Source organism: Apostichopus japonicus, chromosome 22 (assembly GCF_037975245.1).
Source record: "Apostichopus japonicus isolate 1M-3 chromosome 22, ASM3797524v1, whole genome shotgun sequence".
In the NCBI taxonomy this organism is placed as follows: domain Eukaryota; kingdom Metazoa; phylum Echinodermata; class Holothuroidea; order Aspidochirotida; family Stichopodidae; genus Apostichopus; species Apostichopus japonicus.
The window spans coordinates 1,997,336-2,141,514 of NC_092582.1; the positions used below are offsets into that span (position 1 = coordinate 1,997,336).

General features: G+C 36.1%; 8 protein-coding genes across 10 annotated transcripts in view; 4 read left to right on the forward strand and 4 right to left on the reverse strand.

The window, feature by feature from the left end:
* Positions 1–3,046: 3,046 nt before the first annotated feature.
* On the forward strand, positions 3,047–5,467 carry LOC139963785 (sulfiredoxin-1-like). The gene is made up of 2 exons (XM_071964911.1): positions 3,047–4,059; positions 4,675–5,467. The coding sequence occupies exons 1-2, from the start codon at positions 3,739–3,741 to the stop codon at positions 4,882–4,884; spliced, it is 531 nt and encodes a 176-aa protein (XP_071821012.1). The 5' UTR covers positions 3,047–3,738; the 3' UTR covers positions 4,885–5,467.
* Positions 5,468–11,118: 5,651 nt separating this feature from the next.
* Positions 11,119–24,984, forward strand: LOC139963571 (lysine-specific demethylase 8-like). Of its 2 annotated transcripts, none has more exons than XM_071964439.1 (10): positions 11,119–11,274; positions 12,279–12,614; positions 13,332–13,481; positions 14,810–15,000; positions 16,045–16,180; positions 16,636–16,695; positions 19,843–20,133; positions 21,066–21,251; positions 22,337–22,426; positions 23,652–24,984. In XM_071964439.1, exons 1-8 carry the CDS (start codon positions 11,272–11,274, stop codon positions 21,228–21,230), a joined length of 1,332 nt encoding a protein of 443 aa, XP_071820540.1. In that variant the 5' UTR covers positions 11,119–11,271; the 3' UTR covers positions 21,231–21,251; positions 22,337–22,426; positions 23,652–24,984. The 2 variants fall into 2 exon arrangements, with proteins under 2 accessions (XP_071820540.1, XP_071820541.1); XM_071964440.1 differs by having other exon boundaries at positions 11,131–11,274; positions 12,421–12,614.
* Positions 24,985–26,933: 1,949 nt separating this feature from the next.
* Positions 26,934–32,018, reverse strand: LOC139963572 (solute carrier family 35 member G1-like). The gene is made up of 2 exons (XM_071964441.1): positions 32,003–32,018; positions 26,934–28,121 (listed from the first exon to the last, which is right to left on the reverse strand). Exon 2 carries the CDS (start codon positions 28,096–28,098, stop codon positions 27,148–27,150), a length of 951 nt encoding a protein of 316 aa, XP_071820542.1. The 5' UTR covers positions 28,099–28,121; positions 32,003–32,018; the 3' UTR covers positions 26,934–27,147.
* A 4,498-nt stretch (positions 32,019–36,516) lies between these two features.
* LOC139963573 (solute carrier family 35 member G1-like) lies at positions 36,517–42,546 on the reverse strand. Its single transcript, XM_071964442.1, has 2 exons — positions 42,244–42,546; positions 36,517–38,286 (listed from the first exon to the last, which is right to left on the reverse strand). Exon 2 carries the CDS (start codon positions 38,264–38,266, stop codon positions 37,298–37,300), a length of 969 nt encoding a protein of 322 aa, XP_071820543.1. The 5' UTR covers positions 38,267–38,286; positions 42,244–42,546; the 3' UTR covers positions 36,517–37,297.
* Positions 42,547–43,859: 1,313 nt separating this feature from the next.
* LOC139963574 (uncharacterized) lies at positions 43,860–61,348 on the reverse strand. The gene is made up of 13 exons (XM_071964444.1): positions 61,132–61,348; positions 57,147–57,337; positions 55,214–55,385; positions 54,073–54,312; positions 53,518–53,680; positions 52,540–52,667; positions 51,522–51,791; positions 50,521–50,607; positions 49,270–49,500; positions 47,929–48,159; positions 46,931–47,182; positions 46,109–46,363; positions 43,860–45,562 (listed from the first exon to the last, which is right to left on the reverse strand). Exons 1-13 carry the CDS (start codon positions 61,190–61,192, stop codon positions 45,162–45,164), a joined length of 2,682 nt encoding a protein of 893 aa, XP_071820545.1. The 5' UTR covers positions 61,193–61,348; the 3' UTR covers positions 43,860–45,161.
* A 3,522-nt stretch (positions 61,349–64,870) lies between these two features.
* On the reverse strand, positions 64,871–95,878 carry LOC139963799 (A disintegrin and metalloproteinase with thrombospondin motifs 1-like). Its single transcript, XM_071964960.1, has 27 exons — positions 95,623–95,878; positions 87,462–87,525; positions 85,792–86,090; positions 85,249–85,444; positions 84,558–84,760; positions 83,803–83,889; positions 82,818–82,957; positions 81,644–81,787; positions 80,953–81,093; positions 80,413–80,569; positions 79,836–79,940; positions 79,203–79,366; positions 78,510–78,664; positions 78,189–78,313; positions 77,552–77,669; positions 76,663–76,740; positions 75,583–75,867; positions 74,365–74,494; positions 73,066–73,279; positions 72,517–72,664; positions 71,796–71,855; positions 71,525–71,587; positions 70,940–70,999; positions 70,671–70,730; positions 69,130–69,198; positions 66,904–67,065; positions 64,871–65,982 (listed from the first exon to the last, which is right to left on the reverse strand). Exons 1-27 carry the CDS (start codon positions 95,710–95,712, stop codon positions 65,810–65,812), a joined length of 3,690 nt encoding a protein of 1,229 aa, XP_071821061.1. The 5' UTR covers positions 95,713–95,878; the 3' UTR covers positions 64,871–65,809.
* A 12,824-nt stretch (positions 95,879–108,702) lies between these two features.
* On the forward strand, positions 108,703–123,220 carry LOC139963878 (probable G-protein coupled receptor No18). Of its 2 annotated transcripts, XM_071965083.1 has the most exons (4): positions 108,703–108,841; positions 117,517–118,490; positions 119,096–119,714; positions 120,888–123,220. In XM_071965083.1, exons 2-4 carry the CDS (start codon positions 118,188–118,190, stop codon positions 121,181–121,183), a joined length of 1,218 nt encoding a protein of 405 aa, XP_071821184.1. In that variant the 5' UTR covers positions 108,703–108,841; positions 117,517–118,187; the 3' UTR covers positions 121,184–123,220. The 2 variants fall into 2 exon arrangements, with proteins under 2 accessions (XP_071821184.1, XP_071821185.1); XM_071965084.1 differs by lacking the exon at positions 108,703–108,841 and having other exon boundaries at positions 116,801–118,490.
* Positions 123,221–141,893: 18,673 nt separating this feature from the next.
* The window catches only part of LOC139963804 (LIM homeobox transcription factor 1-beta-like), a 72,469-nt gene continuing 70,183 nt past the window's right edge, over positions 141,894–144,179 (forward strand). The window contains exon 1 of the mRNA XM_071964983.1: positions 141,894–142,491. Coding sequence (XP_071821084.1) covers positions 142,461–142,491 — 31 coding nt within the window. The 5' untranslated portion in view covers positions 141,894–142,460. The remainder of the gene's footprint in view (positions 142,492–144,179) is intronic.

Below are 144,179 nucleotides of genomic sequence, written 5' to 3' on the forward strand. Positions count from 1 at the left end.
GAGGCGACAATTTCAAAGTTAATGTTTCAAAAATATAGTCCCAGCAATTGGTCTAACTGCATTGAGACATTGTGGTTGTTGGCCGATGACAGGTAAATGATAATATTTGGTATATTGATTATGTATATTAATGAGGGGATGTGGCTTAATACTAAGATTGGGAGGCCCATTAACCCTATACAGTAATATGGCATTTGTTCACCAAGGTATAATAGATATTTTAATTAAAGCTTGTTTCAACAGACTACTAATCAAGTCATTTCCAGTCAAGAGTGTAAAGTAATGTGTTAGTTCACATACAATTTTTTCCAAGTCAGATCAATTTGCTGGTCCTTGCAAAAACGCAAGTGGAGAAATTGTGAAAGTTTTGCTATCGCACAGGTTGTTACACTGTTACTTCACCCTGAATTTTCTCGTTACATATTTGCTGACACCTCATAAACATCTTAATGTGCTTGCTAAGAACAGAAGTAAAATGCTAAAGTCAGTTTTGTCAATCTCACTCACATTAACTTACCAAACAATTATTTTGTCATGAGTGTTTGTTCATTGAGCATGAAACATTTCCTTTACTTTGGCCGTACCAAAACAGTTCATTGAAGACATAGTCATCCAATTCTTTCAATTAAAATTTCATTTCACCTTTTAACTTACATTTATGGAAAAGCGTCTTTATACTGTATCTGTTGTGTTGCTTTGAAGTGTTTCGAATGATTTCTAAAGGTAGTCAGTATAGGCCCCAAATTATAGCACGCTATAATTGCTCAAAGTTTTCAAAAAGTACTTTCCTTGAGGTCTTTACTCTTCGAATTGTTCTCAGACATTTTGAGGAACAAACAAGGTGACTGAATGTCCCAGTGAGGAAAAATACAAATAGTTTAAGAATTTTGACAAAGGTGACCATACTTGAATATCTAGCATAATTGTGGCAAATACAGCATGGTAACATTATTTTTTATGTGTTTCAAATCAATTTAAAATTGAGGTTTTCTAATGAGCAACTATCAAAAGTATAGTGTGTTCATATATTAGATAAACAACACCTTAGTACAAACTACTAAGTATTGCTTAACCTCTTCTCTAATTTTTAACAAGTAATTCTTTTAAGGTTTCTTTTAACATTTTTTTTAAGGCGATCAGTCTTTCAGGTAAAAGTAATTTTCCTCCAATAAAAGAGAAATTCCTTTACAATTGGTATTCTATTTGATTCTTTGTTTGTCAAAGGTGTCAGAAATTGGATCTTGTACCTCATACCACATGTCCATAAGACTAATAATATTTACAGCTCCTTAAAGACAAACATGCTATTCTGCTCCTCTGTACCTTTAATTGCAGTCTCTTGCAAGAAAGTGATTACAGTTATGCAGTTGCACATACTTATCCATCACCATGCAAGTTATGCAACAGGCGGATACCTCCTGTGGGTGGGGGGGGGGTGGGGATTGTTCCTATCAATATACTTTGACTTCACCTCTCATGGGATGCTAAGGAATATGCAGTGCAATGTTACTATGATAAGGCTAAGCACATGCAGAGAAATTAATTCGCGATAGTAACCACACCCCCACTCTTTGAATTGCATGCTCAAGGTTTCAGAAAGGGTGTGATGTATTATGCTAAGCACATCACTTGTCTGAGATCACCCACCACCTCCCCCAGCACACACCATCGTTGAAACGTGCAACTGAAACCGAACCAGGTGATTGAGCATCGGCTGCTACGTAGTGCTTATGAATATCCCTACGAACCGTGGAAACGAGTTGAATGTAGAGCTGGATCATATGATGCTAACTTCTATACAAATTCAGTCATCACTGAATTTGTCTAACATCTCTCGGTGCCGTGTGGACTGAATTTTGACCGGTTGTTTTCTAGCAACCTGAAATTTTACGAATGTTTTCATTTGTGGTATGGATTTATCCAAGCAAAAACCTATATAAACCTATTACATCTGCTAAAATCGATCGAAGTATGTACACTGGCTTCTGTGTTGTTGAATTCCAGCGCATACGCTGTGTTAAATGTATAGCTGTATATAGGATGCTAACTTGTTGAAATTTCAAAGATGGCGGCCCAACATCACCCGCGAGCATTGGAGACATGTGAAATGAATTGTGATCGGCCGTTTTCAAGCAGACTGTGATAATTGACGGATGTTTCTGTGTTTGGAATGAAATTATCTAACTGTTTGTGAACATTTGGCGTTTGTTCCGGTATTTTAAGTCTTTTATGAGTCGATTTCATGATCGGTCGCTACGGCTTTTGGAGCCGTGACCTAAATATCACCTGTAATTTAGCGGATTTCCTGTCAGTATTTCTGTTCGAATTTATCGCTAGTGGTAAGTCAGAAACCTTTTTATCTTAGTTTCCAGGTTCAGTAGACATTTGAATGAGGTTTTAATGAAAACAACACATTTATTTCAACATTTATTTCTCGTCTCTCAGTGAACGATTACCGCCGAAATTCAAAATGTGTGACGTCACCAAAGCTTAATAAATTCCGGCGAACCTTGGGTCTGCTTCCCAACTGATACACTGTACTGTGTTTATTATAGTGCCGGGTGAACATTGTTGTGAAATGTGGCTTTTCAAACATACGGATGCGTAGAAACGACATGTGTGTATAAGAATGACAGCTTTATGAAATCTTAAAAATAAGACTATTTACATATGGATCTGTTTGCATCAGATCCAATTTATCGTAAACGAACACAATCAGGGGTTTTGACACGACACACCACTCACGGTAAACAATATTGTTTTTGGAAAGAAACATCGCAAAGATGTTTAATGTACTGTGATCTTCCCCAGTAGTCTTGACTGGATAAAGTACTTCCGAAATGTTATTTAAGATCTTTTCATGAAACTTTATTTTAGTGTTTTCCATGGTTTAACAAGACTCTTTATGTTGTCAAAACAATAGTTTTTCCTATACGTGACATTTCAAATGTTACATTGGTTTATTTTCGTCTAAGGATATAACTAAATGTCGTTTCTAAGTTTCCGTAAGTTCCCATCCCTTTCTAGCTCGGAACTGGTGGCCAATTGATTGTCAATTTGCCGTAGGAGTTTGTTCAATTGGTGTCTATGTGATTATCCACTTAGAGGGTATTTAATTACGAAATATTCTTGCTAAAAAGGAACAATTTTAGCAAACTTGGCCGAATGAAGATTTTAAACACGATTTACTTTGCTTAAATTTGCACTGACACAAGACACTGAAAATCCTGTCGTGAATTCATGGCGAACTGCGTTATTGCGTAAAACCAAAGATATTTCACCTTTGGATGGAATATCTTTGGTAAAAGGACATTGCATTACTTCCGGGTTAAGTTGGACACTGTGCAGTACAAGTGGATTAGAATATGAAGTTGAAGAGAACGAATGGTTACCAAGCAAGGGAACAACGAAGTATTGTGTGTCTATTGTCATTGACTTAATAAGTTTAAAGGACGGACAAGTCTTTCTTCCTTGCAACTCATGATACCATTTAGAACATACAAATTTCGAATGCAAGTTTGGGAAGGAGAGGCCTAGGATAGTTAGCCTATACCGAGTCTACCGTACTAGTAGTAGTAGTAATGTTGCTCTATTACTATTTCTGCAACTGGTACAAACATATGCTGTACTAATTACATCCCACAGCTACAGTTGTGTCCTAACTAGTTTTCGACCTGCGAAGTACGTGTGGAAGTTTCTTTTAGATTAAAGAATGTTCATTGATGTTCGGAATACAGTATGACAATGTTTCAATTTCTGAAAACTAGCTCAATGTTAGTTAACATATTCCATAGTAACACTAGATTTCGCTTATTACATTCTCTGTCGTTAGTGTTGCTTTTCAAGTCATTTTCTGTGCATGGTCATCAAGCTCTTCTGAAGGCAAAATCTGAAGACATGGGGAGCACAGGTATAACTGGCACAATGGACAATTCTAGGACTAGCATTCATTCATCTCAAATAACTGAAGTTCATAATGTACCGATGCGAGTAATCACACGGCCTATTCCACCAGTTTTGGATGAGGAGAAAGTGTTATCCCTGATGGAAACTATTCAGGTAAGACAATTATGTTTGAACTTTGTAAACATCTCCTGCAACAGCAGCTAATGATATTTTTGGTTGTATTTATAACTCAACACCTTGTTAATACCATGGGGAGACCCAGACGAAAATATCAAACCTTTTCTATTGTGACAAATTGAAAGTGGTGCCACATAATTTCAAAAGTGGAATTGTCTGAATGAAGGTCACAAAATATTCCTCATGAATGCTTAAAGGTAGTCAGTATAGGCCCCAACTAATAGCACGCTATAATTGCTAGAAGTTTTCAAAAGGTACTTTCCTGGAGGTTTTTACTCTCCAAATTGTTCTCAGACATTTTTAAGGAACACACAAGATGAATGAATGTCCCAGTGAGGATAATTTCCTCGAAGGTTGTAATAAATAAAGGTTTTTGACCAAAGGTTACCATATTTGAATAGTTGGGGCCAATTTATAAAAAGTTACTGCCCTTCTAAAGAAGGAGAGGTTAACTATTTGTGGATGGCAGGAAAATGCTTAAACTTCAGAGGTTGATTAGGAGTGACCGATGTTTGACTTAATAGTATTTTCCAATACTGATGACGTAAAAGATAATTTTTTACAGCAAGTGTTTGAATTTTGTTCTTCCAGGATCCATACAGAAGCCCCTCAGTACCACCAATTGATGTCATGTGGGTCAAGGGGCGTGAAGGAGGAGACTACTATTATTCTTTCGGAGGATGTCATAGATACGAAGCATACAAGAGGCTGGAAGCTCCCACGATACCTTGCAAACTTGTTCGCTCATCTGTAAGCGACCTCAGAACTTACCTTGGCGCTTCAACTCCAGACTTGCAATGATTCAGTGTTAGCTCAGTACTGTAGTACTAACAGTATCTTAGGCAACAAATGCTTTTGGTGCACCAATCTGACCAATACGGTTAGCTTATGCCAACCGTACCAACAACAATAAAAAGTTAAAAGTCAAAGCCATCAAGTAAAATTTCATATCCCCCCCTATGTTGAGGGGAGGGGGAGGGGATGAGTAGGAGGGAAATTCAGTTAGAGGGAAATTCAGTAAGAGGGAAATTCATATATTGAAGCATTTACTACAAATGTTTGCATGTAATTTGCAATGAAGATTTGGTTTGTTACTTCAAATGTGGCTTTTATAAATTGTAATTAATATTTAACATTTATAATAATTTATTTTATAATCTTTGCATCTTTTCTTGTAGTATCAAAAATGGATTTAAAAGTCAGGACACTGACTGATTTAGACATTTACTTTCATTTACATCTTTGATTTTAAAGGTCTTTCACATCTTCTCTGGAATCTTACAATGTTCGCTAAAATTCTTGAAAGTTTCTAAAACTAGCCTAGCACTTATCTTAAATTTATCATCCTCCAAAGTATTTAACAGACATTACGACAGGTCAACTTGGAAGACTAAATTTCACATCCACGTGGTATGGCGAAGGATTAGCAGTGAAGTATTGCTCATTAAGTTTTTAACTATGGGTGACTACAGGGATGTAAGTCTTCCGTACTTTTACGGAAATCCGGTTTTTTTTTAATTCCAATAAAGTTCCACAAAATTGTTACAATATCAAAGACACAACGCGGCAAAAATGCCTGGCCCGTTGCAGCAAGCTAACTTCAACTTTCACTCATCGATCAATCAAAATACCATTCCTGTTTCGCATCATCGCATTGCACTGTACAACATTGTGCCATGTGAATATCGTTGCGTACGTGCGAACTTCAAATCGCCATAGCTCATTTCTGTCGTTGAAAAACCATGCCTAATTCACGTTGATTGGACTGCTAATTAATATCTTCGTAACTGCTGGTGCTCGACATAACTTTCGGAATTAACGCTTGTGATATTTGTGAGCGGCGGAAATCTACGGGATACGCATATGAAAGTCGATATTTGTGATCACATTCGAATGTGAGACTGTTTTTTATTCCGTAGTTCGCTGCGACGTATTCGTAACTTTGAGCTAGCCTAACATAACGATAGTGTGTAAGTAGTAAGAACTAGGGGTAAGATGTGTTAGCGCTAATACTTCTGAGCTAGCCTAACATAACGATAGTGTGTAAGTAGTCAGAGCTAGGAGTAGGATATGTTAGGACGGCATTCACCCGGGGTCTCCGAATAGTTTTCCGGGGTTTTTTTTGGCTGCACTTACATCCCTGTGACTAGTATTTAACTTGTTGGGGTTGTGGAGTGGGCAAGGACGGCGGAAAAGTCCAACCCCCCTATCAGTACAAGTATCCATTAGCGGACAACCGTGTTATTTTCTTTATTATTAAGTTTCTTTGTGAATTCCAATTCTCATTAATGATCTTGGATGGAATCCAGTTTATATCGAGCATTCTCTTATCAATGAGTGTGCGGAGAATTATGTGATAGACATGTAATCATTGCGTGTAATTCTGCTCCCAGGACTGCCTTTTATTTAAGAAATGCCCCCCCCCCCAACCCCGCCCCATCGGATGGACCAGAGTGTACCTCAGCATTTGACCAATTCAAATACTGAGAGAGTTGAAGATACCCCACTTCACCATCACTGCTATGGTGAACAGCTATGGTGAATGAAGTTGTTATAAAGTATTGAAAGAACAGAACCTGTTCCCAATTTACAAACCAGAAATATCAAATTCATTGCAGACTCTGTATCAGTTCTGATTAGTTGAAGAGAATCTGGTTCCTGAGAAGATTTTTCTTCTTGAAACCTAAAGGTAGTAGGCTGGAAACATATATAACCTCTATAGCACATATTCACGTTTATTTGATAGTGCAATGTTAACAGGGTGTCAGTATTTCTGTTTATGTATTTTCTGACTTCTTTCATTCATAATAATTTAAAATAACTACATGCTTGCATGGCTGAGTTGCATTTTTAGTTGGGTTGTAAGTTTTAATAATCTGGGCAACCCATGTTATATTCACAGATGGTTGGATAACCATCAACTCAACTACTAATGATCTATATATGTGTTAATAATCAGTAAGCTGCTAATACCATATGTTAACAAGTTAATAGCTGTTTAATCCAATACAGAAAAAAAGGTGTTTTTGGCTCATTTTTGGCCTCATTACAAGATTATCTGTTATAAAACTATTTGACCTCAAAATGTACGGTGGCTTATCTTGTTAATGTCTGTAACACTCCTTCAAAATAAGTCAGATGTGATGGAAGATGTTATTGTAGAGCAACATGGCACCCAGAGAATTAATCTAACACCATTTGTCCATGGTAAATTTTACAATAGATTGGAAACTTGTTATGTTAGACCACTAAAGTTTTCTCCACTTTGTGGCTTTTTGTAAATTATAAATAACATTTAACATTTGCAATAACATATTTATAACTTTTGATTGTTACTTGTTGTTCTTCAAATCGAATTAAAGCTCAGGACGTTGACTGATGTAGACATTTTCCATTTTATTATTTTGAAATAATATATCAAATTTATAAAAAAAACTTTACTTGTCGATGTCTATTTTTGAAATGCTTTAAAATGCATTCAGGGTGTGTGGGTATTGATGAGCCCTTTAATCTAGCTTGTTCCTGTCCCCTCCCCCCCCCTCCCCTTCCTCTTGCATGATTCGCATTGTATTCACTTCAGATGGGAACTGAAGGGAAACAAATAATGATTAACATAATCCTATCTAACTCGAACAATAGAGAACAACCTCAATAAGCCTTCAATGGAGTTTGGATAAACTTGTCGCCCAGGAAATTGCCTTAAAGCAGCGGTTTGAGTTGTATTGAGAAATTTCATTTGGCAGTGTGGATATAGTAAATATCCATTAACCAATGTAACCATTATAGCTTGACTAGCAAAGGTTCATTTTAAATAATGGAGTACAAGTAGAAAGTTTTAAGATTTTCCCATTTATTCTTTAATGATAAGAATTAAACCAGATTTCGTATAACATTCTCATCCTCCATCCCCCCCCCCCACCGCCCGCCTGGTTACCCATGACCCAAATTATATCATGGAACGTGTATCACTATTAATATTGAATAAATAATCCATTACTTGGCTGGGTGTGGAGTAGGAGCTATGTAAACAAATTCGTTAAGAACACAAAATCTCTTATTTTGTTGGCTACCGTTTCAATATATTTCTTTCCATTTCCCCATCCCTTCCCTCCTTCAGATCTTCCAGATGCAACGTTCTCATTCCAAGATAAGCAAAAATAGCAAACCCCAATTCTCTCTAATCATACTTTTATCATGGAGCTATAAACCTCCCAGGTTTATAGCTCCATGCTTTTGTCAGCATATATCGATATTATAAACTACGGTACAAAAAACAAACAAACCAAACCAAGCTAACAAAATAAAAGTGGCGATATTTCCAATTACTAATATCAAGTCGTTCAAACTATGTTTCATTAATTAAATGATTTTACTTGGCAACATTGAAGCGGGTCAGAAAGTCTTAGCATAGTCGCTCGTTTAGAGGGCGCTATATATAATAAGTAAAATACATAGATCATAAAAAAAAAAATAAGAAATTCTAACGGAAACCACGGTATCACTGTTCTTATAATAATATTGCATTTTTTTCTTTCCTTTTTTGGCCGGTTGGTAAACTATTATGAAAAACCTTAATAGTAAAACACGATAGATGTTGATCAAAATTAGACACGAATTTTGTCAGGCATTGACATGGAAGGTGATTATGGAGGCTATACATGTGTGCAGATCATGAACTGACTGCCATGAAAAATAGAAATATTACATTATGATGGAAATTAAAGTTTAGAAAATTTGGCATTGTCCGATTTTATGATAGGGCCTTCGATTGGTAGGGCTTACACTTCCCCAAATAACCTCTTTCGTGTTTTCCCATGATTCGGTTTCACTGCCTTCATTTTTTTCTCAGTTAATGTATGGTTGGATAAAATATTCGGCTCAGATGTTTTTAAGGTTCGGCTCAGGCTTAAAATATTCTAGGATGCAGGGCCCAGTAATCTTTTTTTTTCCAATCTGTAATGTATGAGATTAGCACTTTAATTAACACAAATGGGATTTGTTTCATTTTCTTTTATGTTAGAGTAACATGGAAAGAACTTGCAAGTTACCTTGAAGTCATTATCCTTCATCAACACATAATAGTATCACTTTAGTTTCGATCCGTTGCTCTGACCTAGGCTGAGCATTCGTCAATCTATAGCTAATGTACACTCTGCAACTTGCACTTACGAATAAAGTAGAATACTGAATGATTGATTACTGCCTGCAGCTGGTAAACAAATGTAAAATTATGAATCTGACTTATGAGTCTAAGCTTGATCAATTGTATCATATTTTAATTAATTCTTGCAGGGTAAATTAAGCGATCAAACGCAAAGGCCTCTTTCCACCTTTCTCCTGATTGAGTTCAATTGACTTACTGATTTAGGTGCGTAGGATGCTGTGTCCCTTTGCCCTCTGGCGAGTAATCCTCCTCCAATCTGGTCTATCTGCTGCGCAGCTTTCAGCAGCTTGGGTTGTCATACCTAGGTCTTTCTGGATTAGGTCCTTCCATCTTGAAGGTTGTCGTCCTGGAGGTCTTGGCTTGCTTAATCATTCTTGAATGCTTGGTATGGAAGCCGATGCTCCGGCATCCTAAAGACATGGCCGGCCCATTTCAGGCGTCTCTTGCAGATTGCAGCATTGATGGTAGTTGTGACATTCAGCCTTTGTCTGATGGTGTCGTTCACTTTATCTAGGATGGAGACACCCAGTATTGCTCTGAGACATCTCATTTCAAAGACATCAAGTCGATGACGATCTTTTTCACGGAGTGCCCAGGATTCAGAGCTGTTTGTTGCTATTAGCAGAATGAGGGCCTGGTAAATCCTTACTTTCAGGGATCTGGTGATGTCATGGTTTGACCAGATGGTATTTTTCAGTCTTCCAAAAGCCCAGGAAGGCAACCTTATGCGGCGTTTGACGTCTTCTTCCATTGAGGGGACATTGCTGCCAAGGAAGACAAAGTTGTCAACTTTCTCAACAGGTACTTGGTTAAGGAGAACATCTTTGGTGTCTTCAGACATTATTTTACACTTTGTTGGGTTGATTTTCATTCCCCATCTTGTGCATGCTTCTTGGAATTTGTTGGTGGCCTCCTGTAGGCTGTCAAGGTCCAGTTCAATTAGTAATCTGCAACTAATTCGAAATGATAATTCAGTTGCAGTTGTCTTAATGATAACAGTGAATAAACAAGTTAGATTTGGAGGATAGTCTTTCTGGACGTTGAAAATAGGACCTTGTAATTCTAAACATACCTGGGGCATTTTCATAACCAACCATGAATGTGTATATGCATAAGACGATGATAGGTTGAGAACGTTTTATGACCGTTTTTTGGGGGACAAACTAAAACGAATGACAGCGAATGACCGAATGACAATTGACTTTGTACAGGGTTAATTATCACTTGTGAATGACAGCGAATGACAGCGAATGACAGCGAATGACAGCGAATGACAGCGAATGACAACGAATGACAACGAAGGACAGTGTTGAGTGGAGATAGAATGATTACAGCAGTGGAGTTATTGGTTTTCTGCGCAAAAATGATTTGCGGAAAATCGCATGTTGCGTGGTTGTAGGGTTTTGGTGTAATTTACGGATAGAAACCACAGGGAAAGTTTTTGTGTGAGAATGCGCTTGAGTGCTGTGCTTTTTACCTCTGTAGATTTATATAGAAAGATAACTGAAGCCGTTTCAAGATTATAGTATTGTTAGTTTCTAACAATTAATATCGAAAAAATGACGTTAAATTTACTTTTTGAAATCAGACTTACAATTTCGCTTGCTATAGGGTGCGTTTTTATCTTGTCCGTACTATACTAGATCTAGATACCCACGAAGTCTGAACTGTGATATCCAGTTGAAGCAAATGTCTGTGCTGTCATTACTGTCATTCGTTTTAGTTAACGCAATTTTTTAGTGTGTACAACATATTGTCATTCGTTACGTGTAACGCAATTGTCATTCGTTTTAGTAACACCCCTTTTTTTGCCACAAAATCCAATGAACATTTCACCGTAATGGCAGTATGCTAGAAATAGATGGCAGCATTTAATTTTAAGCCTTTAATACATTAACACAACTCAGGCCTAACTTAGCTAGTCTACATGCCTAAATTTTGTTCAACTCCGACCCTGACATCTTCGCTGAGATGTCAATACACAATTCAAAACAGATTTGTCAAATCAAATTAAACTGTACAGAATGGTATGTATTGAACTATGTAGGTTAGTTTTGTAAATGAACTTTTACGGCATTCTAGGCCAACTGAAGTCGTCTTTGTTATTGTTATTTTCAGTTTGCCTAACACTAAACAGTAACACTAAGTAACAGGCTAGGCATAGGAACTAGCCTAGGCCAGCTGTAACCCACACTAAAATATACCTCCCTCCTTCCCACCACCACTTCATTAAAGTTTTGCAGACACAACCCGGACATAGAAAGTGATAAGGCCTACCTAGAAAGTTGGTAGTCCATAGACTAGGCCTAGTATAACGTTTTTGATACAGTACTAAGTTAGGCCTACACTACACTGTAGTTAGTATTCCTAGGCCTGGATCAACAATCATGTACTGATGTGATTTGGCCTATGTCATGGCTGGAAGTATTCACAGAGGTCCCCTGACATTAAATTTAGACAAACTTAAACTCTAGAGGACCTGTTGAACTTGGGTGGGCCTTGATCTTTTGCATCATCTGCTTATCAAATAATTTGATACTGTATGGCGCTAATGTTAGATTCCAGGCAAATGTGATACGGATTTTGAGTTTATCCAACTTTGCCTAGATGCTACATAGGCTATGGGGACATTGAACAACCCCCCCCCCCCCCTCCCATAATTTTCAAATTTTGTGACCCATTCAGTGTTCAAGTAACTCTTAGGCCTAGGCTTCATAACAAGTCTTGATTGGTCGATCCCAAAACATTGCAAATAAGGAAATAACATGTCCCTGAAATCTGCATAATTCTAAGATGATCAATTCAATTTGTGGGTTCGATTTCCTAGCACCCTGCCTTATCAAGTGGACCTGTTTCTAAGGCTGCTTTTTCTCTTGTGGCTGGAATTCCTAGAAAAAATAGTTACTGACCTTGCTTGTATGGCCTAATTCTCTTGTGCGAACAAAAGCTCTACAGGAAACTCAAAAGTCATTTTATTGTAGCTTTGGGGTAAACTTATAAATAAATATTTCATATTTTTGTCTACTAACAGATTATGGCAGAACTACCCAAGTACACCAGTGATCTTCCTATAATAGAGAATTCTCTCCTCGCAGAAGAGGCTACCTCTCTTAAAACAGCTCTCCCTGAGGATGTTAATTTTCTTCTCTGTTCTTGCATTGACTGTATTGTAGATGGAAAGTATGAGAGTAGTGAAATTAAGTCGGAGGAACTACTGGAGTATTGTTGGGAACATCTGAACACGGGTCACTGGAAAGATGTAAACATTGCGTGGAGGAAGACGTACAGTCTAGCATCATTGATGAAGGCGGAGAGTATTTTAGAGCAGGCACATCGAGAAGGCTCAGGATTGGAAAACCTGTTGAAGGTACTCGAACCAAGACTGTAGCAGCAGTTCTTTGCTTGACATTATGAACGATATATTATGAATTTTCAAGGATAAGCTGTCACCAATAAAGACTCAAGCCTTAAACCTGAAATATGAAAATGTTGGACAGATTTGTCACTGTTTAAATGTAAAAATGTTGCACATTTTATAGGTAAAATCAATACCACAAGAATGATTTTTTAGTTTTTATGCCATTGCAATGATCACACGTTCAGGTAACATACAGTATAAAAGTTTGTTAAAGATGAGCTATTAGATTATGGTCAGCAATTTATACCAAACATAGCAAGTATTACTCACATGAAATAGCGAGTAGACACAAGTTAACGAGAGAGCAGTTAAGATTCTATCTTCAGCAATTTATGGCCAAGCAACTTTTCATAATGTCATGTAAAACGAAACTTATTCAAGCTAATGGCCTATGTTCATATGTGATTTTTAATATTGAACAGTGTAGAAAATTGTTCAAAATCAACCCAAAATGCTGCTTTTTGAGCCACTCAACTACAAAGGCTTGGATGTGATTTAAAGACCGTATCAAGTCCTTTGATATATGTTTTCTATGTCATCAGTAATTTATCTTCTAATCTTTTAGGAGATTTTCAGAGACACTGTTAGTTATTTCTGTCACAAAAATGAATTTCTCTAGGAAATATTCTTCATTTCTTTGAATTTTCTCTTAATTTTGGTTTTTAGTTGCGGAAATCTCTACGAGTCTGCGACATGGGCATTCTGATGGGTGCCCCCGTAATGGATGATGTCCTACCAAGAATGGCGGTGAAATTGCAGCAAATGGTTACGGAAAGAGACAAAACAGGCGTACGCAAGGAACATCCGACAAATTCAGTAAGGGACTGCAAACTATTGTCACTTCTTGTTTTGTTTGAATTTTAATCATGTAATGATCAAGTTTGACGGACTGAAGACATGGCATACTGTATTAGTACTGACTTTTCACCGCCCAATTTTCCGGTTGTAAATCAATGTAAAGCTGGTTGAATTTTAAGACTGAAGAATGATACAACCCTGGTGCAGTTCTATGCAGATTTTACCTTTCACTTGAGGAATGACATAATTAGGCTACTGTACAGCAGGCAGACTAGTTGTGAGTGACTGAGAGTTGTTACTCATTCTTGTATTCTTGCAAAGTTGAAAGTACTTGTACTTGTGAATTTGCAGACCTACCTGCAGATTTTTACCCAAATCCATATTCTGTCACGGATCATTACAAGTGTCCCCAGAAGCTAATTGGTACCAATGCCCAGAATTATTTTCATTTCGTTTGACAAATGCGGAAGCGTGGGCATTTGATGATGATGATCATCATCCCTGACACATGGCACCACCAAACATTGAGAGGCACTCAAAATCCCTCTCGTCCCTAAACCAGGAGATATTGATTCCCCCCCCGATGTCAATCTGAAGGTCAGCATCAATATCATGTCTCCAGAAAGTAAGGAAAAACATTGTGGACACCTTTTGTGTAACTCTGATATTAAAGATGGCTTAAAGCTGAATATTGTGTTGGGTTAACTTTATATAACTAAGATGTGTGGTTATTTACTGTATACATGAGTTGTGATCCCTCAATCTAGGGCCTACATATCTACGTAGTTATAGTTATTTGATTTGTTCAAATTAGTGTATGATATGTACATTCCATGAATTTTATGTGTTGGTTTAATTTGCAAACCTTTATGACCAATTTCATCATTATTAGTGCCATCTTTGGTGGACTTAAGTTTGTTGATTCTGGGGGGAGTCTAATCTGAACAAACAGCTTGATAGCCCATTTTTCACACTGCTAAATTAGATCTACTTTCACCTTGTGTTATTGCTGCTAACCATATGTTACCAATACTTGTTCATTATTAGTTTGTAACCTGAAGATGAAAGTAGTGACTTTCAAAACATTGGTTTTTCTGCAGTGTTTTTGTTAATAGATCTATCTATGTATTCATTACAGTCTGTGGTGTAATACTGTAGATCTATGTATTCCTTAAAGTCTGTGGTGTTCTCTACTGTTATACTTAAGTTTGTGTACGAACTACGTTTTCAACTACCACTTCTTCTCTTAGATGGTCTTGCGTGGTATCACTGGATTATTACACACCTCACACAATAGGATCTAAGATTTGAGTTAGTTGGTTATTTGTGTCTTGTTTTATCTCCAGAGAACTACTACAGTGAAGAAACAAAGGACCACAAGCCAAATTCGCCCAGTGCTTTCTTCTACGAAGCTGATCCAAAGAGTTTTCTGTCCGTCCATTGCGGTGTTTCAGTCAGAGTTCATGGAGAGAGCAGAACCAGTAATCCTGACTGGTGTCATTGACAGGTGGCCAGCTATGACATCTCGAAAATGGAGGTAAGTTTATTCAATAAATCAATCAGAAGACATTTATATAGCGCCAAAATAAACAGAAATTGTTCAAAGGCGCTAATATAGCGTGTACAACTTAGCCTTGGTCATTGGTAACTTGTCACACCTACACACCAAAGTGTGCGCAATTCAATCAATCTCTTCAGGGCACCACAACCACGTGTCCCCCGCGGGACTTCCCATAGGGTGCAGCCACAAACCGGTGCATGCAACTATATTTACAAGTTACCTCGCAAGTCCCCCAAGTCAATGGAGATAAAGTGCCATGCCCAAGGACACAAAGCAATGATCTGGCCAGGGCTCGAACCTGTAATCCTTATATCACCAGTCCACTACCTTAACCACTTGACCACAACGCCCTATTGCACAAGGACAAACTAAGTTTAAAGGGTTCATCAAGTTATAAACGGAGAATTGAATGTTAACTTTCGCAATGTTTAATGAAACTTATTGAATATAATGCAATTTGAACCAGTGACTACAGGATATAGGATCCCTTTGCTGGAATATCTGAGCTATCCAGCCATATATTGGTGGCAATCCATGTAAACCAGTAATCAAATCTCCACTTTCATTGGATACAATCCTGAAAGTCTCAAGGAAAGGATCAGAAGGAAAAGATCCATTTCTTGAATATTGGTTTACATCAAATAATGAACTTAAAATTGTTTTAAAAAATAATCAAAGGCAAACTTTAGATGATGGTTTAAGGTAATTTGCATAAATCCCAAATTTCACATGCAGTAACTTTCTACTATTTTCACAGTTAATTTTCTGGAGGTTTTTTTACCCTTCAGAATAATTCCCAAACCAATCAGGAAGGTTAAGTTGAGCATTTTTCTTTTTCACCTTGCACTTAAAAATTGTGGCATTATTGAAATAAAAAGTGTTAATAACCATGTAAAACTAGTCTGAAGTATTCTCTCTTAAATATTCACTTTACAAAATGTGTTTTTACCTGATATGAAACTGAAATGAAAGATATTCACTGAGATTTTAACCATTTCTTCTTTGTTTTTTCCCAAACAGTTTGGAGTATTTAGCATCTGTTGCGGGAGACAGGACGGTACCGATAGAGATCGGATCAAAGTACACAGAAGATGACTGGACACAGAAGCTGATGACATTGAGGGACTTCATCTCATCATTCGTCCAACCATCTGAGGTCAGCATTTGAACAAGAAAATATTCATGCTATTTAGAGACTTTCCATATGAAAACCAGTAGCATTAAATGACATCAGAACCAAGGAGCGATGTGGTTATGATTGCTGTTTGGTTAATTAATGCCTTTCTAGTTTGTGTTAGGTTGTTATAGAAGCTGATTATATAGTAACGAGCTGCTTTAATGCCCGCTGAATCTGGGTCGTGACTTAAGATAAATGTGAGAAATCATTTGGTGGGCTATGAGGTTCAATTCTCATACTGTCTTGCTGATATCACAGCCTCCACTTTCAAAAGCAAGGTATAGAGCAACGCTAGTAAATAAAATCTTAGAAGGTGTCTCTTTCCTTTACTCCCGGCAGCAGTTTTAGATTTTAGGTTAATCTCAGTCAAATTAATGAAGATGCTAAAACAGTGTCAGCTTTTGATGTTTGTTTTGTTGTTTTGTCTTTGGTAGGTTGATGAAGCGAAGGATAGACGTGTTGGTTACCTTGCACAACACCAACTCTTTAACCAGGTGAGAGGAAGGATTTTGTTGATCACATCCGGTAAACAAAACTTTGAGTGATTTGAGATGCAATATACAGTACAGTTTATGAGGTCTTAATCCTTATTTTATTTCTACCAGGAGATTCCCTCAGGATGTTATAGCATGTGTCTTTCTTTTAATAGCAAGGGGATAAAGCCATCTAAAAAAGCAGTATGAAAATATATATATTTGGGTTTAATACACAAATTAACAGTAGCTCAAATAATTTGGGAAGTTGAGGGATACACTGATCATTAGGATAAGCAATTCATTCCATGTCCTTCTAAAAGTGAGTTTGGAAATCATCCCTTATTTAAGGGATTTAAGGAATATTGAATTATTTGGGATAACACGGTAAGCAGTCGAGGCTTATGTGTATAAACTAGCACTAATGTGAGTTATAGAATACTTCAGGCGGTTTACATTTCGGCAGACTCCAGACCTTCAAGAATACCATTATTATGCCTCCATTTTCTGTATGATTTCTTTCAATGGATTCCACTACTCCAAGATAATATTTTTTTAATTTTGTTTTACCAGTGTTTTTTTGGTTCCTTGCTAAAAGCAAAGGAACCTATGTATTCAGGTTGGCGTGTGTGTGTGTGTGTGTGTGTGACGCTTTAGCTTGTATGCACGATAACTCAACAAGGGATTGACTGATCATGATCAAACTTGGTGGGTGGGTGGCCCATAGTGAGTAGATGAACCCTATTGTTTTTGGTGCTCACAAAGGTCACCAAAGGTCAGTTATGGTCCAAAAACCCAAAATACTAAAACTGCAATAACTCCCAGTGCCAATGTGCGACAAAGTTGATATTTTGGGACAAGTTGTGAACTGGTTAGGGGAACATTTTGAAACTTAACGGTCATGTGATCTGAGGTCACCAAAGGTCAATTAATGTTAAAAAACTAGTATTTTTGCGATAACTTGAGAACGAATTGTCCGTTAGAGTTGGGAGTTGCTTCAGTATAATCCAATTGTCGACCCACATCTGGGTGACCCTTGACCTCAATTTGACCTCTGGTGACCTTTTCATGTTTTGGGGATTTTTACAGTTTCGATGCTATTTTCAGATGTCAAAGGTACCTTCCGATCATAAATATGGATAGGTTGACCCCCGTGTGACCTTTGTGTGCGAACTTATATGGGGTCAAAGTTTTCGGTCGGAGTTAGGATGGCTGTACAGACTTATCGTGTTGATTTTTGGAATCAGCAGATCAAACTACTTGAAACCAAGGTCAAAAGGTCAAAGGTCACATTAGAAAAAATGTGCTTAGTTTGGGAGAAAACGGGCGAAAATGAAAATGTTTGGTTTTGATGCTAGATTTGGATATCAAAGGTACCTTCCGATCAAAAATGTCAATGGGTTGACACCAGGGTGACCTTTGTGTGTAAAGTTATACAAGGTCAAAGTTAATTTTCAGACATTTAATGCAATAACTCCCAGTGCCAAGGTGTAACAAGGTTGATATTTTGGGACATGTTGCAAATGGTATAGAGGAATATTTTCAAACTTAACGGTCATGTGATCCGAGGTCATCAAAGGTCAATTAATGTTAAAAAAATAGTATTTTGGGTGAGAAAATGGGCAAAGAAAAAAATGTTTGAATTTTTACAGTTTTGATGCTATATTCACGTCTCACCAATCAAAAATGTCAATAGGTTTACCCCAGGTGACCTTTGTGTGTGAAGTTATATGAGGTCAAAGTAAATTTTCAGACATTTAGTGCAATAATTCCCAGTTCCAAGGTGTGACACGGTTGATATTTTGGGACAAGTTGCAAATGGTATAGGGGAATATTTTCAAACTTAACGGTCATGTGATCCGAGGTCACCAAAGGTCAATTAATGATAAAAAACTAGTATTTTTGCGATAACTTGAGAACGAATTGTCCCTTAGGGTTGGGAGTTGCTTCAATTTAATCCAATTGTCGACCCGCATCTGGGTGACCCTTGACCTCAATTTGACCCCTGGTGACCTTTTCGTGTTTTGGGGATTTTTACAGTTTCGCTGCTATTTTCAGATGTCAAAGGTACCTTCTGATCATAAATGTCAATGGGTTGACCCCCGTGTGACCTTTGTGTGCGGAGTTATACAAAGTCAAAGTTAATTTTCAGACATTTAATGCAATAACTCTCAGTTCCAAGGTGTGACACGGTTGATATTTTGGGACAAGTTGCAAATGGTATAGGGGAATATTTTCAAACTAATGGTCATGTGATCCGAGGTCACCAAAGGTCAATTAATGATAAAAAAACTAGTATTTTTGTGATAAATTGAGAACGAACTGTCCGTTAAGGTTGGGAGTTGCTTCAATGTAATCCAGTTGTCGACCCGCATCTGGGTGACCCTTGACCTCAATTTGACCTCTGGTGACCTTTTCGTGTTTTGGGGATTTTTACAGTTTCGATGCTATTTTCAGATGTCAAAGGTACCTTCTGATCATAAATGTCAATAGGTTGACCCCCGTGTGACCTTCGTGTGCGAAGTTATACGAGGTCAAAGTTAAAAAATATTAATGAGGTCACGGGTCAAACGTGAAAAACTCCCAAGTTGCAATAACTTGGCTACTATTTATTGGAATTTCGTCAAACTTGGTATGATGATATTGGTAGATAGTCTCCACACACTGATGTGTGTTGCAATTGATATCATGCATGTTTATAAGGGGGGGGGGGGGCTAGCATTATTTCGTTATGAAAAGTTTGTATGCACAATAACTCAACAAGGGAATGACCAATCATTACCATACTTGGCCCATAGTAAGTAGATTCACCCTGTTGATTTTGGTGCTCATTTCATGAATATTAATGAGGTCATGGGGTCAAACGTGAAATACTCCAAATTGCAATTACTTGGCTACTATTACTAGTCGGAATTTCGTCAAACTTGGTATGATGATAATGGTAGATAGTCTTCACACACTGATGTGTGTTGCAATTGATATCAGGGCTTAGCATTACTTTGGCAACAAAAGTTTGTGAGCATAAATTACTGTTGTTGTATTAGGGCTTTGTTAGAAATTTCCCTATGAATGGAACTAATGAACAGCAGCAAGGAACCATGAAATGTTTTCATTCTGGTTGTTTTTTTGGCCAGTTTTGTTCACCATTAATTTGATTCCTTCCGTCAGATTCCAGAACTCCAAAATGATATCATGATTCCAGATTACTGCTGCGTCAAAACTTCACCTCCACCCAAGAAGATGACAAGCGATTATAATACGGCCGATACAGACGACGACGAGGAGATCGACATCAATGCTTGGTTTGGACCTGCCGGTACCATCTCTCCACTACACCACGATCCTAAACATAACTGCCTGGCTCAAGTCGTTGGAGAGAAGTTTGTCCGTCTGTACTCGGAGGAAGAGACGGACAAACTGTACCCACATGAAGGGTTTCTGCTGAATAACACTAGCCGGGTAAGCACAAATCCGTCTGTACTCTAAGGAAGAGACGGACAAACTGTACCCACATGAAGGGTTTCTGCTGAATAACACTAGCCGGGTAAGCACAAATCCGTCTGTACTCTAAGGAAGAGACGGACAAACTGTACCCACATGAAGGGTTTCTGCTGAATAACACTAGCCGGGTAAGCACAATTCCGTCTGTACTCTAAGGAAGAGACGGACAAACTGTACCCACATGAAGGGCTTCTGCTGAATAACACTAGCCGGGTAAGCACAATTCCATCTGTACTCTAGAGACGGACAAACTGTACCCACATGAAGGGTTTCTGCTGAATAACACTAGCCGGGTAAGCACAAATCAAATGAAGGAGAGAAAGGAAAAGTTATGGTCAATCCAGTATTAAAAAAAAATGCTAGAAGTTGATACCATATGACATTCAGCTTATTATTTCATCAAAGCAGCTAAATTCACTAGTTCGATGGTGCCATCTGAAATCCTGTTTCCTTCTTTTTCTTGCGGTCCTTTGCACAAGCTGTCGAAATAAATCAAACTGAAAATGAATATGGCAGAAAATTGAAAGCAATAAAGGTACGTAGGGATTGAAACGTGACTTCACGGCACCAGATTTTGCCCGCAGACATTACAAATCCAAATTGGTGGACAAAGCCATTGAAATGAATTTAATGTGGGCAGCGGGAACTGATTGTTTTAGTTTTATCAGAAGTAGGGGTATTATGAAGGCTTTCTGAAAACGTTGGTATCTCCAGAAAGTGTTTGCAGCAAGTTCATAGAAAATAGATTCAAAATGGTATCTGTGAGAATGTTATATCACAGCTACTTGCTTATTGTTTGGTGATGTGTTAACTGTTACAACCAATTTTGTTTAATCAAATATCAGCAGTCCAAATTTCTGTCTCATTTCCTTTCCATTTGTGTCATTAAGGTTGACGTGGAGAACCCAGACCTTGAACAGTTTCCAGGTTTTTCCAGCGCAAAGTACCAGGAAGGTATCCTCCGTGCAGGTGATCTTCTGTACATACCACCAAGATGCTGGCATTATGTTAGATCCCTCACCTCTAGTTTCTCAGTCAGTTTCTGGTGGCAATGACAACATTTAAACATTTGTAAGGTCAGTGAATGAAACCAGCAATGGGTATCTTCAGAATTTCTGCAGAGGGCCATGTCATGTGTCCTAAAAGGGCTGGATATACAACTCTGAGTCCTTACAGTGTTATTGATACAGCTCTGGGGCCTAATAGTGCTGTATATACAGCTCTGGGTCCTAACAGTACCATGGATACTGCTCTGGGTCCTAACAGTGCCATGGATACTGCTCTGGTCCTAACAGTGCCATGGATACTGCTCTGGTCCTAACAGTGCCATGGATACTGCTGTGGGTCCTAACAGTATTATGGATACTACTCTGGGTCCTAATAGTGCTGTATATACAGCTCTGGGTCCTAATAGTACCATGGATACTGCTCTGGTCCTAACAGTGCCATGGATACTGCTCTGGTCCTAACAGTGCCATGGATACTGCTCTGGGTCCTAACAGTGCCATGGATACTGCTCTGGGTCCTAACAGTGCCATGGATACTGCTCTGGGTCCTAACAGTGCCATGGATACTGCTCTGGGTGCTAAACAGTGTCATGGATACTGCTCTGGGTCCTAACAGTATTATGGATACTACTCTGGGTCCTAAGAGTGCTGTATATACAGCTCTGGGTCCTAATAGTACCATGGATACTGCTCTGGTCCTAACAGTGCCATGGATACTGCTCTGGTCCTAACAGTGCCATGGATACTGCTCTGGGTCCTAACAGTGCCATGGATACTGCTCTGGGTCCTAACAGTGCCATGGATACTGCTCTGGGTCCTAACAGTGCCATGGATACTGCTCTGGGTCCTAACAGTGCCATGGATACTGCTCTGGTCCTAACAGTGCCATGGATACTGCTCTGGGTCCCAATAGAGCCATGGATACTGCTCTGGTCCTAAGCTGTGATTTATCCTAAAGCTGCAACTTTTTAAGCATGTTTTTATGTGTGCATATCATATATACAAAATCTTTGGAGATTTGTAGAATCTTGCAAGATAGATATGTGAGGGATAGATACTATAGCATTAAATATAGAGAAAAGTTTGTTTTTATTGATAGTTATTTGAATCCTCAGCTAGCTGTCTGAAACTTTCTTGATTCTTGTTTTCAACAGTTGGTTACTAATAAATATTGAGACTGCAGTATATCATCAGAGTGCCCTAGCAAGGTTCTGTTTCTCTTGCGTAATGACAGATTAAACCAGGTAAATATAACACTTGAGGAACTCTATCCTTATGCTTAAGGTAATTAACTTTACCTTTTTACTTTCATATTATTACTATTTGTTCATGTATTCATTGCATCTGTTTATGTGAAGTGGTTGATTTTACTAACCTTCCATTGCAAGATTATGTATTGGCTAGAATTGAATAGTTTTACTGTGATGCTAATATCTGAGTTGATCAAGTGCAAACAAGTTTTAGTGGCAAAGGGTATTGAAGGTGGGCATGTCTTTAGGTACACATCTAGATATTGTTGGTGGGTGGGTCATGTAATAACATCAGTACATATTGGATAGTGCTTTATGGGTTAAATTACTGTGTACAACATAGTTAGAATTGACAATTAAAGTTACCTCAGTACACAAAGGTTGGGGTTTGGTGGGTATACCTGTGAGATTCCAATCAACAAGTAAGAGTATAGCGGATGGGCCCATGAGATGATATTAGTTCACATAATTTAAAGTTGGATAGGTCAGTGAGATTATATCAATATCAACAGGCGACAGTTTGCTGGTGGATCAGTAAGATAACATCAGTACACACTTCATAGTCCTTGGTGGGTCGGCCTGTAAGATATCTCTTCACACATGTTATAGTAAGGCATTGTTAATACACACAGGATATTGTATGTTAGGTGGGCCTGTTAGTACACACTGGTCAGTATGTGGTGGGTGGATCAGTAAGATAACATCAGTACACACTTCATAGTCCTTGGTGGGTCGGCCTGTAAGATATCTATTCACACATGTTATAGTAAGGCATTGTTAATACACACAGGATATTGTATGTTAGGTGGGCCTGTTAGTACACACTGGTCAGTTTGTGGTGGGTGGATCAGTAAGATAACATCAGTACACACGTTATAGTCTTTGGTGGGTGAGCCTGTAAGATATCTCTTCACACATGTTGTGGTAAGGCTTTGTTAGTACACACAGTATATTGTATGGTAGGTGGGACTGTTAGTGCAAACTGGTTGGTATGTGGTGGGTGGATCAGTAAGATAACATCAGTACACACGTTATAGTCCTTGGTGGGTCGGCCTGTAAGATATCTATTCACACATGTTGTGGTAAGGCTTTGTTAGTACACACAGGATATTGTATGTTAGGTGGGACTGTTAGTACACACTGGTCAGTTTGTGGTGGGTGGATCAGTAAGATAAAATCTCATCTAATTTTTCTTTTCTTTTCATATATTCTCTTACAGAATGAGACATTATGAAGCAAAACGGAAGAACATATGGATATAATCAGAAATAGTGTAACGGACAAACTTGCAGTCAATGGAAGTGAATGTTTGTTTTTGCAGCACAATGCTTCCCACCATGGAAATACTTCAGCACAAAGAGTCATGTCAATTTGAATCATTGATAATACAAACAAAGTCTTCAATTGGTCAAAAGGAACATCAAGTTTTTAGACTACGCCTGTCAAGTACGCAGACCTAGCAGAATTAAACGTATAATACTCTGGACTGGAATTTGTGTTGTTGGTAATATCTTTAACGCTATCGTGGAGTTTGATTTATCTTGAATGATAGTGGTAAGAAACATGAAGGACATCAGCAGAAATCAAAAGCATGCACTCATGCCATTAGATTCTTAAGTTTGGCTGGAACACCCAACATATCAAGGGTGGGATATAACTTTACAGAAAGCCACTAATTTTTTATTCCTTGTTGGAAATTTGAAATGCTTGAAGAAAATTTGACATCTCCAAAAAGTAAAGAGCTCTGTGATTAAGTTCAGAATGTACAGTACAAGTACTATGTTTTTCTTTTGAAGAGGTCAATACAGGTCAATGACGTAAACATAAGCATGAGAACTCCAAAAGTGAAGCTGTGATTAAGTTCAGAATGTACAGTACAAGTACTATGTTTTTCTTTTGAAGAGGTCAAAGGTCAATACAGGTCATTGACTAAAGCAATAGCATGAGAACTCCAAAAGTGAAGCTGTGATTAAGTTCAAATTGTACAGTACAAGTACTATGTTTTTCTTTTGAAGAGGTCACAGGTCAATACAGGTCAATGACTTAAACATAAGCATGAGAACTCCAAAAGTGAAGCTGTGATTAAGTTCAGAATGTACAGTAAAAGTACTATGTTTTTCTTTTGAAGAAGTCAAAGGTCAATAAAGGTCAAAGACTGAAATATTAGCATGAGAACTCCAAAAGTAAAGCTTGGATGAGCCCCATAATTGGTATGATGGTGACCCAGGTTGATGTAGTCCCTCCTTTTGGCAATCATAGTTTGAGTCAAGTTAGTTCAGTTTGGGGAGGGGCTCAGTATGATACAAACTAAATCTGAAATAATCTTGAACATTGCAGTCAGTCAGAAGATGAAATCTGTTTTAGAATGTTGCTAATTTTTTTTATTGTTGATACTCTCGTGTTGGGTGACTCAAAGGCAGTTGAACATGAAGCAGTCGATAGCTTATCTCAAATAATCTCAAACTTGTCTCTTTCTCTGTGATTTATACTTATGCTTTGGCAGTAAGTTTCAATGTGAATAAACAATGGCATGTCATTGTCATGCATTAATAGCATGGTCTCTTTCTCTGTGATTTATGCTTTGGCAGTAAGTTTCAATGTGAATAAACAATGGCATGTCACTGTCATTCATTAATAGCAATAATTAAAGGGGTGGTTGGTGGCTGAGTTGATTTGCTAGCTTAATTAGGTAAAAGCAAAACATTGAAACATTTTGGCATTGAAATTTGTATATTGTAAAATCCTTATCAGTGATTCAATTGATTGATACCCACCAGTAAGTATGTAACCGTCTAGGAAGTTGGAAAATCCTGGTGGTTCTCACTGATTAATCCTTTGACAAATTCAACTCAACTTGTTGTACATGTAGTTGAGTGGGAAATATTCTATGGCACGGAGTCACAAAGCCTTCTGGCTTTTCTAGTTCACATAGTAATTAATGTGTTTGATGATTCTGTTAAATGGATTTGCACAGCATGGTTTTGAATGTTTTTATCCTTAGTTCATTTAACATTTATTCAACCTTGTTGCTGTGATATGTAATGTGCTCAGCACAGACGCTTGCAATGTAAAGGGTGCAAACACCTATGAGCATAACCATAATTCAATTAAGCCTGTGTTTGTGTAACAGGATGAATAAACTCTCTTCCTGTTCGTGTGATTAGTTACGAACAAGACAGAGATTTGCTATCAAATACTTGTGGTTTTGAAACACTGGTTCAAGACTACTGTGGCCAGGGGAGGGGGGGGGAGGGAGGAGGGAAGGGAGGGGTGAAGAGGGAAATTGTGGAGGGCATCCAATGTGAAACATGCCTTTCATCTTGAAACCACTAATCTCTAACCACAATTAGCAACCTTCTCATCCTCCCATTGGTAACAGATGATTGGAAAAATAAAGTGATGAGCAACATAAAAGTTTGTATGGAGTATATTTAGACAGAAAAATAAGGTGATAAATATTTAAGACTTTAGGAGAGCTGACTAGCACAGTGTTTTCCTTTAGATGAGATGTACTTATGCAGGTATATAGTGGAAGTATCCCAGCATTAGAGACCCATCAATATAACAGATAACCTGCAATATATCAGATTATGTGGACAGCAAAACTAGGTAGTTAATTTTCAGACATCATGAGATCTAACCAGCACAGTGTTTTTAGCTCAACCCATAAATGTAGATAGAGCAAGGGCGTAGGAACCGGGGGGGCTGGGGGGGCGCCAGCCCCCCGGTGAAAAATGTGGAGGGGCGGAAGTATCATTCCGCCCCCCCGCTTCGTAAGTCAGAAAACCCCTTTTTCATTTCCAAATGAGAAAAAAATCTCATTTGGAGCACCAAATTGCATCTAAAGCCAGGTGAAAATGCAAAATTATATACAAAATGGAGTGGGTGGGTTGAAGTGTGCTATATTGCACCAAATTGCATCTGAGGCCACCTGGAAATGCAAAAAAATTCCAAAGGGGAGGGGGACACCCCCTCCCCTTAGACCCCTCCCCCAGGCCGGCCATCAGTCTTCAGCCCCCCCACTCAAAAGTACCTTCCTACGCCACTGAGATAGAGTTTATGTGATGCTGTAGCGAGGACAATATCTGTCTCTCTGTTAAAAAGCCAACTTCTACAATTGCTGATTCTTTTATGTGAAATTTGAAGTGAAGTTGCGACATTGCGATGGCAATACAGCTTGTTGATGAATAAATGATTGGATAAAGGGAAATGGTAAATTTTTGGCGATTTACATCGATATTAGCTCAAACCAACTATGCAGTGTTGAGCTATTGTGATCCACCACAGTCACTCTATCTATCTATCTATCCATCCATCCATCCATCCATCCATCCATCCATCCCTATCTATCTATCCATCCATCTATCTATACCTATCTATCTATACCTATCTATCCATCCATACATCCATACATCCATCAATCTATACCTATCTATACCTATCTATCCATCCATCCATCTATCCATCCATCCATCTATCTATACCTATCTATCTATCCATTCATCCATCCATCCATCTATCCATCCATCTATCTATACCTATCTATCCATCCATCTATCATGGCTGTTCACAATTGTTTACACAATTGTTTAAGTGCTCTGGAACACTCATTCTTTGATGGATTGTAATGTAACTTGGATACAATAAGCGTTGGGTGTTGCGATGATTGCGATTTTGCTTTTTAATCAATGACTTCCCTTTGTTTCGTCTTACTTTCAACAATACAGTTTCATAGTTATACATCCTACCGTTGCAAAAATGCACAAAAATGACCCTATTAAAGTTAATAGTGTTGGGATATCATGAAAAAACGTATACTGAATTACGAAAGCAGCGACAATGGACATTGCATAGGTAAATGTTGACACGTAGATAGCTTCGTTATCCTTCAAGGCCAGCGTTAGAAATGTTTGTTTCAGAAGGCTGGCAAATCCTACGGCTATTAACAGTAACCATTCCTGCCACGTAGGGAAAGAAAACTGTGGCAAGGTTGGGATGGAAATTCCAAAAGCTGTTAAGTTCAAACATGTTGAGATAGCTCCGTAGTAGAATACTTGCACAAATGGACTGATAAATATATCTCTTTGACTAACTTTTCGATTTAAGACGATTCCAAGACTCGCAAATATACATGAGAAAACCGCGAAACCGGTACCGTAGTATGTGCCGTAGTCGGTTATAGTTGTATGTGGTTGAGCTATTAAGCATACTCCTATGGCGGATAAAACGGCAAATCCCATCTCGTTGATCGAGACAGCTTCAGCTAAAAGAATCCATGACCAGAGAGCTGTTACGATCGGTGTGACAGCTATGACCGCAGTAACGTTCCCCAGGGGTGAGAAACAGAGGGCGGCCACCCTAGTCAGGACACTGATGGTAGAGGCGATCCCTCGCAATGAGAGTAGTTTCCATTCAGAGAGGGAGTCCTTAAGAGAGATGGAGTAGAACAATAGAACGGGTATGATAAGGAGAACCATTGTTAACCCTCTCATCATGGCAACAAGGAAAACAGTAGTGGTTTCCAGAAGACACTGGGATATCGCATCAGCTGTGATGTTTGTTATGACAACGAGTACCATATATACCAGACCACTGTGCTTTAGCATTTCCTTCACAAGAAGAGGCCTTATCTCGTTACTAGTGCAGTCCTCTTGCTTGTTCAACATCGTGAGTGGTGTTTTAGAAATCTCTGTGAACAAAGAATCACGCATAATGAATTAGCTTTTGTTCGAATGGAAAGCTTCCTAATTCAGTGAAAGAGATTTGGAAATGTTGAACATTGTAAAAAAAAATATCGCATCTATTTGGGATTTGAATCAATTGAGGCAGCGTTTTGCATCTTAAAAATGTATATTAAAGCATTGAATATATCTTCAGTCAGAATACATAGCGAAAAAAGTGCCCGTTTGGTAAAAAAGAAGGAGAATGGTTCCTTTTTGGAACCAATATTGATAACTTTTTACCAATTTTGTTAAAATCTCAAATTTACTTTGATATTCCTTTAAATGGATAATTTGTTTTACCAAAAATTATTCCTTGCATTTGTTTTCCAGTGTAGACGTAGAAATAAGAATAAGTTTTAGAAGAGAGCAACATTTTGGAGAGAAAGAATTACAACACACAAATTTTCTTTAGTTAAATTAATTGTTAATTTGAGTCAAACAGCACAGTTACAATGTAAAGAAACCCAAACTATTTCTCATCAAAAGGAGATAACAAAAACACTGATTTCCTTAGACCATGTAATGATACTTACGTTATGAGTTAAACAATACGCACCGGGTTAAACGTACCCATTTATCAAGAATTAAGAATACTTGTAGTAAGTTATTCTAGTCGTGTGAGTTTCATGAACAACAACTTCATTTCACCGCAAACGTTGCAGGAAGGTGTGTTCCCGACAGACAAGCTTAGAATCCAATTAATACAGGTCTTGTTCGACTATATGTGGCAATTTGGAAGGTCTGTATTCTAATGTATCTGCCTCCATATAACAAACAGTTCATGGAAAGCAGTATAACTTTTCTTTGTTTTATTCACTTTACTGTGCCCATATTTATGTATATTTATATTTTTTATTTTATTTTTGTGGTTTATTACCCTGTCTTTTATCAGGGTTTACTTTTACTGCTGTTGTTATTACTTTTAGGTTTTCTTAAGTTTGATAATTTTATATTCCAGGATTTGGTTCTTTTGTACAGTGCTCTTGAGCATGTTTTACTTCTACTTTTATTGCTGTTGTTATTACTTTAAGGTTTTCTTAAGTTTGATAATTTTATATTCCAGGATTTGGTTCTTTTGTACAGTGCTCTTGAGCATGTTTTACTTCTACTTTTATTGCTGTTGTTATTACTTTAAGGTTTTCTTAAGTTTGATAATTTTATATTCCAGGATTTGGTTCTTTTGTACAGTGCTCTTGAGCATGTTTTACTTCTACTTTTATTGCTGTTGTTATTACTTTAAGGTTTTCTTATGTTTGGTATTTTTATATTCAAGGATTTGGTTCTTTTGTACAGTGCTCTTGAGCATGTTTTACTTCTACTTTTATTGCTGTTGTTATTACTTTAATGTTTTCTTAAGTTTGGTAATTTTATATTCAAGGTATTGGTTCTTTTGTACAGTGCTCTTGAGCATGTTTTATTTCATGATAACAGCACTTTAATATATGGTATTTATTTATTTATTTATTATAACATAACTTGTGCTGTGAATGTTCCTATGTATTTGTGTACTTTTGATGTTCTACAGAATTCAAATATTTAGTTAAGATATTTGTCAACATGTTTGTCCTAATGATACAAAGCCAACTCCCTGCAAAATCAGTGGTTGTTGACGATAGTTATATCTGGCTAAGCCTGCAAAACATGCAACATGTTTGGCATGTCTGATCAATAACACTGTAGTTAGTTGTCACGTTTATACCAGCTTATCTTTGTGTGCCTTGTGTAATAATGATCCAATCTTTCTAGGCCATCAGCTGAAGGTCGAAATTCGCTTGTTTCGTTCCAGCAACTGCGGGTCTAAAATTTCTCTACAGCATTGAATACCTAAATTAACTAAGATTAATGATCCAAAAGTTCTCCATGTACTTTCCTGCAGTTTTTTTGCAATTCCGCTCGAAAGATTGAACTATATTTTTTATTGCGTATTTTAAGAAACCTGCCGTTTTACGTTCAAAAGTTGTGCGCCAGTGAGATATCTGTACCATGTGATATGAATTGTCCAATGAGCCATGAGTTCTGTGTGCAATCTTTGTAGAAAACAACAAACATGGCGGCTCCCACGGGCGCTAGTCAGTCTCCGACACACGGAAATCTACAGTGCTCAGTGCACATTGAATCTGTAAAATTTGAAGCAGTCAAGGCACTGACGAATAAACGATGTACTAAAGTTACTTCCTTCGCTAAAGATTGGCTTAATCTCAGCGGCGGAGACAGTGATATCGCCGTACTACTGATTACTCCATGGCCTACTACGATCAAGCGTGTGTTCAACAGCATAGTATGATGGGGTTCCACGATAAACCAACTTCAGGAAACCAAGTCATCTTTTACGTTGGTGATTGGTAGCCATGCAATCACACCATCAAATTGATGTACTCCTTTCAAAAACTTAAACAAAATTGACTTATTTTATTTCTTAAAAGTTATATTGACCTTTAAACTGGCCATATGTTCAGATTTCTGGAGTAATTACCACCACCTGGTCCTGTTGACCATTGGTGGTATAGGTAACCTGCAATGACATCGTTACATTATCATCAAGATGACATCAGAGTTTGAAGCTGTGGTTATTCATCGAGGGATATTCCTCAGATATGTCTATCTTACAAGGATCTTAAAAACTGTAAAGCTGTTTGTACACATTTTTAAATTTTACAGTTGCAGTAATTTAGAAAACAGAGTAAAATACATTTCCAGGAGTAAGAAAAGGTACACAGAGACGCTCATGAGCATTGCTTTCCACAATCAAGCTTCAATAAATGACACATATGTAAAGATTAGGATAGCCTAACATGGCCTAACCACCTGTGCCTGTTGAGTGTTTACCTTATCTTGTCAACTTCTAGAACGCTGGAGTGAATGCACCAAAAAGTTGTTGATATTTAAAGTACAGTAAATCATTTTTCACATAAAGAAATGTGTAATTATATAACCATACTCAAAAGGAAGCATGTGATCATGTAAACTTGTTTTGTTCTTTAATATCGTGTATCTTCCATACCTTTGGTGTTCACTTTGTTCTAGTTTGTTTATTTGTTTATTTATTTCGTAGCGAGCAAAATATACTAAGAAATTATAGATAGGTGCAGGCGATATACTTTGTAGGCGGAGAGTATAGCATTTAGGATAAAACATTTTCATGGAATTCCTGAGACATGTTATGGCCAGATGAGAGTAAAGCATACTTTCATACTTAACTGCATAGTTAGCCTAGGGTTTACTCTGTGGTTTCAGTATGTTGAGTGCTACATAACACAGTTAGGCTTTGGATTCTTGTGTCCGTGACTTGGTTATTAACTACGTTATGCAGAATGTGGGTGCATGTGTTGAGTTTTACACTGTTGGTAAATATGATCTGTTCCATTTTTCATTTTCTGATTGGGTATTAAACTGAATTGCCATGCATGATGATCACAGTGTTGAGATTGTTCATTATAGAATGCAAGGTTTAGGTATATATTGTGCCTTGGGGTAAAATTGGGCACTCCCAGATTTGTTTAAGACTTCACTTGTAATCTGTGACATGCAATTCTTGCTACAGTATGCAATTGCCCCTTGTATAATGTATCAAATACCTCAAATAAAATATAAAATAAAAAAGACCATGGATAACATAAGCATTTGTTTTTCTTTAAGCCTTATATACTTGTCAAACAGTTAGGAATTAGTTGATTTATTACTGAGGTGTGTGAGTGAGGTGTTAGATAGGAAAGAAAGAAAACAGCAATAACACCAGAGAAACACCTGTGATAACACCAGAGAAACACCAAGAAAACGCCAGTTATTAACATATACAATTAGGCCTAAAAATAAAAGATGAACGAATAAAAAAAGAATAGAAAGCTACCTCTTTCCAACGAAATTACCCTCTCCGTATTCTTTATGGCTTAGACACCAGACACCGTACGTCTAATAACTCAAGTCGGTCTCCATTGATGAGGCAACTGATTAGGGAGGGATTAGAGGAACTAATTACAAGCAACTGATCAGGGAGTGTTAGCTCAGTGGTTAACGCCGGTGCCTGCCTTTCAATCATAAGGTCCCGAGCTCGAGTCACTGCAAGATTAATGTATGTCGTCCAGTTACAGAATTGTTGAAAATTGATAATCATGGACGTTATATGAATGTAAGAGACTGACTTCGGTCAGCTTGCGGCTTTGATAAGCCAATGATGGCTTCTTTGCGTGTTCCTGCTTGCAGGAGGATCTAAAATACATACATAAATTAGTTTAATTATGTATGAAGTGTGCAAAGTATGGGAGCGTTAATGTGCCATCAAATTGTTGACATACTGCAGTGGCGTGCACATGGAGGGGTGGGGTGGGGTGGGCGGGGGTGAGGGGGTTGTTTTTACACTCAACCGGGAAAGAAGAATTGGACCACTGCTACCGGTGTTCACTGACCCCTTTGTCAACCTTACGCAAAAAACAATTATAAATTATAATATTGAGATTTAATTAACTAGTACTAACCCAAGGGCACAACCTTGCGTTAGTAACAGTTAATTAAATCTCAATATTATGAGAATATATGAAATTTATAGTCTCAACCTTACGAGGTACGGGCAGGTCATTTAGAAGCAGATGATTCTGTGACTTTTATTAATTTTTGATTAATTAAGTACTCTATTTGTGCTGTCATTGCTTGCAAGGTCGTCATTATATCGTCAGCAATGTTGAACTCACTCCGATGTTGCAAAAGAAGGGTATAATAAATAACGAATGCCACAGATTTCCCCTTTTATATTGTTGCTGGTACTGAACGACTATGTGTAATATGATAGCCAGCTTTAAGCTCTGTGGCATTTTCTATCCAATAGACCAAGTGTCACATTGTGTCATATTGCTTTACCACGTTTGCTTAAGCTAGACTTTACGGACCAATGGTCATGCCTAGCTTTAATGTGCGTCGTTTTCTTAGCCATTATGTCTTATAACTGATCAGAGATAGGATAGTATTCTTCGCTAGCCTCAGTGACCAAATGTCATACTCGCTTCAAACTTATATCTTCAGGCCTAGGCATAAGCCATATAGCGCCCTCCACCGTGTCCCTTTACTTTACTAGTTGAAAGCAATATAATATATTGTATATACAGCTTATTATAAGTAGTATATAGGCCTAGTATATACATTATATGATAGCAAATGATAACATTAGTTGATATCATATAGTATATACAGTATATATACTATATATAGTATATACAGTATATATAGTATATAATATTATATACATTATATGATATCATATGAAAGCACATGATGGCATTAGTTGATATCATATGGTATATACAGTATATATAGTATATATATAGTATATACAGTATATAATATTATATACATTATATGATATCATATGATAGTATATGATAGCATTAGTTGATACCATATAGTATATATAGTATATAATATATAATACTTATTATATACATTATATGATATCATATGATAGCATATGATGGCATTAGTTGATATCATATGGTATATACAGTATATATTATATATATGTAGTATATACAGTATATACCATATAATACATATACTATACATTATATGATATCATATAGTATATGATAGCATTAGTTGATTGCATATAATATGTCCATGTTATGATAGGCAGTATATGATGGCATATGATAGTATTTCAATTTCAAATTTATTTCCTATATGCTGGTACAAGTTAAATACAATATAGCAAATCAGTTGGAACTAAACATATGAAGGGCACCAGGGGGAAAAAAACCCAGAAAAGACTATTATCTAAGATAGCGATCATTGTCAGGTGGTAACGAAATCGTCTTTTATTTCACCTTTTACATATTGAGTAATTAAAAGAATAATATATTTGAGTTGCAATGGTTTCATAAACAATTCCCCTTAACTTGTGAACAATAACAACATACTTAACCAGTGATTTACAGAGATATTTAATGTGGTTCGTTCAAGAAAGCTTACTCATCAATTATTAATCCTAAACAAACACCATCAAAAGTAAAATCATCATGACAAGAGGCACTCCTATCTTTGGCATTAAAAGTGTTGTACTTTGGTTTCCTTTAGTGGAGGGTAAGCTTATTGACCGTCAAACCAATTCTTAAGTTGTCGTAGAGTCTGAGTGGCCTTATCGATTAACTGTTTGCAATCGTTATCAAACAGGAAAGCATTAATGTCATCTTCACAAGGAGAGTAGAAACGTTGGGTAGTCCTATGGCGTATTTGGGGGGGGGGGGGGGCATTGGGCAATGCCCCCCTCGGCCAAAATATAAATAAAAAATCTCCAACTGTCCATTAACCACAGTTACTCTTTATCCATTGTTTCACAGTGCCCTCACATTCAGAATCCGAGTGGCCTGACTTGGATTGTGCAATGTGTCGGTTATCGGTCACAGAATTAAAATTTGAACTGGAATACGGTGTGAAAACGAATTGTACACAAATCTCATGTGGAGGTAAGAAAATAATATAACCTAGGACTCTTATTACATTTTGATAAAGAAAGAATTATAGGTAATATTTTCTAAGCCACATGTAGGATTAGAAGGGCAAAGGCGTATATGAAACTAAAAAATTATGAAATTAAATCAGGGTGTATGTATGTATGTATGTATGTATGTATGTATGTATGTATGTATGTATGTATGTATGTATGTATGTATGTATGTATGTATGTATGTATGTATGTATGTATGTATGTATGTATGTATGTATGTATGTATATGTGATCTTCCCGCAAGCAGGAACTCGCGAAAGAAGCCATGGAGGCTTGTAGACTCGCAAGCTGACCGAAGCCAATCTCTCGGCACACATCCATTTAACGTCCATGTCAGGAAGTTGTTATTGAACAACACCCTTGCCAGACGACACACATTGCTGTCGGCGGGGAATCGAACCGGGGATCTCATGACTGGGAGACGCCGGCGTTAACCACTAGGCTATACACTCCGCCTAACCACATTTGTACCACATTTAGCACCAGATTGCATGTAAGGACTCTTAATTATTCAAAATTTTCGCATGGGGACATCCCCTCTACTTAGACCCGTGCCCCAGTCCAGCGACCACTAAACATTATACATGCCCCCCCCCCCGTCAGCAAAATCCTGGCTACGCCACTGTTCGGCACCGCTTTGTGAATAACATTAACATAGATGAGGATGAGCAGGGGGAGGGGGGGGGGTCCCATTAAGGATCCTTGGGGGACAGCGGTATTTACATTTAAAGTAACTAGAGTATCAGTACCACTACATTGCTTTCTGTTGTGTAAATAGCTATAGCCAAGATAACATATGCCGTACAACGGAGAACATATTGATATAATTTCTTTAACATAATAGAGTGATCGAATGCTTTCTTAGTGTCAAGATATAAACCTAACACATTTTGGCCCACATTAAGCTGAGAAGGAATAGTATTTACAGTCTCTATAACAAAGCAAGGGTTGTTGAGTGACATTCCCTAAAGCTAAACTATAGAAATCATAAAAAAAATATATATATTTGTAAGAAATTGCCGGAGCATCTTTCAATAGCACCCTCCAGAAGTTTGCTAGAAAAAGATATCAAACTTTTGGGCCTGTAGTTCTAGGGAAGGGGAGAGCACCCTTCTTCAGTAAAGGGATAACATTGTCAACCGTTAGCTCATCAGGGGTAAAGCCCACTTTGAAATACATTGTTAAAGATATAAACAAGTATATGACATACGGACATAATAAGCTTAGAAGGTATTCCATCCAAAACCCGGAGCTTCATTAGGATTACTCTTCAGAAACAGGTGAAAAGAAAATAGTTCGAGGAACGGAATTTCCCAAGTAATTCCAAGAAGTAACTGAAGAAGAAAGAGTTTGGCTTATAGTGTACTATCAATAGACTTCTCGGCCATTTGGCTAAGATCATGTGTAGTATCTGTTCCCTTTCGAGGGGAATGGTGATGCACACTCGACGATGATCACACAGTCACAGTCCCGATGCAAGCGGACCGGGGCTGAGAGCGGATCAGTCGTTTGGTAGTTTGGTTTTCGTGCCCAGGTTCTTTCCTGGGTGACTTTTTCTTAAAAAGTATCAATAGAGGGAAAGTATTGTTGAAAGCCTTTTACAACACCATGCTTATCTGAATATGTAAGGCCATCATCGTAAGAGATAGAAGCTACAAGGCAGAGACTCATGGGTCTTCTTTTTACCTTTAACAAGAGTGATGCACAACCGATAGTTATCACACAGTCACTAGTCTCATATGCAAGGGTCCTGCAGGGGTTGAGAGCGGATCAGGCGCGTAGCCTCCCTTGGCAAATTCCTCGCTACGCGCCCGGTGCTGTTCAGACGGTTTGTTGTTTGGTTGTCCGTGTCCAGGTTCTTTCCTGCGTAAAAAGTACCACGTTTGCGTAGAAGTGGTTTTCATCCGGGTTAAATTACTTTTATAATACTTCGATTGTGCTGACCAAATGATGCGTTGTAAAATACGACGAAAACGAAGAAAGCAGTGGGCTTCTTAACGTATTTAAGATGGAGTATATTCTTATTTGACATGGACTGCATGATACATGCATTTAGGTGTAATCCATGTCTTGTCATGGAATTTCTTACCTAGACATTCTCACCGGAGGAAAGTAAATATTATGTTGAGACGGTGCAATATCAATGAAGTTATTGTAAGCCATGTTAGCTAATTTGGAGAGTATGACAAAGATATTGCCAATCAGGGATGATGCACTTGAGTGGCTGATTCTGGTTGATAAGGTGATTGTAGGAATGAAATTGCTACACGACATAAGTTTCGTATAGTCCTAACAAATTGCGTTGGTTTCTACATTTAATATATTAATATTTGAAATCGCCTCCAATAATACACATTTGTTGGATAAAAGATGGGTGTCAAAGTATCATATAGCGATTTCAATAAGTGCTTGTTGTTACACCGTGGGTGGCGATAACATGCATAGAGATACAACAAAGATTACTACCAATGCTTAGACCTCACCACATGTGTCTTCAATTGGCAGAGTGGACAAGAACAATTCATATTTCAAGAGATAACCTGTTTTCATAACATATTGCTTGCTGAAAATGGTTCTGTTTTGGAGATGGGGGTGGGGTGGGGGTGAGGGTGAGGTTGGAAGGAGTCAGGGAGGACGAGGTCGTTATTTATGTCAGTCGTTTGATCGTAGCCTCGTGAACACAAACCCGATCGTAGACGAAATAGTCAACAATGCCCCCAGTATTGATAAAAGAGTGGGTGCGTCATTGAACAGTGTAAACTGAACTAGATACGCCAAAACAATGGATGTTGAATAAACAAATGTTGACACATATAGTGCTTTGTCTTCCTTTAAAGCTATTGTTAAAAAAATTTGTTTTAGAAGATTTACCAATCCTGTCGCGACTAATAGTAGCCACTCCTCCCAACAAGGGAAGGAGAAGGACCTTAAGATTGGAATGGAGCTACCCAGAGCTGTGAAGTTGAAAACAGTTGAAATGGCGCCGTAGTAGAATACTTGAACAAACGGACTGATAGTAACATTTCGTTGACTAAGTTTACGATTGAGGACAATTCCAAGACTAGCAAACACCGTGGAGAAAACCGCTAAACCGATACCGTAGTATATATCGCTGTTTGATTGTATCGTTGGTAGAGCCTGCGGTTGAGCTATTAAACATATTCCTATCGTAGATAAAACGGCAAATCCAATCTCGTAAATAGAGACAGTTTCTGCTAGAAGAATCCATGACCAGAAAGCTGTTAAAATCGGTGTGACAGCTATGACCGCAGTAACGTCCCCCAGGGGTGAGAAATAGAGGGCGGACACCCTAGTCAGAACACTGATGGTAGAGGTGATCCCTCGCAATGAGAGTAGTTTCCATTCAGAGAGGGAGTCCTTAAGAGAGATGGAGTAGAACAATAGAACGGGTATGATAAGGAGAACCATTGTTAACGCCCTCATCATCGCAACAAGGAAAACAGAATTGGCTTTAAGGAGTTTCTTGGATATTGAATCAGCTATAACGTTTGTTATGACTACTAGGCACATGTAACACAAACCGCAATAACTTCGCAGTGTCGTAAGCAGAGGGCGCCGTTCATCATCACTTTCGTCTTCAACTTTCACACTCTCGGACATCTTAGGCTCAAGGTGTTAATCTGATAGTGGGAGAAAAGAGAAATTCAGAAATTTAAAATATGCCTGGGTGATTTCGTATGTTTTTTTTTTTGGTTCTAAATAGTATGTATATGTAAATTTGAAATCTTACATCATTTAATCACAATATTTTGAGGAAAGAAATTGAACATATATCAAAGGTCATCCTCTTACTTTGCATTCCCTTTTGTCAAATACACTATACATGCAAAATTAACAATATTAGCTTTTCCTGCCAGATGGTTTTGCTTTTTATTTTGACCAATCTGTTGAAAAAAAACATTAAAATCTGTATCTTCTTTATTCCCCAATGATGGACTATTTTCTGGCCAGTTTCATTATGGAACCATAGAGATAGCCAAACATTTCTCCGATTCAAAAGTGATCGGAAAATTGTCCAAGTTTAGAGAAAGATATATTACTTAGGTATTTTCGTGTATGACAAAGCGGTTGATAATTCGCTTAGTAACACAACAATCAAGTGATTGTTACAAATGCCTCTTTAGATTTCTTAAAGAGAATGAGAAACAAGTCAAATTAAATATAAAATAATAGTTACATATTTCAAATAGAATGTTGTAAAGTATACATTGATATTCAAACGCAAACTGAAGATCTGAACCAATGTCTATATGATGACGTCAAGAGGAAGAAAGAGGAGAAGGAGAAGGAGAAGGAGACGGTTAAGGAGAAGGAGAAGGAGAAGGAGAAGGAGAAGGAGAAGGAGAAGGAGAAGGAGAAGGAGAAGGAGAAGGAGAAGGAGAAGGAGAAGGAGAAGGAGAAGGAGAAGGAGAAGGAGAAGGAGAAGGAGAAGGAGAAGGAGAAGGGGAAGGAGAAGGAGAAGGAGAAACTGTTGAAGAATGCCTTTCCCGGCAATGACATACCGAGTTATTGTTCTTGAAATCCCCAGGTTAAATATATATCATTTTTGTATGATATACATTCCATTCTTCTATAGAGAGGATATTTAATACCATTAACCCGATTCTTTCCTCTATGATTTACGATTGCGTTTCTGTTTCAAGTGCTGACCGGTCACGTTTTCTCTCGGTCATAATGTAAGTATATAGTATACATTATTACAAATTTATTACCTCTGTACCAGTATATTTACGTGATATACTACACAATCAAAGAATAAGACATGTAGACTATAATATATACGTATAAAGATTTAGAAGTGTAATTTGTCTTTCATAACGTCATTATTTGAACTTACTCACTGAAATCATGTCATTTTCGTAGTTTAAACAATCGAATTTCTACTAAACGAACAATCTAAAGAATATCAACGTTTCCGTATAATGCTCTGAACCGGCAAATTAAAACAAAAATGCTAAGAGATTCGTCGAAAGTACCGACGTGCTAGTGCGTGAAAACAGCTATTTCTTTGCTTGAAAAATGGTGCAAAATGATGCGAACATATTTCTTCTTGAGAAAGTCGTTCTAGTTAACACTAATCATAACAGGCAATTCCGTGAAAAACTTATAAAGGAAATGTTACATTCACAAGCATATCACTAGTCCAACTGACGTACTCCAGGTACTGTTAAGTTCATTTGAATTTTGTAAAGTTATTTGAGACCAGGGAAATATTGCATACACTGTACTGTCATAATATTTGAGACGCAAAGCCATTACATTCATTAGTCTCAACATATCAGTGGAATTATTACATTCGTTTTGTATTAAGATATATGTCAGGCCAGGGAGCTTTTTGTGAGACCAAGAACTACCACATTCATTGGTGGAACCAGAATGAATTTTGTCCCGAGGTGTCACAGGAGGTACGGTACATGGTAATCGGCTCTACGAAATATGTAATGATTGATCTATCACTATATATAAACCATGTACTGCTATATTAACCGGTCTAACGAGATACAGGATTGATACATGACTCGTAATATAGATAGAAGGTTTAATTGCAAGTAGTGTTACAACTATAGTACTCAACATGAGTATATTTCTTTTAACATCACCCGTAATGTAAAGTTGATCAAACCATCATTAAATTTAGAGTAAATATTGAAATATAGGTGGATATGTATATATATATATAAATATATATAGTTACATAGGCCTATATATGTATTTTATATACATAAATATATATATATATATATATATATATATATATATATATATATATATATATATATATATATATATATATATATATATATATAAATGAAAATCGTAATGAGTTGGAAAATCAAGAACAGTGAAAAAACTTTCAGCCTCCACCGGGATTCGAACCACGGGACTCCCGCTATATATATATATATATATATATATATATATATATATATATATATATATATTGTATATATAAATGAAAATCGTAATGAGTTGGAAAATCAAGAACAGTGAAAAACTTCCAGCCTCCATCGGGACTCGAACCCTGGCCTTCCGCTCTGTGCGCGGACACCCTAACCACTAGGCTATGGACGCTGATTGTACTATGTCCAGAGGTTCGAAACCGGTAAGGAAGGTCGTAATTCCATAGGCGCCCGTCACCTGTATCGAACAATACTAGTTCTGTTTTTGGTGACATATTTTGCCTTACTCTAGAGAACAAACATGGTGCTAACCAACTCGAAATCATTTGTGATTCCTAAAGCCGGATCTCGAAAGGGATACTTTGAACAGACTTTATGTTAATGCAATGGAGGTAAACGACAAAGGCAAATGAATATATATAAATGAAAATCGTAATGAGTTGGAAAATCAAGAACAGTGAAAAAACTTCCAGCCTCCACCGGGACTCGAACCAGGGCCTTCCGCTCTGTATATACATGCATAAATACACACACATACACCCACACATACTTACACACATACATGCATACATACATACATAAAGCAAATATAAAATGTTTTTTATGAAGAAAAAAATAATAATTAGTCTTCCCCCTTTTCCTGGAAACGTCAACAGTAAACAAATCCATGTCTCGCATTGCTCTCAAACATTTTCAGGGAATTTCGTCCTAAAAATTATTAACAGAAGGGCAATACCAAAACATAGTTCTCCATAGTTTCAATCTCAGAATCACAAAAAAGGCATAGAAGGATAAAGTTAATAAAAGGAAACTTCTCTTCTTAATTTACGTTATGGCCCAGGAAAATGAAAACATTATTCAAGAGAACAGACTTGTCAACAAAATTTGTGGCTCTCGGTGTTAAGAGAAAGCTTTGAAAGGAGACATTCATTAAAATTGAAGTACTAATTATTACCTAAATTAGCCTTCCATGGGCTAGGGATCGCAGATATAATACTATAGTAGTGAATGAAAGGAAATTTGTTAACATCATGCTTAGTAACAACATTAAAATATAACACAATCAAATATGACCGTTATTGCCCAGAGAAACAAAAATCACCAGCCTTAAACAATTTTGCTTTGCTTTCAGAAATCAAAATAATAACAAGAGTATCATTCCTGTTGATGCTATTGTTTATAACAAACTGATTAGTTAAATCCTCATTCAGCAATTGAAAAGCTAAAACCTGACAAATGTGACTGAAATTGCAGTGAGAAGAAATCTTTTCGCGTTTGACGATTTAATACAAAATACAAATTCTGCCCATAATAAAGGAGTATCGAAAAAGAACAATTGTCCCAATGCCTGTCATGATCATCAGTAAAAATTCTTACCAACTTTGTCGTAAACAATTAGCTAGAATTTGACGATCTATCATATATACCAAACACCATCACCCCACCGCAACCCCAACCCTCACCCACACCCTCCCCCACCCCATCCCCGGCCCTTCCTTTTGATATTACAAAGAATATACCTCTTTACATTACCCAGGTTGTTCCAGGTATATGAAACGGTCTATAAGTTGGTCACAACATAGGGTATACAATGTAGCACAAAATGTGAGTCTTTGAAGACCCCATTGAAACTTACATATACATAGTATAGGCTAAATAAATGAATGTTATCCTCACCTTATAGTTCATTTGTGGTCAAAATTTAACAAACCATATTGCGGTGCTGTACATTTCCGGTACTAAATTAGGTCGGTTTACTTCGATATTTTGGATATTTTCTAATGGTTCGACGTTGCCTTGCAGTAATGACGTTGGAATATAAATGAACCGTGCTAGAGATCGCAGAGTCTGTGCAGTCGATCCTTAAACATAACGCTCGGGATGCAATACAAATATTGTTATATTAACCACTTTTCGTCATATTACACTCCTAGGTCGAAAAATGATACGTTTACACCGTGAGCTCGACTTGAGCATATTCCAGGAGCTACCAGCAACCATAAAATAAGAAATTTATATTTCGACGCCGTGATCCGATAACAAATAAGGTCACATATTTTTTCATAAATATATATAGTTATATACATATATCTACCGGTATATATATATCTACCGGTATATATATATATATACCGGTATATATATATATATATATATATATATATATATATATATATATATACATACGTGGCTTGGTGATGTCATAGTTAGACTTGACCAAGTCTCCGGCCGGGTTTGTGAAAGAACATTAAATATTTGATGGCACACTATGTAAGCCAGGAATTCCACGCACGACGTCAACATCGAGACCTGTGATTTGATATTTAAGAATAAAGTTAGGCTAGACAATACTAGCAGTGTAAAGCTATAGCCTAACATTGCGTGCAGTAACAGCGCCGGTAGTGATGGGGGTGATACCAGCAAAATAACTATCTGAATTCAACTGCTGCCCCAACTTCATTTTCTGTATAATTACTTCTAATGTCATAGTACTGGGGAATTATCACAATCACTGCACTATCAATAAACCTTAGTGACGTTATGCATGAGATTCTGGGCTTACATGGTGTGCTCGATATCTCCCAAAATTAAATAAGATTTTTCTGAGCTGTGGGTGTGTGGTGGGGGGGGGGTATTCATCGCAGGATTGAGTCTTCTTTCAAGTTGGTCGCTGAAGTCTTGTAAATTTAATGGGACGTCGGTTACTCAAATTATGACTGGATATTTGTTTCGACAGAGGCGACCATTACAGATAAAACAAAAATCATCAACCTGGCAATTTTATTTTTACAGCACTTTTATTTATTGACATTCAAACAGCAAAATTGGAACATTTTGCGACCTTTGCCTCTGTCTATAAAAATGAAAATTGAGTGGTTAAACGTATGATTTAAAATTAATTTTGGGATATTTAATATCCTCATGAAACAATTCTTCTTTACCACATTCGACGCAGATAGAAGGAAAGAAAGAAAGAAATATAAAAAGGTGTTTTACAAATGCGACAAGTAGTAGATAATGCTCTTAGAACTATACCAAAACTATATACATCGGTGGAAAGGTTAAACTAACAAATTGAACTGCATGGCATACTCGATTAAGGAGTACTATATTCCTCTGTCTAAATAACACATCTTCTTGATATACCTTGAACAAATTATGAAATAATTTCGTTGTTAAAAACTGTTTATATTGCTATATTACTCCAATTAAATGAAACAAAGAAAGAAAAACAAGTAAAATATGAAGGTAACAATATTTAATTCAGATAACAAGGAAGCCAACGATTATAATTGCGGAGTGGGGGTGGGGTTTCTGTGGGGCAGTCACTTGCTATTCGATTACCGCATTTTAAACATTAATTCATAGAAAAAATTATTGTAGAAATTTCAAAAATAATGAATACTTTGTAAACATGAAGGAGAAGCTATATATTGAAACAAAAGCAGATAAAGACGCCCTTTGTTCACTTTGTAAAACAAACAAAAATGTCTATTCCCAGCCAAATTTAAAAATGAATTTGGTTTCTGAAAGTATAGCTGGTCATAATAGTAGGACTCAATTGTCGATCAAATATAAGAAGAAGTTGTCCATATTTCGAATTAATATTATTGTTTTTATTGAAAGCTGTTCCCGCTAGAACGTTTTGTAATAGCCCTGTTATGCGGCCCTCGGAATCCTGTTAGATCGGAAGACTATTCTTATATGTATCCACCCATATATATCAAGGCTGAATTTTGTTTATAGGCCTATACCTGACTTGGCCTATACATGATATGATAGGATGATTCATTCATAATATTCCATGCACATATATAACTATGCATGATTATCATATCATGTTGTTGTGGCCCGCGGCTAAGATGCGAAATTTCGCTTTGGAAGATCAAAAGCGTCTGTAAAGAAGAACGGCTATTGAGCGTTTGAGTTTTAAAAAGCACCGCATATAGGCACAGAAGACTTCCAGTTCTGTGCGAAGTTTTCCACTTATATTTGTTGTTTTTTGGGTTTTATTATTGAGGGGGGGGGGCTAAAATCTTCTTTATCGTCGAAATGTACAAGTAACCTGTAGATATATAACCGCAAAGTCTTAGTCTTAGCAACAATAACTTCGGTCCAAGTGTTATAGGGAAAAAACAGTAAACTAAAGGTATTAGACTTCTCAACTGTACGCTATATATACGACAGGTGGTGACTTTTTTGAATGTCGAACGTTTGACATTCATATAACTAATCAACACAATAATGTCTTTCTAACGACGATAGTAAAATCAACCTTATCACAACCAGCTGCTTTAGTAGGATTATGTTGTAACTAAACACACACACACACACATGTTTGTATTGCATTCCAACCGAGGACCCCATTGTATTGTTCAAATCCACGTACCCTAACCTTAACAATACCCCGTACAATATAATTCTTCCGAGGACGTGGTGATTCTTTAGAAATCACAACCGAGGACATGGTATTCTTTTGTTCAAATCCTCGGTCAGAATACAAAACAAACGCACGCACACACACAAAGAGACAGATAGATGGATATATATTACACAGACAGATTAACCCGAATACCACTCATCCATTCATCTATCTAGTTGTACCCAGGTGGTAAGGTCTTCTTCAATTCGTCAGCTATATTAATTTTCAATTCTTGATAAGCTGGGGGCGGTAGACTAACTGCTGCTACGTCATAAAGCCGTTCATCGTTGTTATCGTTGGACACATAGTGGACGTTACCGTCACTTATCGTGGCAGGTGGGTTCCTCTGCTGCATACTATTATCCGCGGTGACGAATGAGTAGTCTGGTGGCTGGTTTTCTTCTGTCGGTTCACGAGATGACTTCCTACGACAACTGACCACCATCAGTACCAACAAGAGTATTATAATAAGTAACAGCCCGGATAGTACGCCCCCAATGATTACGACAGGTTGGTTCTTCATATCGCTCGAAGCATTCTCCGACACTTCCCCCGACGAGTTAGGGCCGTCACCTGTGGTTGTAAAATAAAGAATAACAAAGACGGATATATCGAACATTAGTGAGTTAAGATTGTTGACAAATCTTAAATAATTCATAGAGTTACCACATAGGGCTATGATAACATTACGCATATGAAAAGTCCAAATCTCTTCGAAATTATTCGACTGGAAAGAAAGAGAAGTTTTTAGTCTTCTGCTCTACGAATTCCGTTTCTATGAATTTCATCAATAAACATTGAGATATAGTCTGGTATTCTTATTCTTACCCAGGATACTTAATATCTACGCATATATTTTAATCCCCCTTAATTCGGTTCTTTTTACAACCCTCGAATGTAAGAAACAACATGATAACCGTATATAACCAAATGCAACACTATTTTGTGTTCCATGAATTTAACGTTTCGTACTGTATTTTCATTTCGAAATCATTCATGCTTCGTGGATGATTTGGTGAATTGAATTACAAAACAGATAATGTTTGAATAAACCCCTATATTTCATCTAAATATGCAATATATTACCACAAAATTAAGACAAAACAAAACGAGGCCTACCAAGATCATCTGCAGACTCAATCGTAACAATAAAGGAACATGTTTCCACATTGCCATGTCGATCAGAAGCTGTGTACGTCACTGAGTGAGATCCAATCGAAAAGCTTGTCCCTGGATCATCAGAACTCTCCAAATTCACGTGCCCTGAATTATCAGTTGCGATTGGCTCTCTCCAAATGACCGTTTCGTGGTCATCTTTTGAAGTAATCATAATATTGTCTGGACACCCGATGATTACCGGCTTAACAGTATCAACTGTGAATGTAAAATAAAGAGTGACGAGAGGTAGAGAGAGAAAGGAGGTGGAGGTGGGGGGGGGGGTGCTAGGGAAGTAGGATGAATGATAGAAAACAACATATATAGAACCAATTTTATGTTGGATGACCGTGAAGTCGCTTATTTATGTATATATTTGTATTGGGATTTTGTCGAGCAACATAGGCCACCAGATTCTCATAGAGTTATCAATAGAAACTGAATATGGGTTTAAACCGTTAGTCAGTTTTTTTTTTCTAGGCTATATGTTAATCCTCTTTGCATTTCGCTTTTATCCTTTTCTTCTCTTTTCTCTGTTAGTAAAAACAACATATAGCCTTCTATCGCCAGTCGTTGATAGTAATACAGAACATAGTAACGAAAGAATTGTTATGCAAATTATTTGAATGCCCTTGGTTTAAGGATGAACGTTTGGAAAGTCTGTGTTGTAAATAGACTTAATCAATTCCCCCTCCCCCTCCCTCCCCCATACCCTCTCTCCCCTTTCCACTCCACCCCTATTCAACTCCTCCTTCATACAAAAAATGTAGTAATAACAGACTCTACCTTGCACAGTAACCGTGAAATTACACCAAGCAGTGTTTCCAGCCCCGTCTTCTGCCTGGATTGATATATGATTTGGTCCGCGATAGAGTTCAAAAAATCCACTCCCTAAATCGGCGGGATTCATTACAATGGAGTCTTCTGGGTTCTCTAGTTCAATATCGTCCAAACGAATGACAAAAGATGTCTTACCAGGTGAAACCCATTCGGTTTTATTGGCGGGGCAATTGGTAAACACTGGGCCGTCAATATCACCTATTAGCAAGGGCAAAAAGTCGGAAGAAAGTAAGTGACATGATATATATTGCAAAGCCATAAATTTTTATTGTAATTGTAAATTAGGCCAATTCAAGACAATACTATTCCTGAGAATCCCACCTATTGTTATGACGATGTATTTAGCCATCGTTATAGACATTTAAAACAAATAGTTCTTAACCTAAGCTTACTGTGACAACAAGCTCAACAATTGAAGTATATTAATGACGTCACCATTAACAACGATACTGCCCATACGTATCCCATATTGGTAATGTAATGTCAAAATGTAAATAAAATCTTAAATAGCGCACAACGCGCGATGCATCTGTGCGCTTTACAAACAATCTAGAAAATACAATGACATAAAACGTTAAATAGAAAAAACAGTAAATACATATACCATCTACAGATATATACAGGAATATGAGATCGAAAAACTATTAAAAACACTGGAGAAGCGTGAAGCGATAAAAACAGATTGACTACAAAATCTACAATTTGAATGCTAAAAAGTGAAAATTCTAATTGAAGTTAGAACCTAAATACAATGTATTCAAACACCATTGAGACATATAACACAAATAGATACTAACCTAAGCTTACTGTGATAACAAAGCTACACAATTGCAGTATATTAATGACGTCACCGAGAACTTAATAACTATACTTCCCATACGTATCCCATATTAGTATAATGTATTCAAACACTATTGAGACATATAACACAAATAGATACTAACCTAAGCTTACTGTGATAACAAAGCTACACGTTTGTCGTATATTTTCAGTGGTAAGGTAAGTGTAAGTGACTGTCGTTTGGCCAACTGGAAACATGACTCCAGGATTAGAGGTCCCAGAGGTAAGAGGCTGGCCCTGGTGATCGACTGGCGGGTTCCAATAGACTGGTGTTTCGCTTTGGCCTCCCGGTACAGTAACGCTGACGTCCTTCGGGCAAAGCAAGTTGAACTGGTCTGAGAAACAAGAGCAACAATTCGTGATCATTAAAATTCATCGATATTGAATCAATTTGCTAAATATGATTAATTAAATGTTTCAGTGGTTATTTAAGCTATTTTATTATTACGATTGACCTTTGGTTTATCATTGTGTCTATTTGTGTATCTGAATATAATGTATATTATTTGAGCTAGCGAATATAACATATTTCAATTAATTCAATAAGAGCCTCGGCAACCAATCTTTCGAAATGAAAAAAGCTTTGCACAGAACGGTCTGTTGAAAAGATTCAATCTTCATGCGCGGCTGGTTCTATGACATCAGGGGCGTCGGAGCAATATTCACGGCGCAAAAAAAAAAATAAAAAAAAAATAGTAGGACTAAGAAAAAAAAAAGGCAAAAAATAAAGAACCAAAATGAAACATACTTCAAAATGTGTTTCAGAAGATTAATCGGGTACAAAAACAGACAAGGGAGAACGCACAGAAGAAAAGCTCGGGAAGTGCCACTTCCTGCAATCTGGGAGGCATTTTTTCAAAATTTTATCCATTACGCTACGCGCCAACCATGGTGGCGCGTAGCGTAGTTTGACCTTCCAAACGTCCCCACCCCCCCGATAATTATAGTAGATGGCCACACTCTGATCTGCCGTACCAATCCCAAATAGCTTCCGACGCCCCTGGACATTCAGTTTCGAATTGACCAAAATCGCCGATATCTTAGGTGATTACATCTGTTGTGTAGACTCAGTGTAATTCAATTTCATAATATCTTTACCTCGGAAATAAACGCTCAATGAAGGCTTTTCAAGAGAGAGAGAGGTGGAGAGAGAGAAATAGCTGAAGAATATTCAAACAAACATTTTGGACTTGAACAAGTCTTAGTTTATACCAAAGAACATGAACAGCTGCAGTCTATCAAGTTTGTAACAGGGACAAACTTCTACAACGAAATTGGCTCCTCTTACAATCGGTTAATATGTAATTAGTACGTATTATAGTATTGTAGGGGTGAATGAGTAGGCTATTATAGGAGCTGTTGAAAACGCATGTTAAATCAAATCCACTGTTAAATCTTACAGAGCTTTTTTGATTACCATATTCACTTCTAAGTTATCGACATACCTGCTACAGTAATAGTAAAATTACAGTAAATCTTGTTGCCGATTTCATCCTCAAACGAGTAGCTAACATCATGAATATTGACGTCAAATTCACTACCAGGATGATGGGTCTGTGTTTTGGAGATGGCTAACCCGTTTGGAGAATAAGCGAACGGTTCCATCCAGTCGATTACATTATCCGGTATTATTGTGAAAATGTTAGCTGGGCATCCAACCAAAAGCCTTGGTAAAACTGGAGGATAGGAAATATAACCCAAACAGTTTCATTACTTCCTTACTTAAGAGCTTTGTTTTCCAAACTGTTTCCTTGACGACCGTTACCGTGGTTTCCCTAGTCGCGACCCATGCATTTAGATTTCTCAGTCTATACAACCTCAGCAGAAGCCTATATACTGTCTGATGCATGGTTGGTGGTAACACTGACCATACATTGACTGATTGAATGTATTTGATGGCATACTCATATACTGATTGAATGCATTTGATTGCATACTCATAAACTGATTGAATGCATTTGATTGCTTACTCATATACTGATTGAATGCATTTGATTGCTTACTCATATACTGATTGAATGCATTTGATTGCTTACTCATATACCGATTGAATGCATTTGATTGCTTACTCGTATACTGATTGAATGCATTTGATTGCCTACTCGTATACTCATGGAATACATTTGATTGCTTACTCATATACTGATTGAAAACATGTATTTGATGGCATACTCATATACTGATTGAATGCATTTGATTGCTTACTCATATACTGATTGAATGCATTTGATTGCTTACTCATATACTGATTGAATGCATTTGATTGCTTACTCATATACTGATTGAATGCATTTGATTGCCTACTCATATACTCATGGAATAAATTTGATTGCTTACTCATATACTGATTGAAAACATGTATTTGATGGCATACTCATATACTGATTGAATGCATTTGATTGCTTACTCATATACTGATTGAATGCATTTGATTGCTTACTCATATACTTACGGTGAGTAAACAGCTACACATACAACACAGTTATCAAAACTTCCGAACAACAAAATCATGCATATTATACAGAGAGAGGTATCTAAGCAATTCTTCAAAATGTTACTATATACCAGAGCATATTTATTACTGGCGTAACCGTTAAATGAATACGTCAGATGGTGGGGTTGGGTAAGGGGTGGGGATGGGGATGGGGTGGGGATGGGGATGGGTAAGAGCGCATTTCGTTTATTTTAAACGTTACCTGTTTCACAGACATAGCTGTTTGAGGGTTTCGGTAAACAGAGCCCTGAGCAATCATTTCTAGGGCAGGTATAAGGCACACTATCACCTATGAATAAAAGGGGAAAAAGTAAATTTATATGCATTGTTGTCCATGGATGAGTACATGAGAATTTTATATTGTATTAAAACAAAATATCAGAAAAGAAATAAAAAATGAAAGATCGTGTTTATATTGCCAAAATATGTTGGCACATGACTCCCCCTTGAAATAAAAAGGCCAAACCTCCTAAATTAAAGCGTTAGTTACATTTCTTCAAAGATATAAAACATACAGAAATATGCAAATATAATTTATGGACCTGAATTTAAACATCGGTATAAGAAAAATAAAAAGGAACAAAATCACGGGCAACCACAATTTTTTTTAAACGCAGATCATTTAGTTATATTGCAGGAGCCGAATGAGAATTCAATCGGACGGAAGGGCACCACCTGCGAAGGGCCGTGGGACATGTGACTTTGATTTGAAGGGGAAACTACAAAATCTCTCAAAAGCTTTTCGACAGAATGGATTATTTGCATATTCTGCAGCACAAATTCCAGTATTTTGTTTCTCAACCTTTGACTTACAAGTTTTGTTTGACATTTCTCAACAACAACAAAAAATCTTATTAATGACATATTTTTCTTAATTTCTCAATAAAAGGCCACTTTTTATTTATAGAAATAATGTTATTTTCATTAACAAAAGAGGACATTTCGAATTGATGGGAAAGGGACACTTTTGTTAGTAGGGGAGAGGCACTTCCCCGCCATGCTCCGTATAGCTCCGCCCGCCCCTGCGTAGGAGGGGAAACATTCCACTATTTGTGAATATTATTCATTGCTTGGTCATTATGACACAAGCATAAAAGCCAACCCCGCCGCACCCACCCCAGCTTACCTCAACCCACCGCACCCCACCCCACAAAAGAAAAGAGATCCTTCACCAATGTACATGTTTGAAAGTCAATTCCTTACCCAAGTCGCTATATGGTCGTAATGTGATTCCACGTGGTTCTCGAATTTGTCCAATGTGTACTCTAAACCCAGTCGACGATTGGGTTGGTTCTTTTTCAATTAACTCTATCCAACCAAACTCCTCGTCGGTCATGAAGATACCTTCTGAATCAAGAGCAATTGCGAAGAAATCTCTCTCGTTAAATTTGTTGAGAACTTCTCTGTTAGCGCCGTCGACGTCACACTTCTCAAGAGTGTCAAGAAGGGCGTCTACCCAGTAAAGGTTTCTGTCTGTAATATTATGAGAGAAGAGAAATGAAACTAAGTGTGGGTACCCGGATATGGGCGTGGGGTACCCGGATATGGGCGTGGGGTATACCCGGATATGGTGCTAATCCAGGGCTACAATTGGCCTACCGATTTACTGGCTCTGAATCGTGCCTCGTGTGATTGGCACATGACACATACGTCGATGAATATTCATATTAATTAAATATATGGATTACATAATAAACAATACTGTATTCTTATATTTATCATATCTAACGTTCGAGTGATATTTTACATGTCCATTTTCCCGAAGTATTAACGAATAAATACCCACACTAGCGACATGTTCACATATCCAATGTTAAATAGACATAGTTTGCATGTGAAATTTCAATTATGGCGAAGCAAATGGAAATGTACGGAATCTATAGCCATCGGGGCATTTATCTATTAGAACGGAATCATCTATGGGCATATACCATTATAACATGACCATGGTATGGGCATTTGTCCATTAGAACGGGATCATCTATGGGCATGTACCATTATAACATGACCATGGTATGGGTATTTATCCATTAGAACGGAATCATCTATGGGCATGTACCATTATAACATGACCATGGTATGGGCATTTATCAATTAGAAAGGAATCATATATGGGTGGTCCAGTCATGTAGTAAGGACATTCAACTAAATATCATTCGGTAAAGACATGCATGTTAATTACCAGGAAATGGCTAAAATATTCTATGAACACGAAACGCACCAATGAGGTCGATTGTTAATCCCTGTGGTGACGATATCTCCTCTGTCACTATAGCAACCCGATTGTCTCCGTCTGCGTCGGCTCTCTCAATCTTTGCCGGATTTCCCCAGTCGGTGAAGTAGATGTACCTGTGAAGATGATAAGAGCATTGCTTACAATACATGGATATACAACATGATATGATACATGAATACAATACGTGGACATACAACAGGCTGGTGGGTAGGCCCTGCAAGACTGAAAAGGTAGGATATGATATACAACAGGCTGATGGCTAAGTCCTGCAAGATTGTGAAGGTAGGGTAGTTGGAGTGGGTACGGTGAGAGAGAAATAACATGGATATAATACATGGATATACAACAGTCTGGTGGGTAAGTCCTGCAAGATTGTGAAGGTAGGGTAGTTGGAGTGGGTACGGTGAGAGAGAAATAACATGGATATAATACATGGATATACAACAGGCTGATGGCTAAGTCCTGCAAGACTGTGAAGGTAAGGTGGTGGGAGTGGGTACGGTGAGAGAGAAATAACATGGATATAATACATGGATATACAACAGGCTGGTGGGTAAGTCCTGCAAGATTGTGAAGGTAGGGTAGTTGGAGTGGGTACGGTGAGAGAGAAATAACATGGATATAATACATGGATATACAACAGGCTGGTGGGTAAGTCCTGCAAGACTATGAAGGTAGGATGGGTGGGAGTGGGTACGGTGAGAAATAAATAACATAAATGGCACCAACAGGAGAATGGATAACAAATGTCCTAATTGTAGATATAAGCATAACCAAGCGTTGCCTGTTTTATTTTTCAGCTAGAACGTCAAGGCAGGGGTGGGGAAAGAGGGTGTTGATGGATGAAGGGAACTTGGTTGTAACCTCACCAGACCAGGGACCACTTAGTTTCATGTGGTTGCTTTATGTTGTAATTGTTACGTCCATTCTATTGGTCACCTTTCCTTTCTTTCGCATTCTTACCCTTGATTTGGTTCTGTAATAATTGCTCCTGGTTTGTCTAAATCTGTCGATATAATGGTCGCCCTCTGTCTGCCTTCAAGGTCCGAGACCGAAATTATTTGCAACTCTGAATCAGTCCAGTAAAGCAACCTGTTCACGATATCTAATCTAAGACCAAACGGATCTTGGAAAAGTGAGAAAATTAGAAGGAAAAATAAATAAAAGAAGTTGACACTATACTTTACCAACAAATCAAGCCATGAGCGTATCATTTCTGACTGTTATACACATTGATATCATAGATATATCTAGCCGATCTAGCTATATTTATTTCAGAATATGGGCAGCTGGGGTTGTTAAGTGCAGGAAGCACGTACATATAAGCAGTAATCAGTTGGGGAATGGGAAGCATTGTTTAAAAAATGTCCTATATGGAAATGCTTTCATAAGGTTTACAAGTGTTAAATATGAAGGTTATAACGATATCGCACATTACGTGACTTAGCAGATTATCATTCAAGAAGTATTTATGGCGGAGAGTATGGTTTGTACACGTAAAACGACTGTTTTGTATACCTGTCACAGATTTCTCGTGGAGTATATCTGTTCTTTGGTCAAACAGATGAACTCTGCCGATATTCATAGCGCCTTTGTCTGAATAATAAAGGTGGCTATCTACGGGGTCATAGTCCACGGCCTGGGGTTCTATCATTCCCCTCGGTTGTACCCTGAAATTTAGGGCGCTGTGTCGACGTATGGCTTGGATTGTGGTCTGATCTGGGGCAGCTATGAAAAAGGTCGCCGGGTCTTGGTCAACTGGTAAAATTAAGAAGAGGGAAAGCTTTATATAATATCAAAATCGTGTTTGTTTTTCTGATATTTACACATCCTATTAGGATAAAACTTAAAACCCTCTACCAATAATCGTCTTCAACATCATATATATATAAAAGTCCAACGAATTAGTTTCAGTTTCGTTTCTTTCATCAAACCAATCCAATGTTCGATTTTAACATCATGCATACCCCCAAATTGTACTGAACACTAAAACACTCGAGCAATGTTCGATTTTAACATCATGCATACTCCCAATTTATACTGAACACTAAAACACTCGAGCAATGTTTGCTTTTTTTTCCATCGACCATGCATTCGTAACTCACACTGAACACTAATTCAGTTTCCACTGAACACTAATTGGTTGAAACATCTATACTGTACAATAAAAAAACCAATCAGAGAAACGTATACGGCTTCTAACACACATTATTCACCCACATTGTGTACTAAACCAATTTTAACTGAACATTAAAGCACTACAGAGATGTCTTTTAACAACATGTATACCTTAACCATGAACACTAAACCAATTTATTTCTGTTTCATATAAACACACCGCGGGAGCGATGATTGGCTGTAACATTTATACTGAAAACTTAAAGCACTACAGAGATGTCTTTTAACAACATGTTTACCTTAACCATGAACACTAAACCAATTTATTTCTGTTTCATAAACACACCGCGGGAGCGATGATTGGTTGTAACATTTATACTGAAAACTAACCACAACAAAGAGCGGTAAAGGCTTCTAACAAACATATTTACCCCACATGTATAACGAGCAATAAAAACGCTCGAGCAATGTTTTGGTTTTAACATCTGCAATGAACACAAAGAACACGCGACCAATGTTTCTTTTCTGACCACAAACGTACCCATCCTATATCGAAATCGAAACCCTGTTGCTGTAGTGTCACTATCAGTTATGAGGACCAGGGTAGCCTCTGGACCCGATGTTATAACCTTTTCTGGATAATGAGGCCACGCCCATCGAGTTCCACAGGAATGTTGAACGAGCCTCTGACCGCCGTCGACGCCATCGTACACCTGAGTGCCAAGTGGAGAAATAGTCATTGATGACGTCACATTAATTTGCTGATTGTGATGGACAGAGTTAAGAATAGTGCAAAACGATATTGATAACTGGTCAAGTTAACGTACTTCATATATAATCAGTACATTGACTCACACACTAAATCGTCAAAGAATTGTGCTCTTAAATTCCTTGAACAAGTTTTCATAGTAGGTACATCCTATTCCCCTCACTGGATAGCTGAAACATTGGCCAATCCTAGTGAAATCATCAATTATCTTATCAAGAATCACGTAGATTTTTAGCTATAACAGTCGCTAACAAACACTGGTACAACATTATTACTTGGCTGCTCTTTTAAGAAGGTTCAAAGTGGTCTTCTACAGATTTGGCTCAATTGACCTCATTTTTGCACCTCATGTACTTCCATTCGTACTTTTCTGAAGAGGAACAAACGAATCAGGGGGTTGATGTTGACTCTCACTAGAGTATGCCACCTGGAATAAAACTGTATGTTAAGTTTACTGATATAGTGATTTAGCGGCATTTCATATTATATTGGTATAATTTATGTTGATTTGCAAATTCTCCGGATTAAAGGCTAATATGAATGTTGGCAGAAGTTACTAAGTTTGACAAAGTTTGCAGTGTATGCAAAAGCAGAATGTATTTAGCTTTTCACAACAAACTAAGATCACATTGGAGAGAATTTCCGGGCGGCTCACATAAGGTACCCATAGGTTCGGGTATCGCGGTATGCGGTGTTTGGGCACGAATCCCAATGAAAGGTTTCGATGTCACTTGGTTTCAATTCATTGCCAATTCACTGCATGTAAAGAGTTTAATATATACTTTTTATTCAGGTAATTTAGTGAATATTAATTGTATCACTTTAAGTGGCATCATATACAGTTGCATGGTCGGCTAACATCATATGTTTAATAGCATCATTGAACCATTGTATCATAGCATCAAACGTATCGGTGGATCGTAGTTTATATCATATATAGTTGCATGATATAACATCATATGTTTTAATAGCATCGTTGTTCTATTGTATCATAGCATCAAACGAACAGTTGCATGATAAAATCATACGTGTAATAGTATATATTTACCTATAGCGACATTAGTCTAGTTTTATCATAGTATCATATACATATATAGCTGTACGTTGTATCGAAATAAGTCTAGTTTTATCATAGCATCATACATAGCATCACAGGCATATAGATGTACGTTGTATCGACATAAGTTAGTTTTATCATAGCATTATATATAACATCATAGCATCACAGGATTATAGCTTTACGGTGCATCGAAATAAGTCTAATCTTAGTATAGCATCATATATAGCATCATAGCATCACAGGCATATAGATTTACGTTGTATCGACATAAATCTAGTTTTATCATAGCATCATATATAGCATTATAACATCACAGACATATAGCTGTACGTTGTATCAACATAAGTCTAGTTTTATCATCGCATCATGTATAACATCATAGCATCACGGACATATAGCTGTGTGATGTGGCGACGTAAGTCTAGTGTTATTATAGCATCATATATAGCATCATAGCATGACATACATATAGCTGTACGTTGTATCGACATTAGTCTAGTTTTATCATAGCATCATATAAAGCATCATAGCATTACAGGCATATAGCTGTACGTTGTATCGACGTAAGTCTAGTTTTATCATAGCATCATATATAGCATCATAAGCATATAGAAGTACGTTGTATCGACGTAAAGAAGTACTCACCACTAGTACGTCTTTCTCGCAATCGTCAGATTGCTCAAGTTCAAAGTTAAGAAACGATAATTCAACTACTTTAGTTTTGTCTTCTGCTGTTATGTGTATGACGCAATGTAGATTATTGTCGTAATGAAATGGGAAATTTGGTGACTGCTTATCTGCCGGGGATGATGTGGCTATCAAGTCTTCGTTACAACCTACATCAGTTAAAAAAAAAATTAAAAAAAATCAAAGAGTGAGAGCAAACACTTTTATTGAACTACGATATAAAGCCTGTGTAGAGGCGACTATATTAAAGTTAAAGATTATGATGTTTCGACCCAACCATAATCTTCTTCAGAAAACTGCGAAATGAAACTAGGGGGGAGGGGTGAGGGAATGGAGAGGAAGGGTGGTTCTGTTTGTATTGTTTTTTGGGTTCTCTTTTCTAATTGTAAAGTTCTGTATTTTTTTCAGGGAGTTCCACTACCCGACAAGCCCTATAGGCTTTTTTAGTACACTTCCTGTCACAAGTTTTGTTTCTTATCTCCTTCTATCTCATATGTTCTACTTACGTTGTGATAGAATAAAAATAAATAAATGAAATGAAATATATAACCTCAAGTAGTTTTCCGTTATCCACTGCTTAAGCTAGCTTAAAGCTTTGTATTCATTGCAAAATAATGTAATTGAAGAGTTGACTTGTTTCCTTAGTTTGATTGATCTACCCCCCCCCCCAACTCTCGTTACAGTACATTAAATCAACAAGGAAATGATTCCAAATAAAAACATATTTAACCTCATACATTCGCGCTCTAACATCAAATGTTGACGAAATTGTAACCTGCCCCTTCCTTTCCTCCACCCCTACAAGTTGAATTTTGAAGTTCTTAATAATTTTGTGATGCCAGTTGGTTATTCTATTTATGTTTGCTAAGAAAATATGCACCTTCCCCCTCCCCTATACACGACTAATATATATATTATTTAGTTAAAGGAAGTTTGCCACCCGGAAACCAAGTGGCCGGCGTCTCTGGAAATAGAAGTAACATCATACAAGGAACATCGCTAATTATGCGCTCACGCAGAAGAAAGCTAAAAAAGAACTATAGTGGATAGTTTATACACAGTTATACAACGTCTCTCGCAACATTCACATTACAACGTTAAAAGGACGTTTCGGGAATATATGATAACACGCACAACCAGATTCCCTCTACATGCTATTGTGTTTGAACGTTAAAAAAATAACATAAAATTTCAGATGACAGATTCTTCATAGCAAAATCCCTCGGCCTCCTCCCCCCCCCCTCCCTTACATCTACAAGTTACGTTTTCTTGAGGGTAGGGATGAAATATATCTGCTACACTCTTTCGGTTAAAACGATATAATAGCAATTGGGTCCAAGATTTCGTTTTTATAATCAAGAAATATTCCCTTTCCACCTCTCCAACAAAGTAGATCCTATATATATATATATATATATATAGGAATTGCTACGGAAACTAAAATCTCTCCAAATGTATCTTGTTTTATTTTTTCTTTCTTATAATTTTTACAAGTTATTTCTGTACTTGAAAACTATGGTAAGAGAACAAATAAGCAATGATACTGCAAAAGTTTTTCATCATGACATCGACAATTCGTTTCACGTCAAGCATGACATTTGTATTTATAAGAATATATAATAAAAGGTCACGTCCTTTGTTGAGCGTACAGACTATATAGGGGTGCGTGAGCCAAACAGGATTTGGCTAATTGTATTTGTTTGTTTTCTGTTATAGGCCTATAGTTGGAGTTTAACAATTTCAAAGAAATATCTTTAGAAAATATTGAAATAGTCTTTCTACATATACACAACAACACATATGACACATGTCATATGACTGGGTTTTTTTCAGTTAAATTAAGATATAAAATAAGCTAATCTATTAAGTACGTAGATCTTTCGAAAAAACCTTCCGATTTTTCAAATGAAATGCACAGAATTTACAATGAAAGTAGAAATCAATATTTGAAGAAAAAACCCCTTATACATTACCCTTACCAATATACATGAAGGTGAGCGTATATCTCAAACAAAACAGGGTAGGCCCTACCGCACCGTAATTCAATGGAATCCAGTGGCGTAGGAAGGTACTTTTGAGTGGGGGGGGGGCTGAAGACTGATGGCCGGCCTGGGGTAGGGGTCTAAGGGGAGGGGGTGTCCCCTCCCCTTTGGATTTTTTTTGCATTTCCAGGTGGCCTCAGATGCAATTTGGTGCAATATAGCACACTTCAACCCACCCACTCCATTTTGTATATAATTTTGCATTTTCACCTGGCCTTAGATGCAATTTGGTGCTCCAAATGAGATTTTTTTTCTCATTTGGAAATGAAAAAGGGGTTTTCTGACTTGCGAAGCGGGGGGCGGAATGATACTTCCGCCCTCCACATTTTTCACTGGGGCGCCCCCCCCCAGCCCCCGGTTCCTACGCCCTTGATGGAATCTAGAAGCATTATTGAAACTTTCTTATAGAAAGTTCCAAATGTTGTATTTTATTCTTTGGTTTTTGTTTTTTTTGCCACCAGAAATTATAAGACTCATGTGTTTTTTATTACTCGAGTCTGATTGTCTATGATCTAGGATTTGGGTTTTATTATGGATGTCTCGGGCTTGAACTTCATCTAGGAATCGAACTTTTATATCTGAACTCGGACTCGGCAGATCCACTAAATTTGTCTTATATAATCCGGCAGTTAGTTGATAATATTTTCCTACTTTTTGGACGAATCTTGTATTCAATGTCTCTTTTTCAGCTGGTTCTACAGGGCAAACCCCTAAGTTATATTTGTATCGATAAGATGATCAGATACCTCGATATCTGATTATTGTATCATTTATGTTAATACGTACATCTGTGTGATTGGTCATTAGTCAGAGGTATACCCTTCTCCCCCCAAAAAAGAAATACTCAATGAATTGACCCAGACCCCACCCCAGCACACACATACTCACACATACATTGGTGTAAGTGGTTATTAGTTATGAGTTCTTCTCCTCAACCTGTTCCACCCATATCCAACCATACATATACAAACATCATGCTTTAATTGTATCTGGTCCAAATCCTTTCTTAAACCTATAGGAACCTCTGGCAGCCCACAAGTTTGCACGGGGAAAGTCAGCCTGCTGGATGGCTATCTTTACCATGAAAACACCTGGTTTTTTTTATACCTTCCGCAACACAATAACAGATTAAATCTGGAACTAATCATCATGGCATGGGATTGCTTAGTTGCCTTTACAACTGATAAACATTTATAAATTAATGTCAAGAACGGGAAGGAGCAAATACACTTCAAATAAAACCTTCGAATTGCTTCAACGAGACGAGCATATTAAGTTCAGAATACACTGACGAAGTATAAACATCAGAAGAATATATGATTTTGCTTTTGTGCTGAAATAATGTTAAAAAGCACGATTTTTAGTTTTTAAGGCAATCAGTCAAAATAAGAATAAGGGTTGTAACCTTGTCAAAAACTACAAATTTCGTTCTCAAACTATATTGAATTTGTCCGTGACTTTTTTGTTGAATTATAGCCCGTTTTCTTTTTTGTAAATAATATTGGTATTATTATGTAACAAAACAGAACATGAACAAATGTAGGATTTGTTTTGCTTTGAGCCTACTCCTTTTTGCGATAAACACACTCTCACTTACACACATATACGCATAAATACACTATACAATATTCCTTGTATCACGGTAGCGATATCACTATAACAATATATACACTATAACAATATATATATATATATATATATATATATATATATCGCTAGATCTATTCTAGATCTGAAGGTAACCAGCTATAGTAGCCTAACCAAATGGTAGCCTAACCAAACAAAGCCAACACTACATAAACACTTCAAAACCACTATCCCTTGATGACACCTCAGCTGCTTCGTTTAATAACTGGAATAAGTCAAGTATCAAAAGTCAATAAGTGATATTTTCTACTTACTTTGACCTTCAGCTACAAAACACTGGAGAATACTGAAGATGAGCACAACCAAGATCGCCATAATGAATGTAGTTCAAACTCTGCAAATTTGGTATCAACAACTTCCCGTAGAAATCTGGATGAAAATGGAGTGTCAGAGTTTCATAACACCATCGTGTATGACACAAAAACAAACCGCACAATGACGATGCAGCCTATTATAATAAAAAAAAGGTAGTTTCATTTTCATAAAGGGACAAAACCCTTCTACTTCTTTCTGAAGTAACTACTGAGGCGTGTTCATAATTAGTGTGACGTAAGTGTATATTGCTATTGTATTTTGCGTGATTCACCACTTGCGTGCCTTGGAATACCCAGGGTAGGGCCTTTATGCACACCTAATTATATTAATATGTCAATATGCTGAATTTCAATCGGTTCTATTAGTTTGAATGAATAAGGAAGTTTACCTTTGCCGTCTATACTGTAAGGGAAAATTCAGGTGGAAAAAACCCCAATTGTCACTGGAAACATTATTTCCTTATTCTTCACAGATATCTTGTACTAATTTCACATATATATTCAGAGTTACGCAAATTGAATTACGAATCTTGACTAGATTATGTCATCGTAGTCTATCATCGAAATCCATCGTGGAAATTAGATCTCATAATGTCATCGATGAATATGCATCGATGAATATGCATCGATGAATATGCATTTCACCATAACTGTAGTTCTGTTTGCTACAGACCCTCATTATGCTGAAAGTTGTGAGTTTATATAGATTATTCCTAAACCCACGTGACTTTACTAGATAGATGTACATCGACAATGAAAAATGCTCAAATTCCAACTTTATCGAAATTCCTTCGACAACGAATTTTTACCGGGCTTTCTTACACAACTGCAAAAGTTGTTTATATGTTCTAATCGATTTGTTCCAGTAAGTTGTGTTAATAAATCCACACACATGCAATCTTGTTTGCTATAATATTAGCTACAACCGATTACATTTCCCTTTATTCTAAGTTCCCTTTGTCTGGACAACCGACGACTATTGTTCTGTATTATTTGACAACTGGTGACAGGAATTTCTTTTGTCCCATATCACCAGTTGTGAGTTCTAGACCTGTACTTACACGAGCGCGAACACGCACACGTACACGCACACGCGCGCGCACAGGTGTGCTTTTCATTTAGAGTGAGGTCAACAACGAAAATTCATTGATCACATCCACCTACAATAAACTTAACAATACCCCTTAACAATACATTTCTTCCGAGGACGAGGTGAATATTTTCAAATGACGTCTGAGGACATGGATTTCATTTGTTCAAGTCCTCAGTCGGAAAAATAACAATGGTAGATCTAATATAGGAATTGTATGAGAGACGGATGAAGGAAAGATACTGAACAGCCATAATGTCAAGATTAATTACAGTTTGAGATTAACGACGTTAAGTTGAACTGCTACAAGTGTGTGTGATCGAATGTATATAGAAGATTATTAAACTATATTGATAATTTAGCTATAATATAATATAATCAAAATTTAAAGAGACAACAAATACTATTTCGCATAAATAATGTTGTCTAGTATATTTGTTTCAATATTTACAAAATCTGTACATATGAACTATGAGATGAAAATATTTAGACATTACTCGGACTATGACAGACTTAAATGTTAAGTCAATGAAGGGAAAAAATATTAAATACGATCCTTTCTTAAAAAAGTTTAAAAAAGTTTGTTTATAAATTACTACCGGTAGTTGCATATACACAGTTATCTGTTTAAATGTAAATTATCGTTAGACATTTAAGAAAAGAAATCCTTTGAAATATAAACTCCAGGACAGCCTCGATTTTATTCAAGTCTTCACACAAATAAATCTGAACAGTCTTGTCGGCACAATATTTCATTTGATATATGAGTTAATTTAAAATAAAATAAATAACACAAAAACTTAAACATACCAATCATAAAATTATAATTTACCCAGCCTATGTTCTTTTTTACATTTATTAAATCTATGTTTCCATATATTAATGCAAATAAGCTAAGGCATACAAATTGTCATAATTGTATTTTCGTTATATGGCACACACCTCTTTCTTTTCTTCTTGATTGCCAATTAAAATGTAAGTGTATAAAAATTGAATATTGTAGTAATTGAATTGATAAATATCTCAAGGATTAAAGGATAAACGAATCTGTAAATATGAAATATATGAACATCAATCATATTATGATCACATGGATTTATAATTTATAAACAGTATCTTCAAGATATCTAATCAATAGTTGATTTATTTATTTCAATTTAAATATATATATATATATATATATATATTATATTATATTATATTATATTATATTATATTATATTATATTATATTATATTATATTATATTATATTATATTATATTATATTATATTATATTATATTATATTATATTATATTATATTATATTATATTATATTATATTATATTTATATTATAGATGTATTCTACAGAGGCTGGGTATAGACGTACGGCCTGATCAAGTTTAAACTGAATTTACCCATCTTTCAAACTAAATTTATCCATCTTTTCAACTGAATTTATCCATCTTTTCAGATTAAAAAATATAAAATGAGCAAAGATTGTCATTAAGGTAGGATTTTCATTGTAAATAGTTAAATTAGACATAACAAATCAATAGCGATTTAACAGATAACTTCAATCGATACAGATAAACCATGATATATCATCCATATTTTAGACTAGGTTACAAATAACATTGTAAGAGAGATAAAAAAAAAAACTTTTAGTAGACTGCTCATCTTCTGCAAAAAGCCTGTATAGTTAAATAAACATCAGTGCCCTGTCAGTGCCCTTAATAATGGGTCCTGTCAGGGCCCTGAATAAGGGCCCTGTTACTTTTACATAAATACCAATCTACAAATATTAAATTTAGAGTTGTCAATATGTGACACTATTGATTTAAACATAATTATAACATGATCGGATATAAAATTTCTCTGATTTATTTCACTTTGTCTTGAAATATTGTTGACTTAAATTGTAATCATTTAGACAAAAATGATAATACTTTTCTTAATTTATTTTTTAAAAGTATAATTTTTTTTTTGTGGACATAATTCTCCTGTGCAGCATGCTATATGCTCGTCTACTACTATAAATCCAACGAAGTATATTGTGTGAGTTTGAACAGGCGAGTAGAACATATAGTAAGCCTATTTCTTCAGCTCGAGTAGGCCACAACAACTTGTGTTTTTTTTTTTATACTTTAGTTTATACATATTGTACATATTTTCTATATTCGCCAAACACTTTGACTGGCTGAAAAGAGACCCCGACTGCAGGGAATTCTAATTTAACACTTACAACAAAGAGTATCTGTTTCTGCCTGGTACTGATTAAAACACACTATTACTGGACGATAATACAAAAGGCTATATACTGCCTGCAGTGTCGATGTTCTATAGGTGTCACTGTGACGTCAGTCAAGCTTGACCCTTTGTTTGCTTGGCATGCACGGTATAAGCCACGATAAAACGATTATGTCTATGATAAGCGTTTTAGTTAAGTAAATGGCGTGTGAGGTATATAAAGGAAAAAAGCTAGACGCTCTGTTAAACGTCGCTAGTACAACAATTTCACAAAAGGGAAAATACCTTTGATAAGTGTGGAAACCTTACGGTAGAATGTAATCAAATATATAAAAATTGAATTGTTTTTACTTTTTGGAGGGGGGGGGGGGGAGGGGTGGGTTTGGGATTAATCTTGTACTTTACCGTAATTATAGCAACGCTTTGCCTTTTAATTATGTACGATATGCTAATGATTCCGATGACTGCAAGAAAAACTAAAAAATATATACTGTTATGTCGTATAAGTCCATATACCAGACATCTTATAGTGAAATAAACACAACGTGCATGCTAAGCACTGTTACGTTGGAAACTGGCTGGATATAGCTTTATATACGTTGTTGTCCTTGCAAGTAGGTTTCAAATTTAAAAAAATAATTTGATACATTAGAATTTAAAAAAAAGGTTATACTTTAAAGAAAACGTGAAGGTCCAAATAACAGTTGGCAAGAAATGTGGTACGAAAATTGTAGCGACATTACTACTTATTAATTACGATACTGTCCAAGAGTATAGTAATACGGTTCCTCGACTCTATGGCATCTTGGTAAATATGTTGTTTTACCTCAAAGAACAAATCAACCCTTTATTCATATGAAGTCATTACCAAATAAGATCCTCAAACTCCTGCATGGCCAATGTATACTGTTACGTTACAAAACTAGGATATGGTCCATCCAGCTAAATGGGCTGTGTTAGGTTCACTGCCGTGTGGAGGGCGATTTGGTGATGTGGCATCTTCAATCATTACTCGTGGTAATTTCACACGACGTAAGAGGTACGCGGTCCAGTCTTAATCGACTCGTGCTTTCTCTTTGGTAATTTCCAAACAATATACCGCGATTCATATGGATGTTGCCAAAGTTAACATTGATCACGATTAATCGCGATGTCTGCAAACTGAAGTACTGAGAACTACAAGCTGGGCCAACTAAAAGCCTCGAACATGGTCTTCTCCATTGCAACAGTTGCTACGTCATACCGCGATTAATACCGATATTTTGACATACGTGACACGTTACATGTTCCTGACGTCGTTAGCTATACGTCGGTATCATTGCGTATGTGATGACGTAGCCGTGTCCTGATTGGCTACCCTTTAAACCGACGACTACTCTGTTGGTTACCGATCTCATCATGTTTGATTGCGATGTCACCGAGGATGTCCATTTTCGCGACGTTTGTCCATCCTTTATTAAAACATATTCACCTGTGGCAACAAATATAATATGGATAGTTAGAATTCATGAAAAAAATCGAAAATGTAGGTTTGAGTAGCGGCCATGAAAACAATAATAAAATGAATATATTTCTAGGTATGCCTGCAATGTATATGAATCGTTGTAAGCATATAAGCCTTTATGAACCACGTCACACGATCCGGGTGTGGAACACGCGCATGCGCAGCTAGCGGATTAAAAACGTTGATCACTAGTCAACCTGAGTAACCTTATCATAAACTGACACACTTCCTTTCCCCCATTGTTTTGTTATGTATATTTTATATATATATATATATATATATATATATATAAATGAAAATCGTAATGAGTTGGAAAATCAAGAACAGTGAAAAAACTTTCAGCCTCCACCGGGATTCGAACCACGGGCCTCCCGCTCTGTACGCGGACACCCTAACCACTAGGCTATGGACGCTGATTGTATGTCCAGAGGTTCGAAACCGGTAAGGAAGATCGTAATTCCACTGTAGGCGTTTGTCTCCTATATCGAACAATACTAGTTCTGTTTTTGGTGACATATTTTGCCCTACTCTAGAGATCAAACATGATGCTATCCAACTCGAAAATCATTTGTGATTCCTAAAGCCGGATCTCGAAAGAGATACTTTGAACAGACTTTATGTTAATGCAATGGAGGTAAACGACAAAGGCAAATGAATATATATAAATGAAAATCGTAATGAGTTGGAAAATCAAGAACATATATATATATATATATGTATATCAAGAACATATATATATATATATATATGTATATATATATATTTATAAATATATATATATTTATATATATATATATATATATATATATATATATATATATATATATATATATATATATATATATATTTATATTTATACTGAATAATCGCCAGTGACAGCGCACTTACCTAAAGCCGGATCAAGATTTAAGTACACCAGATTCAGTTCAATGACATAGTTGGTGGGAGCGTGCACAGTGACGTTGCATAGAGAATTTGCAACTGGGTCCAGGAAAAACAAGATTCCAACCAGATTATATGTGGCATTACCGACTATGTGAGTGTCACAATCTGCAGGTGAAAAAAAATACAATAATTCTATGAAATTAATACCAAACTTTTAGCGAAATTGAGGGGGAAAAAACACAAAAGAGCAAACTCGGGATAAAACAAATTCACAAAAAACGGTGTGTGCGTGGTTGCTAAGGGGATTGGCGAAGTGGAGGGGGGGGGGGGGGCTGAGATCAACATCGGATTTTAGTAAGGTCTGTTCCAAGCACTAGACACGTGCATTTAATGGTTATGCCACAAATCGGTACCTTCTAGCTAATATGTGATGCCTCCCCTGAAGGGGCGCAACCACTTATACTTCTATGGATGGTGGGGGGGGGGGTTCATCTCCAAGAACAGACAAGATATTACTATGAATCCTAGTGTATCCTAGTGTACATAGATATATCACTTGTATGTGCGGTTCAACCTAGAGACTTGAAAACTCTTTAAAACTTGTTCAAACATTCCTGCACAAATATGTCAGGTTGGGCCCCTGCTCCCTTGTCAAAGTTGTCAATTTTTTCGGCTTTGAAACGCAATTGCTTTACTGCTTATTGTGCTTAACAATTCAGCACGGGTAAACCGTAAAGTAATCTACGTATTAGATCTTTCTTTGAACTTAACTTACGCTGTATAAACAGCAATTATTAATTGTTAATATCCAACGAATGAAACAGCCAAACAATTTTTCGACAATCACCATTCATGTTAGATTCGATGATTCATCAAGTTTCAGTAAATGTATTGTTCTAATCCAATGGATTGTTAGCCTACCGCATAGACTCTTTCACACCATTAGGCCTATACAAATATTTAAATACAGGCCTATACCCTTTCTTTGCAGTAAGGGAATCTGTATGACGAAATCCCTTCGTATCTTTAGCCAAAATATGACACGTGTATGTAATCTATTATTTGATATGGAGTTAAAGTCTCAATGTGTGTTTGTTGATGAAGTTTGGAAAACAAATTTCCGAAGCAGATTCAATATTTCTTATTCTAAATGCACTCTGACCAGGTAGGTTTCATGGAGAAAAGCTTTCGCAATCGAAAGAAAGAAGTTTATTTTCTGTTGCCCTTCTGGCGCGAACGATTTACCGTAAAATCACTGCGACCGCCAATATCAGCATGTTCATTACACAAATGTATATCCTATATATACTCGTATCGTGCACTCTTTTGACCCAATTTCACAGAGGAAACGTCTGAAAACACCTGTTTATTTCTTGCAATGGAAGGAAATGACACAATTTCGCAAGCTACATTGGTAAGGCCGAAAGAAATATATGGACCTAACACAGGCTAGCACATAGGTCCAACGGTCGTAAACAAAACCGAGAGATATGAGTGGCGCATGATCTGTTGGGCGGGGCTTGCAAATTTTGAATGAAGTTGAGACTTTAAGCATCATTGGTCAGAAATTCATTTCCAGACAAAAGTTAATGTCGAGTACAAGTGCTAAATTTAATAATTATATTTTAAAATAAAAATGTTAATTCAATCAGCTTCTAGAATTTTAAAGAAGGTGTGGGTAGTACAACAATTTTCTGATAGTTAGACCTTTTTGACATGGAAATATTTCTGGTTCTATCGCAAAACTTTCTTTAAATAAAATGACAAAAATTGTTAGAGAAGCATAACACTTAAAACTACACAATATTAACCCCTTATCATGCTATCTTGACGATGGTGTGTCTAGTATAGTTTATATCACGATGGTATTAAACATAACAGATAACATGTTTGGCCCGTTTGGCGCTCCATACTAGTCGCCTCTCATCAGGACAGTGCTCAGTATGATAGTTCGTCTATTACAGTGTAACGATTCTATTGAATGAAAGTGATGACTGTTTGCTCTTTTGGCGCTCCATACTTGTCCCGTTACGTCATCACTGTGAACATAGTGATTATATGATATTGCCTGTAGTATAGGCCTACACCGTATCAGAATTCTATGGAAATGATCAAGCACCGAAAAAAGATCCTTCCCAAAAGACCGAGAAGCGATCTGTCTACCAATCATATAGAGACTATACTAGATGATATGAAAATGATTCGTGTCAATTAATGTTGATAAATTACCTCGTTCACATTGGCATGTGTCCGTATTGAAGGTAGACTGTTGGTTGTTGCATGTTTGCTCGATGCAGTCTGAAGATATAAGAAGGCAATACACACATTGAGTTTACTATTGGAAGACAAAATAATTAAATTAATTAGATCAGAAAAAAAATCGAAAAAGAGAGAGAGACAAAAAGTAGCAAACATGCTTTAACAACACAAAAAACATTATGAACGCTATAAGCATGTAACCATATATGGTGAGGGCCGATAATTATAACTTGTGGTCAATACATGTTATACTGGTATTTCCTATTCCCTAATTAATGATCATTAGAAAATCAATAATATTAGCAAAGAGAACTTGACATGGATGGCAACCTTACAAGAAATATCACCAAAAGCAATCAACGTGGTGGTGTGAGTGTGTACGATGGGTGCGTGTTTGAGGGGGGGGGGGGGGGGTGCGAAACGGGTGTATGACGATGAGAGATGGACAGGATGTAATCAAGGAGTGACTTTCATATGGACCAACAATTGCGATTGGAGAAAAAAGGGTTCTTTAAAATCCACAGACCTCTGTGTAAATGTTACAGAACTATATAATAATTTAATCAATTCAACTAATGTGCAACAATATGATGTCAAGGTCACTTAACCGCATTGGTATTCTATTCCTACGCTGTTATATACTGTTATTTCTAAACTCAGAGATTGGCTTCCGTGGAAGTTAAAATAATGTGTACGTAAATATAAATTATTATTGGTCGGACATTAAGGGATATTGCAACGTGGAACTGTAAACCGACACATAGAGATAAAAGATTTTTAAACAAACTCTTGAAATTACGTTAATGCAAAGAGTTTTAAAGGGAAAGATGTACAACTAATTTTTGTAACCTTTACTCAGATGATATTGATTCTGATTTTTAATCTTGCAATAAATCATGAATCACGTTTGCTTGGTGTACTAATTTATAATTTAACTGTTAAAAAACAAATGATGTGACCCGTAGCAACATAATGGCTTCATGAACACAGCCAACCAGACGATAAAAGCCTTAATTTAAGGGCGCTATTCATGAATTGTCTGTGCATGTTTACAGGGCTGAAATGTCAATGCTCTCTCTTCTTGCACTCGCCTAGTCTATAACTCATATTATTTTGCAAATCAGACACTTTGTATTCTTCACGTTTTGCACTGCACTCATCTTATAACTCCTTTGCGGTAAAATGGCGGTTGGTGACTGACAGAAAAGGACTTCATTTCATAAGCAAACAATGACTTCCATTTGGGTTAATTGAATTTTTGTAATATGAATATTCATGACCTTTGACAGCTGGAAACCTTTGGCTTGTATGCGCAGAATCACCCGATACACATACTCTAACGGTAAACGTTGTACGTTAAAGTATATACAAATTAAAGGGGAATAAGTGACGATAAATGGAACGAATTTCTATAAAGAGAAGTAATTGAATTGTAGAGAGAGTTTATTAATTAATTTGAATTTGAATTTACTTTACATTTAGTTTTTGTAATATAGTAACCTGATACTTACAACAACTACAAGAATTAAAGTCGTAGATTTGTCCGGCTGGGCATGAAGTAATAGCGCAGACTACAAAGCAATAGAAACGAAAAGAAATGAGGAATTACCTGAAAGTGCAAATATAAACATTGTCTTCTTTCCTGCAATTAAGTCACCTCTAAAGACTTGTTTTATAGTTAATTGTTGCAATCAATTTGATTTAGTGTAGTTTGTTATCATGTATGTATCATTTGGAATACCGATACATCATCATAAAACAAATTAGTTATTTAACTCACCACAACGACATGAGAACTGATCATAGATCTGGCCTGCTGGACACCAGGTGGTAGCGCACACTAAGAACGAACAACATGTACATACCCATGATAAAAGCTATGTGGGGCAATTCCAAAAGAGATTTTATACTTATTCATTCATGCATTAAATCATTCATGAAATCATTCATTCATATATATATATATATATATATATATATATATATATATATATATATATATATATATATATATATATATATATATATATATCCTAGGCTATTTGTAGTAGATAAGCAGTTTCTTAATAGTTCTTTTTCTCTGTGATATCTTTTGGGGGGAATTTATTCCTTTATATAAACGACACTAACTAAGTAACAATTTCTAATGAACATTTAATAATACAAACATAGTGATTACTTTATATATATATATGACACTTAATGTTGATCAATGTCATGTGCTAGCAATGGCTATATGAAGATTTGGTTTTGTACATGATATTAGTTTTTATTGATATAGCTTATTGTTAAGCAATGACACTTACTAATAATGAGTAAATGACAATTGACACAATCATATTCTTAGACTTTAAAAAATGCTCACCACATTGACAAGAACTATAGTCGAAGACTTTCCAGCTAGGGCATGTAGGCGTTACAGAGCACACTATGGAATGAAAAGACAAAGACATTACACAATTAGTAAAAAGAAAAAGGTCATAACAATGAAGATTTGGGAGATACGAGATGATATTTGACTTATCAAGCTGGTCATTTTTGAAGAACTTTTTACTGCTAGAATTGTAATTCACTTTTAAATTATGAGAATCCTATCTATCGTAACTTGTTCCCTAAAATAGGTTAAATTTACTTACCACAGCCACACGTATTTCTATCAAAATACTGGCCAGGTGGACAACTGATAAAGGGACAAGCTGAAAGAATAGAATAGATACCAGTGATAGATGTGTAAGCTAAACAATGTATTGTGTTTGGTATGACTTAATTAAATTTGTGTTACTTAAACGGTTGGCGGATGTGAAAGGCATGTTATTGTGCAACCTTTCCATTGTATTGTTCCACATCCCGTCATAGACAAAAATAGAGGAGAGCCTTATTCATATAAATATATATATATTTATATATATATATATATATATATATATATATATATATATATATACATATATATATATATATATATATATATATATATATATATATATATATAAATGAAAATCGTAATGAGTTGGAAAATCAAGAACAGTGAAAAAACTTTCAGCCTCCACCGGGATTCGAACCACGGGCCATATATATATATGTGTGTGTGTGTGTGTGTTTACCGCATATAAAGCGGAAGGCCTGGGTTCGAATCCATGTGGAAGCAGGAAGTTTGTACACTGTTCTGGATATTCCAACTCACATATATAATATATAATTGCAGTCAATATTGATATCTTCATTGTTGTGTTATCCTATCTCTTGCTCTTAATTGATTGATATGATAGATTGAAATAAAAAATTAATTGAATTGAAAAGAATTGAGCAAACAGACCGAACTGACGAGTGAAAGATATTAAACGTGAATGTACTTACGGCATTGCTCATAACCACAAAACTGTTGAGTCGATGGTTTTAGTGATGAACAGTGATCTTGTGATACGGTCGCAAAATGGAGAGGATCGCTGACATTACGACACAGGATAATTCGAGACTGTATAGCGCCACCACAGGTTACAGGGCACTAAGTAGACAAACAGATAAGCTGGTTATCCAGAACAGTACATACATGTGTATCAAAATACGTTTTTACAAAGAACAGAGGGCGCAGTCTGCAGCAATAAATTGAAACCTTAACTTGATAGAACATCTGGTGCGGCCTTATACAATGATATGGGCGTCCGAATATCACATTAGCTTAGGGATTGAGGTCCAGGCCCGATTCCCGAGGACGCGGGAAGTTTCTGTCACTGTTCTAGTTTTGTTTATTTTTTATTTTATTTTTTTATTCCTTAACGTCCAATATGCATTTCAGTTCTGTAGGCTTTATGAACTGAAAGGTCATGATAGTTGAACTAGAAGCAAGATAAAATGGTGAAACGTGAGAGTAAATAAATAGAGGAACATATTCTATGGTGGACTTACCGGAGACCAATCTCCATGAAGCCATTCATATATATAACAGGCAGGTACAAAACACTTTTCATGAAGCGCTGGTGTCCCCAGATTAGCACAATTCTCTGCTGGTAATTCTTCAAACGGGTCTGTGTTCAGGAAGACACATTTAACGGTCCTACTCCGATAACTATCTGTTCCACATGTTGCATTACAACTACCCCACTGGGAAAATACCCAAGTACTGTTGAGAAAAGGAAATATTGATCAGTGAATTGAAAAGAAGCCTTATACATTGTGTCTGATACCGTCGTTCAGTTAGGTTCCCAATGCTTTCGTGGTTTGCGTACAATGCAATCCGATGTTAATTTATACCTAAATGTTATAGTCTGTGAGGACTGGTCCATACATTTGTCAGACCCGGTCTGCAGTTGTTTCACTCGGTCTGCATTTATCCGTTACTTTATGGTGTTTGTTTTCCATCTGGTCTTAATCCAATAACCAGGGAGTCCGATCGGCTGTTGTTTATAACCATTGACGTTAAATGCGTCTTTCTAATGATGGCAGTATGTACAAATGTTAAGTGTAGACCGCTACAAGGCCACTGATACCTGTCCCCTTTGTATTTTAATGAAAGTGACTGAATTGTATAGTCTAATACAGAGACCATCATGTCAGTTACTCAGCAGCAATACAAAGCTCAATGGGTTCATTTTAATGCTAACAAATGACATGTTTAACAAAGTAGTAGACTTTTGATCTTGCTTGTAATCCAAGGTTATACTATGTTGTTAAATATGAAGTTTTAGAACTCGTTTTGGTTGCGTTATTATAATTTATACAACGATGATTTTAAAGTTAACATTTAGGCCTTCACGTCATCTTCAATTAGCTTTAAAGGAGCGTTCCATAGATGCAGCAGAATTTATGTTTAAACTATATCATATCAATTCTTAAAATGCTACCTATAAAGTCATCCATTATAAGCAACAGACTAAATTTACACTACAAAACTTTAAAAGGAGGCGAGATGCTTACCGCTGCCTATTATCCACACTCATTTGAAACTGACTACCAATGAACCCCGATTGTCAAGAGATAGTCTCAATAAAATATCAGCAAAAATTGTAGCGTACTAAAGAATTAACAAGTTTTTTGTTTAAGGTGGGGTTATCAACATCATTTGATTTGCCCTTATACTTTCTCACTGACAGTTAAATTTGAGTGTCTTAACTTGAGCGTTATAACGTTTAGTAGGCAATGCAAATATTCCTTCAACACTCAACTCGTCGAATATGATTGACTTAATGATAGTTTGTGACAACTCACGGACGGCATTCGGGTCTATTTAGGTCACAGGCTGTATAGGTTATGGGCTTCGGAATATGTTGGCATAAGTCCTCCCTTTGGACTGCACCAGTTTCCACCAAGATACAGCTAAAATGGTCCAACACGTAACCTAGAACCCAAAAAATCGTAGAGATAATTTTGACAAAGATCTGACCATCAAGCTTGGTGGCACGCGATCGACGGAGAGGTATATAGAAAGATGGATATATAGGTGGTTGGATATTATAGATGGACTGGGGGGTTGCTGGATGGATAGATGAATATAATGGATGGATGGAAGGATGGATGAATGGCTGAATGTTTGGGTTGATGAATGAATGATTAAATGGATTAACTGATTAATGGATGGATATATGTAATATATGGATAGATGTAATGGACGGGTGAACGCATATAGGTAAATAGTTGGTTGACTGGATGGATGTATGGCTGGATGGTTTGGTGAATGAATGATTAAATGGATCAACTGATTAATGGATGGATATATGTAATATATGGATACATGTAATGGATGGATGAACGCATAGGTAAATAGTTGGTTGGTTGGATGGATGAATGGCTGGATGGCTGGGTAAATGAATGAATGAGTGAATATATGGATCAATGAATAAATGGATCGATATATGTAATGAATGGATGATTGAATGGATGAATGGTTGGATGAATGGCTGAATGGTTGGGTCGATGAAGGAATGATTAGATGGATCAACTGATTAATGGATAGATAGATGTAATGAATGGAGGAACGCATGGGTGAATAGTTGGCTGGTTGGATAGATGAATGGCTTGATGGTTGTGTGAATAAATGACTGGATGGATCGATAGATGTAATGAATGAATGATTGAATGGATGAATTGCTGCATGAATGGCTGGGTTGATGAATGAATGATTAGATGAATGAATTAATTTATGGATGGATAGATGTAATAGATGGACGTACGCATGGATGAATAGTTGGGTGTATTGGCTGGATGGATGGATGGATGGAAATTGTGGATTGATATGTACATTAATGGATAAAAAGCATGGATAAATGGCTTAATAGATGAATTAGTAATTAAATTGATGGATGGATATGTTGGTGCCTGGAGAAATAGAAAGATAAATGAAGGAATGCATTGTGAATGGATGGATAAGTGGACAATATGAACATTATTGACGTACAATGCGGTAATATAATATAGATATACACCAACCTACAGTACACGTGCATTCCATGGGTTCACTTCGCCATCGATAATTAAGAGCCGGGATAACCACGCGGCTATAATAGAGATAATCGATGAAAGGTACGCTAGATGTGTGACCCGGTACATAAACTGTCACATCGTACCGGCGGTGAGTCGGACCGGCAATGACGAGAGTTTCAACGCCGGTGGATTTTGTGTACTGAATAACATCTCCGAGGTATGTCAACTCCTTTGATTGCCCAACAAACTCATTTCGACCATTGATGATTAGTGCATTGCCAAAATACACAGCTATACACGAAGAAACAAAAAGATCATAAAGATAATCTAAACAATGATAATATATTTGTTCTGCTATACAAAAGGTTCAAAGTCTTGGTCTTATTCTTTGCTTCTACACTGCTTTTGGTATTTATAATTAGGGACAGCGAGAATCAGTTCGTGTTTCGAGCACAGTTATGTCACTATATAGGCATTTCATTTAATGTTGTATATCCTTGGGCGTATGCATGTGAATACATTATTCATTTAACCCATTTTTCTCTCCCCCCCAATTAACCACTGACACCGGGCTGTATCCCCCCCCCCCACAAAACTGACTTCCTTCCAATCAAACCACACGTTTACCCCATTCACGCCGTCAGAGCTCCAATAAAGATATGGGTAGTAAAATGAACGACTAATTTCTTTTACATAATAGGTTACAAAGGCGCTCCGAACTTTGCCATTTGTTTAAACTTTACATACAATAAAAGATGACACTAAATTTGTGGGACACAGAATTATTGGCATTGGATGAAGCCAATGCGGTATAGTGAACTACTGGCTACCTACTCAAATGCTCTTTCTTAGCAACAGAGTTCTCTAACTTTTATTTAGAGAAATAGTGCGAATAGTAATTACTACATACATGTATTGCCAAGGAGAGTACTAAGTATAAGAATGAAATGTTAAGTTATTGAAATCCTGATAACATAGCACTGCTAAGACGAATATGAATCACAGCATGGAGGTCGTGCTGGCAGCTCAAGGAGGGGGAGAGCAAGTGGGGATTGGGGGAATGGGGGAGTGGTCAGTGTATCTTACCTATTGAATTTAACGGAGTTAGATTGTTAATACTAATGTCGACCGTGCCAGTCTCAAAGATAAACGCTGTAATAGAGTCTGTGAAGGAAACAAAACAATAATAAAAACCCCAAAATTTAACGATTTGCAAATACATTTTGAAACCATCAAACTTACAATTTCTAAGCGTCATTGCAAACATACCTATCTCTGAAGTATTATCGTATTCTAAACAATTACGCTGTCCTTGTTTAAATATATATATATATTTTTTTTTTGGGGGGGGGAGGGATTTTATCTTACCCACTATTAAAGGCAATAACGCTATTGCTCCCAAGTTTCAGAATGCTATCCCACCTCCGTCACCCTTCGTTATCCCCCTTCCCCTCGCCTCTCCACCACTCCCCCCCCCTCTGTCCCTCAAGTAAATATAATTTAAAAACATAAGACTTATTAAATCTTACTTATAAAGTGGCTTCCTATAAAATTTTAACAGTTTTGATCTTATTTTTTGGCTAACACTCAACCTGCAAATGGTCCAACTTTATTCTAAAGTTACTATTACTTTTATGTTTTATAACCTCATATATTTAACCGTTTTCATTGACATTTTTCTGGAATTACTTTCCTGAATCTGTTTTCCTTTTTGTCCTCTGTATTTTTATTTAACATGAAAAAAAACCCCATATACTTCGAGAAACGTTCAAGCATTGTACCATACGTTAACTTCCGTCATAATGAATTAATATGAATACTAATACAATTAACAACTTACGCATAATTTAAATCTCTTGTATTGTATGTTTACTGACGAAAGAACATAATACCATCGATTCTGAAGTATAAATTCAAGATGAAATGGTTAAAAACATAACGTCGAGATTCTATTATGATATAGCCACACATTTACCTCCTGGAAATCCAACGTTGTAGATTCCTTCATTCTTACAGCTTTGTCCGTTTCCGTCACATATTCCACACTTATCCATCGAAACAGGTGAGTTGTGGACACCATCACATCCGAAAGCCTATTTATCAACAAAGAATCATGAAAGAGATCAGTTTAAAGGCTTGTAGTTCGACCCTTCGTATATGACGTCAGAGCTTTTTCACGATGCCTGTGCCTAGGACTTATTTGATATAAGATGTAGTATATGCATCTATCCATTATATACATATAGGCCTATATATATATATATATATATAGGCCTATATGTATATGTATATAGGCCTATGTTGTATAAATGGGATAGAATGCATATAGTTTGCACATATATATATATATATATATATATATATATATATATGTGCAAACTATATGCATTCTATCCCATTTATACAATTGACCTAATTAAGCTCATTTAGTCTATGCAGTTTCGCAATCTATAGGTTATGTAATCTATTCATACATAATATGTAATTGTCCATTAATGTATGCAAACCGTACACTATATGCTGTGTAAGCAATTGGTGCAGTGTATCGATTAATCAAGTTTTATGACATGTATACATAAATGCAACTTTTAAGAGAATAGAGTATCGCTTACCTCACAATATCCGTCGACGCATACATCAAAGTCACCGCCACATCGGGTGCCGTCTTGGTAAACTCCATTTCCTTGGGTTATGTCCAAATTGTCATTGAAACAGTTCATTTGACAGAGTATGTCACCTACAAAGTATATGGATAAATGAAATATCAGTGTACGATGACTGTCCATAGATACATTATGACGAGAATCACAGTGATAGGAGCTGGTGACATAACCAATATAAAGTCGATACACCCCCCCCCCCCACACCTCCTCCCACCCCTTACCATCTCAGGAAAAATATATATGTATAATGTAATGAAGCTCATTATGTACCTGTTCCTGAGGTTGTCAGGGCGGTGCTATCAGGGCCAAAGAGTTTTGCGCATTGATCGTTTCTGTAATCCATCTGACTACTGACACAAGGCTGGATACTGCAGAGTTGATATCGTTTTGCGTCACCTATACACGGTAAACCCCCGAAAACCGGTCTAGTTCAACCAAAAGGAATTAACAAGAAATAAATATTAATAATAATAAATAAGGATATTCAGGTAAGCAGTATGCAAACTACTGTTGCTTAGAAACCTAGAAAGTTCTATAATACGCAGGGTAACTGATATTCAATATTCTGAAATTGAAGAAATTTATGTTTCATGTGTTTGTATTTTTAATTCTGTAACTGCGTTGTATTTTTAATTGTTCATTTTGTTTGTATTTTTGAAGTACCTTGCCTTATTTTAATATTTGAAAGATTGAAGCGTCGAAGGGTTTTTCCTTTGATGAAAGCAACTTAATTCTCCTATGAAATTGATTGTATGACACACGCATATCCGATTGTGTTTCTTCTTTTGGAAATTTTCATAATTTGTTTCAACTTGCAAATTGTAATTAACATAAGGGGTGAATAACATTCGGATAAACGAAAATCAAAACAAATAAGTAGGTGAACAAACAAAGGAAACAAGCAAAGAAACAAGCAAACAGGCGACCGAACAAAGAATCACTTCAAGAAATCAAGTGACTTACTCTGGGTTATTACATAGTCTGTACTGTATTTGTACACCCCCTCCACAAGTCCTGCTACAATCGGGGGAGATCCAGTCGGACCAGCCACCGTTCATAGGTACCTGAGCGTCACCTGGTATACCATTTGCTGATTCTACAGTGGTACATTTACCTTGTTGACATTCCTGATCAATGAAATAAAAAATAATAATATGAAGTTTCACATGTTTGAAATTAAAAAACAGGTTAGATTAAGACAAATTTGAGATCGAATAATTGATGATAAACCAATCGTTTTTATTTTATTTTTTTTTTGTTTGGCTTGAATATTTATTCCAGTCTGATCTAAACATGTTGATTCTCATCAGAGCGTCAGAATAACTAAAAATTATATATTGATCAAAAATGATATATTTCAGCTCAATATATGAATGATATTTTGTAATTACGGTACTATTTTTGTCTTAAAAAAAAAACCCTAATGTAGTTACAATTTTCTTAATATCTCAAAAGAGGGCGCTGTTTATATAACAAAAAATGGCGTTGTACCATTACAAAACGATGGACAAAGGGTAATTTTTTTTATTAATGTTGAACGGAAGTAATTTTAGATATATGTTGTTCTTTTGTTGTTCTTTATTATTTCTTTCTCACCTCTCCATCGTGCCCACATCTCGTTCCGTCTGCCGATGGCAGCGGTGTCGGCTTACAAACACCATCTTCATTCACACAGTGGAGAACACCACATATATCACGAAGCTAATGTAGGAAAACACGCAGATGTTACTTGGCTGAGACAGAAAATTCAGTATATATTCTTCAGTATTTAATAAACATATCATCTGACCGATATAGTAAAGTCAATTGGATAATTATATTAATTACACATGTATACACAAGTATCGCGTAGCCAGTATAGACAAGTCAGAAGGCTCTAATTATTAATGGCACTCGAAATTAACTCAAATCTATGTCATTTAAATAACTCTTCTAGTTTGCGGCATTGTGACCTAATGTTCTAAATTGATGTCAATATTTTTACCGTAACTAACCAAACTATAAATCAATCAATTCGTAACAGTTTGATTCAATATCCAGCTCTACTCTCCACTTCAAGACATCCTCCTCACCTCCACCGCCCCCACCCCCCACCCCCACCTCCTTTCCCTCATTCCAGCTTAACTATTTAACAACTACGTCCTCTATATTGGTACATACTCTACATTCTTACCGTTCTTCCTAAGGCGTTCAACTGACTTTCGACGCATGCGTATTGAGTATCTGGAGAGTAAAGCTGACACTGTTCATTAGCGTCGTATTCGTATCCGATTCGTTTGCTTATTTCAACACGTTGAGAAGCTGGCAAGTCATTCAGGCAAGTCTTTTGACTAGACACAAAAGATAACAATGAGAAGATGACTTCTTATCATCATTCTGAAAAATCCAATCTGACATCGATAATAATTTCAGCGGTGGAATGATATATAACAATAAAATAGTGTAAATTGGGATACGATTGACATATTACAAACTTTTGTTACTATTAATAGTTTTGTAATTTTCTTTGGTTTCATTCAGTGGAAATAAAAAAAAACAACGCAAGAACAACAAAACTAATGTGAGGAGGTTGAAACAAAACGGGTGGAAAACAGTGGTCATCTGTAACCATTCCTTCTGAAACTTTTTTGACATATTTTGGGACAACAAATTTTGCATAACTTGCATATTGGATGATAACCCAAAGATTAAAGAGAAACTGAGACAAACTCACTTGATAAAGTTCTCGTAACTGCTTTTACTGCATTGTGACCATTGGAAGGACCCTGCACCGTTAATTCGTGTCTGCGCCATTAGCTTCTGACCGTCGGGACAAGACTGGGCCTCTGGGGACATGTCATGAAACATTCCTAACCTAAACGAGACAAGTGAGAAAAAAAAAACAGAATAAACTTTAATTGATTAAATTTTGCAGATATATGTCGAATATGTAATGTGTATCAAGCCCTAGAAAACTACAGCTTACGTAGATCATAATGTAGCTGTCATACAGAGTGAAGGTAAAATCCAAACAAGTTTCAGGTGCGAAAGATATGTTCCTTTACGGTTGCTACGTTGTGTTTCATTCAACAACAAACAAAATATTAACAGATTTGATGTAAAAGTGAAATTAGAACATTCTTTCTTAACTCACGTTAGGTGTATACATTGTTCCTCGTAAACACCATAAATTCCGTCACGTCAGTTCGTCCAAGGTGGACGCAGATGGTGGATTAAGTGTTCTATCATGCTGGTACTACGAAGTCAAACAGCTATAGGCATTGTGACGTCTCACACAATGTTGATGCAATTGACGTCATGAGATTATTATAAGTTCAAATTGACTGAAGCAAAAGCTTTACGAGCATAGATATACTATTGTTTGGTATAAATGGGCATATCACAAAAACACTTTAGTAACTTACGTGTGACCAATTTCATGGGCAAGTACCAGTCCTGTTGCTGGACCGTATTCTTCACATAGTAGGCATTGACGAGGTAAATTACAGGTACCCTGAGAGGCAGCGATGCCGATTAAAGTACTCCTTCCCTCTAATTCTATATCTTTCCTGTAATAGATTCAAAATTAAGATATAATTATACTTATCAATTCTTTTCAGATATTTGTTGCAGTCATATTCTTCAGCTTCATATATTCTTTCATTCATTTATTTCTTTATTTCTTTATTCATTCATTCATTTAATTCTTCATTCATTTATTTCTTTATTTATTTATTTCTTTATTCATTCATTCATTTAATTCTTCATTCATTTATTTCTTTATTTCTTTATTCATTCATTCATTCAATTCTTCATTCATTTATTTCTTTATTCATTCATTCAATTCTTCATTCATTCATTTCTTTATTCATTCATTCATTTAATTCTTCATTCATTTATTTCTTTATTCATTCATTCATTCAATTCTTCATTCATTTATTTCTTTATTCATTCATTCAATTCTTCATTCATTCATTTCTTTATTCATTCATTCAATTCTTCATTCATTTATTTCTTTCATTCATTCATTCATTCAATTCTTCATTCATTCATTTCTTTATTCATTCATTCATTCAATTCTTCATTCATTCATTCATTTCTTTATTCATTCATTCAATTCTTCATTCATTTATTTCTTTATTCATTCATTCAATTCTTCATTCATTTATTTATTTCATTCATTCATTTCTTCATTCATTCCTTCAGCCATTCATTCATTCATTTATCTATTCATTCCATTAATGTATTCATCTTTCTTTTCATTTGTACATCCTTTCCTTCCTTCCGTTTTTTTTTTATAATATTTTTCTTTATTTATCCATTTATGTGTTCATTCCTTTATACCTGTTTTTTATTTATTTGTGTATTATTTCATTCTTCATCCATTTGTTCATTCTTTCATAGATTTAGTGCCTGAATTAGACAACCAGTTGTAAGGTTAGTTATCCCTTTTAGACAAATATAGCTAATCCCAATCCTCGTAAGGTATCACTATTGCGAGATGAGCGCGTACTTCTTCGATAAAAATATCAATGACTAAATGTCTGTTGAGAAATACATTTCTCACACATCTGTCTATGAAATGAGTCTACGGCTTACCTTGTAAGTAAAATAGCTAAATCCCAATGGTTTTCATCTTCATCATCGGTAGGGTTCATGGATTCTTGGAAAGCACAAAATCCAAGCAATGTCTCCTCGCCGTCGACTGTGACGTCAAGCAGGGTATTGTCGTGAAAATTCTGAAAGAAGAATAAGAAATGCAGAATAAAATCCTGACTCAGGCAGGAGATTCCAAATATCACTGATGTGAAAATCAAACTACCTGGCTTTGAGTTTTTGGACAGCTGCTGCGTGAAATGTGTTGTCAAATACCCAAATACAAACATTTTCTAATGTGTGAGACAATAAGAACGAATGTTATGGTACATATTTCCTTGGTTTTGTTAACAAGTTTTGACAACACCCTGCTCTCCTTTAAAGCGAATCGCTTCGATTGTGAGGTAACAACTTATCCCCATTCCACCTCCCCGGACACACACACACACCAGTATGTGGTTTACTTTCAGATCGAACACCCCATTGTTGTTTTCCATTGTTCAAATCCACGAACACTAACTTTAACAATACCTCATAACAATACAACTCTTCTGAGGACATGGAGATTCTTTCAAATGACGTCCGAGGACTAGGCATTCCTTTGTTCAAGTCCTCAGTCAGAATACAAAACAAATGCACAACACACACAAAAGACACACCCAAAACACGGACAATATAAGTAGACGTAACGGAAGGGCTTTGCGTGAAAGTTTATATGTATGTATGTATATGTGATCTTCCCGAAAGAAGCCATGGAGGCTTATAGACTCGCAAGCTGACCGAAGCCAATCTCTCGGCACACATCCATTTAACGTCCATGTCGGGAAGTTGTTATTGAACAACACCCTTGCCAGACGACACACATTGCTGTCGGCGGGGAATCGAACCGGGGATCTCATGACTGGGAGACGCCGGCGTAACCACTAGACTATACACTCCGCCTGTGTATGATGTTTCAAATTGTAAATGATAAAAAAGATAAACTTACAACATCGCTTTCAAGAATAATCAACTTCACGAGATAAAAGTATAAGGGGTTTGATCCGATGCTTTCATCTTGAAATCTGCTTGCTGCCTGGTAACAGTAATGTTATGGGGGAAAAAACATGAGAAGATTACTTATTGAATCGGTTATAGGGTCATATGCATGATCTGATCTATATGTACAGTCGAAAGATTGAAAAGTTCAATCGCTCCTACAATCCATTAAACTTTAGATTGGAACTAGTCTACTAAATCAGTGACAAGCGTTACATAGGCCTGTGGCAGTGGGGGTGGGGTGGGGGAAAAGGGGAAAAACTAAAGGAACAATTGTTTAGAAAATGATGAATCTTATAAATTTTACATTTTCAACGCCAGCTTTGTTAAATGTATATTCTTTTTTCCTAATTTACTTTATACCTAAACTATAACCTCGTTATGTGTTTAACTGGAAGAATGAATAATGTTAGCTAAATAGACACGAAACGATCGAATATCCAGTCCTATCCAATCCTAAACGCAAGAAAGAAATGGAAAAACGATTTTGAAAAAACAAAAACCACAAAATCAATATGTCCTTCTAAGAAATTGTCATTATTTTGTTTCATATTTCAGCTGACTGCAGATTTTAGACTTTTTTATGTATATGGTTGACCTCTTTCAAAGTTTCATTCCTTGAACAAAGATAAACAAGCAATCACACAGATTGATAGACAGACACACAGACAGAGAGAAAGAGAGACAAAGAAACATTATTCTTACCACATTCAAGACATTTAATGTGTATTCCGTTATATCGGCTCCGTGTCGGTCAGACATATCTTTATCTACAGTGACCATAACTTCTAAGAATTTATCAGAACTCGTTTCCTGACGTTTTTTCCTCGATGGCTCATCATCATCATCACCGTCTGACTCGGTCGTTTCGTCTGCTGTTATAATCTCTTGGTGTTTCACGTGAAAATCTGTACGGTGTGAAGTTAGTTAAACATTTCATGACTGCATTCCACACCAAGTTTAATCATTTTTATTGATCAAATACCTGTAAAAACTTTAATGAATTTTTCCTCTTTTTATTTGCAAAAGTATGGACTTTTACCTTGTTTAGTAACATACATCCTTTTAAGCAAACTTTGTTACATTATAATTTAAACAGTGTCTATCTGTTTATGGTTTCTCTATCAAACCATTTTTTTAGGGGGGGGGGGTCTATTTTGAAGGGAATAAACGAGGGGTAAAACTTGTAAAGCTGTGCTCCCCGCATGACCCTTCAGAGCAGACAGAATGGGTCATTGCTAAAAAAGAAGCAGAAAAAAAAAACACGATGAAAACAGAAAATAACATAAACAAATTAGAAAGTAAAGCCCACTCTCTCAGTAATTTTTCAAAGCAGACAGAATTTCTTCTTTTTCATACTTCTCTTATTGTGACGAGATGTATCAATAAATCTTACGTTCTTCGTCGAGGCCACAGAAGTAATCTCCGGCGTCCCCTGTACCGGTCTCGTCACCGGCTTCGCGACGATAAACTAAGTGAGGGCGATATTGCACATTGTCATTTTGGCCGACTTTTCGTTGATATTCTTGGCTATGGTCATCCCTGAGGGGTTTTATATACACGTTATGTTGACCGGTGGCTAAAACGCCAGACTGAGAGTTGGGAGATAAATATTATAATTATATAATTATAATTTTAATTAGGCAGTATTTTTAGTTTTACATTCCTCATGCACAGATTTGAATCATATGACATAAAAATATCGTAAATGAAAAAAAGTAAAACTTTTGAAATTTTAAAGGAAATTAAAGCATTCATTCTTTACAACAATATTGTTTATTATATGCAAGAGTAAGAAATAAATTATCCATTAAAAGTATTTTGAATTTCGCTGTTATAGTGTAAGCATTATTACAGCCCTTCCCCCGACCCCATCCCCACCCCACCCCACTCCACCCAAAAAATAGATAATCAAATGTAAACAAATCTCCAAACTTACAATTCCATTACAAAGATTAAGTGCTGAAAGAGTATTATTCTCAAGCTCGTGTGATATCACATTCCCTACAAAATGGCATCCTCCCTCAACTTCTATTCTTCTCGTGACGCCACCGTTTGCATCAATATATTCAGCAAATAGCCCTCGTTGAGGAATTAATGCGTTGTTAGGTTTAACACGTATCATAAAAGCTTCATCAAAAGCATTGAAAGAGATGTCTGTATGTGTGCCACTGAGACTGGAGGCCGCTCTTCGAGTGCGAGCGGTGGAGGCATCGTCCATATGTATAATTGTGTATTCTGTATAGAAAGAAACGATCACGTGATTAATTATGCATCACGTGACATGTTGAGATGACATTAACTTGGTGTTATAACCCATATAGGCTCTATATCAATACGTCCAAGTGTTCTCCTTCAGGAAAAGCGCCGAAAGGCAAAAGGAGATCATCTTTTTCGATATGTTATCAATCAGGATCTGGTTTTTTGGTGTGTTCTTTGTGGCTTGGTTGTTGAAGGAACATTAGCAAAGAAAATGAGGCAATTTTAGATCATTTAAGGCCTTCCAAGAGCAGCGCAAAAAACACTGCGTACAGGGCCAAATAAAGAGGCTTGTTTACCAGTGACGAAAACATTACATGTTCATGATACGGAAAACTGAAGGTGCCATGTTTTTTGAGAACTTCTACAAGGATTTATAGACCACATTACTTTGCTGAGTAACTATGTAAGTCAATGGAGCATTAGCATGGACTGTATATTAACATTATCTAATAGGAGATTGTCCACATGTAGAGCACCAAGTGTCTTGACTTCGATGTTCCTTTAAAGGCATTGAAGACTCGCCCTAAACCGCGTGCCGCGCTCTGAAAAAGTTAACTTTCCGTTTTTTGTTGTTGTTGAGGTTTTCTTCTTGTCGCTACAAAATGCAGACAGTAATAAAACGTAATACCTTGTTATCTTTGGCTGGACCTAAGATGTCCATTGCTGCTATGTACACATGTGTTGTGGGTATTGACCGTAGCTGTACGTATTGACTGTACACTAGTGTCTAATTACCTACGGTAGCAAGCTGTGTGTGTATTTTCTGGGATCGATGGTGCATGGTGTCTATAACTTCTCTGTTACACCTCATTCGAAACTAGGTCAGATTACCGGCATGAGACGTTTCTTTGTGCACGAGTCTTCACATCCTTTAAGTATTGCATCCATATATTACATGGAACCGCTAATTCACGACAGAGTGTGTCAATCATTGCCATATACAGTATCATGTGACCAAGTTATGACGGAATTCTAAAAGCGGGAATTTTGTGAAAGTAACGCAAAAGTCCTAAACGATATGTTAGCCTTGAATACTATCAATTTAAGAACCAGACAAAACAAACATTAAAGAGAATATCTGCCCAAATAATTGGAAGATTCTACAACAAAACCAACCCGAAAGATCAACAAATAATGGAATTGAAAAAAAAAAGGTGTTTGCGGAGGCGACATTGACAAGTCGAATAAGTGACAAAAACAGGGAACGAGGAAGCGAACGGCTTAACCGTTCCTTGTTTGATGTTACAAACAGATACTATTTATGGCCTATACAAAACCTATGACAAAGACTTTGAATTTGCTTCCTGGTCTTTCAACAGAACCTGAAGTAATGAAGTAATTGCTTACCGTCTTTTAATGGTGTTAACCCGTAGTAATTGATATTCTCGTCAGTCAACAAGAAATCAAGTTCCTGTAAGAAAAGAAAGGAGGAAAGAGAAATTATAAGGACAAAGTACATCAAACCGCAAGGTCTATTTATAACGCAAAATAGACTAATGACACAATTGAAGGTATGATCTCTTTTAAATATATTTATTAAAATAAAATAAAACTGTTAGCAAACTGCTAATCCACTAGAGAGCTTGTGTAATATAATGTGTAAAAGTAAGTTGGCCTGACGTTTCGATCCTAGCAGGATCTTCTTCAGAGGCTAAATGACACTTAACAAATATATTTATTGGATAAATACACCGACTTTCGTAGCATTTGGCCTATATGAAATATTGATTGTTAATAGAGCTAAACAAAATATTCCTTTTTCTGGTTTTATTAATTCCCTTTAGGAATCTTTTGTTGTTGAAACTTCTGGCATTATTTTTTAACTGACCACTTCAACCGCCCTCAATAATACGTTTATATGTATGTATGAGTATGCATATGTCTTTCTGTATGTGTATGCACGTATGTGCGTGTGTATGTGTGTATGTATGTATGTACATATGTATATGTATGTATATGTCTATCTATATGTATGTATAAAGGTATATGTTTATGTGTATGCTTATATGTTGATGTCTATATGTTTATCTATATGTATATTTATGTAGATGTATAGATATGCAGTTATTGTAAAGCACTCGATAGGTTATTGTATCCCTTAAGCATACCGCGGTTGTTTTTCTTTTCTGTTCTTTGCAGTGTAATTATGGTGTAATTACGCATAATTGCCACAACAAAGATTCTTTGAAAAAAAATAAATTTGTGGCCTGTACTTGTCGGACTCGAGGTCATTTCAGTTTGAATAGGCCCTTAATCAGTCATTCGTAACATCCAGTTTACAATACATTTGTTTTCTTCTCTCTCCCGAATACTTTTTAAACGATTAAACAGTTCTTCAAAATACAATTTTCATATTCATATTATACAGAAAGTTGACGTTTCGCCCTAAAAGTACTTATCCTTGAAACGTGTATATCTGCTAACCAGTCACTCAACCACTTGTTTTTTCTTTTCCTTTTTGGCTTTGATTCATGAATTTCCCATAATTTTACTTTAATACCACGAAAGAAGGGTAAGAATTAATCACTGCGGCATCATATTTTTTCATCAAGTCAAATATAATTATCACTTAGTATAATTATTTCTAAGTATCATAAGGTTCATTTGATTTGGAAAATTCGAAAATGTTCTCGCCTAAGACACGTTTTCTTTAAGGTTAGTTATTTTTTTTTTTAGTTTTGATCATAAACAACCAACTAATAAACACAATTTTTAATTTTACCTGCAAAATAATAAACCCTGTTCGACGCATAAATTTTAAAGAGAGGGCAATTTAAGCTAAAATATTTTCTTCTCTTTCAGTCAATAAAGACTGATTATTCCGTAGAAAATAATGCGATACATAATAATACATAATAATACATAATAATACATAATATCTGTCCTGTGAGCCTATAACATCATGTTTATTTCCTATCCGTGTGTAACCTATAAGTGGATGAATATCAAAATGGTACCTCCACCCCCCCCCACCCCTGAACATACCCGTCCTCCATTTGTCTCCTTGCTATACTTACAATAAACCGTCTCTTGCAAATTGTAATACAAATGGCGAGTTATTCCAGTCCCCCCCCCCCAAAAATATATATATATATATATATATATATATATATATATATATATATATATATATATATATATATATATATATATATATATATATATATATATATAAATCACACAAAACAACAACAATCTAAAGATACACGATGTGTGAAATATGATTGTTATTGCACATCCTGACGTCAATTAATATTTGACAGTCGTAACTTTCTCTAAGATAACACATACCGTATTACACACACACATGTTATCTATGATAACATACGACCGGCAAAGCATGCTCCTAAACACGCTACATGGCCGCGATGACAGGCGTAACTCAGTTACTGACAGGCGCTGGTTTTTTGATAAATCTATATTGTGTATAATACAGGCCTATATATGTATAGATACCTATATATATCGATCCACCTACTTGGAGAATTTAACACTAGTATAGAGTAAGTGTTAAATAACAAAACGTAAAATATCGATGGCTTAACGTATGAGAATACCTAACGCGCAAAGAAAGTGTTAAATGCAACCAGTAAACCAAACACAAGCTGCTCTTCGACTGGCAATGCACTGCCGCTGACGTCATAACTTTAATGAAGGTGATAGACGCCGTCTAACGTTCTGGACAAAAGTTGACAGTGTTCAATGGGTACTATATATGATGTAATGTCAAGGTCAATAATATATGTATTACCCCCTATAATAACTGGAGCCTCTTGAATACTTAAAGGGGTATTCTGGTGACAAACAATGTGAAACTTATATATTGAAGAATAAAATATTCCACACTGCTAGTTGAAACCCCCATCTCAATATCATGTCCCTAACTCGATATATAGTTGATTGAATCTAATTTATTTTGACTGGCTAATCCTTCAACTACTCCAGGATGTTGGATGACAGTAGGGGGTCTGTGACGTCATATGGGCAAACGCTCTTTGGAAGCTTTACTCAGGATATTATAATCTTCTTGTTGATTTATCCTTGAAACCTGATTCATTTTGGATGTTTGCATAACTGTCAAAGTTCTCTGTACTTAAAATTGCATCAAAATGTATCTGCTTTGTAGAAATATTGTTCTTGTTTGTGCATAAATGATTGACAAATTTATAAAGAAAAACAAAGACATCTTCAGCTGAAGTGCCCTGATGACGTCATCCATTCTGCTGTTGCCAGATGCAACATTTCACTAAATTTTAAAACTTCATAACCTTTGCGATACAAATGCTATGAGGATGTGGTTTTCACAGTTAGATTCAGAAGATTTTCAGCAGTTTTGTTCAGCAATCAACTTTAGCCACCAGAAAATGCTTTCAGTATACTATAATGCATATTCATAAATTGGTCAGTAAAGATTGGTCAACGATATGATTAGCAACTTAAGCTGTATAAATCGGCGGTAAAATCAACCACCAATCTGTGTATTGCACGACATGTAGCACATAGACTACTGTACTCCCTAGCCCCCCCCCCCCCCCTCAACACCCCTTTTAACAATCTTTACGTCAATCAGGTCTGTTATACGCCCCTTCCACAAAGTGAATAAAAACAAGAAAATATTTCAAGAGAAAAATACTCATAAAAAGGATTTACTATTAACTAATATTGTAAAAAGTTAACTCTTTCTAAGTCCAACCAAATGCATTTTATCAAAATTCTATCGAAATACTGGCAATCTAGACAATTTGTGAGCAAATGATCTTTGACATATATTTCGAATAGTGTCATATAGAAGGAGCTCATCAGTGTAGCAACTTAAACAACAGACACTACTATATGCTCTATGCCAGGGTTTCCCTAACTTTATTCCCCCCCCCCACGAACCCCCTGTGGATGTCAGAGTTTTCCACGAACCCCAAACTTTTCGAGACACGATCTGAGTCATTATTACACTATAATACGCAAAACAGTGCTTCGTAAAAGATCTAGTTCATATTGAAATAATGTAATTAAAAATGCACGAAACGGTACTACTATGGCACCATATGCGTATGGAACGCGAAAAGAGTTTGTCGATAAGGTACATATAAATTATATGATATATCATATTTTAGTTCAACAAAAAAGTACTCTAGGTTTGACTGTAAGAAATGTCTCACGAACCCCCTGGGATGGACTCATGCACCCCCTGCGGTTCATGCACCCCAGTTAGGGAACCCCTGCTCTATGCCGTCTATACATCCAGTCTGTACACCGAACCCTAACCCTAAACCTAACCCTAACCCACGTTGAGACCATCTGACATAGGACAATTTAACTTGCCGCTGTTCTTATTGTATATCTCGCTCTTTCGCACTGTTCATGCTGGCATCGCATATATATATATATATATATATATATATATATATATATATATATATATATATATATATATATATATATATATATATATATATATATATATATATATATATATATATATATATATATATATATATATATATATATATATATATATATATATATATATAATGCGGTGTACAGCGAGGGTCCGGGACCAAAAAGATATATATATTTCTGCGGGAATTTTTTCAGACTTAGGAAGATATATCTACAGTTTTCGAAGCTTGTCGACAGAGTTCGATTAAGTTATTCTTTTAATATGAAGTCAATAGTTCAAGCTCGCTTTCATGCATTCCGAACTTCGAATCAGTGCATTGGGCGCGTATCTGTTGCGTCGTGACCCAAGACTTAAGGAACAATGATGGTTCGTGGGGGGCTTAAGAGCTTGCAGGACCACTGGCCCACATCAGGGGACGAAATGGAGACAACCCTTGTAGAGAAAGGTGTTGCGTGAAGCGCGTGTGTTCGCTGTGTTGCATATCACTCCTACATTGGTAACCTATAGAGTTTCAACAAATTAGGCTCTGTTTAGTCAACATTTATTTCTTATATCTGATTAAATTTCAGAAGAACGCTGGAGGCTTCATCTTTAGTGAGCTACACTTGAATAGGTCCCTACACCTTTGCTATATTATGAGTCTGGGGGAAGAAAAAAAAAAGTAACTTTGACTTTGCAGTTTTATATCAACACCTTCACGCGGCACCTCTGTTGTTCCTCCTAACTTTGACAATTAAGTAAAGTCATCAAAGTGTGTTCAAAAGCGGTGTATTTTAGCAACTTGAGTACACACAATACATACTACCCGTCGACTTGGTAGTTCTATGAGCTTAACGGTCCATGCGGTAATATCATAAGGCACCTTGTATATCACTGCAGTACTGCAGGGGGGATAACCAAACAATTTCAAGTATAGGACTATGCATGTTTTGGTTTAATCACAAGTAATGACATAAGTGTATTTTACTTCTCCTCGGAAAGTTACTCTTGTAAATCGAAAAGCGTTCTGTATGATGATGTTGCAGTGAAGTATATTTCTTTTCTACTCTTTTGTACTCACAGTGGTACTCGGGGCATTTTGGTAATCTAGTTTACCAGATACTTTTGGATACTGGTCCTCGTGCTTAGAATGTTGAACTTGGTTCTTTTCTCAGATCAAGTACTTCTTTCTACTCGTTCTCTAAAGCTATAGCATGATAGTTGCGTATTCTACTCGCCGCCCTCGGGGAGTTATACGTGTCCGTGTACTCATTCCCATGCGGTTTTACTCCTAGTACAAGTCCGATGTAAAGAAGTGACTATATATTATATTTTGCAAATGCCATGAATTTGATTGGCGGCAGACATTCACAATCCGCTACTTTAAAGGATAACAAATGAAAGGAGAGACGCCCGAAGTGGCGGTCGGTGCCAAAAAAATAGTAATATACGTCTGAATGCAAGAATCCTGCTAGGTAATGTTATGTAGCAGAAAGATCAATATTGACGATTAAATGACACTATCACTAGCCTATACTACAGACCTGATAACCACATTTCCTGTAAAGTACTCCGCGTATTGAGTACTAACCTGAAAATAAACCCAAGAAGAGAAGACGACCAAAATGAGACAATTTGTAAATATCCTCCATCCCTTTCTCTCCTCACTCCTGCCAAGCATTAAAATTCCGTCCTTAAAAATATGATTTGGTGTAGCCAGTATAGTGAATGAGTAACCTATTTACAATCATAACAGAATGCTGTGAGGTTGTGAGTTTTCGCCAAAAGATTCGGAAAAATTTCAGCTATTTTGCTAAGGAATCAACTTCAGCCCCGAGAAAATCCTTTCAAGCAGCTAAAGAACGTCATAATAATGTACAGATGAATTTAACAACCGTTGTTTTAGGCTATTTTTACCGGTCACCTTAAAAACCTTAGCACTCTATAGTATATATTGTCACGAACGCCGTGGGAATATGTGTGTGTTCTGATGTTTATACTTCAAAAGCTATGCATTATTGTTTAAATGGTATTATTCGCTTCTGTACCGTCCAACGGATAACAAATACTTCACAATAGGAGGGAATATATAGGTATAAGTTGTAAATATATTACCAGGGACGCCGATTCAACTCAATAGCACAGTGCATGCAAGGTCAGCATTCACGAGCTGGGGAATTCATTACAGAATATTGCGAGGATTTTAAAGGAAAAAGAGTTCACCACAAAAATGAGAGGCTGGATCCCTCTTACACAAAGACACATGTATGAAATGGTGGGACATTAACGCTACAAATTAATAAGGTAATAGCTTGTTATTGGTTCACTGACACATTGACATTACTGTTTGTATGAGAACTCTGACAGTGTTTTATTCGCATCCTATCACTGTACAATAAACAAAATACCCCAAACGCCTGCTATATTACATTCCTATGTACCATATATGTAAAACGGTCTTTAATAAAGTAATAAATTTAAAAATAAAAAATAAAATAAAATAAAATAAATATATAATCATACATAATATACATATAATATATATTGTATTATATATTATATATGATTATATATATATATTTATATTTATATTTATATAATTTAATTTAATTATTTTTTAATTTCTTAATGTATTACTTTATTTATATATATATATATATATATATAATATATATATATATATATATATTTATATATATTATATATATATAAATAAAGATACATTAAGAAATTAAAAAATAATTAAATTAAATTAAATAAATATATATATATAATCATATATAATATATAATATAATATATATTATATGTATATTACATATGATTATATATATATATTTACTTTATTTTATTTATTTATTTTTTTATTTTTTTATTTATTACTTTATTAATAAATATATAATATATATATATATAATATATATATATATATATATATATATATATATATATGTATATATATATATATATATATATATATATATATATAGTAGGTTGGCGTCTATCTTGGCGCAGAGTGCTCTATGTCCATTGGACAGAGCGGAATATATACAGCGATCGTCAGACAACTGTTGTCTGACGATCGCTATAACGCGTGAAACTCCGAGTTACAACTACTAGTGTTCCACTAGTCTCATCTAGTATCAACATATATATATATATATTTATATATGTATATATATATATATATATATATATATATATATATATATATATATATATATATATATATATATATAGGGCCTATATATATATATATATATATATATATAGGGCCTATATATATATATATATATATATATAGGTGTCAAACGGCTTACAGTGGAATTACGATCTTCCTTACCGGTTTGGGACCTCTAAACATACCAATCAGCGTCCAAAAGTCTGTTTAAAGTATCTCTTTCGAGATCCGGCTTTAGGAATCACAAATGACTTCGAGTTGGTTAGAATCGTGTTTGATCTCTAGAGTAAGGCAAATATGTCACCGAAAACAGAACTAGTATTGTTCGATACAGGTGACAAACGCCTACAGTGGAATTACGACCTTCCTTACCGGTTTCGAACCTCTGGACAGACAATTAGCGTCCATAGCCTAGTTAGTTAGGGTGTCCGCATATAAAGCGGGAGGCCCGGGTTCGAATCCCGGTGGAGACTGGAAGTTTTTCACTGTTCTAAATTTTCCAACTCATTACGTTTTCAATTAAATAAATACATATAAATACATATATTAATATATATATAAATAGAAATATATATAGTTATATATATGTATAAATATATATAAATATATATATATATATACACAAACACACACACATATATATATATATATAAATATATATATATATATATATATATATATATATATATATATATATATATATATATAAATATATGTTAAAACAAAAGTGGTTTAGTTTTTCCTCTTAGTAAATATTTACTTTACATATTTTCTCCGCGAGGTCATTCTGAATAATTTGGTCCACTGTATAGACGACGATGTTAGCCTGGACCAGACAATTAACTTATCATCGATACATTTTCGCAAAATAAAAATTTACATATTTTTATTTCTTTCCTTTTTTTACTCCTTGATATAAAACAGACCTAATTGACATTTTCAAGTACTCACCCTGTTGATTGCACTCGAATGTACACGATTGGTGAACAAACACGAAATCCATAATACGATTATTGCCAATACGTTTACGAGATGATCCATTTCGTCTATCCGTCAATTCAGTCATTTAATCTTAACCTGGTTTGTGTGAAGTATACCAGTTCCACTACACGACTGTTGTTTAACGTTGTTTATTCTCTTCTAGTTGCTTGTTTTTTTGTTGTCCAGCTCACTAACGTCTGCTAAAGACACCTGCTATATTGAAAATGCCTTTGTATATACTTTTAGTCAGCTGTTATAGAGTTAAGGCTGTTACCGGTAAATCAGTCAAGCTGAACCAGTTTTTACCACCAACACAATGAGTCAATCAGTATACACACGTTTGCTTACAGACAAGAAACACACACACACTCACACACACACAATACAATTGATTATTTCGCTGTGGCTATCATATGTGTTTGTCATCATGATATGCTTTCTGAATATTTAGTACCTTCTATTGTTAAAGGAAAAAACAATCAATATTGCACGGTGAGTGTATACGGCTTGCATTGTGAAAGATTTCTCGATACGCCCAAGAATCTTTCATAAAGATCAAATAAAGTAAATGAGTACCTTCGGATAAAAGTGATGTTCCTACGCTTTCCGTTTTAATGACATAGTTTCATTTGAAAGTTCGCAAGATAAAAAAAATCATTTTATAATAATAGTAACAAAATTAAAAAATAAAACCGTCCACCGGAAATCTTTGAAATTGAATGGACGAAATAATATGCAGGGTGCATGAATATATCACCTGCCATTAAACTTTTGAAAGAAAATGAACAATTTATGAATATCTGCCTAAAAAAATGAACGTACGTTTATGTAATGACTAATATAAACTGAGCGTATTTAAATGTCTCTTACTGAATTTAATCAAATTCCACTATTATAGAAAAAAAGGGTTGGTGCTCCCTTTTTGACCCAAATATAGCTTCGAAGGCCGAATTCTTTCCTTCAGTTACTCAACTTAATGAACTAGAGACAAGGCCGATGTAAAGATTCCTTCAATCAAAAGAGTGATCCTGGGATTAACTAAAAAAATTATTGATATTATGTTACAAGAAAAGAGGCATTCCAAGAAGGATTAAGAAAAAACCGTTACATCTGTAAGGTGACCGTGTAATTATCAACGAAGGTTTACCTATATTGCAGTATCATACGATGACCGAGAGATTTTATTTGTAATATATTGTTACGTGAACTAATAACCAAAGGACCAAGGTTTAAATTCATGTATTTTACTTGTAAGCATGTTCGGTTACAGAATAACTGTGAACTGTTAAGATTGTCATTAGCCTATCTCTTGTGAACTTTGGAGTGACTGCTGTATTGTCCTTTCCGGAAAGGCCAATAATCTAGTCATTGTTAAGGTCCTTATAACTGACCATGGTCATTGTTCATTGAACAATACAAACATCGGTAAAATGCGGTGGTGAGTAAACACTCTCTATTGGTTTAAATTCGCAGTAAATCCATCCACTTTCTTTGTCTTATCGTCCAATAGGATGTCGACAAGACCACTACATTGTTAATTGAGCAATGCATGCATGGGGGTGTTTGTATCAGCTCTGAGTGAGTAATTCGATTTGTATTCGTTTTTTATCTATGGTCCTTAACCAGTACTAATAACAAATAACCAATTACATTGCTCTTGAACTAGCGTGACCAATCTCCCGTGTAAGGTGAACAATGATTAGTCTATATGATGTCATACTCCTATTAGAGTCTATATCAATCCGCCCAGATGTTCACCTAGCTCAGGAAAAGTGCCAAATATTGCAGTAGGAGAACATCTATTCTGATATGTTATCAATCAGAATCTGTTTTTTATGGCTTGCATGTTGAAGAGCATGAATGGAAGTACATGTGCATGGTGCAAAAAATTGTTCAATAATTTAGGCAATTTTAACCCCCTTTAGGCCTCCCAGCAGCGAAAACTTCAGGCTCCCCATAGCAAAAATCTTCACGGTCATGATATGAAAAGTTAATGGTGTCATGGAAGGCTAACTTGTCAGCTATCCAGTGATGTGTAGCGTTAGCTAGTGAGATCTTTTATCTAGATTTGAAGACAACATTACTTTTGTGATTTTAGTGTGTAAATCAATAGTGTTTTTAATGGGCGTATGCAACCATATAGTTTAGTATCACGATTATATATTGAAAATAATAGATTATGCACATGGTTATAAGGTACCGGTAAACATCCTAAAAGCGACGGGCAAAAAACCTTTTAAAATAAAGTAAACCAAGATTATACTTTGGCTGGGTCACTATAAAGTGGGGCATCACGAGTCCATTCGACATGAACAGACCCTGTTTAAAGGACCTCGGGAAAAGGTTGTAAGGTGAGTGAATACAAGGTGATCGATTGTGCATATATAGGCCTACTGCATGCATATGTATCTATAGAAAAACAGATATTCTACTATACACATGAGAAGTTTCAATTGCGTATTACGTATAGTAATTCTTATGACACAATGCTCTTTGTTTCACCCACCCTACAATAACTGAACTTAAGAGTGGAAAAGATGTTGCATTGCAGAAAAAAAATATTTGCAAACATTGCAGAAAAAAAAACATGTCCACTATTCATTCCTTACAAACCCCAATATACAAGGCCTATAGTAAATTCCAGCTTTTGAAGCAGGCGGCAGTTATTTTTTTATTTCTTTTATTTTCATTTATCAAAAGAGAATTTTAATCGTTTTGTGGAAACCCTGGTGGGAGCTGGACAATACGTATTTGTTCGAGGTACCAGCAATGGAAAGAAATGAAAACACAATTATTAGACAAACAAATTAACTTTTAACTGAAAAATAATATATCAAGGTTAATGCACTGTCGTTTGCTCCATACATTTTACCCTTCAAAAAACTTGTGTTTAAACGATAGAAGGATGTAGATATTATTTATATGAGGCGTAACTTGGCTTACTCCAGGACGGTTCAAATACTGCAAATATACGATAAATATTAAAAAATATTTCATGCACATCCATACTCTACTTGACTGTTGGTTCAAATGTGTCATAAACGTTCCCCACCCCCCCCCTCCACTCTATCAGCTGGATGTGTTATAGGGGCAAAATTTGTTTATGACTAATAAAAGAGGGTCATATTCTAAGCATATATTATTCTACTAGAGGATATATACGTAGTTGTGTTCCTGTTTCTTTGCCTCGAGTTCACATTTGGTAAAAATCGTGTCAATTCCAAGTGTCGTTTTCTCGACAAACGCAAACTAGGCATTAAAATTTAAATTTCGCCATTGCCATGTTTTTATCATGATCTTCAATAATAAAAATTATCATGGATTTTTATATCATTTTAATGTCTCTAAGACATCCATGCATATTACATTGACACATATATTTTGTTGACATGTTCATTTAATGGTGTATCAGAAGCTAATATATAGTTCTTGAAAAATCATTTTTTAATTAACGTAATACATACAATTGAAAAATTGGAAATGTGCATTAGTGACAAGTAGATTTATTCTAATAAACTCTCAAAAGTATTGATTTTTTTTTTCTCAATGAAGAATCGTTAATCGGAAGGAAACTATAAATCGATGTAATTGAGTTTTTGTGTTGAGTATGGATAACCTGCATGCATATATTTTAAGAGTATTGCGGTGGAAGGCGACGAAAAAAGACGAAGATCAATACAAAAATGTATTCATGAGCGTCGATTCGACAGATACGAAAATGAGGAATTCGTGGGTATCAATTATTAGATATTGTAAAAAAATATTGCCTCTGAATTTTGCATTTAATGTATTGCATAGATTTTTCTTAAATGCTAAATGAATAACGTCGGCCATCGTTTCTCATACAGATTCTTCCTTCGTACAAGAAATACAAAATGAGATATTTCCAAAATGTTGACAATTTTTCATTTCAATTAGACCTTTAATAGACATTGATACTACATCCAGAGCATCTCATTTCAAGGTCTGCAGTAACGATTTCACTTCAAGGGTACTTAAAGTTACATGTGACATGTGTGTCAAAAAGAAAAAGAAGAATGGGAGAAAGTACATTCCTGGGTGTGTTGACCCCTCTGAGCCCTCCCAGCTCTGGAGTTACCCTTCTGGGTCCTCCCAGCTCTGGAGTTACCCCTCTGGGCCCTTCCAGCTCTGGAGTTACCCTCTGGGCCCTGCCAGCTCTGGAGTTACCCCTATGGGCCCTGCCAGCTCTGGAGTTACCCCTCTGGGCCCTCCCAGTTCTGGAGTTACCCCTCTGGGCCCTGCCAGCTCTGGAGTTACCCCTCTGGGCCCTGCCAGCTCTGGAGTTACACCTCTGGTCCTCCCAGCTCTGGAGTTACCCCTCTGGGCCCTCCCAGCTCTGGGATTACCCCAGTCTTTTCAGATTGATATATTAGGCAACAAAATGTCTCAGTATTTATAGTATTTTGAGGATGGGAGTGAATTGTCTGTCCAAAATGAGTGACCATTCTTTGAAACTTTTTAGCAAATGTTGGGCAATTACTAATCCTCGTAATATATGCAATACATATAAGTCAAATGTCAACAAGAAACAATGATTATATTTTTCCACTTTTGACATATCTGTTTGGGCAATGAAGTACATTGCAATATTTTATGATGACACACCAACACTGCGGTGCAATAGCCCTGTAAAATATTTGGAGGTGATAACTTGTTGTTTTCTACTTTTCTTCAAACAAAGTGCAACTTTGGGGGAAAAAACAACTTGTAGGCTTAGAATTATAGTTTTGTAGTAAATCGATGACCCGTATATGGGTAATAGAGGAAAGCTTGCCGACAGAACAAACACGTTTTGGTTTTGTTGACGGCACAATGTCTATTGAAGGCAAACGGAAATGAAGTGATATGAAACACAAAAACAAACCTTGCTCTATGTATACAAAACTGAAGTACACTTAAAAGTTGAAATGTTGTTACAATTTTGTTTTAGCTTCATGTCATTCAATGGTAGAAATAAAAATATCAGTATTAAAGATTAAAGCCGCCAACAATGTCCACCAAGGTGGGAAAAACCCCGAAAAATTAAAATGCAGCACATGGTTTCAACACATAACAACACTAACATTATAGCATTATATAGCATTAAGTATTAGGCCTATAGTTTCAAGTTTTCATCTACCATTATCACATGATACAGGAAATCATTTGCATCAGGAATTCTTTATTATGATAAATAATTACATATATTTCTTTCTTTCTTCCTCTGAATCCACTGAATTAAAACAAAAGCACAAAAAATGGTATCTTGTTTGTTTCTGTTTTGGTGAATTCCATGCAATTATATAGATTCGTGGTCATTAATCTAGTATTCAGAATTATCTGTCTATTTGTCAATACGTGTTTGCGTTCGTCTATATGTGTGGTGTATATATTTGTGTCAAAGAGTAATATTTGGACTGTCACAAAATAAAGCTGGCATGTATTGCATACAAGTCAACGGAGGGTTTCCTTCTTAGAGGTGAGCCAGTTTCGGACAATTATCCAATGCTAATACCAATATGTGTTGCCTTCTTATTTCATGCTTCACAGCATTCGTACTGACAGTATAAACAGTTCCTAACCTTCATCTGATAGAAACAGGATAAATTATACTGCTCATACTGTCAGTACGAGTGTTTTGAAGCAGGATATGCAATTACAGGATATATATATATATATATATATATATATATATTTAGCCAGCCATGGCTATGCTTATGCATGAGTTGGTGTATGAAATGTAAATTTCGCTAAGAATGTAAATTTTCATAATAAATAGCCATATATTTTCCGCATAGTCTCAGAAGCAAATAAGAAGAAATATCTACAGATGAATTCTAACCAATATTGCATTTAGCGATTCTTCTTCAAGAGTATCCATAGGATATGTTCTAGAATATATGGAAATGAAGTTAGCTCTTTGGTTACTAAAAAGACACTGTCCTTCACATCACTGGAAGCTCTCTGGCCCGCTCACTTTACGGATAAACTCTTACATTGTATAGGGTATGAAGAGGCAATGATACTTGGATTAATCAACACCCATCGTTATTTTATCACTATGACAACGTCAGCTCCGATCGGTACATGTAAGTATAGTATAGGCTAGATAATTCTGCTTCTAACGTGTGGTAGGATGATGAATCAAGTTGAACAGATTTCGATTTTCAAAACGTTTCCAAATGTTGGTCGTATGGTGCTTTATGATGCTTTATGACTCACAGAAGCGCAACTAGCTGTGTCGTGGTGTGGGCAGGGGGGGGGGGGTTGCGCTGGATTGCATTATCCCTAAGTAAAACTCGACTTACCCCCTTGTTTTTTATTTTTTATTTATTAATGTCAACTTTTAAGAGGGTAGTCCTGCTCAGTGCGGAAGCACTGCATTCCAGAGGACCCCTCAATAAGTTTGCCGACTGATTCCTTTGTTGCGCAATTTGTCGGACTATGGTATGTGAACAATTTCTGCCAAAAGTAAGCCTTCAACAAGCATGAAAACAATGAAGAGTCAACACTGTTTCATGGTGTAAAAATGACTCAAATTTGCATTATATATCGTCACTATAAAGGCCAGCTAAGCACATAAACATAAGGATGTTAGTTTTTTTACCGCAATTGGTAATGAATGAAACGCGTGGGTGCTCGTTGTTTTATAGTCAAATTCAAATATAATCGTTTTATTCACAAGGTCAACGCTTTAAGGTTCTTAGGAGAAGAATCTTTTTGAAAAAGAGTTTCCTGTTGAACCTGATTTCGAAGAGGGGTTAGATTTCCCAGAAGAGGAAGAAAATGAGGGCTTAATGGACGTGTAAGACAGTTTACATATAATCGACTGCCGTACATATATATACATATATATATATATATATATATATATATATATATATATATATATATATATATATATATATATATATATATATATATATATATGAGATTGGGTTAGCAGGCTGTGGGGGGAGCAAGAGAAAGACCAATGCACAGTGGTGAAGAAAACGCCCGTATTTTAATGTAACGTATTATTGAGGGCGGTTGAAGTGGTCAGTTAAAAATAATGCCAGAAGTTTCAACAACAAAAGATTCCTAAAGGGAATTAATAAAACCAGAAAAAGGAATATTTTGTTTAGCTCTTTTAACAATCAATATTTCATATAGGCCAAATGCTACGAAAATCGGTGCATTTATCCCATAAATAAATAAATAAATTAATAGTGATGATTCCTTCAATTGTGTCATTAGTCTATTTTGCGTTATAAATAGACCTTGCGGTATGATGTACTTTGTCCTTACAATTTCTCTTTCCTCCTTTCTTGTCTTACAGGAACTTGATTTCTTGTTGACTGACGAGAATATAAATAACTACGGGTTAACCCCACTAAAAGACGGTAAACAATTACTTCATTACATCAGGTTCTTTTGAAAGACCAGGAAGTAAATTCAACGTCTTTGTCATAGGTTTTGTATAGGCCATAAATATTATCTGTTTCTAACATCAAACAAGTAACGGTTAAGCCGTTCGCTTCCTCGTTCCCTGTTTTTGTCACTTATTCGACTTGTCAATGTCACCGCCGCAAACACCTTTTTTCTTTTTCATTTTCATTTTTGTTGATCTTTCGGGTTGGTTTTGTTGTAGAATCTTCCAATTATTTTGGCAGACATTCCCTTTAATGTTTGTTTTGTCTGGTTCTGTCTGTTATTGATAGTATTCAAGGCTAAAATATTGTTTAGGACTTTTGTGTTACTGTCAAAAACTTCCCGCTTTTAGAATTCCGTCATAACTTGGGTCGCATGATACTGTATGGCAATGATTGACGCACTCCGTCGTGAATTAGCGGTTCCGTGTAATATATGGATGCAATACTTAAAGGATGTGAAGACTCGTGCACAAAGAAACGTCTCATGCCGGTAATCTGACTTAGTTTCGAATGAGGTGTAACAGAAGTGTTAGACACCACCATCGATCCCAGAAAATACACACACAGCTTGCTACCGTCGGTAATTAGACACTAGTGTACAGTCAATACATACAGCTACGGTCAATACCCACAACACAGTGTACATAGCAGCAATGGACATCTTAGGTCCAGCCAAAGATAACAAGGTATCACGTTTTATTACTGTCTGCATTTTGTAGCGACAAGAAGAAAACCTCACTTGCAAGCAACGGAAAGTTAACTTTTTCAGAGCGCGGCACGCGGTTTAGGGCGAGTCTTCAATGTCTTTAAAGGAACATCGAAGTAAAGACACTGGGTGCTCTACATGTGGACAATCTCCAATTAAATAAGGTTAATACAGTCCATACTAATGCTCCATTGACTTACATAGTTACTCAGCAAAGTAATGTGGTCTATAAATCCTTGTAGAAGTTCTCAAAAAACATGGCACCTTCAGTTTTCCGTATCATGAACATGTAATGTTTTCGTCACTGGTAAACAAGCCTCTTTATTTGGCCCGGTACGTAGTTTTGTGCGCTGCTCTTGGAAGGCCTTAAATGATCTAAAATTGCCCCATTGTCTTTGTTATTGTTCCTTCAACAACCAAGCCACAAAAACACACCAAAAAACAGATCCTGATTGATAAATCCGCGTACTCTGTTTGGCTCACGGTATTTAGTAATTACTGCACCAAATGTGATTAGAACCATGCCTAATGTACCACGCACGCACACGAAAATCGCTTAGTGGTGTAAAAAAAAATGACGGTTTTTTTGTTGTCTCTCCTTTACCCTTGCTGCTGTACTATAACGCTAACGCGACCCAGGACGTTGTAAGGCAACGGATAGATCTGGCGAAAAACGTATATGGATGTACTTTCATGACCTGAACGCCTGTATATGAAATATATAATTTAATACTAAACTTTATGGAAGGAAAATACACGTTAGTCTTCATAGCTGCCCAAAAAAACCGGCAAAAGTTTAAAATATATTACAGTATATGTCTGAAACAGCCGTCTTGAGGTGATCTGGGATATTCTTATGAACAAAAACGAGTTTTTAGACATTTAAATATTTATGAAAGATAACACGGATATATAATATATATATATATATATATATATATATATATATATATATATATATATATATATATATATATATATATATATATAGGTGAACTGATGTAATTAGGGCCCGGTCTGTTATACAACCTAAACACTTTACATTAAACATACGCTATTACACTGAGCGGATACCGTATGTGATCGAATATGTAAATTTAGGGCGGAGTCTGGTTTGAAAACAGCGACTATTTACGATTATACACTACATGGATATAGGGGAACTGATCAAATATGTAAATTGACGGGTGGTGTTTTTTAGAGTATATATAGTGACTGTTTACTTCCGACAAAGACAATATTGATCGACGAATGAATGGTCACAGTGATGCTAACCTACTTACCAAATAATACGATGAAAGTATTATAGCATGAGTAGGCGTATAATGTGCTTCATCATAAGTCATAATGGACTATATTGAGCTGAGAGCGTAGTCTCTACTTCCTTTTGAATGAATCCTAGATACTTATACAGACCATGTGACACCTTCGTGGTCATAATGTTTACGTTATCGGTGTAAAAGGACTGGCGTTAATATTGGACCAAGTTATTTGCATGGTTTTCGTCCCCTGGCTCTTCGCTCGGTGACTTTTCTTTTAAAAAAATATGTTTCTTGATGAAAGCAAAATCACGAAAAAAAAAGGTGAATGGTAGTATTTTAATGTAAACTCAGTGAAAGAAAGTCGAGCTCAGGTAGAGCATTCTTGTGTAGATTTGCTAGTAATACTGATAAAGAATCGTAGTGGGTCTGCATATAGCGAAGGTGGGAGAACTGAATTGCTCCTATAATCTATCATATGCAGCCCACTCTCAACTTAACTCTTCTCATTCATGTTGTCATCCATTGAAGACAAGTGAACGGGAGTAAGTGGGTTAACCCATCGGTAGATTATAACCCCAGCGTAACTTCAGAAGTTTATCTCGATTTAGGAATGTGAGTTCTTTCCATTTAGTGTAGCATATCCATACTAATTCTGTCTACAGGCATGCAACCGCGAAAGCCTCATTTTGCTTTCCATTATAAATGCGGCAAACACGATGTAGCCTACCACGATGTAGCCTACCTCGATGTAGCCTACCCATCTCCACGGTGTTTATGACACTAATATCAACTAAATAACCACATTATCAAATTATCATGAAAATATACTGTGCAAATTAATATACCTTGCAAGTGCAAATTATCATGGGGTAGGGTTGAAATCTGTTATGGACGGGCCATTCTCAGAAATTTGCGTTAAATCCTTTACAGTATTGGGCAAGAGAAGTGTTTTGTGGGAAGTTTTGATTCTCAGACGGTCAGTGAGAATCCCCTTTCACAAGCTGCAGAACTCACTGGCAGAACCACCATTACTTTAAATAATTCAGAAAACAGAGGATAGTCGCAGCCTTCCTGGATTACAAGCTGGGATAGGGGACCAAATGGAATATTTTTGCCACTGACTTGAGACTTGAGTTGAGCCCACTCTTTTTGAATTTCCTCCTTTATTTCTTCAAGCCATCTGGGTTGTTCTGATCATTTAGCAGCAAAGTACTATAATGATCAGCCATCCTCCCAAGTTCTTCAACACCCGATGAATTCAAAATTACGTCTTTTGTTGCTGGCCATAATAAGGGTCAACAATTTGGTAACAGAACTGAAAGTTTGTCGACAAAAGCCGAAGCTATGCCTCATATTACTGACTTTTGGTTTGAGATACAATGTTTTACCATGGAGCTATAACCTGTTTATAGCTCCATGGTTTTACTTATTGACATGTCAGGTATAGGCCTTATCGCGTGATTGCGGTTAACCTACTGACAACACTGTTTTCATTTGTACCGATCGTACACACAAGGTACCCCTGTTTGAGTTGTCGTTACGCATTTATTTAAGTTTGTTGTTTTCCATTTTGTTTACACCAATCGTGCATCATTTAGTTTGATCGATTAGTATCAAATTAGTTTCGAGCTGGTGAACAGAGCTGTTCCTTAAAGCAGCATTTTGCGTTTGGTCGCCGTTTTCTACTTTTTTTGACATGTCCATCGAGTTTTTTACATATATCAATCACAAAACAGCAAACTAAGATATTAGCCAAGCTTCTCCTTGCCAACAACGTTAACTGGCGAGTAATTAAGGATATTTGCAGATAATGAGAAAAGTGTCCACGACAAATTCAACATTTAAAATTAATCGCATACAGTTCCCCAAAACCCACTAGTTTGAATTCAACCAATCAGAGATGCAGGTTTAGTTATGAGCCGTTGCTAAAAATAGATTCAAGACTTTGCGTTGGTACAACCATGGGGAGTTGTTATGGAACTCCCTGGTACAACTGCCATATAGACTGTACACAAATCACGCATGGTGTTGTATTACGTATTGGTCAATGACGCTCGTAGTGTTTAAATATTCATATTATGGGCGAGGTTTCTTGGGATCCCAACGGAAAATATCTTGGAGATAAACAAAGTTGAAAGTTGCAAATTTGTCGACTTTTATGCCACCATTTGAAGTAACATTTTAATAGATAAGCTAGTTATGTATGTCGTTATGGCATATTGGAGTCAGTGAGGTTGAGAAAAATCATAGAAAAGGACGCAAAATGCTGCTTTATGACCTACGGTACTTGTAACAGTGCACTTGATAATACTACTGTGATGTGTAACATTAGGCAATAGGACTTTGTTGATTGGCTAAGAGCAAACACCAGCAAACACAAAACGTTATCATAACATTTTTAAAAGAGCCTCTAAAATATGTTTTTATAACGTTAAATGTGGTGTTATAAAAACGTCGGCATTATACCGTTTAGTAAGCCTATCGTATAAAGGCAGTGAGCGAATGAGCCACTCGCCAAGATGTCGAGCGTAATGCATTTTTGCTCGCCAGTCGCAAAATTCTACTCGCCATTGGCGTGTTGGCGACCGTATTTGCCGAGGCCTGATATATATATATATATATATATATATATATATATATATATATATATAGTCTACTACATCGTACATGACTATCCTGCAGACATATTCTGTATATTTATATTATATTATTTATATTATATTTATATATATATATATATATATATATATTATATATATTTATATATTTATATATATATATATATAAATATATATAAATATATATATATATATATATATATATATATATATATATATATATATAGTCTACTACATCGTACATGACTATCCTGCAGACATATTCTGCTACTTTAACTTCCTACACCAGTGAGAATTATTCCATTGTCAACACCATCAGGTTTGTACACGTAGTCTATTAACCCCAGATACAATCGACACTGAAAGCATGACTATTTCACGTAATGTATTTTCATATTTTAGACTTCTCCGTTTTTCTTTTGTTATATGCGTACCTATAGTGACGTCTGTATGTATTACCACGTGGACTATTCACTCCTTTCAATAGTGAATATGAGTCACAACCAACGCATATTGTCAAGCGTAAAGTCTTCCCCAAACATTGAATAACAAAAATGTCTGTATAGTTCCCTTTGCTCATAGACTCCCCAGGCTCGTGTGTAAGTTCTCGCACTCGGGACGGTTTGGAAAATCAAGTATCAACACCAAAGTTCTATATTAAGTATCCGGACCTCAAGTTTTGTGCCGCGTACCCTTCTCATACTGAGAGAGAATTGTACTCTTATAGTACTCATGTTGACCGTGTTCTCATATTTGATCCTCCGATCTTATAATAGTGTCTTTCCAAATCCAAAAATATTTCTCTTCACTTTTTGTGTTGTTGTTACAATGGATCCCTCGCGGGTGATCAGACCGCTAGCAACCGATCAAAGTTATACGTAGAACACAGCCTAAGCCGAGTCGATGTTTTCACCTATACAATCTTGTATCAACTCTACTCGTATATCTACTCTATGTGGTAATAAACAGGATATGACGTCATGTGTCATCGTGATCTCGGATCACTGTGATCCACCAGTCTTTCACATTTTGTCATTGTGACCTCGAGCTCCGGATCTGATCCCCCTGGGAAGGAGGATTAAGAACTCCGGGACAGATTCTGAGTGCGAGAACTTTCACTGGGAAGTTGAGCTCGAACGGAGGATCAGATCCAGATAATTTCCCGAATCCTATGAAATAGGAATTTATATGGTCAGGTGCGCCCTTATATTTAGTCTATGTATTATAAGCATTGTTTAAATTTGTCAAATGACCCTCAGTATTGTCTATAACATACACAATCAGCTCTCGTTCCTCAACCCCCCCCTCCCCCTCCCCACCTACCCCCTCTTTAAGCATATTTGTTCTTGACACATTCTTCAATATTCATAAAATGTGATATGTCACTGCAACAGACTTCCACAATCCTCAAAGCCGGGTTTTCCCGTGTAGGTAAGTGAATAGGGTGTAAAGTCATCGTCCATTCGCAACACTTACTAAAATCGACCTATATAAAGCGAATGAGTAATTACACTTAATAAAGACAAACAGGGAACTTACAATAGGCGGCTAAAAGTCTCTTTTTGTGTCCTTTTTTGGTCTTTAAATCCAATAATATTTGTTTAATAGTCGGGTCATTAGTCTCCCCCTCCATGACTAACACTTTTCACGGCGGATTAAAGGAAGTTATTTGTATTCTATAACACATATAACCAGGAACTATTCATGTAAGATTGCAATAACAAGTTATTAAATTAAGTTCGGCGTGATCAGAAATCCTATTCTTTATGGTATTGTATTACCAAGTTTGTGTGTATCGGTGGAGTGGGGGGGGGGCGGGGGTTGGGGGAGGGGAAGATTAGGCTATTCTCAGTCTATTTAACGTGCAGGGCTAGATTAAGCTTGTGAGTTCCCGGGTCCAGGCTAATGTGGGGGCTATTTCAGCATTATCTACTCTAGTAATGATATTATTTGTTAGCTAGCTAACGTTGGGTCATGTGTAACGATTGCTCTGTATACTATAAGCGGCAATACGCATAATTGCAGTATTAATTACTATTGTCTTACGCTCATGTGAGCATAATTTTGGGAGGTTAGACAGTTTAACTGAATACCACGTAAACAAATCTATAAGTATTCAGATCGCGATGAGGCCGTCGAAGTGCCTATCGATTACGATATAGACCTACATCATATCTCACATTTTTAATGTCAAAACATCTTGGGACCCTAAATGTATGTGGGGGAGTGTAGTCCCCATTGTCCTAGCCCTAATTCCGGTACAGCCAGGGGGTGTGTTCCAACTTCCTTGTAAGGATGAAGTCAAACTCCAACGCACCATATAGCTTTAAATTCGTTTGTATCATACGCACACAGGCACGCGTTCCTTTTCTTTGGCAGGTATTAGTCAAAGCTTATCTTGTTTTCAAATCTAGAGTTTTTCTAGATTTTAAATGATTGTTGGCGGTAATAATAGTACTACTTAGCCCCGCAAAGTGCCAAAATATTATCGATGGTTAACCGTTTGCTGATAAATGCAAACCAAGTTTTGTGACGTTACGATCGCTGTCGGTTTTATTCGCTTCAACTTAAACTTATGCTTTCTCGTAAGTGTTAGTTAAAAGTAACTGAAGCAGAATTTTCTTGGTTAGTCGAGGTTGTGGCAAACCAATGCACTTGTCACAAAGATGAAAATAGCTGACAATGATTTGTGATAGTAAATAAAAACATAGACAATATCATAAACAATAATAACATAGACAATAATAACATAGAAATAATAACATAGACAATAATAACATAGATATAATAACATAGACAATAATAACATAGAAATAATAACATAGACAATAATAACATAGATATAATAACATAGACAATAATAACATAGATATAATAACATAGGCAATAATAACATAGATATAATAACATAGACAATAATAACATAGATATAATAACATAGACAATAATAACATAGATATAATAACATAGACAATAATAACATAGATATAATAACATAGGCAATAATAACATAGATATAATAACATAGACAATAATAACATAGATATAATAACATAGACAATAATAACATAGATATAATAACATAGACAATAATAACATATATAAAAAACATAGACAATAATAACATAGATATAATAACATAGACAATAATAACATAGATATAATAACACAGACAATAATGACATAGATATAAATGCATAGACATTAAAAACATAGATAACAACATAGACAATAATAACATAGACATAGACAATAATTACATAGATATAATAACATAGAAAATAATAACAAAGATGTAATATCATAGACAATAATAACATAGATTTAATAACATATATAGACAATAATAACATAGATATAAACACATAGACATCAGCACTTAAGATTCTTATTCAAAATTACTCCTGTGTGTAGTGGGAGTCATCAGTGTCTTGGTATTCAATTCTGGTTTGCCAATTAGGAAATGAGTTTTCGATTTTTTTCAGTTTCCAAGCATCTTCGTTGACCATGGCTAAATTGATGAAGTAATGATGTCTTCACCTCCCTGCGTTTTTGAGAAACTGGTCAGGTGCTGAGGTACATCATTAGCCGTTCATTGTGGCTCTCCCCGGAGCAGGAATGGGTGCAACGATTACATCTCTGCCTTGTACTTCCCTGAAAATTTATATAAACGAGAAAGGTTGTTATGAGTCAATGCTCATTCTCGAGCATCACACGGATATATGGTGTTTAAGGAGCTTCTATTACAAGCACGGCTTCCTAACCATTGAAACATATTGAACTCATTTAAACTAAGCCTATATGGGAAACAGGCTAGGCTATGTTTCTCTATTATGAAACTGTGGTAGGGCTCAGCTATACGTATTAAACTTTGTTTTTAATAACTACCGACTTTCTCAAGACAATAAGTCGTACGTACATTGCGCACCATTGCTGCAATCGACGACGTCTCTATGAGACTTCTATCTCCAGAGGAACAAGTTATATTTGACAAGCCATGCGTATATAGTACCAGTAAGAATGAAGCAAGCAGCAATAGATATATACATCTTGTCCTTTCTTCAGGCCGTTTTCGCACCCACTCGAAAGTGCATGGGACACTTTCAGGAAAACACCCCTTTCACCTACACACTATAATTGACTCCAAAACTGAAATCGATATCTCTTTATAAATTCTGACATTTTAAGTTACGCAGAAAAGTGTATAGCGGCGGAGTGTATAGCCTAGTGGTTAACGCCGGCGTCTCCCAGTCATGAGATCCCCGGTTCGATTCCCGCCGACAGCAATGTGTGTCGTCTGGCAAGGGTGTTGTTCAATAACAACTTCCCGGCATGGACGTTAAATGGATGTGTGCCGAGAGATTGGCTTCGGTCAGCTTGCGAGTCTATAAGCCTCCATGGCTTCTTTCGCGAGTTCCTGCTTGCGGGAAGATCACATATACATACATACATACATACATACACACATACAAAAGTTATCTGCATTAGCACCAGAGTTTGTACGGGTTTCATATGAACTACTCATGCATAGCTATGATTTGTATGAAAATTAGAACCTACGTTACTTGGTATGTGTAGCTGTTATCAAGTATATCAAACAAGCTAAATGGGTTGCCAAAATTTGATCAATAACATATTGGAGCTTGGAGAATTCCTGCTACTGTTGACATAATTTGTAAATAATACTCGACGAACAACAAAATGTATAGTTTGAACTAGATGTGACCGCTAATTTCTAGGAACTGGTGGCGCTAGAACACTCCAACAAATACCACCTACTGACTAATAGACCTGTCACGCACAAATTGGCGGAGGCACCCACCATGTGTTCTACTAACGAAGTTCATGCAACAACGGCTCTTTTTTCCTTTTCGATTATTCTTTGCAATTATCAAGCATGACCAAATTGGAGGGACTGAGAAATGCAACAATAACAACAACAACAACGGAGATATGCATTTTATCAATATTTATTACAGTCACCAAGCGACCTAATTTGTTATGCTAGCTGGAACCACTATAGTAAAAGTAAATACATCCGAAATGAGTGTGGGAAAACAACAACGTTCTATGGCATTCGTTGGAAGAATTATGCATGCATGCATACAACCGCACAATCGCAGGATATTCTATAGGGCTGACAAATACAAGTTTTCAGAAAAAGCTAATCGGCCGCCGTTCTTTGAACTTTAACAAATTTACATTGTATAGCTTCGGAATCCGGTGTAACAGAGTGGTTCAAGATATCAAAGGAACCCGCGGCAATCATATGTAATCTGTAACTTAAAGAATATATCAATATAAACCACAATCGATAGAGATGGTAATGATAAATAACCCCCCTCCCGCTCCCCCCCCCCCCAATCCCTCGCTTTCCCTTCGCGCCGATCTACAGTGAATGGAGAAAAATAAAAATAAATAACAGTAATGGATATACTAATCAATCTCCCATCCCCATCATCACCCCGGCTGTGGCCCTCAAACTGGAATGGTTATTAACCACAGTCCCAATATCTTAAAAGTGGATGGAAAAATAATAACAGACACGCGTGATATTGTGGAAGCCTTCAATAAGTATTTTATTGAAGTGTGTCAAACTTACCTAGTTAACAACCAGCACAACAACTGTGATACTTTCCCTGAGGTTAGGAAGTATGTAAACGCCAAATTACCACAAGGGGAGACATTTAATATCCCAAGAGTAACTGAACAGTATGTTTTGAAGTATCTGCAGTCGCTTGACCCTAACAAAGCGACCGGTCTCGATGAAATAAGTGCGCATGTATTAAAGATAAGTGCAATTGAAATTACTCCCAGTATTACACGAATAATAAATCAAAGCATTGATACTGATGTATTCCCATGTAACTGGAAGGAAGCTAAGGTTATCCCGAGTTTTAAAACGGAATCCCGCCATGATTTATCGAACTACAGGCCGATTGCAATTTTACCAATTCTCTCAAAAATAATTGAAAAACATGTCCACCTAGCCCTCAGTAAGCATTTGAATAAGTTTGACCTTTTACGTAATACACAGTCGGGTTTCAGGGAAAAGCATTCATGCGAAACGGCGCTATTGAAGGTTGTAGATCAGTGGATGGAATCTATTGATAAGGGGTATATTTTGGGAACTGTTTTCTTAGACCTCAGTAAGGCATTCGATTTGGTAAACCACGAGATTATGGTAACGAAACTACGTATTTATGGTCTATCGAGTAAAGCGATTAATTGGTTCAAATCCTATTTAGTTAATAGAAGTCAATGCACATACTTAAATGGTGTTTTATCGAGTTCAAGACGAATTGCATGTGGTGTACCCCAGGGAAGCATTCTTGGTCCACTTCTGTTCTTAATTTATATTAATGATATAGATCTCACTCTGGAATATTGTTCAGCGGATATGTATGCTGACGACACAACATTTTATGCCAGTGATACATCTACCATTAACTTGAATAACAAATTGCAAAGAGACATGGAAAAAGTTAGTGCCTGGTGTGACCGAAATAAAATGGCAATCAACACCACTAAAACGAAGGTATTGTTGATGGGATCTGGTCAGAGACTGGCTTCATTACCTGACAATGCAAATACTCTTTCTGTGACACTCGGGGGCAAAATTCTCAAGACTGTCAAATATGAAGAACTATTAGGTGTAAAAATTGATAACAATTTATCCTGGCATATTCAGGTTGACAACGTTTGTAAAACAGTCTCAAATCGCCTTGCCTTACTGAGACGCATACAACCATATATTGATTTAAATACGAAAATTATCTTCTATAATGGGTATGTACGACCCATTCTAGATTATTGTAGTATAGTCTGGGGTACGTGTGGAGCAAATGATTTACAAAAGTTGTTACATATACAAAAAGCAGCAGCGCGTATTATTACGAACTCGGGAAGATATGAAAGCTCGACAGAATTATTTAAAATGCTAAAGTGGCACCCTGTCGATACGCAAATACGTATACGACGATTGATCATGATGTACAAGACCATGAATGGCCTCTCCCCAAATTATCTAACCCAGTTATTCAACTTTACGCACGAAATTCATAATCACAATTTGAGATCCACGACCCAAAGTAACTTATACCTGAAAGATGGTAAAACGGAATATCACAAGCGTAGATTTTCCTTCATAGCTGCCAAAGAATGGAATAGTTTGCCAGCTGAATGCAAGCATGCCAAATCTTTACCTATTTTTAAACGTTTAGTCAATGAATTTTTCAAGTCTTAATCATCTCATTACGCTTTTATGTTCTATACTCATTTTTACAGTTTTGTGATTTACTGTTGTATATTTGTATGTTTAATTGTCTTACTCTTTGTTTATTATTTTATAATATTATTCTTTTTATATTGATTGTATTTTAGGGCCTCGGGGAAGATTAGCTGTGGCTAACCGAGTCACCCTTTTAAAGGTTAATAACAGTTCCTAACGGATATAAAAGTACCGTAACCTTTGCTATATTGGAAAGATAGGTATCATATTTTATCATCACATGGGGACTTTGCTGAGATCACTAGCTCAAACTCCTTCCTAGCCAATACGTTCTCTGGTTCTTTTTTAATTTAAAATAAAATACCCAAAATGACCACCCCCTTATTCAAATATCAGGCCATATTCCAATTTCTCGATTTTGCGCCATGTGATATAATAAGCCTAGTGTGACGTAACAGTGACGTGTTCGACTGTCATCATATAATATTGTGGATCAGTTCTGTCTGTTTCACTCTTCTTTCTCAAACCATTTCAAATGCCTTAACATATCTTATTTAAAGTTTCGATAAGTAAGGAGGATAGAATATATTGGTTGCTAAGTAACTAACCAAACAAGCTAATATTTGAATGAATTGAATTACTCAGTAGGTTAAAGTTAATGACTGATTTGTGTCTGTTTGTTTGTTTCTCTCGTAATTTCTAAATCGATCAATCAAGGTATCTTTTCATATGGATCGGGTCACCAATTAGTTACGTAACATCTGTCAACTCGCCTGTTATGAGATAACTCTTTATAACTTCCGTGGAATCTGCTAGTTAGTTTTTAAAGGGGTTACGGTATACCGTAGTTTTTGTTTATTTTATTCTAAATCATAATTATTTGCATTATAAGCCTACGTACCATTTATATAAATATAAATATATATATATATATATATATATATATATATATATATATATATATATATATATATATATATGTGTGTGTGTGTGTGTATATAGTATCTCTTTCGAGATCCAGCTTTAGGAATCACAAATGATTTCGAGTTGGTTAGCATCATGTTTGATCTCTAGAGTAAGGCAAAATATGTCACCAAAAACAGAACTAGTATTGTTCGATACAGGTGACAAACGCCTACAGTGGAATTACGACCTTCCTTACCGGTTTCGAACCTCTGGACATACAATCAGCGTCCATAGCCTAGTGGTTAGGGTGTCCGCATACAGAGTGTCCGCATATATATATATATATATATATATATATATATATATATATATGATATATATATATATATATCAATTATATATATATATATATATATATATATATATATTTATATATATATATATATATATATATATATATATATATATAGTATATATAGTAATAGTAATTTATTTATTTATTCTTATATATCATGTTTCAAGGAAGATCTCAGACCTTTTAAACTACTCATGAATGAGTCACGTGAGTAATGATAAATGCATCTTTCTGTGTTATATCGTCTGGTTACATACTCAACCATAATATATCTGTTGACAATTTTTTGCTTTTATTATTATTACTATTATTATTCAAATTCGCTTCCCGTCTTTTTTTCCAATTAAAGAGAAAGGGATCGCGAAAAGTTAGTTGAGTGTTTTTTTGCCAAAACATTCTCTTCACTCAGTCGAAGTTCTTTAAAAGCGAAGCATCCATCATCTTAATGTAACCTGGATACGAAAAAGTGCATTCGAACCAATACTAAGTGGTTCAGACAACCATCTTAGTCAACAAATTAATGCTGTCAATACAACTACACCAATACTGAAACGGCAGAGTATTGTTTGGGTAAAAATTAACACCAATTACCATAAGCGGCGTGTCGCATATTACTTGTAAACGCTGTGTGATAATTATTAACAGTTACATATATGAACAGTTACAATAGGCATGTGTCTTCCTGTGACGAGCTTTAAAGTTGATATAATATCCTTACTTTTGGTGAGAGGTTTTCTGTCCAACATTTCTGTCGGTTTACAGCGACATAGAGCAAGCATAGCTCAACTTCATCTCCACCAAGCGTTCCGATGTTAGGCATCTGATATTTTATCGCACTAAAAATTGTGAAATTCTGTGTATACTGTATGCGAGATCTGGAAATATTTTTGGCAGTTTAATCAAAGAATTTTGAAATAAAGGATTTATAAGTATTTAGTAGAAAGTGTTTGAAGCGAGTGTTACATTTTGAATGGTTTCAACTTCTTATTCATTACGCTGTGAGGAACCAAGGGACCAAGACGTTTACTTCACTAAAACTTCCACTTTGATCAAATTTTTCAGCTTTTCATAGTCGAATGGAATTATTGCTCCATAAGCTCTCATTTTTCATGACATTTGTACATGAAATTAATAGTTGTTTGGCAAATGTAGATGTAATACGTACGAATTTACTACATGCATACTGTTGACGAGTATATAGCGTGTATGGTTGCTAAATACAAAGGGAAGATAACTTAACCAATTTGGCATTTTAAAGTTCCACTTTTGAGGTTTTTAGTGATTCACCTTTTTCACTTCATAGCTGAGATTGCTTTTCCGTTGTCATAAAGCATGATTTTTGTCTAAATCCTGTCTTATACTTCACCTGTACAGTTTCAAATTTGGAGATTCCTGCAGTGAAAATGAGTTGTGCATGAATACACGCACAACCACGGATAAATCTTTGCTGTATCTTTGCTGTATAGTATCGGAGACTACTGTTATTTTTTATAATTGGAAAGAGCAAGCCTACAACATATACGATTGGATCTCAAGTAAGCCAATGTAAACAACTATTGCAGAACTGAGTTTTGTACGTGGAACAGATCGCAAGAATTTCTGGGCAGTGTTATGGTACAGTTATCTAATCTTTTCATCAATGGACGGCTACTTCCTTTACCAGAAAATGTGTGTTTAGGAGTGAAAATCTTACAAGCTTACCAGCAAGGTTTTTTACCTGTCCTTCAAGTTTAACTTGTTAGTTCTGTGTATACTTTGCTCATCATTGTAGAATCTTACAAAGCAACCAAAGCAATAAAGAAAGAAAAAAATGACACATTATGAAATTTGAAAGAGAAAACTTAAAAATACGCTAAAAATATTGAAAACAACTTTTGTCAAGGTATATATATTGAATAACTTTGTCGAACGAGTTTCCTAAAAATTTCCTACAGACAGAATTTGACATGAATTTCATAGAATTTATCAATTTTTCAAGCTTGTCAAAAGAGAGTTTTTGGTTACTTTGAAAAACTAGTTTTGCTGGACTCCCAGAGGACGGGACAATGTGTATGCAGCAGGAGTTATGGTACTATAACTACACCACTAATAACAGCACCTTCCATCATCGCAGACTCTCTGTTGTATTGGAGGCGCTTACCTTGCTTCTAATCCTTACCGTGGCACTGTCAGCCAATCTATTCGCCATTGTGGCGATCCTGAAATCATACAACGGAAGGAATATACATTATATATTTATACTGAATCTATTTATCACAGATTTGGGTATCACGCTAGCTTGTATGATGTTTGCATTATACGACGTATTCAACCCTGGTTATATTAAGTGCTTCGACTTATTATGCAAGGTGAGTTGACGCCACCACATTTCATTTCATTTTCATTTCAACCATGTGATAACATACTTCATATTGTCATTATGTTGATCAGACACAACTAAATCGTCAAATTAATTTGGTCTCACACTTGTTTTTCTCTAATTACATCTAATCTTTCTCTCATGGGATATATGGTACGTTGGCCATGCATCGAGACAGCTTCCAGTTTGAGAATTGCAACCATATAAATTAAGAAAGCCTCTAGATTTGATCTTAAAATACATTCCTCTTTAAGGCTTTGTACAGATGGCGTTACTTCCATTAATGTTGCTCTCAAATTTTTTTCCTAATTCCTAATTTCCCAAAATTGCGCACTACAATCATGTCCATGTCCATTAACTCGATTCAACATTCAATTCCTCCTCGTCATCACTTCATTTCAAACTTCATATGACCAACCGGTTTTTAAAGGCGGCGCTATTTAGTTTCTCTGCTGTATTGTTAAGAACTCGAAGTCTACATATCTAGGTGGGCCTATATATATATATGTTTGCATACACACACGCACACACTATATTATATAATATTATATTATATTAAATTATTGTTTTATATATTTCTTTTGTACCATACAGGTGCAAAACTACATGGGCCTTGTATTTCATCTGAGTAATGTCTTTGCCGTGTGTTTGATTGCGATCCATCGTTTTCTGGGAGTAGTGGTTCCGGACCGGATCACTATCCGTAAGATCCACGCCTACGTGATGCTCGGAGTCGCCTGGGGAATTCCCTCTATCGTAGCTGTGTTCCCTGCTAGTGGGTTATTATCTGCCTCTGTCTACACCGCAGGTGCGCATGCGTGTTCCCCCGATTGGCACGATTCTTGTCCATTCTTCATCCTCATGATCATCTTCCTCTACGGAATCGCTCTTCCGACAATGAGTATCTGCTACTCCCTCATCATCAGAGAAATAAGACGCAGTGAGGCGAGGCTCCGTAAGACCAAAAGTAGGCCAAGCCCTATGAGACCAACTGTCGCTAAATATCAGAAAGGACGAGATAGTCTCCGGGATACTTCGGAAACTAATTGCGGCCAGGAAAACAACAACATATCTACGGTCAGTATACAGGTCGCCATGACAACTAATGAAGAGCGTGAGAGACGGGTGTCTACGAAGCAAAGTGTGAAGCATAGAAGACATCCGACACAGAGGAGAGCCAACATGTCGGCCGACAAACGAGTTGCTCTTACGTGTAAGTATACTATAAGTAACCAATTAAAACATTGCGCATGGCTGTCTCACAAGAGGAATTCTATGTCATTACAGAGGCTTTCCTTAGTTTCACAATTTGGTTAGCATATAGCACCTTTTAACTTGAGAAAGGTTGTTTATTCTTTAAGGTAGCATAATGGATATAGATTCCCTACTGACGTTTTCACTAAACAGCTCAAGTATAAAGTTATATAAAGTATACCTTACTTGAAGAAGCTCTCACTAGCTAAACAAACCTGTTAACTCAACTATAATTTCCCTACGTTGCTTTTAAGGCCTCAAGTGGTCTACACGTGACTCAAATTGCTCAATTTCCGCGCCATGTGTGCTGTTGAAGTACATATGTGCAACTTCAACATCCAAGCCAAAAACCTATAATTGGTAACATATCGAGAGAGAGAGAAAAAATGTTCATATGTTACTATCTGGGACTTTTCTAGACATTTTAAACTCTACATTGAATAAAGGAAGGATTGAACATAAAATATGCTTTATGTTAGTCATTAATGTTCAACATACGGGAGCCTCAAGAAAACAAGTAAACAAGAAAGCTATGAAACCAATTATTAGTCACTTGACTGAAAAAAATAAATAAAAAGAAACACATTTTATTTCAAACAGGCTGTTTACGTTTGCATTATTAATTGGAGACAATTTATTCAGTTGGCACAAAACGTCTAAGGCACTTCGTCAATAATTTCCATTACAACTAGCGCGTTAATTAAGCTTGTGGAAGAGCCTTCCAGTCGGGGTTACCACTGAGACACTTTGCACCTGTCAGCCTGTACGCGTGTGCACGTCATGGGCGGATTGGCCTATACCGGGTCGGAACCGGGCTTGATGTTGAGTTACCGAAGGTGCCGATTTCTTTTGGTCACCAACATAGCTAGTTTGGTCGAGTCGATAAATGCGTCAGTTGTTTTAAGGCCCCAATTCACCGCGTAGATAACTGATTTTTCTGCGCCAGCCAGCCTCGGTGTATGCGTGTGTTTATGTACTAATATGTTTGTGTTTGTTTTTCTGTGTTTTTTGCGCGCGCGTTTTGTGAGTCTCTGCGTGTATTGTTTTATGTGTTGATTGGGAGTATACTTTTGCTATTATAACACTAAACTAATGTGCTCAACAACAACAACTGATTTTTTTCCCCTTTTAGGTGGATTGATAGTGTCGACAAGTTTCGCGTGTTGGACGCCATACTTCATCATACACGCTACGTGCGCATGGGATCTCGTACCGAGTCACGGTTTGGGAGTATTTGCAAAATGGCTCCTCTTTTTCAACTCAGCTCTCGACCCTGTCATTTACGTGGCCTTCAACAAACGTCTCAGGACCTCTATTTGTAAGAAGAAACTGGATACTGAGAAGTACACCACGGAGAGGCGACGGCAGAGTATACCTGCTGAATCAGAATTTAAAGAGACCAATGATACGGAACGAAATAAGAATTAAAACTTAAGAAAACTTAGAAAATGGCTGTTTCTTATAGAAACTTTCATAATAGATTGATTCAGACCACATCGTCATGTAGGCGATAAACGTACTCCTAAAATCTCATTTGATTGTCTGGGATCAAAGTTCATTATAACTTGATTAGGTTAGATTCACAAAGTTACTTTCAGATGATGTGAAAATGTTATAAATGTCTTGTATGCTGTTCAAATGTGATTGATAAGAATATGAAATTGCATCTGATAACAAAAAAGAATAAATTATAATCGAGTAAGATGATTACTTATGAAAAAGGCCTTACTTAGATTTACTAACCTTTTTCAGCCTGACTTTGATCACAAAATATTTCCGAAAAATTCAAAACAAGTGTTGTCTTAAATTATCATGGGAGACCCTTCTATTGAATTTGATAGGTCAATCAAACATGTTAAGTGTAAATAATAAGCCTCAAAATTACAAATCAAGATTTACTTTTTGGGTGTGCTAAGTGAGAAAACCAAAAAGTATAAAAAAGTGCACATGAACAATAATCACAGTATCAGTAACTACATAAGATAACAATGGAGTCACATGATTCAAGTAATTAGCGACAAAATTCGACGATTGAATTTACAAGTAAGCTTAGGCTGTTTGTTAAGAGTTTTAATACACATAAACCACACCAAGGAAACACCAACTATCAGTTCAGAAGATGACCAATCCTGTTACGTCTTCAAAAACATTCCTTTAGGGAACTGGCTCGGAATAAGGATTGACGCTTTCGCGAAAAGACTTAACGTTCTTTTTGCCAGGTGAAAAATTGTAATATTAATATTACTACCACTGTCACATGTTAACTCCGTCGTCACCGTCACCGTCACCGTCACCGTCACCGTCAACGAAACCATCTCTACCGCTACTGTCACCATTATCACCATTGTCCGAGCCAACTCAAGCCCCTCTCGCTTTATTAATACCGTCTCCATAACGACGATGTTAAATGTCGCCATCACTACAGCTATCACCACAACCACTGTAGAACAACCCCTATCCCTGCCACTGCTTTTAGCCCCTTCTGTACCTGTAAGGGGTGGTAACCCACTATACCGTAACTGTAGTAACACCTCTGCTGTCGATGCCATCGTCGCTGCCAGAGTAACTTTCTCAACGAACTGCTACCATCGTTATCCCCACCGTCTGGGCAATGGTGGCCTCTATCCCTAAATACATATTACTATCTACGTTGTGGCCATTACCACAGTCACTGTTTAACTATAACCCTTCCACTTACCATTGCTTGTCTCCCCGTCTCTACCCTTTAGGGTGGTAAAACACTACCGCAGCAGTGATGCCGTTGCAACCACCACCGTCATTACCACCAACGACATCGTCACCGTCATCGAAATAATCCCAACGTTATCACCACTGTCAGTGCCATCATTACCCCCCGATATATATCACCACCTCTTGTACTTTGTCGCCATTTGCCACAACCACGGCCAACGCAACCACGACTGTATACAACCCCCACCCCCTCCACCCACCACCACCCTTTCCACTGCGTATCTCTCCCTCCATGCCCGTTGGAGTAGTAACATAGACAATCATACGCGAACAAATACTGAAACATTTTACTAGGAAAAGTTCACTCTCGTGCAGTCGTTAAATGTTTCTTTAAATTGTATAAAATAATAATAATATTAGTTAAACCACTTTGTTTTGCTCATTGTCGTCGATGTTGAAAACAACAAATATAGGACGACACAAATCTATTGTATTGGAAAATTGAATAGCGCCACAGTTTCGAACGCCTTTATAAAGGCCTTTTGAGTTAATTTTCAAATTGGTGATGTTTTAGTTTGATACTAAAATCACGCAACAATGTATTTCATTAACTGAATTCCGTAGTCGATGTTCAAATAAAAAAGATTTTAACATTTCCAAATTTATTCTACCACCAATTAAATATATCTGGGCGACGAACCTATTTGTAATAATCGAATAATAGAATAGGCCTATTATATGTATTCCATTGAACGAAATAAATCGCGGACCAAGTTCGATCAATTGTAATCTTCTTTTGTGCAATACATTAAAACCGAGCTGCATTCCAACAACACTTTTCGGCTTTTTGAGCAATGCTGCGTCAGATCGATGTGGCTGGTAATTCAAAGCGGTTGGACCATCTTGTGTAACTTTGGTCATTCAATCCCAACCATTCCCCCCCCCCAAAAAATAGACAGTTTCGCAAAAAATCAAGAGGAAAACGCAGTCTATTTTCTGGCGGTTTTCATGACAGTATATTACAGTAGGCTAATGTTGCAGTAATGCTGATATTTCAGTTCTAAATTGGCAATATATTTCACAACTTGATTTCCTGGAAGAATTGTCGAAATAACATTACATATATGAACTCAAGGGCGTAGGAACCGGGGGGGGGGCGCCAGCCCCCCAGTGAAAAATGTGGAGGGGCGGAAGTATCATTCCGCCCCCCCCCCCCCGCTTCGCAAGTCAGAAAACCCCTTTTTCATTTCCAAATGAGAAAAAAAATCTCATTTGGAGCACCAAATTGCATCTAAGGCCAGGTGAAAATACAAAATTAAGTTTACAAAATGAAGTGGGTGTTGAAGTGTGCTATATTGCACCCCCTCCTTAGACCCCTCCCCTAGGCCGGCCATCAATCTTCAGCCCCCCCCCCCCACTCAAAAGTACCTTCCTACGCCACTGTATGAACTATTACTCAACTGAAAACAAACTCCATAGCTATAGGTTAAAGCAAACACAAGAAGAAAAACAAAATCTGAACACAAACAAAACAATAAAACAAGAAGCAAAACAACAACAGAGATGCATGAATGGGCTGACGATAACTGTTATCAATTGTTTTCGTCGTGTTTTGTACAATTTAAAGCGATAACTGAACAAACCAACCCACCCGCACTCAGTAATTCAAATCATCAACTCATTGGTTGTTTGTCAGAGATGTGTGTGTTTGGGTACCGTGGCAGTCAGTATCCAGAATGTATGGCAATGCCTTCTGTTGATATATGGGTATAGGCCTACAATACACATTAGACCCTCGTACCCTCACCTTATTACCAGTCATTTTCCTATCTCGTTGTGATGGCGCCTCTGTCGCGAGCCGAGCCCAGACCAACAGTGATATAACACTCAGATGAACTAAAGGTATACGGTGCTCTGTTTGTTTGTGCTAATGGCTTGCTATTTTAACTTGTTCTATGCACCCTTTGACGACTTTCGCACATGTTTAGCTGGTGCAAACAGTTCTACTACTTTTGAGTGAAACACAAGAGTAATTTGTATACTTGTACGATGGTTTCTTTAGATCGCACGCAGGCCTCTTTTCAACACTCTTTTCTTTACCTCAAAAGGGCCTCTTTTTCTACGATAGGGTTATCCTCACATGAGCTCATGTTTCCGACTTATTTTTTTTTTCTTTTTTCTCTTTTCGACTTGTCTAAACCTTCCTTATCAATTGTCTACAGCGGCGTCATTCGCTTGCACCTTCAAACGACGAAGAGCGGTAGCAGAAAAATAGTTTTGCCCGGTGGCTATTCAGCCTAGTTTCATCCACTGTTTGTACAGGATATAGGTCGAGAAACTCAGCTTTATACTTTTATTTCAATGCCCGAAAACAAAAAAGTGAGGGGCTAGCCCCCAACAATTCTCTAGCCCATGGTTTAGGAGCGAATATAACGTTGCCTTTCGTTTACCGCTCCTATTTCGCCCCGTGGAGGTTTGTACTTGGTCTTATTGAAGTTTATCCGCGCACTCCAAAAATGGTGTAGGCTTAGGTCGATAATTCCAATTAAAAACGAAGAACTTGTTGCACCAAAAGATAGAAAGAGCGAGAAAATAAAACGAAAGAAAGGAAGAATGAAGAAAAGGTTAAATAAGAAAAGAAAGGGGGGCAAAAGGAAAAGAAAATAGCGACAACAACGGGAAAAAAACATTCCGCAACTAAATGCAGGAATTCGCTTTACTAGAGAATCCAAAAGGACAACAGAATCATTCCGCTTTTAATGGGTGTTGATAACACAATTTGATTTAAATTGTAATTGCAAACTTCAAAGTGATACATTTTTTCAATCAAAAATCATTTAGAATAAGTGACAAGTGGTAATAACAGATTAAAGGGAGAGTCCAGTGGAAGACAGTAACACTTTTATCTTGAAGAGAGGGCAATATTCCCGCACACTGTTTGATGAGAACCGCATATCATGAATGTCTTGTTCCTAACTTGAGATAAGGTTGAATGAATTTAACAATTTTTTGATTGGCTAAACCCACGATTCTTCCAGCCTGTGAATCACAGTGGGTGGTCCGTGATGTCATCACGGTTGAATGTTCTTCGAGAGTTTTAATTGAAATGTTCCCTGTATTTCATGGGATTATAACTATTTTCCGCATTGTAACTCAATATAGTAGTCAGTCGGGGAAGAACGTTCTTTCGCGCAGGGGCTTTTTACATACAATTGGGAAAGTATTAGGCCAACGCTGGGGCCGAGGACGCTCTGCTATTAAATTTCATACCCCTGCAAACTTCAGTCGCGGACATTTAGAACCCCCTACCCCCCCCCCCCCCTCTACACCTTCTATTGCTTTCTAATACAATATATCTAATATGTATTTGCCGTACGACCAAAACCGAAAATAGTCAACAATGCTTTAAAAACTTGCAAAATATAGCACCATTCATTTTACTACAATAACCAAAGGGGAAACCTCTCACTTGACAACGTCTTACGCCCCCCCCCCCTCCCGTAATGGTGATTGCGCCAGTATAGGCACAGTTCACATCCATCCTTAGAAGCTAAGCGAATGAGTAGAAGTTATATTGTAAATTTTCGCAAACAACGGTCATTGGTAGGGGGGGGGGGGTGAGTAGTTGGAGTTGGGGTTTCTGATTATGATATAAACGCCTCAATTATTTTGGTTTTATTGGGTTAAAAACTTTGACATAATATAGGCACGTACAACTTTACACGGGTGTTAATAAGAAAACTGTTAGTCCATTGCGATAAAAACACTCAAAACTTATGATACTTTTGAAGTAACCTCGGACTTAATTATTATTATACCTATGATTTTGTGAAAAGAAAAATCTATTTTTTGTTGTTTAAACTTTTCTGTTTGTGGCGTTTTTTAATACGTTCGTCTCGATGCATCGTAAACTTAGCCAACTAACAAAACTGAACTTGGCATTCCCGACGACATAGTTGGAAAGAGTTCAACTCTATATATCCAACCAGAAGTCTTTTCTCTCTTCCTTTCAACCAATGATGACATCAAAGTTAAATTGTTGGCTGTGAGCCTAATTTCCTGTGTTTCTAAACTAATCCATAACAACTCGAGATAGAAATGCACTTTTTTTCATTACAGTAACCCCGCCAAATTACTCAACATGGTAAATTTCTCATCAACAACAACTATACATGTTTCACCTTAGTGTGGCAGTCGCTTTCTTCATCTTCTTCTTCTTCTTAAAACTGCTGTCACTTAATTCCTTTAAAAGGCAACTGCAAGCAGAACTTGTTAACAATTATTTGTAAGATAATCACTTCTCTATCCTTCTCTCTATTCCTTTCTTCTTTTTATCAGTAATGCGTTCTCTGCTCATCTCCATATATCCCTTTCTTATTTCCTCTCTTTTCTCCCTCTTTTATCTTCTCTCTCTCCGTCAGTTTCTTCTCTCCTGCAGTCTCTTTGTTGTCTATAATCTGTCAATTTCTTTGTTAAAACGAAGCTTCTTTAGCTTGTTTGTTCTATCTTTCATTATGGTCACTATAGCCTTGTTAATAGTATTTCTGTTTTCTATGGTGTCTTACATAGTTATGCTATATTTTTTTTTCTATATACTGTACTGTTGTGTTATGTTTTCTTCTGTATAATATGAGAAATCAAATTTGAATTGAATTAAATTGATTTTGTAGTACAAATGCTAAGAAGTCAAAATTGACTCCACGAGATTTATGGTTTATACGGTACGTTTCTCTCCGTTGCGCAATGTGAATTTTAAAGGATGCGTGTATTAGTCACAAATTTATTTTCGTATGTTGTAGACGAATGAAAAACCACTATACTTTTATCAGACGAGCTTGTATTTCTATGCCATATTGACAATATCTGAGAAATGAATCTTTCAACAGCTGCAGGTTTATCAATTTAATTGACTGAACTACATAGTCTAATTCACCGACGATTAGGTCAATTCCTCAGATGAAACAAAAAAAACTCTGTGGCAATGGATAAGACTTGTATGCTCCTCAAATATTCAAGGCCAAATGTTATCGTAACTCATCCAATATTGCTCTGTTGTTTGTATGAAACACGTGTTGGTTGACTAATTTGAATTTATAAGACAAAAGACATAACATTCACCCGGAAGCCTGTACTAATTAGCTGACGTCATAGCTAATTTGGCTTGAAATGGGCAATTCCAAAGACGTAGCATATATTTAGCGGTGAATATCTTGAAAACCGAAATATATATAGAAAACATTACTACCAATCATGTTAATATATTTTTTTTTTCATTCATATCAAATCCTAAAATCCTGCCTCAAGTCATCTTTCTAACTTCAAGTATCTACATTACTGTTATCTGTGTTTACATGCACTCTATAGCAAACCCGGCACTTTTCTCAATTTATACGAAATTGACTCAATGCAATTAGATCTTGTTGTAACGTTATAATGTTTGCCCGCACGCTAAAATGAAACCATAGCAACCAAAAAAGGTAAATAAAGACAGCACAAAGTAAACAAAAATCATAAAATAGATTTTGAAATTTTGTAAGTTTGTAAAATAATTTTGAAGCATACTACTGATACTACTACTACTGATACTACTACTATACTATTACTACTACTACTACTACTACTACTACTACTACTACTACTACTACTACTACTACTACTACTGCTACTGCTACTGCTACTACTACTACTACTACTACTACCACTAGTACTACTATTACTACTACTACTACTACTACTACTTCTACTACTACTACTACTACTACTACCACTACTACAACTATTACTATTACTACTACCACTACTACTACTACTATACTACTACTATACCTAATTTAAAGGGTTCCATGCGTAATTGTTTCAACACTTTATGGCATCAACACTTTCCATAAAAGCGCAGCTTGTTGGCTTGTCTTCCAGTTATAAAGAAGAAAGGTCTCTTCGAAAAAATGATCGATTTGCCTTTTGAATTTAATTGCAAATTAATCTGACTGAGGAACGAAGAAAATGATTACTAAAACAAATACAACAATAATTACAAAACTAAAACAAAACACTAAGGAGAGTTTATAATGTTACTTTCATCTATAATTTCTTCTATTAATTCTCTTATGTTTTATATCCACAATGATATATCTACATGTACATCTATTTTTTATTGTTCATTTTTTAATCTCATTTTACGAAAATTCGATGACACACTTGTTTTACGTTAATGCCTGTGTGATTCATGAAACTGTTGCATGTGAATTACAACTTTGCGGCGGAGGTTCGAGAAGCTTGGCAATGCGACCTTAATCGATCATATGACAAGTATAAGATAAGGAACTAGCTCGATACAATTTTTTGTTTTCACGTTCAGCACAATTTTTAATATATCATAAAAGTACTCCCAAAATTTAAAATTTGATCACGAACTGTTAAGGATTTTACATTCACTATTGTAAAAAATCAAACAAATTTAAAGTATTCACTATATATAATAAACTCTGAATTTGACGTTCCTGGCCTTGGTGGTTGAAAGAGTAGGTTAATTTCCAGAAGTGAGTATAAGGTATATACGGCGCTGTTTTCTTCAAATCCCGATGTAGGGCCTATATGGTTAGCTCGTGTGCCACAACTTACTTTTTCTTATATGGAGTAAAAAAATTGAGAAACTAAATTAATGGACAAATAAAATTAATCACCAAAATTGCTTTTACATGAACTAAAATAACTCTAATATTTTACATATTCTCAAAACAAACAAAAACTTGTGTAGGTTTGTACAAATTTATGCTAATTATGCTAAAGCAAACACATTTGACGTCACTAAGAAACAAATTATGAAAGATAAAGAATTTAAGATATAAAGTGATTACTAAAATCTCCTACATATCTTTTCAGAATAAACCCTGTGAACATTTCCTTGATTTATATTTTCTTGCCATCCATGTTTGACTAATTTTAATCATTTTGTCTTTAAACATTCTCTCCTTTTGTATTATGCTCCCCAACATTAGATTACAACTAGTACATCGATCACAAAATTGTTTAATAATTAAGAATTAAACGAGTGCTGACGTCACCAATAGTGCTAATAGCGCATTTCACTGTCTTTCTATGGAAGTGATTGATTTACGTGCTTCGCAACACACCATTTCCTTACTCGGTGCCGATTAATTTCGTTTAAAGCCTATCAGTTCTAAAAAATTTGATACGGTATCTCAGAAATGCCTGAATCTGTTGACTCTTTTAACCTGAAACAATTTTGGCAAAAACAGAAATTTTACAAGAATCTAAAGGAGAAAATATCAAGAAAGGCATAATTAAGTATGTTGCTTTTGTTACTTTAACTACTCTTTCTATATTAGTTTAATTAATATAACCTCAAATAAAAACAACATTTAAAAAGAACTATTTTGTCTCCACATGTCAAATATGTATTCTTGAATATGGAACTGATAGGTAGCCGTACTTTTTGAGATAAATCTCCATGTCACATCATATTTATACAGCTTTCACTTCAATAATCAGACCGCCGAATTCACAAATTAGTTGAGAGAAAAACAAAACAGATCAAGCGGGCGGTATTTCGCCCATTTTTTCCCGTATTTTTCATTAGTCGTTATATATACCTTCAGCCCACTCCCGCCAAACCTACTCTTAAGTTTTGACTGGTTGCTTCGGGCGTTTTCTAATGCTAGCACATCTCTAATATAACTGAAATCTTCACAAAAAAAAAACAAGTTCAGCACCGGAATGATAGTACATTCACATTAAAAAATATACTAAATAAGAGAGTCGCATTTCTAAAATGCACACAATTTGAGGATAAAGACTTGCTTTTATCCGTTGTGAATATAGCTATAAATGAACGCGATTTACTATTTGCAACAATAACATTGACATACACATACAAGTATAGCCTATAGCATGTAAGTATGCATATGTGTGTGTATGTGTGCATGTATGTACGTATGTATGTGTTCGGTGTATATTTGAAATGTAATAATACAGAATTGTCTACAAAGTATGATACTGTTGTCCAAACTTGTTTTTCTTCTGCTTAATTCACCAACGTTAATAGTCGATCTTTAACAAGCAACAGTTGTAGCATCGCCATCTTTTTTTTGGGGGGGGGGGGTTCTCCCCCTCCCCATCCCTCCGCCCCGCAGATGGACCTGCTTTGATGATCAAAACGTGAGGTGAATAGAACGGTTGCGCTTCATCTTATAAAACTCGCTTTTATGGTTTCTGGCGTCAAAACATGAAAAGAATGCGTTAAAATTATAAACAATATTTAATCCTGATTTTCATACAATTATTTGCATATATGTCACCAAAACAGGACTATTATAGTTCGATACAGGTGACAAACGCCTACAGTGGAATTACGACCTTCCTTACCGGTTCGAACCTCTGGACGTACAACCAGCGTCAATAGCCTAGTGGTCAGGGTGTCCGCATATAAAGCGGGAGGCCCGGGTTCGAATCCAGGTGGAAACTGGAAGTTATTTCACTGTTCTGGATTTTCCAACTCACTACATATAAATATATATTTAAATACATTTATATATATATATATATATATATATATATATATATATATGTATATATATATATATACACACATATATATATATATTTATATATATATATATTTATATTCACATATATATCCATCCATCCATTCATCCATCCATTCATCCATCATTTCATCCATTCATTCATTCATTTTTCTTTGGCTTTACCCTTCAGCCCTTCAGAAGGGCCGAGGGACAATTAATATGTTAGCACAAACGATTTCTCTGTTTTATCTAATATAAAAAAGGTTGGGCTATAGAATGTATAATGTAAATCTTTTCCCTTTTTTGAACTTTACCGTTTCAAATTTCTTGGCGTTTTATGACGTATTTCTAAACTAAAATAAAATAAAAGACATATGCTTCATCTTCTTCGAAAAAAACAACTAATATCGTATTTGATTCTCAGTCCGCCAGTATTTTTTCTGTCTTATTTTTTTATTAAATCTTTTTAGCCATCCGTATTTTGTATTTGACCTGCCTCTTATTTGTGCCCACATTTATCGGTTTTATTACATTTTCTTATCTTCCTCTCTCGTTTCTCTCCCTCCACTTCTCCTCCCCCCCCCCCCTGTCTCTCGTTTCTCCCTAAATGTCAGCTTCCTCTTTTGCATTGTTGCATGCGAAGGGAGATCTGTGTTCTTTTCAACCTTAGGCAAATTATCACTACACCATGAAATAATATTCGATGGCAAGTTTTATTAATGAAAAACTTGTATTAAACAATAGTGACTCCACTATAGTTGGGCAACTAGCGTCAATTTCCTGATGCCGAGATTCGAGTCAGAGTTTAATAAAGTCCGCCTCGTGCATGGCCAAAAAACAGTCTGTGGAATATATAAGTTTAGAGAGAAAAAAATTGTTTCTGGCGATATATATATCAGCTATGAAGGTCTACCTATTTTCAAAGCAATTTAAACCTATTTACTCTCAATGACACTATAGTTCAAGTTAACAGTTATATAGAAGTACCACGGTGTTGTAAGGTGGCAGTGTGGTATATAGGGGCTTATCGTAGATTTATATACATTTTGTGATATATATACACATCGGCTAGGCACTTCACAAAATTCAACATAGGTGTTACATGGTCTAGCGTTCTCATAATTTGCATAGTGATAAAATCAAATTCAACACTTGGAAATAGCTTTGTCAAAAAAAACTAAAAAATGCTGAAGTGACCTATTTGCTGTTCAGTCTAACAGCGAAGACAGTTTTATAATATTTGCAACTTGTGTTGTGTTTGCCACAATTTGAGAGAACCATATTTGACCTAAAAGAAAGATATTGTACCGTGAAACGTAATTTGCATATATTTAAATTCCGCCTTACATAGTAGCACTTAGTTATATTAGGCCTATGCACATAAATTCAAAGGAAACAAATGATTAAACGTTACATTAAATTAATGGGGACAAAAAATTCACAACATTCCCAAATAAATCAGTTTAATGGTTGTATATAAAACGACATGCTATATACAAGTTATATCGAGTTTCATACACCTATATGTGAATAATACATAACATGTTAAAACGAGCTCAAAATAACTCTATCCTTACTTTTATTGCATTGGCATCGCCCGGAAATTAATGTAATTTTGAAATCTTGGGAAAATCCGTTATTTTTCGGAACAAAACCGCGACAACAGTTCAAATAACCTTTTTGTTTATACTAATTTGAATATAGAAACTCTGTACAGAAGTTACTACTCGTATCTCTCAATGTGATTATTCTTTATACTTAACGGTTGATTTGGTATGACATTCTCCGAGACGAAATAATTTTACATTTCGTAGCAAAGTAGTATGCGCTATAGTTGAATATAAAACGAGTTTTTTCTTTATGATAAGAAATTGAAAAGTTGGAGAGTAAATGTTTGAGTATAGGACAACGGAATCAACTGTTTTTTATAATAAAGGAAAGATATAAGATTGACGTTCTTAATTATTTTTAAAGTAATCAAAGTTCTGTTGAGATGAACTAGTTCCTGTCTCTATACCAATCCACTAATCTATCAACTACTGCGCACAATTATTGGATTGCAGTTGTAGTTGCCCAAAAGTTATATGACGCAATAATTTACGCCAACATCCATTCTGTGCATAACAGATGCACTACGTAACGACTAAATCCCTAGTTTTATCGACAATGCAATCGTTAATAACCAAGTTGCAAGCAATGCTGACCAAGTTTAACTGATAAGTTTACATCTAATGCGCGCTTGTCCGTCCCGTGGCGTCCACATAGCAACACAGCGCATCGTATTTTTTGGTTTCTTTTCATAACGAGCTTGGTATGTTATAATCTGTCTGCATAACGCACAAAAACAGAATATGAACCATAAAATGACCTACAAAGGGTACTGAGTGTAAGATTATTTCGGAATGGTATTTTCAGATGAGTAAGTCTATGCAAATTAGCCTCTCAAAACCTTAAGTATCTCAGCGACTTTCAACCTACCCGGCCAAGCCCTATGACGTCACTTGACAATTCCGACCCCGGGGGATGAATCTGGTTATCGTGCCGTCGTCAGCTCTGAAACTTGAACGGTTCCAATACTCGGTTCATCGTAAACCTGTGAGATATTGTAACATTATCCCCGTTTAACCGTATCCAAACCACTTCATTGTCAAGTACGTGTCTTTCAAATTTCGCGATTCTGTTCAGCAAACCACGACATGTCCTTAAATATCCTTGCATTGCCTAAAGACAAAAAAAAGAAAAAAAGAAGCCTTTTCCTCGTCGACATCGTCCAAATTTAAAAAGATCGATGTGGTGAATTATGATTTAAGAGTGTGTTCGAATGAACTGAGATGGTTCGCAGGAACCCGTTACAGAGAAAATAAATAGCCGTAGGGTTTCCTGGGGCAGTTCTAACGCAAGGATTTGATAGGGGCTCTCGTAAAGGCTTTTCTATTTAACATTGTAACTAGAATGAACCACAAATCTCGCTTAAAAGCTAGATCTTTGAAAAGGATAATTCTGCGTATTTATTTTTCGGCGGAAAAAGAAACCCCAGCCGTCGGTAATGAATACATTTTGGCAATGCGGAAAATGACAATTGGATTAAATGGTAACTTTACATTAAATAGGGCATATAATTAATAAAGATAGATAGGGAGGAATGCCGATCCGTATATATCGCTAACCAACCTTTTTGGAAAACAATTTCGATCAGTTACTTAAGCATGCACTTAACATTCTTCCTCTTTCTGTTCAAGAATTGACAATCCTTGCTTTCAGAGCATCGAAAAGTACATCGCATTATAGACATGTATTCGTCATCGTGTGGTAAATTAAAGGTATTTCCTTTCATTCAGTTGCCGTATTTCTTTATTCATCCAGCCCATGACATATCGCCTTTTAACTAATTAAAGTTTCATCTTCAATTAACTTATAATTTACCACAATCTGATGATACCATACGAAGTGGTTCAATGTACAAAAAAATTATGTAAACTGTATAATTATATACACTTTTAATTACAAAGAGTGAAAATTCAATCGTTGAGAGTGAATTTATACTTCCCTCTTTGAAAGTTGCCAGGTACAGTGAATTTCCACTCTTTAATAAGATGAGAGTATTCAATTATTAGAGTGATCATTTATCCTCCCAGTTTATATCGCTATTTTACATGCGGTTAATCCACTCTTCAGTATACGACTGATATTTACTCCTCCTAAACTGCATAAAATTCTCCTGGATACACACCCACTGTCACTGAGCCGACATCACAATTGTAACCATCACTATACGACGATACAACAAGAGTTCCAATACCCTTTTATTTTCACGCGTGCGCCCGTCGTAACAATGAATGCCCTTCCAGTTCCCCCCCCCCCCCCCCTTCATTTCTAAGCTACATCCGAACTGCGAGCGAGCATCACCTGGGATGTTGTCACTTGGCTTGCACTGGCCTCTTCGTAAAATGTTGACTGCGTCGTTATAAGTTTCCATCAAGTGTTGTCATGGTAATGGTTGACAACAATAATGACCACCGAGTTATAACGAACGACCCTAGAAATGAGAGGTATAGTAACAAACACAATCTCTATATAATTGTCTATGAATTATACTTAATGAATGCAGTGTTGATATAAAGGTGGTAAGATTTTGAAGAAACGTATTTTGCTGTATAATAACTTCTTGTTTACACAAGAACGGAATTATAAGTTGTATGGTAGGCTGGAAAAATTCACTTCTCTCATGGTATTGAGATGATTTATCTTGTTGTTGTTGTTGTTGTTGTTGTTTTTTGTTGTTTCTTCAATTCTGCACCAGTTAAACTTTACTGATGTTGCACTTCACAAGAATAACAACTGAAGGAATCCGCGATAATTTTTAGCGTCATGTTGGTGAATTTTGTAGGCTGCGAAAACAAACTCTATTTCATATCATCTCGATTGCAACAATATAATAACAACACTAATTTAGTTTTACAGGATTCTTCTTTCATTAGCAGAATTATTTAGTTTGTGATAAAGAATCCAACATGTTGCTAACATCATTCAAACACAGCATGCGTGGGAATAAGTAAAACCATTTTTAAAATTCTTAAGAGGACTCACTTTATATTATTTATATTAATTGGATAGAAGCATGCAGAAATCAGCCTGCTCCCCCTATTCCGATCGACGAATTCCAATCCACTTTCATCTGACAAACTATCCTTTCACGACGAGTAACTTTCCACATGCTATCTTCGAGAAGTTTTCCCACGATTTGGGATAAATGGGAGAATTCTTGATTTTCTCTCCTGTTTACTACATGTCCTCTCAACAATGGGATTCACACACGCACGAGGATATTATAAAGCCACGTGTTCGCCACAATATAAAACACGCACAGGTGATTTGTTGGCTCCTTAATTGTCTATAGAGATAACAAATCTTTGATTAGTACGCTGTGACGATATGAAGATAAAATTAATAAGAACAATTCAAGAAGAAGAAGAAGAAGGGGTGGGGAGGGAGGGGGGACCCTCTAAGACAAACTTTTAGAAATATAATGAGTGAAAAATCGGTCATCTGATATAGTTTATATCAAGGTTATAGACTGAGTATACATTCGCTGTTACATTCTTAACTCCAAAGAGTGAGAATTCACTCTTTGAGAGTGTCTACAATATTGTCAATCTTTCGAGGAATGATTTCAATCTTCTCATTAGAGTGGATTCTTGCTAATGTAGTGCTTAGATTGAAACTAACATATACGCTCTTATTGTAGAGCTAACCTGACACGAATTCAATCTTTGAGAAGAGTGAAAATCACTTCTCAAAAAGAGTTATCACCATGGGCACTCTCAAAAAGGGAATACACTCTCCTTGGAATTAAAGAGTTCAGCAGTGATAGTATTCTTCAATTTACCTGTTACTATAATGATGAGTTTTCACAACCAATATATATACGTCTCTATAATAGACCCATGCACCCACCCGTTTATGGGTGATGTTGCATGATCCATGTGCATGTTTGATCATGTTATTTACTAGTTTTCATCAATTAAATGAAAACCAAGAATTGGTTTATATTGATCTTCGCTTTCTATAGACTCCACAGTAGAACTATGCTAATACACGGGCTAGTTTATTTGCAAACTTTATAAAGAACCCGCATCGGCAACTGTTGTTTTTTTTACACAAGTACAGGGAACCCCCCGCATACAAATGCAAATAATTGTATTGAATTAGTACCATAATACAATATTTACATATATCTATATACCTGTTCTTGTGAATTATTCAAATATGCTGCCAACGTTTTATATTGAAACGAAGCAAGAATGTTTAACTATATTGAATCATATCGTTGTCAGTGCAGTCACCCGTAAAAAAAAACGTGGATAAAACATCGGCCCACTTTTCGAGTTACATTCGTCATGTCATGTTTCCCCACATTGTCGCTTTTAGGCATGATTCATGTAAACTCTGAGAATGAGTTAGAGAGAAAGGAAACTTCTGAAAGTTCACATAGTAAGAAAATGAACTCCATTCGGCGATATCCTCATCTTTAAACTTATACCAAACGTAAACTTTGTGCGCTTTAGCTGATCCTATGGAAATTTACTTTGCGATTTAATTCAAGTAGTACTATTATTATTGTTAGGGTAGGCGAGAGTCCTTTCGGGGGAAAGGGGCACGATATTTCAATGTTTGGAACATCTTTTTATAATTTTCTGCTAAGGGGCATCCTATACCGAGTGTTTTCATAGCTCGAATTTGAGTTTTTAAATAATATCCCCCTCTCTCTCTCTGCTATTTCTATACATAAAAAAAACGGCAAGCCTGACGCCATTTTTTGGTTATACAAACTCAGAGATATAGGGTAATGCTAAGGGCACCATTTAGAGGATATAGCCTACACTGTTAGAAGATTAAATCTCAGTATATATATATATGTATACTGTTTTAAGAGAGATACTGCAGTTTCTACTAAATCTTTATATCCGTATATACTTGACTTAAGTTTGACATAGTGTGGAGCCGTACACAGCTGTACGAAACTGCCAAAGAAAATTGAACAATACAGCGCGTGCCTCCGCCCAGCACGTGCGCAAGGCCACTTGCCGGGGCGACGTGCCCTGGCTACATCCTTGACAAGCGTGCAAAAGGGATACGGTATACGGTGGTATTCACATTGATCACGTTAGGCTATAGGAGAGTGACGAAGGAAGAGAGAAAGAGAGAGAAAAAATGGGGGAAAGAAAAGCAAAACAAAACTTAGAGAAATACTAAGCGCTTGAGGCTGCGGTAGATATGTTCACCAGGTCGATTGACGAAGAGGGGAATAATATCCGACGAACGGTTAATATTTCCTTCGTCATCTCGTAGACAACTTTTCGAAACAGCGCGCACCTGCAAAATTTCGCCCGACAACGCCGAGCCTTCGAGGGAATTCTTCACAAGGCGGTCGCGGTCATGAATGTCAAGGAACACATATAAGTACACGTTGAATATTTGCGTTTTGTTGATGTTAATGACACTGTATGTGGTACCCCCCACACACACCTCCCCCACCATAACCTCCCCCCCCCAAAAAAAAAAAAAATCCACTGAAGTTTTCACACGAAGTTTCCTGCTAAGGAGGATTTCGAAAGTAAGATGGAATGTTCTGAATGTTTTGAGTTGTAACATTATAAACAATGTGAATGACAAAGTAAAAACACAGATATTTAGTTAAGGTTTCTTTCGGCAACAAGAACTGCTGTTAATTACAAGTTATAACATTCATTTGGTGGTAACATGATGGATTGTGTCTTACTTTGAAAGACATCGAAATCTTATTTTGATTAAATACTCAGTAAGTGTAGCAAAAGTGGCAACCAGCCGAAGAAAGACACCAAATTTTAAAAGAAGTGCTTTTACCAGTCCAAGCTACAAAGTGACTGGATAAAAATTTCCTCATAAGTATGTACATGGCTTCTAAGAGTATCCGTATCAGTATCTCGTAGAATGATAGCCAAAATCTGTTCGTCCATTTGTTAAAGAAAACCAGTATTTCCATCTTAACACGATTTCATAAACAGAATCGAAGAGATTTAAATAGAATAAATTTCGCTATAACTGAGCTACTCATTTTCAAATGTCAGACGGTTTATTCATCTGCTATAGTGCTTCTTGTAACACCGATATACCGTTATATAGTAAGCTATAACCCGGTTTTTTTTAATCAGTTATACGGCTAGATAAAAAAAAGCGGTTAAACGTAGTTTCCAATCTAGAATTTTATAGAATAACATTTTCCATGTAAAATCATCCAATTTACAATTTTCATCTGTTTTGAAAATGAAAAAAAAAAAAATTGAGCGAAGAAGGCGTGCGGAGGATTATGAGTACATTTGATAACATTGCGAGGTGAAATTCCGGAATCACCCCCTCCCCCTATATTCTCCCTCCCCCTCCTCTACCCTTCCCTAGCTCATGTGACAATACCTGACATCAACGTTACTATCATCCGCCATTCAACACCTCATTAAACATTGCCAACATCAACACTTCTTAAATACAAGCTTCAAAAAACCTAATTAAGCTTGAAAGTCTTAACAGAAAATCGAAGATAAAATAAAACTTACGCTAAAATAACAATGGTACTGTAGAAAGAAAATTGTAGGAGACTGTTTTACTTTGGTTACTTATTGTTTTACTTTGGTTGCTTACGAGTAATTCTCATTTAATTTGTTTAAAATGAATGACTAAACGCAACATTGTCAAACCCGCTGGTGTAAGATTATCGGAATCCTTTACAGTCGAGCGCCCTCAATTTGAAATTCTTTCGTATAGTCTTGTTTCCGTAAAAATAACATACATTTCTTTCATATTTATCCCCGTTATATTTTCCTCTTCTTTTTCTTTAAGACAAACGTGAACAACAGCTCAAAGGAAAAAGATTTAAAAAAAAAGAGAAAATAGTGATATACATAAAAGGCATGATCAAAGTTCGACAATATTAACCAATTTACTAGGCCTATACATTCCAAGGAAAGAGTTACACCCGATTCTCATTTCTAGGTTTACACATTTTACAATTAAAATGACAATTTACCACAAGACTGTGGTGACTGAAAAATGAATACCTACCTATATATGTGTAAGTCATTTTCAAATAAATATTGAAGTCAGCCATAACTAAGTCATAAGTAACTATCCAGCCTCCAACAATTATGACACAAAACATGGCAACAAGGTCAGAACAATGTCATATTTTCTGTTCTATCCTTTCTCTTCTTTCTATATAAATATATGTATATTAATATATATATATATATATATATATATATATATATATATATATATATATATATAAATATATATATATATATAAATATATATATATATATATATATATATATATATATATATATATATATATATATAAATATATATATATATATATATATATATATATATATATATATATATGTATATGTATATATATATATATATATATATATATATATATATATATATATATATATATATATATATATATATATATATATATATATATATATATATATATGTATACGTGTTTGCTCATTTCCTGGTGATGCGGTTATATAAAAACATATATATAGGCCTATATAACGTTTAGGCCATATCTATTCAATCAAGCATTTTATAACCAATAATTAAGAAAAGGTTACGGTAGTTTAACGTTTCCAAAACTATTCTTGCTACCCCGTCTAAACTGTGTAAATACTTTTAACTACGTCACTCATGATTACACAACGAAAGTAGGGGTATTAACAATTACACACACACATATACATATAAATATAAATATGTATTGTATATGCATATATATATATATATATATATATATATATATATATATTATTTATCATTCCACAATGTAAACTTGATTTTGTCTTTCTGCGGGTGGGGACGCGCTCTTCAATGCACTGCAAATATTTATAAAAAGGGCCAAGCACTTAAAAGTGTAGACATGGGCTTTTGTGTTTATTACATTATGGGCTTCATGTGTTTTTTACAAGAAAATCTGCATAGCATTGTTATGCATATCAGAAAGAGTATAGTTAGAAAAGAAAATTCCGATATTGTGGTTAGGGTAATCATTGAGTATTTTATACATGTGTTCGTAACGGAAAAACTATATTCTTATTTTCCTATCTTAACGGTAGGGTTATAGAGTTAAATATCAAGGTCTACACAAATGATATTATGGTTTTGGTGAAGATATTAACACATCCTTTCATGAGTTCAAGGAATGAGATCGGATTATGATTGTTCGTAAAGATCACTATCTGCATGACAAGAGAAACCGTCAGCCTTTCTCCATGGTCAATTCTTTAAAGTATTTTTTCTTCTTCTTTTAAAGTTCACTATAATTTTAGAACTTAATGTAAACATGAAGTCATTATTTGATACGAATAGACAGGGCCATATGAGCAGTGGTCATTCTCAGAAACTGAATTCTCATCATTTGAAAGAAAATGTCGTCAAATTAATAAGAAACAAACAAAGTTATGAAGATTATTTTATTCTTGTCCATTTCATTGATATTTTTCAGACAGTCTTTGATTTTGAACTTTAACAGCAAAACACAAATATAGAAAAAACAAAAAGTAAAATCTAACAGTGAGACCTTAATAGGTTGAGTGTTTCTTTCCAAGAACACAAATAACGAAGCCTTTTGACAATTTACAAGAATTGTCTGAAATTCATGTTGATTGAAGCTTTTGGAACAGTTGTCACTGTTTAACGCCTTAAAATACGTAATAGCTAAAGAGAACAACTCATCATTCTGTGATAAAATTTCATCGAATTACAGCTAACACTTTAGGCCTATTTTAATAAACACACATACGGTGATCTGTAAAATAAGTTACTGTTCTCACTACTACTTAAAGTAGTGATTAATAAATACCGACATGATTTTTTGTCCCAGTTAAAAAGCAACCATATAGGCCAAAGATCTACATGATGTTACATGAATAATTCAACTCCATTAAATTAGCCAAAAAATAAACAAAGATGTCTTTAGTAAATAAAACAAATTAAATATATAAATAAAAGACCAATAAAAGAGAGCGAGAGAAAGAAGACAACTGTGGCCTACTAAACTGGAAAACATTCTGCCTTAGTGTTTCATTCTGTATGGGATTTACTGCCTAAAGAGAATTCCTTTCCATCTCAACTCTTTATCATCTTTTAGTCACGTATCTTGATTTCTTTGTAGAAGAAAAATAAACTCGACAGGAAAAAAAAAACACAAAAAAAAAACACAAAAAAAACACACAGAGGAGGCGACGACTTTGTCAAGTCATGAATATTTATCATCGGTCTTCTTGAAGGCGACGAGTTGTTTGTGTAGCCAATCAATATCATCCACTCTGTATGCGGAAGGCTTACGCCGTGGCACGTGCGGCACGAGCCATTGATTCCAAGGAGCTTCGACCTGACAAACTTCATGAATAAGCAATAAGTTACAGAACGTATTTGCATAAATCAATGACATGACGGGCCTATAGGTAGTCGTCGTGTGGGAGCGCGATAATGTATAGATTCGACCGTGTAAGAGCAGCGGGAGAGACGACGGATTATATCGCCAAGACGGTCGGCTAGAAAAGCTGTCAACAGTACGATAGAAGCCTCACACTAACGTCTGACATTTCACGTGCAATATCTATCTATCTATATATATATGTATATATGTGTATATATATATATACATATACTAACAGTGGAACCTTATGTGTGGTGGTGCGGTGTGTTTCTCTGTGTGTGTGCGTTCTCTCGCAATTTCCGTAGTATTCGATATTGTCCGAAACAACAAGACTCCTTCGCGAAGTAGTGTGTGATCGTAACGGGGAGGTTAAATGTACATATAAGGCCGGGAATTTTTTCTTTGCAATACTTGGAGCTATATAAACGAAGCGAGGATTGTTTCTGTTTCTGGTGGGATACAAAAAGAGTCTTTCTTTATTTTGATGGGACACGGTTCGAAACCAACGGGGACAAGTGAGTATATACAATGATGTTCTTTGTTGGAGCAAAATATCTTTTGTTTTCTTTAAGGATATTCTTGTAAGAGACATTTATACTGAAATGTTTGCAGGGATCTTTATACGTGTTTACTCATTTCCCGGAGATGCGGTTAGTGTTGTTAAGGTTATAGGTGTACACACGGTCAAGCTGATGTCATCTTATATATTATCATCCCTAGGGATAAAATATTAATTTATTATCATTTGGTGTTTATTGTCGCATCATAAATCGTCACTAAATCTCACAACTTTCCAGTCATCCATCTGTCAGAAATGTCTTGTTGACAATTTAGCAAGAACAGATGGAATCAAAACACACGAGAGTATTTACAGGAGGCAGGGGATAAATAGTTATGATACATCTTAATTATTTAACTAGGCGAAAAATGAACTTAACCTATATTAATGCTCTTAGCGATTTCGGAGTAATACAGTTTTCATAAATATAAAAAAGAATGGTCTCTTTTTTATATAGGCCTATATAACTTAGGCTATCTGTATTCTCCAGTCTCTCTGTGTTATAATAATATATATATATGCATAGAGAGAGAAACGGAGATCATATCAGCCTGTATTGAAAAACGGAGACATGGTCTGGTTAGTATAGGCCTATATCAATAATCTAATATTGTAAGCCTTATAGATCCGATCGCACGGTAATGATGATGAAGTATTAGCCACAAACATAAGGATCATAACGTTATATTAAGGCCATTGACTGACTATTTGTGGTAAGATCGAGGTGGGATTGCTGGGGTGGGGGGTGGGGGTGGGGATGCCTGGCTTTGTATATCATTGACGAAACCTAGTGTGAACTTAGTAGGCCTACTGTAAAATCTTATAAGGTATAGTGCAGTGTAGAACCCTACCTATATAAGTTCATCATATTCCATAATAGCTCCACGTTCTAGGTAACTACAATGTTCTCTAGATTTGTGTGAGATTTAACTACCCCCACCCACCCCACCCCACCCCCTGTACTAGATCATGTAAAATTCGACTTAACGACACATGCTAATTTCTAGGGTAATTGTTATCAAGTTAGTTTTCATTGAATTACACTTATACAAAACATGTGGCAATGGCCTAGGCACACCATATACCATTATACTTCAAGAGAAAGTAATGATGTTGACATCACACACATGACCCCTCCCTTCCCCTCTCAGCAACCCTACTGTATTTCAACTACCTTAATCTCGTCACCATGGTAACGTTATAGCCGCCTCAATCTGTAGGGTGAATGTCTCCCACTTTGCGCTAAGCATTATTGACTTGGTCTTGTAACCTCATTAATGTTCAAATGATAATTAAATTACCTTCATCAGTGAAATTTCGTTTTATTGATATAATGCGTTAACAGTACATGTAGACATCGAGTCTGTGTCCAAATTTGGACTTCTTATTATATTTTACATTGTGATCGATTTTTTCAAATGATAGATATAATTTTTTTTTCAGAATTGGTTTAGTTGTAAACCATACACATGAATACCTTTTGAATGGTCCTAAAATTTCCATCAAAGTAAATCATTTTTTTACCGTGCAATTGTTTGGAATGAAATTCAGACACAAACTCATACATTTAACGATGGACATTTCTTCCGAAATAACATTCTTTTTATCATCAAATAAAGCAATTCATTCTTTAAGCCTATCAAA

Coding starts and splice junctions, on each gene's coding strand:
- LOC139963785 (XM_071964911.1), top strand. CDS start 3,739: ATGACAATGTTTCAATTTCTGAAAACTAGCTCAATGTTAGTTAACATA. Junction 4,060..4,674: donor CCCTGATGGAAACTATTCAG/GTAAGACAATTA, acceptor TTGTTCTTCCAG/GATCCATACAGAAGCCCCTC.
- LOC139963571 (XM_071964439.1), top strand. Junction 16,181..16,635: donor CATTCGTCCAACCATCTGAG/GTCAGCATTTGA, acceptor TGTCTTTGGTAG/GTTGATGAAGCGAAGGATAG. Junction 16,696..19,842: donor AACACCAACTCTTTAACCAG/GTGAGAGGAAGG, acceptor TCCTTCCGTCAG/ATTCCAGAACTCCAAAATGA.
- LOC139963572 (XM_071964441.1), bottom strand. CDS start 28,098: ATGTTGAACAAGCAAGAGGACTGCACTAGTAACGAGATAAGGCCTCTT.
- LOC139963573 (XM_071964442.1), bottom strand. CDS start 38,266: ATGTCCGAGAGTGTGAAAGTTGAAGACGAAAGTGATGATGAACGGCGC.
- LOC139963574 (XM_071964444.1), bottom strand. CDS start 61,192: ATGGCGATCTTGGTTGTGCTCATCTTCAGTATTCTCCAGTGTTTTGTA. Junction 54,313..55,213: donor TCGATTTCGATATAGGATGG/GTACGTTTGTGG, acceptor TAATTTTACCAG/TTGACCAAGACCCGGCGACC. Junction 48,160..49,269: donor TTTTACTATTACTGTAGCAG/GTATGTCGATAA, acceptor CTTGTTTCTCAG/ACCAGTTCAACTTGCTTTGC.
- LOC139963799 (XM_071964960.1), bottom strand. CDS start 95,712: ATGGATCATCTCGTAAACGTATTGGCAATAATCGTATTATGGATTTCG. Junction 79,367..79,835: donor GATGTGGGCACGATGGAGAG/GTGAGAAAGAAA, acceptor TTCATTGATCAG/GAATGTCAACAAGGTAAATG. Junction 71,000..71,524: donor CTATAGTTCTTGTCAATGTG/GTGAGCATTTTT, acceptor GTTCGTTCTTAG/TGTGCGCTACCACCTGGTGT.
- LOC139963878 (XM_071965083.1), top strand. CDS start 118,188: ATGTGTATGCAGCAGGAGTTATGGTACTATAACTACACCACTAATAAC. Junction 118,491..119,095: donor GCTTCGACTTATTATGCAAG/GTGAGTTGACGC, acceptor TGTACCATACAG/GTGCAAAACTACATGGGCCT. Junction 119,715..120,887: donor CAAACGAGTTGCTCTTACGT/GTAAGTATACTA, acceptor TTCCCCTTTTAG/GTGGATTGATAGTGTCGACA.